The sequence below is a fragment of the Crocuta crocuta genome, unplaced genomic scaffold, assembly GCF_008692635.1.
Source record: "Crocuta crocuta isolate KB4526 unplaced genomic scaffold, BGI_CrCroc_1.0 scaffold24, whole genome shotgun sequence".
Classification (NCBI taxonomy): domain Eukaryota; kingdom Metazoa; phylum Chordata; class Mammalia; order Carnivora; family Hyaenidae; genus Crocuta; species Crocuta crocuta.
The window spans coordinates 6,055,185-6,172,455 of NW_027530974.1; the positions used below are offsets into that span (position 1 = coordinate 6,055,185).

A 117,271-nucleotide genomic window follows, 5' to 3' on the forward strand; every position below is an offset into this window, starting at 1 on the left:
CCTGATCTTGGTGCTTACAAATCCTATGTTATGATCTACATTCTCCCAATAATAAGCAGATTTCCTGTTAGTGCCCACCCAGAGCTCTACTCCTTAGTTGGTTCCAATCCTTGATTTATGGAATTAAGAATCTATCTCCTGGGGTGCCCGGGTGGCTCAGTCAGTTAACTGTCCAATTTTGGCTCAGATCATGGTCTCATGGTTCATGAGTTTGAGCCCCACATCAGGTTCTGTGCTGACAGCTCAGAGCCTGGAGCCTGCTTCAGATTCTGTGTGTGTCTCTCTCTCTGCCCCTCCCACTCATACTCTGTCTCTCTCTCAAAAATAAACATTACAATAAAATTAAAAAAAAAAAACTTTAAAAAAGAATCTATCTCCTATTTTAAGGGCACCTGGCTGGCTCAGTCAGTAGAGCATGAGTATGACTCTTGATCTTGGGACGGTAAGTTTGAGTCCCATATTGGGTGCTGAGATTTATTAAAAATCTTAAAAAAAGGAAAAGAATCTATCTACTAATTTAAATAGGTCTTTCTAAATATTTCCCCATGTTCTCCCATTCTCTCTCCCATTCTCCGCACCTATCTCTCTGAAGTTTCTCATTTTCCAGGAATATACCACATCCTGGTTATTCTCTTCATACAGCTCAGGCAAATCCACAGTTGATTTTCTACTTTTGTCATTGTATTCCCTTAGAATTTGTAAAACCGGAGCCTTCTCTTTCTCTGATTATGTAAGAGTTCCTTCAGCCTCTTTGGCAAATGGGCTCATTAAGCACCAGCTTTTGTTCATTTACATATCTCCGTGTTACCACATAGCCAAGGAACTTCCTCATGTCCCTTAAACTTTTGCTCAACTGTTACTTTGAGAGCTTACCTTCACCTCCTAATTTAAAATCACAACCCTCCAGCCTTCCCTCCCCCCACACTCTCTATTCCCTTCTCTCTATTCTCCTTCACTCACGGCGCTTACTACCTTCAATACAATATATAGTTTATTATGTGTCCTGTCTGTAAACGTCTTGAGGCCAGGGATCTGTGTGCCTTGGAGTCTTGGTTACAGAAGAGTATGCTCTATGGTAACTCAGAAAATATTTGTTGAGTTTGTTGTATTGTTACAAGTGACATCTCTTCTCCACAAATTTGCAACCAAAGTTTAATTGTAGGCTTAATAGGAAATGAAAAAACATCAAGAAAAAAAAACGTTGTTTATTACATGCAAGCAAAGACTTAAGTGTTCTTTCACCTAGCAAGGGCTAAAGAAAAGAATTGGGTTTTTTTGTGCTATACTTTATCTCTGAAAGAAATTCCTTATGAAAAGGTGGCACGATAGGAAAAAGAAACAAAAAATTAAGGAAAGCTTTCGAATAAGTCATAGTTCTCCAAGCCTAATTCCCAATCTAGGAGGAGGTCCTACATTCTCTCCTGGGCACTCTTCCCATCTGGTTCTCTTTCTGCACAATTCACAGACTTCCCCAGCTTATATAGCCTTGAAAAGAATGGATGGACAAAAACACAATTACCTGATCACTGTCCACAAAACCCGCCACTTACTTCCTTCTGTAGTCTTAGGCTCTGCCCTCCATTCTGTTACAATAAAAAAAAAATGTTGATAGGCCCACCAAGGGCATCCACTATTTGTGGTCTGCATCCTATCCCCTGCTCAAAAACCTGTGTTTTGAAGATAGCCCTCTTTTCTCTAGCTCATAATAATACATTTCTACTTCTCCAATCTATCACTCCCATCAACATAGACATATGGTAATAATGCCCAACTTAAAAAACAAAACTCCCCATGGCCCCTGTCCTCCTTCAGCAACAGCCTCATCTCCCTGCTCTCTGACACAGTAAAACTTCACTAGCTCATCTTTCAGTTTTCTTCTCCACCTATTCCGACTGGGCTTTTCTTTTCACCACTAAAATGTCTCCATCTTGCTAAACCCCAAAATCCTCATCTGAGCCCCATCCCCCCTTCTTTCACACTTGTTTCTCTAGCCTCCATGACAACTTTACTCTCCTAGTTCTCTTTCCACCTCACTGGCCCCTAAATGTAGACCTGTTGGAATGGGTCTACTATGTAAGGCTGGAAGACTCACCAGCTCACCTTCTGGGAGAGGGCCTGGAGGCCCATCTACCTATCCTATCTAGATCCTATCTAGGACTCCATCTACAAAAGCAACAAGGGCTCCAGCCTCACTGAGACCAGTGGTGGGCTGCCCTCTGTAGCCAGGCTGAGGGTGAAAGATGCTGTTACAGAACTGGGCTGATAGCAATGAGGATTAGTGGATGAGAATGGAGGCCAGATGATACCCCTTAACCATCAAACAAGGTGGGCTAAGTTATCACCATCACCATGAGCTGCAAATAGGGAGCTGAATAGGGAGAGGACTGGAGAACAGGCAGGAGGAGTAAGCTGGAGAGAGCCATGGCAATGGTTAATTCATCGGCACTCAACTTAGTGTTAATTTATACAATTAAAGAAATCAAGAAGGATCAGGAGGAGGTTGAGGGCAGTCACCCAGGGAAAAAGTCACAATCCCTTCCTCAGCTGGGCCCAAACTGGTTCTCAATTCCAGAACCCAGTGACTGCAGAAAAGCCCGGGTGCTATGATGGGGAGCCCTGAGACACCACAACAGTTGCCATTCAGTTGTGAATCCCCCATCCTTCTTCAATGGATGGACATTTACTCACAGTAATCATGCATAGAGGAAAAGGGAACACCCAGGTCTTTGGAGGATTGCTGGGCGCAAGGTCGGAACTGATGTTGTATCCAGGACCTAACATGCCAACATGGCCCCCTTTTAGAGTGAGAGTATAAGGGAGCCAAGCAATAAATGGAATCCCATCCTGGGTCCAGCCAACAGTGGGTCTTTCAGGTTATCAGATCCACTATATCTGGTCCCTCAAAGTACAGATGGAATGGACATACATGGTGGTTGAAGGAACCCTTACATTGGTTCCTTGGGGGAGCTTTCAAGAGTATTAAGAGTTTGAGGGGCTAAGTGGAAGCTTCTCAAGATGCCACTACCACTCCCCTTTCCGACAGAGATAGTAAATTAAAAGCACTCCCACATCCCAGGGGAATGCTAGAGGTGTGTGCCACTCTCATGGGGTTGTGGTCTCTGTCAAATTCTAATTTAATTTGCCAGCTGGCGCCTACAAGAACTAGATGGATCATGGCAGATGACAGTGAAATACCAAGAAAGTAACCAAGTAGCAGCTTCAATGCCTCGTGCTCAGACACAGCAGCTGGTCACAGTTTGTCCTACTAAACCTTCTCTTGTATGTTCCCCAAGAACAAGACTGACCAGAATGCTGAAGAAATTTGGGGTGAAAGCAGTGATTGACTGCCAGTAGGCTAGAGGAGATTTGGGGTGTGTAGAAATATTTTAAAACTAGATTGTGGAGATTATTGTATGACTATACATTTACTTTGCAAAATCACTGAGTTCTACACTTAAAATAGGTGTCTTTTATAGTATGTAAATCATCCCTCAATAAAGGGAAGAGTGTATTAAAAAAATATATTTATTACATGTAAATGTACATGTATTTATATACCGTAGTTTTTATACCTATTTGTGAGATAAAAGAAAAATATGTATACTGGTCTCTGCCCCAATTCCTGGCATAGAGCACCTAAAACTTTTGTCAATTCCTAAGCGAAAACAGCATTAGGGGCATCTTTTGTTCTAATGAGGCAGCTCTATGAGCTCTGGATGGCTCCTGGATGGGGGCTGGTCACTAGAGAGACCAACCATCATTAGAAGGTTGGAATTTTCAGCTCTACTCTCTATTCTCCATAGAGGGGAAAGGGGTTGAACATGGACTTAATGATAAGTCATGGCTATATGAGGACACCTCCATAAAAATCCCAAAGGGATAGGATTCAAATACCAGGAAGGGAACATACCCCAACCCCATGGGGACAGAAGCACCTGCACTCAAGATCCTCCCAGACCTCATCCCATGTAACTCTTAGTCTGATTTTTCATCTGTATCCTGTAATAAACTGTTAAAGGTAAGTGTTTCCATGAGTTCTTTGAGGTGCTCTAGCAAATTAATCAAGCCTGAGGAGGGGGTTGTGGGAACCTCTGATTTATAGCTGGTCATCACATGGACTAGTGATTGGCCTCTGACATGGAGTGAAGGCAGTCTTGTGGGACTGAGCCCTTACCTATGGAATCTGATGCTACCTCCAGGTAGCGGGTGTCAGAATTGATTTAAATTGCAGGACACCAAGCTGATGGCACAGAGAATTGCTTGGTGTGTGAAGAAACACCACACACCTGGTGTCAGATTGTTGTGTGGTAGTAGCATCAGAGTAAAGGAGAGACAAGGAAGAGAAGGCACTGACTTCTTCCTAGACCTTATTCTCTGAGTACCTAAGGTCTCTGATAGGGATGTTCAAATCCTGCAGTCCAAACAGAAGTGGAATTCATCAGTAGAGTGGTTGTGCTGTGAAATCACAGAAATTCTCTTCTCAGAACATCTTCGTTGACCTTGGCCCCACTTATTATAAGGATCCCTAAGTGTACATCAATGTTGTTGAATTTTTCACCATATTGTGCTCACTGGAACTTCTTAAAAAATATATTCTAATTGTTCTTCATGCAAGGTTGGCCTTGTTAAATAAGGGAGGGTCTGTGTTCAGTTTCACAAAGTACCCCTGAGTTACAATCATGAATTCATACTGACTCCCAGAGTCCTCTGTAAATATTTCAGAGTGGAGCTGCTAGATTTGATTTACGTTTCTATAGGCAAGTATCACAGTATTCTATTTTTTAAATGTTTATTTATTTTAGAGAGAGCACACGAGCAGGGGAGGGGCAGAGAGAGAGGGAGACAGAATCCGAAACAGGATCCAGGCTCTGAGCTGTCAGCACAGAGCCCAACACATGGGCTAGAACTCACTAACTACAAGATCATGACCTGAGCTAAAGTCAGACATTTAACTGACTGAGCCACCCAGGTGCCCCTGTCACAATCTTTTAAAGATGGACATAATGTACAAAATATTTACATTTAATATTAACACAGTCCTTTAATTGTTCTTAACATAATGTGACTATGAACTCAGTTCTCACAATAGCTCTTATCGGGGAGCTATTTGATTCTATGGTGAGTGCTTTTTCCTGTAGCACACTATCTTCCATATGCTGTAATTTAGAGAAGAAGAGTGTCCTAATTACTATTAGGAAATCTCGGATAAAATAAAGGAGGGGCACCTGGCTGGCTCAGTCGGTGAAGCATGTGACTCTTGATCTCGAGGTTGTGAATTCAAGCCCCTTGTTGGGTGTGAAGATAACTTAAAAATAAAATCTTAGGGGGCGCCTGGGTGGCTTCATCAGTCAAATGTCCAACTTTGGCTCAGGTAATGATCTCATGGCTTGTGAGTTCAAGTCTACGTCAGGCTCTGTGCTGACAGCTCAGAACCTGAGCCTGCTTCAGATTCTGTGTCTCTTTCTCTCTCTGACCCTCCCGCACTCATTCTCTCTCTCCCTCTCTCTCTCTCTCCAAAATTAAACTTTAAAATAAAGTAAAATCTTTACTTTTTAATTAAAAAATTTTTTAAAATACAGAGGAGATAGTATTGCTTTCAGATAAGGAGGGGTGTGACATTTAAATTAGGCCTTGAAGGATACAAATGTGTTAAATATGGCTGGGAGAGGTGGACAAGGGAGGAAGTCTGGTTTAGTTAGGGGAGGGGAGGACATTCCCAGAAAAAGCAACAAGATGGGCAGAAGCACGCAGTTAGTGTGGGGCCAGAGCATATAAAGCCAGAGATGTGTGACTACAATATAAGAATTTGTAAACCTGTCCATAAAATAGGATTCAATAAATGATACACACACACACACACACTCCATGAAATATTACACATCCTTTAAAATAAGAATGGCATATTGAGACTGACAATATAGAAAAATATTCATCAGAAACACTGAGTCAAGAGGCCTAGTGGGTTAAGATAATACGTCAAAGTGCTTTGTAAATTGTAAATCATTTCTCAGAAGGGAGAACGGGGCATGAAAAGCGAGGAATCAGGATAGCTTTAGAGAAGAGGATTGTAGGGAGAATTTTTTTTTTTAGGTATGAGAGTGAGAATTCATTGAAGAGTTGTAAACAAAGGTTGGAGAGAATAAAAATGGTCAATGGGGCAGGTCCTCAAAAAGATGCAATGGCTCAGAATCAAGCGAACAAAGAACTAGAAGGAAGGAGAAGAAAGTAGAGATAAAAACAGAAATCTTGAGTCGGAGAGGAAATTGTACCTCCTTGTCATATCCTGTGGCGACAGCCAAAGATTTGCTCTGTGAAGGCAAAGGCTGTGGCCATTTCAAAACTTTGCCTCTACCCTGGAACCTCCCACTGCAAGAAGAGCGGGAAGCTTTCACCCATAAGCCCTTACTTACATGGCAAAAGTCCTGGCTACCCTGAGCATGCCTGTCCTGATTTCCTTTCTTCCAGTCTCAGCAGCAGAAGTATCCTTGTTCCTATGCTGTGCTGGGGAACCCAGTCCCTCTTTCCTCCCCTGAGACCTTGACTCATCAATTATCCCCGTTCTCCCCTTTAACTTCAGCCCCTTCCCTGCCCACTGGATCCTTCTTAGCATGTATTTAACTTTGTATCAAATATCTCCTGGATGTTTCACAGCAACCTCACACGTGCCTGCAAACCAGCTACCCATCGTGTGCTGTCTACTTCAGTTAGGGAGGACACACCCAGAGCCCTGCTAGGCTTCCCGGACTCCTCTGTCTTCACCACCATGGCTAACCAATTACCAAAAATCCTTTTCACTTTACTTTGAAATGACTTCACATTCACATCTTCCTCTTTATTTTCATTGCCATTATTTTATTTTTTTAAGTTTATTTATTTATTTTTGAGAGAGAGACAGTGAGGTCACACACATGAGCAGGGAAGGGGAAGAAAGGGAGTGAGAGAAGCAGGCCTTGTGCTGTTAGGGCTGAGCCCAACGTGGGGCTCAATCCCATGAACCATGAGATCATGACTTGAGCTGAAATGCAGCGTCAGATGCTTAATGGACTGAGCCAGGCACCCCCACCGCCACTGTTTTAGTTTCTGGTACAAGTTTTCCTTGCCTGGAGCACTGTAGCCGTATCTTAACAGGTACTTCTGATTATAGCATCACCCACCATCAGCCTACCCTTTACAACACTTTGAAGGTGATCTTTCAAAATGCATATATAACCACATCACTCCTCTACTTTAAATCTTTCAGAGCTTGAGATTTCATAAGGATAAAGTTCACTTTTTTTGGCCAGGCATACAATGTTATTCATGACCATCTTCGTCCCTCACCAGTGAAGAATATGGGTTTTAGACATGACCTGTGGTTCAGGGGGATGTAACAGAGCCTAGTAGGCCCCTGATTTGAGTGTGCGGTTGTTTCTCCCTCCTATCTGTCTGGGGAATGTCCAGCCAGGGATAGATCTGGCTCAGGTGGCCTGAATTTCCCTGCCATAGTCCTGGGCTGTTTCATCTATGCTTCTAGAGCACCCTGGACAGTTACACCTGCACCCCACTCTAGAACAGTGTATCTATCTTCCTTAGATTATGTAGTCCTTTCTTGGTGATTCTTGCCTGATTTTTCTTTGTGTCCTTGGTGTCTAACATAGAGACAGGCTGTCACATAGTTTATTCAAAGTCACTAAACGTTTATTGAAAGAAGTACAGGCTTAGACTCTGCGTCCTTCAGTCATGCACCAAAGGAGGCACATTCATTTTGAGACAACCTGCAGGTAAAAGATCAAAATGTCTAATAACATACAAGGCAAATGTGGTGCTTCTGCACACACTCCTGTTTGCAGACAGCCCTTGTTAATCCTTCCTTTCCAAAAGTTTCATCACAATCGTGTGCAGATTCTGGAACTGCATTAGCCATCTTTATGTTAATATTTGTCTTTCTCCTGTTATGTTTTAATTTTCCCTGAAGGATCTCCTCCAGGGAAACAATAATAATATCTCTTTTTAAAACTGGAATCATTTCCAAAACTTTCAGTGTTTAATTTTCTGAAACATAACACTGTCACAGCTGAATTTTTGTTTGTATTTCTCATCATTTGTCTTAAGTGGTATTGCAACTTTTTGAATTCAAGAAATTAAAATTTCTGTTTCAAAATCCACATATGACCTTACAGAATTCCTCAGCAAAAATGACAATAATAGCTTTCATTTATTCAGCGCTTCCTTTAAGTGCAGATATATATTCTCCATATATTTTTCTCTTGTACTTGCCTGAGTAGTTTAAATGCAAAACTTATTTCAGCAAGCTAAAATAATTTCTCCCTTCTAGTAGTTGATTCAACAGCCACATCTCCATCCTGGCTCTGGGATTGAGCAAAAGAATAATATGCACGTGGGTACATTTGTTTTTCTGATACATCTCACAAAATCAGCTGTCTCTGGTTCCTTTGTTTAAATTCAGAACTAATTCCTCAAAACTATGTAAAAGTAGAAATTATAAGAGTTAGGTCTCAAAGGACCAGTTCTCCTCTTTAATCTGCATTTTAATGCCAAAAGATTTCAGAATTAGTGTCTTAAAATTTGGTTGGTAGTAAGAAGAGCCTGCCTGCTGGGAGAGAAAAAGGAGGTCCTGCAGGCAGGAACACAAAGCTGAAATGAGATACATTTCTATTTTTCTGTGTCATTACATTAAAGGCTTGATAATATGGCAGTGATATTGTGTGAATGAAAATAGACATTTGGAAAAGAAGCCACTTGTTCCTCTGTTTATGTTAAAGGAAATATATTTTGTTGTTCACAGGAATAAATTAGAAGAAAAGTAATCAGTTTTTGGAATGTATAATTTCATCATTTATACAAATTTTAATGTATCATTTGTATTACTGATCTGGTTACTATACTTGGTAATGACTTTGCTCCTGGATTGGTCGACAAAAATGATTAATGTTTAATCTTCAATCATGTTTAATCTAAATAACTTCTATTTCCTTCTAAAATATCTGGCATCTAAAAATGAAAGGAAAAAATGTATCATAAGTTTTTAGGAAACACAGGCATTCAGTGACAGAACAACTGATTCTTGATTACATATGGAATTCTTGATTATGTATACAATTCTTACTGCATAAACAGCTAATTCTTATATACACATGGAAAAGGAGTACAACCTGCAGATAGATAAACTTCACAGATAACACCAATACTATATATTAATAAATATTTCTGTTGGTTTCAACCTTTGTCCCATTATGGAATATGGTAAGGAACAAGGGTGGCTGAGTTTCATCTTCCTTGGTTTGGCTGCCAGCTGGCAGAATGAAGAAGGAATAGAAACATGAATCTAAATAATTCATAAAATTGCATACCAGCACACTATAACTAGGGTATTCTCATAACTCCACTATTAGAACAGCTGGGTCTCAGGAGGGAATATATAGACATGCCCTTGACTGTACCCCTCTTCCACAAAGCTATGTCATAAATAGGCCACAGGTTTGCGTGAATACATACCCTTGGCCTGGGGTAGGACAAGGGCACAAGTGGCTACATCTTCTATTAGGAATTACTCTACCATGCGTAGCACTGGTCCTGGGTCCTGAGTCTGTCTAACACTCCCTCCTATTTAGTCCCTATTAGGGGATCAGTGCTGGGGGCTACCACAATGAATATGAGACAATTCCTGCACTAAAAGTGTTCTAGTCAAGTTACAAGACATGCAAGTATAGAACAGTAATTTGCAGGTGCTGTTTTATCAAAGGGGACAGTGTGGGCATGTGGCAGGAAGCCAGTCAGTTCTGTGTGGGAGACAGAGCAGGAGAGGCTTCCTACAGGAGCCAGAGCTTGAGCTGCCAGGTGAGTCTGTGAGGCGGGAACGGAAGTACAGGAGAAAAGGAATTGAGAGAGAGCATTCCTGGCAGGGGGAGCTGTAGGGACTGTCACAGGAAGGCATAGAAATAACATAGCATGTTTGGAAAGTGGCAAGTGGTTAGATGTAGTTGGGTGTGTGATGACAGGGAGGAAGCAGTGAATGAGAAGGCTGGATAGGGGGGCGAGAGCCAGGTCATAGAGGACCTGATATGCTGTGCTAAGGTGCTGGATTTGATCCAGAATGCTGATCAACTGGGAACCACTGAGGAAAGGCATGCAGGGAAGGGGCATCATCCTTTTTGCTTCTGAAAGATCACTCTGTCTACTTTGCGGAGGATGGAAGGAAGGGGTGCCAAACTGGAGGCAGAAGCAAGTAGATGACTGTCATAGGCCAGATGAGAAATGATGAGGGCCTGACATGAGGCAGCAGCTGTAGGGATGCAACAATAAGGACCAACCTAAGGACAATTTCAGAAGGAGGGCTTCCCAGTTACAGGATGTATGACGATCAGAGGCCGAAGAGGCCTCATCTGAGGACAGGAAGGAAAGCTACACTGACCATTACTGAAACGTAACTTCAGGAACTCCTATTTAATCTTGAGCTAGGGTCGAATTACATGGAAACAGAACATTCTTAATAGTGATCATCAGTATGACCTACCACGGTCAAGGACTTTGGATGATTTTGTAATCTTCTTGGTCTGTAGGAGATAGAAAGAGAACAATGTAAAAAACACACAAACAAACAAACAAAACACCCAAAACCAAAAAACAAAAAAACCAAACCAAACAAACCAAAACAGGGTGGTGGTGGCAGTGGTGAGGAGGACAAAATAGTGCAACTAGTGAACAAGTATGCCATTATTTAATATGTTCTTGCCATTTAGGATAGAACTATCAGCCCCTAAAAGATTCAGAGAAAGCTTTTCAGTGTGTAATATATGGATCAGTCTCATTGCAATTAAATAAAATTATTGGTTCACAGTCTTGTTGTGTTTTAACATTCTCATGGACTTCTTTAGGATAAGATTCTGGCTCCTTGAAAGTGATGAAGAACTAGAGGCAAAAAAAAAAAAAAAGACATTTGAAACTACTAACATGCTCACTTTGGTCTCCGTATTTCCCACTCTTTCTACTATCAAAGACAATAGGCACCAGGAGCATCACAACTCTGAGGTGGTGCAGACAGAGTCTAAAGCGCGTTCCCTGGGCCCAGGGAAAGCCTTAAGGATGGTATTGGCTTAAGGCTCCTGTAAGTCTCCAGTTTTCTAAGAAATAGCCTTGCACAGCCGGAAAGGGCTCTTCTGCTCCAGCTCACCCCCTGGCTTCAAAGGCCATGCGAAGTCTATACAAATGGGCCTCAAATCCACTGTGAAAACAGGCTAGGTAAACAACTAGCTGAACTAGTGAAACCTGTGAATTTGCATGCTAATTTTCTTATTTTAAAATAAGGATGGAGAAAATATTCCACAGTTTCTGATAGCAATTCAGAGAAGGTTCATATTCAGTTTAAATTAGCAAGTATGGGGCATCTGTAACATGCCAGGCATCAGATCATATTCTTTCATATTAGGGGGAAAAATCATAGTTGCAAATAGTAGGATAATCTGCTAAGGGGTTTTAATTCTCAAAACAGTTGTATTGCAAATGGTATGCTCAACATTCATGACTCACGACATAGTCAAAAATGCAACTTTCATATCTGCTTCCCATTTCTGCTTTAGGCTTTCTTCACTCAAGGAAGCTTCTCCTTCGCCATTGGCTAAATATGCAGACTGCCCAGTGATGATCTTGGCTTACTCTAAGATGAGGTCAGTCCTCACTGTGAGGCACGAACACAATCTCAATTCAGTAAGCAGAATGGCCGTTCTTACATATTAATCCTTTCATCTTCATTCAGAAGTAGGACTTCTCCTCCCCTTCTCCAAGCTAAGGCTTGTAGTTGGGGGACACCACCTGCCATTGGAGGTCAATTTCTGCTCCCTTTTCATTCTCCATCTCCTCCATTTGTAGAAAGAGGAAGGAGAAGTAAGGCACTGGGACATTTTTACTTGGTTTGGTGGCTTCAGTCCTGGGCTTGTAGTGGCTCAGCTGATTTTGTTTGTAGAGCTTGCCACTGCTAGGGACCTCTGTCCTATAGTTCCCTTGACCTAAGCCAATGCACCTCTCTTCTGGTGGTCACCTGATACTCCTTCATCAGCCTCTAAAAATCTGGCATTCCCTTCTAGCCTCTTGGTGCTGGTATCCCCCCAGGCAGCTTTGGGCAGAAACTAGGAGAACTTGACTCTCTCCTGTCTGGTTCTTAAGAAACTATGACAAACATCTTTTGTCCTGCTGGCAAGCTCAGAGAGAACAGGCCACCCCATCACAGCCCCTCTCGGGGGCTGCTTTAGTTATCTCAGGCACGGTGCATCACTGGTCCTCTGTTTCCCAATTTTTAGGACATGCATATCAAAGCTCTCCAGGTGATCTTCTGGAAACCCCCATAGTAGGCTCTAAGTAAAAGAGGTAGAATTACTTGGGGGCGATGGGAGCTCATAACACGATGGATTCAAAGAAATTTCTTTTCCACTCTTCCCTACTCTCCACACTTTCTACACATTGGATCTGGCCAAGAGATAGGAGTCCTGAAACAGGTTCTTTGCAATTTCCTTCAGAAACTCTGAACAGGGGAAATTCACCCTCCCTTTGAGTACTTTAATAACTGTTTTATTAGCACCTCAGTGACTAGGCCAGAAAGAATCCCATTTTAATATCCTGCTATGGTCTTAATCAACCCCATATGATTTGTGCATACACCTTGTAGCATCAAATCTACAGAAATAATGTATTATAAAATTGAACAGTAGTGTAAGATAATCTGGTCATAAAGTATATATGTAAGCTGTTTTGCTGTAGACAAAATCTTATCTCATATCTTTATAGTATCTTCCTTAGAGGTGATTGTAAGTCCCGTAAGGGCAGGTATTCCGGCTTTCCAATTCAAGTTCTACAAAAAACATTTGTCAAGCATCTATTTTATGCCAGACAAAATACCAAACAGTTGGATATAGTGTATCTTAAATTAGGAAAAGGAAAAAAAAAGTTTTAAAATATATTATTCATTATACTTATGTTCTAAATAATGTCTTTAAGACATTATTATTTAGAAACAAAGAGAAAAACTCACTTTGATTTTCTTGCTCCCTCTCTGGGCCTCCTAATTAAATCTTCCAAATGTTTATTTCTCTCTTCTAGACTGAAGGAAGAAACAATTGAATTTTATGACTAAAATTGACTTTTTTAAACTAATATTTTGTTGGACTCACTGGGGGATTTGAGATGATAAATATAGTGATCTAGCTATCTGTATATCATCCATCGACCTCACCATAGGAGAATTTGGGATTCTTTCCTAGCAACTCAAATTATTTAATCAATTTCTTCCTTTAAGGTTCCAGTAGTGAAGAAGGAAAGTAGATAGTAGTAAACCTATAAAATGACAGACGTTCTATTCATTTACACAGACAGTGGGTAGAGAACTGATCCCTTTGCATGAGGAAACCCAACATGATCCTGGGAGTAACACGTTAAAAACACAGCCCCTGGGGGCATCTGGGTGGTTCAGTCGATTGAGCAATTGAGCATCTGATTTAGGCTCAGGTCATGATCTTGTGATTTGTGGGTTCGGCCCTTCATTGGGTTCACTGCTGTCAGTGCAGAGCTTGCTTCAGATCCTCTTCCCTTCTCTCTGACCCTCTTCTCATGGTCTCTCTCTCAAAAATAAATAAACATTTTTAAAAAATTCTTTTAAAAGCACAACTCCTGAGCTGTGAACTGCTTTAACATGAGGAAATGTGTAATAGTGTCGTAGGAAGGATCACAGCACTCAGGTGGCCTGTAAGAGATTTGCTGGTGTTCTACTTTTATGGCTTTTAGCAAGAGAGATACCAGCAGTTTCCCTTCTTGCCTCTAGGAGGGCAAATTCAATTAAAGTAGTCTCTTCCCAAACTCCCTTTCCCATCCAGGGACAGTTTATTAGTTTCCTGTGGCTGCTGAAACAGCTGACTACAAACCTGGAGGCTTAAAACAACGTATCTTTATTCTCCCATGGTTCAGGAGGTCAGAAGTCTGAAATCAGATGCCATGGGCTAAACTCAGGTGCCAGCAAGGATGTGCTCCCTCCAGGGGCTCAGAAGGAGTCTTCATTGCCTTGCCTTTTCCCTCTCTGGCTGCTGTCCTAATTCCTTGGTTCCTGGCTCCTCGGCACATGGTCTTTACTCTTCCTGTTGCTTGATCATATTGCCATCTTCTGTCATCAGACTTCTCTCTGCCTCCCTCTTGTAACAGTTGGGACTGCATTTAGGGCTCACCCGAATAATCCAGGCTAATCTTGCCATCTCAAGATCCTTCATTTAATGACATCTACAAAGTCTCTTCTACCATATGAGGGCGCCTTCACAAGTCTCTGGGGAACGGAATTTGGATGTCTTTGGGAAGCTGTTATTCAGGCTACTATGGAGAGTAAACAGATCTGTGGAGGATAGAAAATTCTCTTGCAGGGGTCATTACCTCAAATGCCTATGAGAGAGTCAAGCAAGTATGTAAACTGAATAAAGTAAGGGGGAATTTGGACAAACCAGAGAGCATTTACCCCTATTGTAGGGGTCACTTTTAAATAACAAACCTGAGCCATGAAAACTTGATCAAGGCCAAAAGGGCCCACAGTGACTCCAACCCCCTGGCTAAATATAGATCAGCCCATCAGGCAACCCACCTCAAAGTATCCATAAGCCCTAGCTGACCAATGGATTACTTACAGCCAGGCACAGAAAAAAAAAAAAAAGGGGGGGGGTGGAATTCCATTGGTTCCCATACCGCCTCACCTCCCTTCTTTAAATACAGTCCCCACCCACTGCCTTGTGTCACAGTCAGTCTCTCCTTTGCTGTCCTGCTGGCTGCTTCCTTGTGGTGTATTCAGTAAACTTCTATCTCCTTTGTTCTGTCTCAGGTGAATTCTTTCACTGCCCATAGCGCTGGCGATCCAGTTGCCCCACATTTGGAAACCCCCATCTGATTGGGATGGAATCACACCTATTCCTTGCCTGAAGGACAAAGTTGCTACTTGGCTCTTGCCTGATGTTGCCATGTGGGAATGGTGCAGTACTGATGTCAGATCTCAATTTTAAAGAAAAGATGGAAATCTAACTTTTTACAGGAAATCTTCCTTTTTTAAAATATTGGCAATATTTCAAAAATACTTTAAACATTAGATGGACCAAACAAAACACATCTACCTTGGGATATGCCTCATACGGTGTCATTTTGAAACCTCTGCATTATTGTCCAGAGATATCAGGCTTTTGTTTTCAAAGGTTAAAGGGGAAATGTTGTCCATCTAGGAGGGGATGAACATGTTAAATAGGCCCTCTGTTTACAAACAGCTTGAGTCTCTCATGATTCATGATTAGAGAAAATGCCATGGAATAAATCACTGTTTTTCTAGAGTTCACAAACAACAGTCCAAGTCTTGGAGGAAGAGGATACTCAAGGAGAGAGACTGAAGGGGTTCAGTTGGTTAAGCGTTGCCCTTCCAGTCAGATCATGATCTCATGGTTCCTGGGTTTGAACCTCACGTCCAGCTCTGTGCTGACAGCTCGGAGCCTGGAGCCTGCTGTGGATTCTGTTTCTCTCTCTCTCTGCCCCTCCCCTGCTCATGCTTGTCTCTCTCTCTCAAAAGTAAATAAATGTTAGAAAAATTGTTTAAAAAACATCTTTAAAAAGAAGTAAAAAAGGAGAGAGAGTGAAAAGTTCTTCTAAGTGTGCTACAAGCACCACTGGAACATACTTATACACAGTCCTCCTGTGCATAGAGCTGAGAACAGAAAGTCACAACCTAAGCCCAAGTAAATGGAGTCATTGGTTTCCATGGGGGAGGCAATGTCCTCCCTTGAAGGACACTGGCAGCACATGTAGGGAGCCAAGTAAGCAGAGTAACGCCATCCAGCAGAATGAAGGGGCTAACTGGACCATGCCAACAGATGGTATGCTTGGGAGTGGAAGTCATACTTACCCATTTTAAAGTCTGTGTTAGCACTGGCATTTGTTTTTTGTTTTTTTAAACATCTTTATTAATATATAACTGACATATAATGAATTGCACACTTTTAAAGTGTAGTTTGATGCTTTGACATATATATTCACCCAGGGAACAATAATTACAATGAACATAGTGAACATATCCATCATCTTCAGAATTTTGCTCATGTACTTGCATAATCCTTCACTCCCATTCCTCCTTGCCCCCAGGTCCCCAGACAACCACTGACCTGCTTTTTCTCACTATAGATTACTTTCCAGTATCTAGAAGTTTATATAAGGGAATCTTACATTTAGTCCAATTATTTTGAGATTGATCCATGTTGTTGCATGTACCAAGAATTCATTCTTTCTTCTTTTTTTTTTTTTTTTAAATCACTGAGTAGTATTCCACTGTATGGCTATCCTACAATTTTTTATTTTACCATTTGAGGGACATATGGGTTGTTTCCAGCTCTGGGCTATGACAAAGCTCGCATGAACAGTCATCTTTGTGTGTACACAAGTCTAGAAATACAAAGATTTATTCCATGGTATTTTCTCTAATAATGAAGCATGATAGACTCAAGCTGTTTGTAAACAGAAGGCCTAATTAATATTGTCATCTCCTCCTCATTTGGATCAACACATCGGAGTGCTGAATCATATGGTAGTGTCTGTGTAACTTTGTAAGAAGCTGCCAGACCATTTCTAAAGTGGCTGTGCCATATTCCATTCCCACCAGGATGGTCTGAGCTGCTCAGCTGCTTCACACCCTTGCCAATACTTGGTATAGTCAGTCTTTGAAAACTTCCAGTAGTTGTGTAGAGGTATTCATTGTGGTTTTAATTTGTCTTTTAATGATGTTAAGTATCTTTCCATGTGCTTATTCATCATCCATATATCTTCTTGGTGAAATTTCTGTTCAAATCTTTGCCATTTTATTTTTATTTGTTTAATGTTTTTATTTATTTCTGAGAGAGAGAGAGAGAGGCAGCATGAGCAGGAGAGGGTCAGAGAGAGAGGGAGACACAGAATCCAAAACAGGCTTCAGGCTCTGAGCTAGCTGTCAGCACAGAACCTGATGCGGGGCCCAAACCCACGAACCATGAGATCATGACCTGAGCCAAAGTCAGATGCTTAACTGACTGAGCCACCCAGGTGCCCCAAATCTTTGCCATTTTAGTCAAGTTTTGAGATTTGTTATGTATTCTGGATAAAAGTTCTCTATCAAATATATGACTTGCAAATGTGTTCTTTCAGGCTATGGCTTGTCTTTTCATTCATTTATCTGTCTCCTGAAGAGCAGAAGCTTAAATTTTTTTCTTTGTTTTAATGAGACACAATGCATAAGTTTAAGGTGTACAGCATAATGACTTGACTTATACATACTGTGAAATGGTCACCACATGTTGCAGACTATGAGTGTGGAGTTCTCTCTTGTCCACCAAGAGAGCAGATGCAGAATTGAATACAAGAAAGGCTAATGTCTAGGAGGAGACAAGAGCCCCAAATAGGGGTTTCGTCTCTGTATTTATTGAGCTCACAAGATATTACCCACATGGTGAACGTGAAGAAAACAAGATCTTACACACGTGGTAAATGGAAGAAAGCAATCGGATAGTTAGTAATCATTAACTTGTGTGTAAGCAAAGGGTCTTGGGGGCAAGTGAAATTTGTGATCAAGGTACAATAGTACATTGGTATCTGAGTGGAAAGTATTCGTGATCCCATTATAATATCTTGCTTCCTAACCTCAAGGGTTTTTGCCCCATGGTGGCAGCTTTCTGCCCCAAGCTTTTCCTAACCCATTTATGTAAGTAGAACCTATTTCCCCACAACCACAATAAGTTTAGTTAACATCCATCATCTCATATCAATACATGAAAAATAAAAAAGAGAAAATAGGGGCATCTGGGTGTCTCAGTCGGTTAAGTGTCTGACTCCTGATCCGGGCTCAGGTCCTGATCTCATGGTCATGAGATAGAGCCCTGAGTCAAGCCCCACCTCAGGCTCTGTGCTGGGTATAGAGCTTACTTAATTTTCTCTCTCTCTCTCTCCCTCTGCCCCTCTCCCATTCTCATACAGGTATGCTCTTTCTCTCTCTCAGAATAAATAAATTTTTTAAAAAGCAGTAAAAGTTTTTTTCCTTGTGATGAAAATATTATAATTTACTCTTAGTGACTTTAAAAGATACCATACAACAGGGGCGCCTGGGTGGCTTAGTCGGTTAAGCGTCCGACTTTCGCTTAGGTCATGATCTCGCGGTTTGTGGGTTCGAGCCCCGCATCGGGCTCTGTGCTGACTGCCAGCTCAGAGCCTGGAGCCTGTTTCAGTCTGTGACTCCCTCTCTCTCTGACCCTCCCCTGCTCACACACTCTCTCTCTCTCTCTCTCTCCCCTAGAAATAAATAAAACATTAAAAAAATATCTACCATACAACAATGTTGAACTATAATCATCATATTGTACACTTCATCCCAAGTACTTACATATCTTATAGCTGGAAATTTGTACCTTTTGACTACCTCCACCTAATTCTCATGCCTCCACACAGCCCCCTCCACTGTTAACTACAAATTTGATCTTTTCTATGGGTTGGGTTTTGTTTTATTTTGTTTTTCAGATTTCACATGTAAGTGAGATCACAGAGCATTTGTCTTTTTCTGACTTATTTCACTTAGCATAGTGCCCTCAAGTTTCATCCATGTTGTTGCAAATGGCAGGGTTTTCTTCTTGTTTATGACTGAATAATATTCTTCTCTGTGTGTGTGCATGTGTATGTACATACCACATTTTCTTTATCTATTCATCCATCTATGGACACTTAGATTGCTTCCATATCTTGACTATTGTAAATAATGCTGCAATAAACATAAGGATACACATATCTTTTTGAGTGTTTTCATTTCTTTGGCTAAACACCAGGATGTGGAATTGTAGATCACGTGGTAGTTCTATTTTTAACTTTTCGAGGAACCTCCATACTGTTTTCGATAGTGGGTGCACCAATTTATATTCCCACCATCAGTGCATAAGGGTTCCCTTTCCTCTGTATCCTTGCTAACACCTGTTATCTCTTGTCTTTTTGGTGATAGCCATTCTAACAAGTATGAAGGCATATCTCATTGTGGTTTTGATTTTGTATTCCCCTGATGATTAGTAGTTTTGAGCATGTTTTCATGTGCCTGTTGGTCATTTGAATGTCTCCTTTGGGAAAATGCCTATTCAGGTGCTTTGCTCATTTTAAAATTGGATTGTTTTTCTGCTATTAAGTTGTATGAGTTCTCTACATATTTTAGATTTTAACCCCTTGTGAGTTATATGATTTACAAATATTTCTATCATTTTGTAAGTTGCCTTTTCATTGTTATTTCTTTTATCAGGAGGCGTTTTTAGTGTGATGTTGTCCCACTTGTTTATTTATTTTTTTGTCTTGTTGCCTGTGCTTTAGGTGTTACATCCAAAAAAATCAAGACCCATGTCCTGGAGCTTTTTAAAAATTTTTTTAATGTTTTGTTTATTTTTGAAAGAGTGCATGAGGGGGAGGGGCAGAGAGAAAGAGGAAGACAGAGGATCCAAAGTGGGCTCCGTGCTGACAGCAGCGAGCCCGATGTGGGACTCCAACTCATGAACTGTGAGATGATGACCTGAGCCAAAGTTGGATGCTTAACTGACTGAGTTTGCACTTCAAGGGTTTAATGCACTTTAAAATAGTGCTATCTGATTTGTGGCTTTTAAAATAATTTTCAGAGAGATATAATTGACATAAAACTTCATTTTAGTTTCAGATGTTCAGTATAATGCTTTAATATTTGCACATATTGTGAAATGATCACCATAATAAGTCTAGTTGCCATCTGTTACCATATAGAGTTACAAGATTTTTTTCTTGTGATGAGCAATTTTAAGATTTACTCTCTTAGCAACTTTTAAATATGCAACACAGTATTAACTATAGTCACCATGCTGTACATTACATCCCCATGACTTATTTTATAACTGGACATTTGTACTTTTTGACCCCCCTTCACCCATTTCACCAGCCCCCCCAACCCCTTACCTGTAACAACCACTATTCTGTTCTCGGTATCTATGAGCTTGTTTTGTTTTGGTTTTTAGATTCCACATATAAGCAAGATCATACAGTATTTGTCTTTCTCTGACTTACTTCATTTAGGATGACGCCTCAAGATCTATCCATGTTGTCACAAGTGGCAGAATTCCTTCTCTTTACAACTGAATAACATTCCATTGCATACATATATCACATTTTATTTTTCTTTTTTTCATCAATGGATAATTCAGTTGCTTCCGTATCTTGATTATTGTAAATAATGCTGCAGTAAACACGTGGTGCATATATCTTTTCAAGTTAATTTTCATTTTCTTCAGATAAATACCCAGAAGTAGAAATGCTGGATTATATGGTAGTTGTATCTTTAATTTTTTGAGGAACCTCCATACAGTCTTCCACAGTGGCTGCACCAATTCACATTCCCATCAATAGTGCATGAGAGTTGCCTTTCCTCCACTTCTTAGCCAATATTTGTTATTTCCAGCCTTGTTAATAGCCATTCTAATAAGTGTGGGGAGATTTCTCATCGTGGTTCTGATTTCTATCATGATTAGTGGTGTGAGTGAGCAACTTTTCACGTACCTGTTGGCCATCTGTATGTTAAACAGGAATATTTAAAAATTTTTTGTTTATGTTTATTTATTTGGGAGGGGGCAGAGAGAGAGGGAGACACAGAATCCAAAGCAGGTTCAGGTTCTGAGCTGTCCCCACAGAGCTTGACATGGGGCTCAAACCCATGAACTGTGAAATCATGACCTGAACCTAAGTCAGACGCTCTACTGACTGGGCCACCAGGTGCCCTGAACTGGGATATTTTTGTGAAAGGATCCACCTCTCACTAAGATGTTACCATAGATGTGATGGGGAGGAGGGTACAGAGAACAAGTCTAAAATTTCATAGAGACTATCCCTGAACCAGGAATATATGTATGTATGTATGTGTGTGTATATATATATATATATATATATGGAGCAGGGACTTTTACCCCCGAAACTGATCTGGCCACAGGTATTGCAGAGAAAGCAGTGTTTGGGAGAGAGTTGCATGATTACTAGAATCTCTGTAGCATTTCGGAAAAGCTGCCTTACTCAGAGAGGGAAGACAGTGAATGTACCTCTAAGGAAAGGGCATTTGGGTAGAGATTTCAAGAACAGTAGGAGAGAACTGGGGTGAGGAAAGCCTGAGCATTCCAGGTGGAACAGCCTATGCTAAAGTCATGAGGCAAAAGGGAATGTGATGCATTTGAGAAGCTATAATGCTCCAGTGTGGCCGAAGGCAAGGCAGGGAGTGGGGAGATGAGACTGGAGACACAGGCAGAAACCATATCGTGAAGACATTTTTAGTTCATGTTAAGGATTTTTGCTTTTATCTAAAAGTGGTGGAAGAAATCACTAAAAGTGTTTTAAGAAGCATAATCAGATTTATATTTCAGAAAGATTACTCTGGCTGCATGCACAAAATGGACCTCACCAAGTTTCTTCTTTTACTTAGTCTTTTAGAAAAATCAAATATCATTAATGGCTTTTTTAAGTAAGCAGCTGTTTTTAAAATGCAAGGCATGTAAATTGATAACTTACAGTATATTCAGTGGAAATATTTAAAGATACTTCAAACTGCTAAATTTTAACAGAATAGCACCAACTTAAAGAAACATTGTTCTGATGGTATATTTGATAATTTTTGAAGCAGCATACACTTTTTAAAAAGACCAAAGCTGGGCCACCTGGGTGGCTCAGTCAGTTAAGCATCTGACTTCTGCTCAGGTCATGGTCTCACAGCTCGTGAGTTCAAGCCCCAAACCAGGATATCTGCTGTTTTTGGTTCCTGTCTCCCTCGCTCTCTGTCCCTCCCCAGCTTGTGCTTTCTCTCTATCAAAAATTAATAAAAACATCAAAAAATATTTTTAAAGATCAAAGCTAATTCATGATAATTTTTAAAAACTGTCTTCATGAATATAACAGACTACATTTAATTCTTATCACTTAAAGCAAATCACCTCACATGATATCTGGCAGTGGTTCTTAAACTGTCCAGACATTAGAATCACCTGGACAGCTTTTGAAATACACTGATGCCCAGAACTGACTTGGTCTTAGCTTATTGGATCTGGGAGTAGAGTCTGGGCACTGGATATTTTTATAAAGCATTCAGGGGAATTTTAATAAGCAGCCACAGCTGACAACCATTTTAGTAAAATTTATAGAACACAAATTTCTTCTTTTTAAAAAAATTTTTTAAAGTTTATTTATTTATTTTGAGAGACAGCAAGCAGGGTAGGGACAGAGAGAGAGGGGAAAGAGAGAGAATCCCAAGCAGGCTTTACACTGTCCGTGCAGAGCCTGATGTGGGGCTCAAATTCATGAACCGTGAGATCATGACCTGAGCCAAGTGAACCACCCAGGTGCCCCTCGAATCTCTTCTTGACCACAAAGTGGATCAACCACTTTTCCGAAATGTAAGTTTAAAAAAATTGCATTTTAAAAATAACTGGGTCAAAGCAATGTGGCCAGAGTGATGGTTTATTTGATATTGGTTTAGAAATATTATTTGTTATTTTTATATTTCATGAGCTCATCTCATGACGATTGATCATTGGCTGAGTTTTCTTGGTTATAAGCTAAGGAGGAGTGTTATTTTACTTGTCTTGAGTGTATAATAACACTCCCTTCCTCCTTCAAATTTAAAACTTGTCAATGTCAGTATGAAAAATGGGAAGACTGTTTTAACGTTCATCTACTGAGGTACAATAATAAAAAACAAAATGAAGTTCCCAAGGTACAAATACCTGAACTATCTTTCAGTTATCTTGTGGTAAGTGAGCTCTACAGAAACTTTGTATGTGGGGGTGTGCCTTCTGTGGTAAGAACAGACCTCTTGCTTAAGCTTAGTGAAAGCCAGCACAGTATAAATGAAATTGAGAGAAGGATAAGGAAACAGCATATGAGAAGTGAAGATAATAAATAAGTGAAAAAAAATGTGCAGAATTTTATTCATTCATTCATTTATTTATGTTTATTTATTTTTGAGAGAGAGAGAAAGCACACATGAGCGAGCAGGGGAAGGGCAGAGAAAGATAAAGATACAGAATCTGAACAGGCTCCATCCAGGTTCTGAGCTGTCAGCACAGAGCCTGATGTGGGGCTTAAACTCATGAACTGTTAGATCGTGACCTGAGCCGAAATCAGATGCTTAACTGACTGAGCCACCCAGGCAAACTTTATTTTTTATTTTTATTTTTTTAGAGAGAGTGAGTGCCAGAGGTGGAGAGAGAGAATATTAAGCAGTCTCCATGCTCAGCCTGGAGCCTGATGAGGGGCTCATTCCCATGACCCTGGGATCATGACCCAAGCCAAAATCAAGAGTAGGATGCTCAACCGACTGAGCCACCCAGAGGCCTAGAGCTGAATCTGATTCTCATGAGAGAGTTTAGTTGGTACTTGATATACATACATGTATGTTCCATTTGGTGTGCATTCAAAACTTGTTGTGAATAAAGTCTAAGCATTGCAACGTTATTTTACTTGAACACCATGGAATATCTCCTGAAACTTTTGGATGCTTCTCATGAATATTGTCACCACCGCCCTCCCCCAAATCAAAGGGAGCTGTGAGAAAAGATGAAAATCTGGTTATGCAAGTAGTCAGACATTAAGCAGACTATTTTATTGAAGAATGGCCTTAATTTATAAAAAATTCACATTTTTTTCTCTTTCTAGGAGTCTAAGAAAATAAACTTGGCAAGCCAGGGAGCAAAATAAAATATTGGTAAATGTTTACAAAAAACTAAGCTTTTTCAACTTACTGTGCAATCTGGGAGTGGGATATCTCAAGCCTTTGGTCAGCACATTCAATAATTTCTTCATATGATGTAACCTTGAAAAAAATAAGCCACAAAATTATTCTATGATAAATTCTAGAACTTTTATTTTTGTTTATAGTTGCTTAAAAAAATCTCTACAGTTGAAGTTCAATTATGTAAATGTCATCAAGTTTTACAGTCGGCAAAACATCTTCCTTACTGTTTGACATCAGGAATATGAGTAGAAATAGAATTATAAAGTACCTATTCATCAGGCAGAAAGAGTGACGTGTCAGTAAATGGACAACTGTAGTGAGTCAACTCTAATCCAGTTGTCTTCCGCAAAAACAGTAGATGTATCAGCTAAGGATTAGAGCCTGTATCTATGGTTAAAGTTAACGCAGTTTTCAGAAGGTAAACTAGAATGTTAAATTGAAAAGATTTACAATTACTCTCAAAATGAAGTCCTAATACTAAGACTTAAAATAGTCAACAGCAGGGGATAGATACACAGAATGTTGTTAAGTGTCAGCTAAAAGGCTGATGGGAGCATTTTATGTAATTACGCTTAACCAACTGAGCCACCCAGGTGCCCTTTATAAGGTCATTATGAAGTAAAAAGAATCAATATAAATGTGTTCCATCATTCTTCAGATCCTTTGTAGCACTAAAATTCTATTATTTTAATATTTGGCATAGTTTTTAAAGATAAATATTTCTATAAGAAAATTTGTACCTTATTTATTAAGTTGCCTAAATGTCTTTGATATTTGTCATTTTCTTCAATGAGTCTGTTGCAATGGTCTTCTTTTGACTCTAGAAGACTTCCCAATTTTGCAATCTATGGAGAAACATCAGTAAAAATACAAACTGTGGAAACTGCCATGAAAATCACATATGGGGGTGCCTGGGTGGCTCAGTTGGTTAAGCGTCCAACTTCAGCTCTGGTCATGACTTGTAGTTCATGAGTTTGAGCCCCATATCAGGCTCTGTGCTGACAGCTCAGAGTCTGGAGCCTGCTTTGGATTCTGTGTCTCACTCTCTCTCTGTCCATCCCCCATTTGCACTTTGTGTCTCTCTCTCAAAATAACCATAAAAAATAATTTAAAACATCATTTCTTAGGGAAAAAAAAGAAAACCACATATGGACGCTGAGAACTAATGAGAACAGTGACCTATACTTTATTTCAAGATTCTCTCTTTTTTTTTTTTTAAGTTTGTTTTTGAGAGACAGAGACAGTGCTAGTGGAGGAGGGGCAGAGAAAGAGGGAGAGAGAATCCCAAGCAGGCTCGTGATGTTGGCATTGAGCCCAATGAGGGGCTCAAACTCACAAGCCATGAGATCCTGACCTGAGCCAAGAGTTGGACATTTACCAACTGAGCCACCCAGGTGTCCCATTCCAAGATTCTCTTAAACCAAGTTCCACCATGGCGCCTGGGTGGCTCAGTCGGTTAAGCTTCCAACTGCAGCTCGGGTCATGATCTCACGGCTTATAGGTTTGAGCCCCACGTCAGGCTCTGTGCTGACAGCTCAGAGCCTGAAGCCTGCTTCAGATTCTGCATCTCCCTTTCTCTCTGACCCTCCCCTGATCACACTTTGTCTCTCTATCAAAAATAAATAAACATTAAAAAAAATCAAAAACAAAAAGCAAAAAAACCCCAAAGATGTACCACAAGTGAATCAATAGACACTAATCCCAGTTAGATTGCACTTAGAACAGAGGGGCAAAAATTATAATTTTATAATCACAATTATAAGTTCCTCCAATTTAATATTATGAAAGAGCTTTGCAAATAATTAAAGACTTGTTAGTGAATACAAATGTTCACCCCAAACCTTCCTTACTCTCTTTCCATTTATAATCAATGTATAGATATACTTGATTCCATCTAAATTAAAGTACTAATGTGCCTGATGATGCATTTTCAGGTTTGACAGTCTCAACTTGCATAAATGATACAAAGTTTTATTTTTTTTAATGTTTTATTTATTTTTGAGCACAAGAGAGACAGAGCATAAATGGGGGAGGGGCAGAGAGAGAGGGAGGCACAGAAATAGGCTCCAGGCTCTGAGCTGTCAGCACACAGCCCGACGCAGGGCTCGAATTCACAGACAGTGAGATCATGACCTGAGCTGAAGTTGGACGCTCAACCGACAGCCACCCAGGTGCCCCATCCAAGTTTTTAAAAAAGCTTAGTTCCAGGTCTGTCATGTTCTGACCTAACGCCTAATGTTTATTTACACACACAAAAAATACCAAATATTAAAAAATTTCTTTCTAACCATGGCATCTCAGATTAATTATTAGGAAAGGGTATTCACAAGTTCCCTTATCAGTTACCTTAATTTTCAAACCAGTTATAGAAGAAAAATGACAGAAATGTCCCCATGAAATACCAATGTTAAGAATGGCCATCGATCTTCTAATGTTTTAGATATACTTACGTGTCTGTAGTGAAATCCCATAGGAGATGCAATGGCAAAACAAATTTGCTGTGGTAATAGCAACTCTCTTATTCTTACTTCTTATGTAAATAAATTAAAGGGACAATACCACATTAGTAGTCCTGCTCCTCTGAATACATACATTATTTAAGATAGAGAATACAAATATTATGACCTGAATTTAACAGATGGAATCAAGGTGAAGAGAATCTAAAAGGTTTTGAAAGGATAGGTCTAGAAGTGGGAAAAACTAAAACCCACAACCATTAGCATAGGGCTTGGCTTTTCCCATTCTATTCCTTCCCTGCACTCTTCACCTGGAGCTTCGTGTATCTCATGATCTCTTACTAAAGCAATGCAGAATTCCTCACTCTTTTTCAGTATAGACTTTATGGCATGCTTTGGATTTCTTTAATGGCTTTCATTTTCTTTTTAATTTTTTAAAATGTTTATTTACTTTTGGGAGAGAGAGGGACAGAGTGTGAGCAGGGGAGGGGTAGAGAGAGAGGGAGACACAGAATCGGAAGCAGGCTCCAGGCTTTGAGCTGTCAGCACAGAGCCCGATGTGGAGCTCAAACTCACAAACCATGAGATCATGACCTGAGCCAAAGTTGGATGCTTAACCAACTGAGCCACCCAGGCACCCTCTTCAATGGCTTTCAAGATGAAAGTAATAACCCTTTTAAATCTGCAGATTGAATCTTTTAAATTTGCTAACCTCAGATCAAAGAAATAAGAGCAAAATATTCCTTAAAGAATATTTGTTTTGGAGATAAAGGAATAACTCTTATAAAGCAGTATTTTGGATTACAGTGAAAAGGAATCAAAATTGTAAGTTTCTGCTGAAGTGTGTAAAGTTTAACTGCTTTAAGAGTATTACTGACATATGATAAATAGCACTTATTTTCATTAAAATTTGTCTACTCATTTTGAGAGAAAGACAGAGAGCATGTGCATGCATGATAGGGATAAGGGCAGAGAGAAAGAGAATCCCAAGAAGGCACCATGCTATCAGTCCAGAGCCTGACATGGCATTTGATCCCAGGAACCATGAGACCCTGACCTGAGCCTAGGTCAAGAATCGGACGCTTAATTGACTAAGCTACCTGGGTTCCCCTAAATTAGACATACTTAAAAAGTACACTTTGATAAGTTTTCACATATGTATATAACTATGAAACCATCACTGCAATCAATATAATGAACATATCCATCACTGCCTCTCTTCTTGCCTCTTGGTAATTCCTCTTTCTTGTCTGCCTGTCTTCCCTGACTCTCATACTCTGTGTGAACCCCCAGAAAATACCAATCTGCTTTCTGTCACTATTGATTGGTCTGTATTTTCTAGTTTTATAGAATATAAGCAAACAGTATTTACTCTGGCCTGGCTCTTCTCACTCCACACAATTTTGAGATTCCTCTAGGTTGCATGTGTATCAGTAATTCATCCCGTTTTCCTTGCTGAGTAGTACTCCATAATGTGGACATACCACAATTTGTTTATCCATACATCTGTTGATAGACATTTGAGTTGCTTTCAGTTTTTGATTATAAAGTTCCTGCTAGGAACTTTCATGTCCAGATCTTTGTATGAACATATGCTTCCATTTATCTTGGGTAAATACCTAAGAGTAGACCAATGGCAGGTCTATGTTTACCTTTTTAATAATAAACTGCCTAAGTGTTTTCTAAAGGTGCTGTACAATTGTACATTCCCATCCACTGCATATGAGACTTGTAGTGTTCCACATCTTCATCAATCCTCAGTAAAGGGTATGTAGTGGTATTCATTATAGTTTTAATGTACATCTCAATGATGTTGAGTATCTTTTCATGTGCTATCCATCTATCCTTTTAATGAAGCGCCTGTTAAAATCTTTTTGCCCACCTTTTAAATTGGGTTATTTTCTTCTTACAGAGTTTTGAGAGTGTTTTACATATGTCTTTTTAAGTTTTTTTTTTTTTTAATTTATTTATTTGAGAGAAAGAAAGCATGAGTTGGAGGGGCACAGAGAGAGAAGGGGGAAAGAGAATCTCAAGCAGGTTCCACACTGTCAGCATGGAAGTGGGGCTGGAACCCACCAATGTTAGATCATGACCTGAGCCCAAGTCAGATGCTTAACCAACTGAGCCACTCAGGCGCCCTGGTGCTTTACATGTTCTAGATACATGTCCTGTATCAAATCTGTGATTTGTGGGGCACCTGGGTGGCTCAGTTGGTTATGCATCTGACTTTAACTCAGGCCATATCTTGGTTCATGAGTTCAAGACCCACATCAGACTCTGCACAGAGCCTACTTTGGATCCTCTGTCTCCCTCTCTCTCTGCTCCTCCCCTGTGTGCTCTCTCTGTCTCTCAAAAATAAAAATGTTAAAAAAAAGCCCTGTGATTTGCAAACTTCTCCCAGTCCATGGCTTGTCTTTTCATTAAAAGCTCAAATTTTAAATTTTGAAAGAAATTTCAAAATAGAAAAATTTTAGGGATACCTGAATGGCTTCGTTGGTTAAGCATCCAACTCTTGATTTCAGCTCAGGTCATGATCTCATAATTCATGAGATGGAGTCCCACACTGGACTCTGTGCTAAGAGTGTAGAGCCTGCTCAGGATTCTCTCTCTTTCTCTCTCTCTCTCATAAACTTTAAAAAAATATCAGAAGACTGTATTTGAATGGAATCATTGAAAAAGTCTAAAACATTTTCATGAAAGCATACCAAAAAGTCCTTTTTAATATGTAATTAGTTAATTACATATTAATTATGTAGTTATGTAATGATTAATATTAATATTTAATAATTATGTAATATTAATATTAAATAAATAATTACATATTAATTATGTAATTATATAATAAAAATAGTAATGTATTACTTAAAAGTAATATTTAAGTAATAAAGGATGGAGTGGTGGCAACATTTTTCTTTTGTAAAGGAAGATATTATGAGATAACCTTGAATGTGATATTTGAATAATATCAATGAAAGGTATAATGTGTCTTTTCCTTGATGTCTGAGGCACTGTAACACTTCTGAGCTGAACACTAGCCTGAACCCACTCAAAGTCTCCACCAAAAGAAAGTAGATGTGAATGAAGGATGAGAAACTGAAGATTAGTGAAGTGACTATGCACTTGACTTAAAACGGCAGGAGATCTAGACCACTGTGAGTCAAACAGATGATAGAGCTCCCATTCACCAGATGGTCCACAGAGAAGAGGCTTCCCTTGGCTCTATTCTATCTGGCCCTAGACTTCTGGATCCATAAGTACTGTACCTGGTGCCACTGCACCCCCACCCCATCCTACTATCTGGTTGATGACTCTTGTGGCTTCCCTTCTAGGTCTTTCGCATGACATTCCTGCATGGTTTTTGGCCTTGTTTAGTCCTTTGATTTTGTCATCCTTTGTTGACCCCAGTAAGAATCTCACCCCCTCCCCCTGCTCCCCACCCCTCCCAGCCTTCCTAGTCAGTCCCCATAACTAGGTGAAGATAGAAGAGAAATCAGATTTGGGGACAAGTTAAATTGAAGAAAACGCAAAAAAATCTTTAGATGGGTATCAGGCCCAGAAATATGTACAGTAACAACAGATTTAAGACTTTGGCTTGGAAAGAAGTTTGGAATCTGCACATAGTGAGATGTTATTTATTCTACCACAATTATTATTCCTTGAAAATATAATTCATGTGTTAAAATCTCTGTTAAAAGAGAATTGTTAAACTCTGCATATATTAAAATCTGCTGGTGAGACTCTCCCCCCCACACAAGTGTAAAAGCAATATGTTAAAAAATGCTCCATCTTACAAGTATAAATTAAAAGGCCAATTGTTTAGAAACATTTCAAGTGATAGTATTTAATGCTGGAAGATTCTGATGAAATGGTACTATTAATACACTGATATCTGCAAGGTAAAGTTCAAGTCTTTTGAAAATTCACTTGTACAATCCAATGATTGTGTACATAAAGATCCACATGCATATTTATAGCTTCAAAAGCAGTAATGCCTCTTCAGTAATTTATTCCAAAGAAATAACCACAAAGGAAAAGCCTCTCCATAAAAAGAGAAAGAACCCAAACATCCAACAAGGGGGACTGGCTAAAAAATTATTGTATTTTCACTCTATGGAATATTACAAAGCCATTGGGAATTATATATAATCTATAAGGATAGCATAGTAGCATGTAAATATGTGTGATATATTAATTAAAATAAAATTCAACAGTTTATACACAGTATGATTTTAACTCTGCAAAGATATGTGGACAAAGACTTGATATATCTGAAATGTTCTAGTGTGAGCTATGATTTATTCATGTTAAAACACTACATAGGAGCGAAAATGGGTAAATTCAGCTGCATCTAATCACCAAAAAAGAACCTTACAGTTACGAGATTGAGGGAAAAAACTTAGAAAAGGATGTATAATAAAAAAGATATGTAAACAGTAAAAGATATGTAACCCAATACTGCATTGTTTAAAGATATATATGTATGCAAGAAATAGAGACATGCATGGTCAAGGTAAACACTAACTTCAGGAGAATGGTTACCACTGGGTGGAGGGGAGGAAAATGCAGCTGGAGAGGGCTACAGGGGGCTTTCAACTATATTCACATTTCATTTCTTTACCTGGGTGGTACAATACAAGGCTATCTGTTATATTAGTTTGGTGTGAAATATTTAAATAAATACTTTTTAAGATCACATCACAGCCCTCGCATAAGTGGAGATAAGAAATAAAGTCCAACTAGCACTCCTCACCCCAGGGTGCTTGAGGGCTGACCACAGGGGCAGTGGCTTGCTCTCCCATCTCCCCAGCAACTCCCTTCCTGTGGGGTCTGCCCACGTGTGCCAGAGTGCGTGGTGCAGAGGCAGACCTATGGCGGTGGCGAGAGGCCTTGCCAAAGATCTCTAAGAAGCAGGCTCCCAGGGTAGGACTGAGTTAGGCAGAGGGCTGTGTCTGGCCCTGTTCACAGAAACATACACTTGACCAAGGTAGAAGAGGAAGTCCTCCTGGAAAGCTGCTTTCCATGCTGTGTGGACGCAGGCACTGAGAGATGGAGAAGCCGGCTAGCTGCTGGTGCTGGATGAGGTTTCCTCAGACCAGGTGTTACTGCTCAGTTACGAAGTCCTCCAGAGGAAGATTTCCTGGGTTGGGACCCCTCTACCGTCCCCGTGTGTTCTAGATTTATGGACATAGCTCCAAGTTAATAATGTATTAATTTGCCCTAACGTATTATATGGCACTGAAAACCAAGTAACTAAAAAATAAATAAATAAATAAGATCAACACATCTTGTGTTAGCTTTTTATTACTGCTGTAACAAATAGCCATAAACCTAAGTGGCTTAAAACAACACAGATTTATTAATTTTCAGTTCTGTAGGTTAGAAGTCTGGCGGGCATCTCATTTGGCTAAGGTCAAACTGTCAGCAGGGCTGTGTTCCTTTCTGAGGGCTTTAGGGGACATTTTCCAGCTTCTAAAGGCTGTCCGCATCACTTGGTTTGTGATCTCCTTGGTTCATCCTCAAAGCCAGCAATGTTCCATCTCTAACATTCTTTAAGGTCGTATCTCTCTCGGACGTGGCTGGATGCATGAGATTAGATTGAGCCCATCCTGATAAACCAGGATAATCCAACTCCACATTTCAAGGACCTTGATTTAATCATCCATCTCCACACAAGGTCCTTGATTTAATCACATCTACAAAGCCCCTTTTGCCTAAAGTGCCTAGATATCTTATTTTATTAAGGGATCCAAAGTCCCTGCTGCCATGCTCCAGGACTAGGGCATGGACATCTTTGGGTGGCCATTGCTGTATCTACCACACACCTCTGCAAGGATCACTGAGGCCTTCTATGATGAGAAGTACAAGTGGCCTGGTAATATAGTCAAGCTATCTGGCTCTATCTAGTTCATAATTCCAGGTTTCCAAAGAAAAAAAACTTTTGTTTTTGCTTACATTCACACTTTTTCCTCATATGGGATTGTCATATGCCCTGCTGCAGTCAAATTACAGAGAAAGTGTGTCAAGGTAGCAATAACGTTTAACCATGACCGTAGATGCATCTGTCATTGTTATGAATGGCCTAGGAGACTGAGACATCTGAAGGCTGGCGGATTGATTTCCCAATTCTTTACACAACGGTTTTGAGATTGAATACATATAGTAAAATATAAATTAAATACAATTAGACCAGAATGTACAGAACAAGTGAAGAACAAAATGCATACGTAAGACAGTTAAAACCTGCACTACAGCGCCATGCATTTCGTATTGAACTTCCTGGCACCTAAAGCAAAACTGACATCTGACCAGTTATATGATTTGCATTATTCGTGTGATGAAAACACACCTGTTTCTAAAGAGAAGTTTTTCCTAGTAGGCCTGAGGCCTCAGAGGAAGTTCTCATCCATACGGCACTAAGCAAAACAATAATCTCTCTGGAAAAAATGGAGAAAGAGGTTTCCTAGGATTGCTGAGGGCCTAACACCAAACACAACCTGGTAAAAGCAATCCTGGGAGGGCTAAGACAGTATGTTCCAAGCAGTCGCTTTCTGCTAATAATCACAATCCAGCTTGTGACTCCTTCTTAAGCAGTGAAATGAATTTATGACCAAACACGTAAAAATGGACTAGGAACAGAACAATAAAAACCCAGTGTTACTTCTGTGTGGGGGGTATATGTGTATTTGACCAAGAAGTGAAATGCATTTTCCACTGTGGATTGCTCCAGGAGGAATGACAGGGCTGCACAGATAATTCTTCAGACAGAAGAGTTCTTAAGCTCTGGGCTGGTCAGTAAATAGACTGTTATATCCTGCAACAGGGTCTGTTGTGCAAGTATTGCTTCTTGCACTGGCCTCACAATAGGATTTAGGAAAGTCGAAACCAGGAAGGTGCGGAATGGGGGCAGAGTACTGCATGAATGCCCAGGGTGCTGGAGAGGGCAAGGAAACAGATGGCAAAGTTGACGTCTTCCTGTGGAAACTGAGGAACAGGAATTCCGCCCAACTGGACAGCCCTCCCATCTGTGTGACCTGAGTTCCAGTGAGCCCAGAATCTTTCTCAGGAGGTTGGTGGTTCAGTGGGCAGAGAGGCCCACAAACCATAAGGTTCACTCAAGGAAATACTGTACCCAAATCCAGGAACTGGTTGGGTATGTTTAATAGTTTAGAGGAACCCTAAAACATTGGGTTGTGCCCATTTTCTTCTGGCTCACTTAGAAAATTTTTCCTAGAGTAGTAATAGTTTCCTAGAGTAACATTTCTTTACTTATTTTTAGGACCATAAGAAATGAATATGAAAATTAAGCAAGCTTGCTACATTCTGAGCATTTCTTTGGTAAGAAATAAACTTCTTTTAAGACTACCAAAATAATAAATTAATGTTCCATGTAATACAGTGTTACAGTAAAGTGGCATGTTTTAGAATAATATTTCAGTTTTTAATCTTCAGCTATTATAGAATAATGTTTAAAGGATATCTTCTAGAGGTGCCTGGGTGGCTCAGCTAAGTGTCTGAGTCTTGATTCTGGCTCAGGTCATAATCTCACAGTTCATGGGATCGAACCCCTGTTATGCTGAAAGCACAGAGCCTGCTTGGAATTCTCTCTTTCTCTCTCAAAACAAACAAACAAACAAACTTTTAAAAAAGGATATTTTCTATAACACTGGTTTAAGAATATTTTATTTTTATAAGAAGATTTCTGGGGCACTTAAATGGCTCAGTCAGTTAAGTGTCTGACTCTTGATTTAGGCTCAGGACATGATTTCACGGTTTATGAGATCAAGCCCTGCCTTGAGATTCTCTCTCCCTCTGCCCTTCCTCCCATCAAATAAATAAACTTTAAGAAAAAGTTTGTTACTATTTTACTGAAGATGGGATCTAGGAGGACCTTGAAGAATCATTACTATTAGCCTAACTTGAACCCTAAACTTCAGCATTTTTTTTTTAATGTCTATTTATTTATTTTGAGGGAGGGAAGGACAGAGAGAGGAAGACAGAGGATCCCAAGCAGGCTCTGCACAGTCAGCACAGAGCCTGATGCATGGCTCAATCTCATGAACTCATGACCTGAGCCGAAATCAAGAGTCAGACAGGACATTTCACCGACTGAGCCACCCAGGCACCCCTGAACTTTGGCGCTGTTAACTGGACACCTGTTTATTCCCTCTAAATCCCTAACATTGGTGTTCCTCATCAAGGGCTTCTAGGATCAGGAGAGATTTTGCACTTGACAGTTGAACATCCACGGTGCTGGAGCCAGTCAGTAGGCAAAGCTGGGGTCAAGGACACTGTCTCAAGATGCAGGAGGTCAGGCGGTGAAAGGAGCAACAGAAGGATCAGAATTGTGAAGAAGAACCAAAAGCACGGGGCCAGAAAGGCCACAAGAGAAGCACAAGATGAAGCAGAAGAGGAGGTGTGAGCCTCAAATTTAGCTCCCGCGGATCAAGTCTTGCTGGCCTAGAGCTCCTTAGAGAACGAGAACTGAGCCCTCTGGAGCACACTTCTGCATTCAAAAAACAACACAATCAAAACTCTTTATTTCTGGGGCGCCTGGGTGGCTCAGTCGGTTAAGCATCCGGCTTCCGCTCAGGCCATGATCTTGCGGTTCGTGGGTTCGAGCCCCGCGTCGGGCTCTGTGCTGACAGCTCAGAGCCTGGAGCCTGCTTCAGATTCTGTGTCTCCCTTTCTCTGCCCCTCCCTCGCTCATGCTGTCTCTCTCAGAAAAAAAAAAAAAACATTAAAAAGAAATTTAAAAAAAACCATTTCAGAAAATTCCAAACACATACAAAAGTAGAGAGAGTAGTATAAATGACCCTCCACGTGCCCAGCACTTAACTTCAACAATTATCAACATTTTTCCAGTATTTTTTCATCTGTCTCCAACCTCCCACCACCCCAACTTGGTCACCTTTTCATTTCCCTGGAGTATTTTATTAAAAGATTTTTTAAAATGTTTCTTTATTTTTGAGAGCATGAGTGGGGGAAGAGCAAAGAGAGAGAGAGGGAGATACAGAATCTAAAACAGGCCCCAGGCTCTGAGCTGTCAGCACAGGGGCTCTGAGCTGTCAGTACAGAGCCTGACACAGGGCACCAACTTACAGGCCGTGAGATCATGACCTGAACGGAAACTGGATGCCCAACCGACTGGGCCACGCAGGAGCCCATGGTTTACTTAAGTTTATTATTTATTTTTGAGAAAGAATGTGTGTGCACAAATGGGGGAGGGGTGGAAAGACAGGGGGAGAGAGAGAATCTCAAGCAGGCTCTGTACCACCAATGCAGACCCTGATGTGGGGCTCTAACTCACAAACTGTAAGATCATTACCTGACCTGAAGTCAGATGCTTAAACAACTGAGCCACCTGAGTGCCTATTCCTAGGGCATTTTAAAGCAAACCTAGACATCCTATTAATTCACTCACACATACTTCTCAATATGTATCACTAACAGATCAGGGCTTTCAAAAACACAATGATATCACTATCTCATTTAGTAAAATTAACAATAATGTCTTAATATTATGCCTGAACTGTGTTCATTTTTCTGTTACTATCTCACAAACACCTTTTTCAGTGGATTTGTTCAAATCAGGACCTGTATACATGGGTGTCACATACTCACTGCATTGGGTTGATCAGTTTCTTGTCTCCACTCTCCTTTAGCCTATAATCACTATGCCTCCTCTCCCTCCCTTTTCTTGTGCCCAGTGTCAACTGATGAGAGTTTTTCACATTCTGCATTTGTTATCATGGTGTCATTTAACTCGTGTCTTTATCTACCGTCAAGGTAGTTAGGTCTATAAGTCTGCTTTCGGATCCAGTTGTTTTGCTGAGAAGACTTCACAGAGGCTGTTGTGTGCGTCCTTCCTACAGCATGTTAGGGGGCACAGGCGTGTGTGTCTCCCCTTTAGTGGGGTTGACATTGATCAGCAGGCTCGGGTGCTTGTCAGTCTGACCCAATTACTGAAAGCTCCCCCTCAGTCTTTTCAAAAAAATTTTTTAATGTTTATTTTTGAGAGACAGAGAAACAGAGCCTAAGTGGGGGAGGAGCAGAGAGGGGGGAAACAGAATCTGAAACAGGCTCCAGACTGAGCTGTCAGCACAGAGCCTGACGCGGGGCTCAAACTCATAACCTGTGAGATCATGACCTGAGCTGAAGTTGGACCTCAACTGAGTGAGCCACCTGGCACCCCACCTCAGTCTTGAATGGAGGGTTTTAGCACCCATGAGAAGTGCTAGGAAAAGATGTCTCTTCTACTTTTAATAGCTTACCTTTCCAGTGAAGAGCTCTCCCTTCCTCATCAATTATTTGGTCTCTCTGAGACACGGTTTATGGAAGTAGACCACGGTGCACTTTAAAAATGACATCATGTATCTGACACACTTGCTTCTGACACACATCTGCTTCCCAGCTTCCCACTGCTGGGAACATAAAGGTCCACATGCAGTATCTTTTATGCCCGAAGCACAGAAACTACTAATGAACGATAGAACTTACTGAGAGCTCTGCTCTCATCTCCCTATGCTCCAAAGTAACCAGTCTTCAAAGTCCAGCTGCCATTCCCCTTCACAAGGGGTTCCATGATCCTCCCCCCACCTGGACAGCATCTGGTCCTCCTCTGAACTCCTCGTTCAACAAACAGGGCCTCTGTCAGTTGCTAGTCACTGTATCGCTTTTTAAGAAACTTCCCCTTTGGGGCGCCTTGGTGGCTCAGTTGGTGAAGCACCCAACTCTTGATTTTAGCTCAGGTCATGATCTCATGGTTCGTGGGATTGAGCCCCATGTTGGGTTCTGCTTTGTCAGTGCAAAGCCCGCTTGGGATTCTTTATCTCTCTCTTTCTCTCTCCCTATGTGTGCTCTCTCTCAAAACAAATAAACTTAAATAAAATCTTCTCTTTTATCCCTTTTGAATAGTTATTTATGTCTTCCTTTCTGGGTTTCTTGCAAGTGGACATCATGTTTGATTTAGCTCTCCATCTCCATAGTGACTAGAACTTTTTAGCCTTTTGTGGGAAGTCAATAATTATTTATTAAATTAAAAAGTTAATGAATTACAAGAAACTTTTGAGCCCTCACCACACTGACTTTTTCTTCTGTCTTATAGATGAATGGTTATGCTATAAATTTAGTGCAGAATGCCAATTTTTAATAATTTAGAAATATGATAGACTTCTCTGCTATTAAAAAATAAATTACATTAATTAATCACTTTTTCATTATAGTAGGATTCAATTGGATTGTAATTCTATAACTATCTAGACACCAAGATCATATTTTCACTTTTAAAGTTTACGTATTTATTTTTGAAAGAAAGAGTGAGTGTGAGCCAGGGAGGGGCAGAGAGAGCCCCAAGCAAGCTCCCTGCTGTCAGCGCAGAGCCTGATATAGGCCTTGATCTCATGAACCATGCACTCATGACCTGAGCCAAAATCAAGAGTTGGACATTTAACTGACTGAACCACGCAGGCACCCCACATTTTCACTTTCTTATGACATATTTTTCCTGTTTTATCTGCCTTTATTTTTTTTTAGCTTTATTGAGATATAACTGACCTATAATACTGTGTAAGTTTAAGGTATACAACATGTTGATTTGATACCCTTCTATATTGCAAAATGATTACCATCACAACATTAGCTAACACCTCCATTAAGTCACAGAATTACTATTTATTTTCTGTGCTGATGCCTTCATCTTTAGATGGAATCTAAAGTAAACTCTAAGGACTATTTCCCAAAGTACTCCTAAATCATACTTGTTATAAACAGCTATTGATATATTGATATAAGAATGGTGGTAGTGGGATACCTGGCTGCCTCAGTCAGAAGAGTGTGCAGCTCTTGATCTTGGAACTGAGTTTGAGCCCCATGTTGGGTGTAGAGATTACTAAAAAAAATAAATAGAACTTAAAAAAAAAGAATGGTGGTAGCATATGCAAAAGTACAAATGTACTTCAATCACTGTGAAAAATAGCGCATGTTTTTTTATTTCTGCATTTTGAAAAAATAAATCTGATTACTCTAAACAATATCAGGTAGGGCAATATGTAAAATATCAAAACCCAAAAATACAAACTTCAATTCTCTACTCTTATGGTCAAATAATACTGCCACAGTGCCAGTGGAAGACCATTTTAATGAACAAAGTTTTAGAAGGTTGATAGATTTTTTTTTTAGGTTTGATTCAAAGAATCTTTTATTTTTATATTTTTAATGTTTATTTATTTTTGAGAAAGACAGAGACAGAGCACGAGGAGGGGAGGAGCAGAAAGAGAGGGAGGCACAGAATCCGAAGCAGGCTCCAGACCCTGAGCTGTCAGCACAGAGCCCGATGTGGGGCTTGAACTCATGAACTGTGAGATCATGACCTGAGCCAGTATTGGACAGTTAACCAACTGAGCCATTCAGGCACCCCAAAGGTTGATAGTTTCTTCAACTCATCCATAAAATGGTGCTATGGATAAAAAGGATAGTGAAGCAACAAAAGATCTTTCTTACCAAGTAATCAAGCTCTTCATTCAGACTGTAGTACATATTCAGTCTGGCTCCCAGTAAGATGGGTACATCTCCAACGTTCTTGGTGTCATGTGAATCAAAGTCTGTAACCTGAGATTAAATACGTTTGTGCTCACTTCCAACACTTTCACATCCCTTGGAAAATTTGACAATAAATATTTTATAAGTTTAACAATCAGAGAGATCTTCAGTGGCTAGAACCATAGACGTGTAGAACGTACAGCTGGAAGGATTTCAACACATTTCCCAAAAGAACATAAATATTTGAAATTGTATTTTTGTATGTTAAAGACAGTGCACAGTGAATGTTACACTCACCTCAATAACCCGATCTTGAAATGCTTTTTCATTAGTAATTAGCTCTCTAAAAGTTGTGATTCTGTCTTTATGTTTCAGTAGCTAAGAAAAAAAGCATTTTACATTTCAGAAAAGGAGACGAAATAAAATATATTCTATAACATTTATAATAAAATCATCAAATCATGCACCATCCAATCCCTGGTCTCCAAAGATCTACTGTTTTTACAGCTCTTGTACAGAAAAGCAATCACACTGCAGATCTGAGATTGCACTCTGCCCCCTTGGGGACTGGGAACTTGGATTGCTGGAGGATTTCCATCATTTCATAATATAAACAGCCTAATCTATTTCACAAAGCGTATGGTTTACACTGAACACCTCTTTCCTTCTGGAGGGGCTGGAATTTTCATATGTGCTAGGCAGGGGTGCCTATGTGAGCAGTCCCCAATAAAAATCCTAGGTGCTGGGTCTCTAATGAGCCTCCCTGGTAAAAACTTTACATATATTGTCACAGCTCAATGCTGGAAAAATGAAGTGCATCTTGTGTGACTCCACTGCGAAGGGACTCTTGGCAGCTTGAATCTAGTTTCCTCTGGACTTTGTCCCAAGCACCTTTTCCCTGTGCTAACTTTGCTCTGTATCCTCTCACTGTGAAACAGACCTGTAGTATGACTGTATGCAGAGTCCCACAGGTCCAACCAATCAATGAACCTGACGGTGGCCTTGGCATCTCTAGGAGCTTGCTTATCCCAATATTCAGTTGTTTTTACAACCAGGCTATCAGAATTCTTCTTTAAAAAAAAAACTACCAATTTTTCTTAGACATAATTTATAACCATTTCTTATTTGTTCATTTGTTCCTTCAGTATGATACCAACACAACTTAATATTCAAAGTTCAAACTTCTCTAAAAATCAGTGAGGTAAATAAAGTGTGAAGCACAAAATTATTTTTATTATGAGCAATTTCCAATAGTTTGAGAAAAAAACGTGAATGAACCTCCATGTAATTTTCACCCAGCTTTGGCTATTGGCAACTAGTAGTCAATCTTGTATCATTTATATCCCCAAGCACGTCTTCCCAGCTCCAATCCTCCCCTTCACTAAGTCAAGTCGCAGACACCATATCGTTTCACCTGACAATACTTCAGTAAATTTACCAAAAGAACACAAATATCTGACATTGTATTTTTGTAACATCCTGCTCCAACCTTCAGTGGGGCCTATTTTTGAAGGGTGGTTTACAAAATGGAGGATGTATCTGTTTCTCTGCGTAGCTGTTATTCCTTGATCCTTTTCTCTACAGGTTAGCTAGAAGACAGAGAGACTCCCCAGAATGTCTGCATAAATTTTCTATCCAGGTCTGTTCAGAGAAGTTATTTCCTAATAATATAAGACTGAGTTTGCTATTAACAATCCAAGATCCCATATTTGCATACGTTTTTATTCTGTTAGCTGATAAACTTGTCACTTCTGTTTTCCTCTCAAATTAAAACCAGTACAAGTTAACATCCTGCTACTGCCTTCTCCATTTTACTTACTCTCTTAATTTGTCTCTCCACCACTGTACCACTATACGAAGAAAAGAATAACTGAAGAAATTCCAGGAATCTCTTCCCCTATCTTTGTGCTACTTGAGAAATAAAATGACTGGTTTTCAATGTATCCACTATTCCAAGTGATAGAGTTTGAAATCCCTATCAGGATACCAAATACACTAATCTTTAGGAATCTGTAGTGCTGTGGCACCTGAGTGGCCCAGTTGGTTAAGTATTTGGCTTCAGCTCAGGTCATGATCTCACAGTTTGCGAGTTCAAGCTCCACATCAGGCTCTGTGGTGATAGCTTGGAGCCTGCTTCAGATTCTGTGTCTCCCTCTCTCTTTGCCCCTCCCTAGCTTGCACTCAGTCTCTCTCTCTCTCTCTCTCAAAAATAAAGAAACATTAAAAAGAATCAGTAATGCCATGCAAAAGTGGAAAAAATAATCATACCCTTTTTTTGTAGATGAATATTATTTGTAATACAAACTTAAGTTATAAAACAAATCAAATGTTGAACAATGTATCTCGTTAGTGAGGGCCATAGTAAAACTAATCTGGTTCCCCAAAACAATTCTTCTAAAAAAACCCAAAATTTGGGGAGTTTCTTTATACTCTTATGTTACCTTTTTCTTTGACTATTATTTTCACCAAAAATGATACAGGTTTTAGAATAAAGAATAAATACAGTACCTCTTTATCTAAATTTTTCTTTTTAAGATGGAAGTGCTTCAGTTTTTGTAGCATTATATCACTAATTTTCTCACTATCTTTGAAATGTTCAGCATTGGTAGTAACGATGTCCTAAGGGTAATAGTTTGAGAAGCTATATTAAAAAGTTTTCATTAAAGCTAAAAGAAGGACAGACAAAACACACATACAAAATTTCCAGAATAAATGACCAAACTAATATTGAACTCAATTACTCATCCAAAAGACATCTAATAAAGGGTTAATGTGGAAAGAATTCTTATAGATTCACACTTGTATGTAAGTAGTTATTGGGACAGATTAGTATAATCCCTGGAAAGTTAATAATCACCTATAATAACAATACATGCTTACACATTCATATGAACATCCCCTGTTAGTCTAGCCTGGTCAGTTTACAAATTCAAATTTCAGCCAAATTGCAGTAACTCACATCAGAGTAATCAGACATCCTCAACAGTACTGAAGCTCTAGTATTTCATGGGTGCCTAGAATGAAGGTATTTGCATGTATAACCTCAGGGTCAAAAATGTGTGCAGGGGTTGGACTGCCTGAGTTTGTATCTGAGTTTTGTCGCTTAATCCTATGTGAGATTTTGGACAAGAAACCCAACTGTACTAAGTCCCAGTCTATTTTTCCATGTTATTTTTCCCCCATTTTTTTAAAAGTCTGATAATATAAGGAATGGCATAAGGATTGGATGAGATAACCCATGAAAGGCAGGGACAGTAAATTTAAACGCCTCCAAGGACAATTTGGAAAGTCAACAAATACTCATTCAGTGTTGATTAAGGGCTTAATCTGAATTAGGTACAGAGGATACAACATACCATGTTCCTGATGTTGAAGGCTTTCATTCTACTTGGGGGTGGGAGACACAGAATAAGCAAACAGATAATATTTGTTTGGTGTAGGATGACATCCACTAACAAGAGGGCTGAGGACACACTCCTCATGGGGAGGTGCGGTAGAGAAGCAGCCTCCAGTGACATGGGGGAAAAACCAAGTCTTACGGTGAGTAAACAAATGTATGAAGGAACAAAACAGGATGGAGAAGTCTGCAGCTAAGGAGAGTCTGTGTGCCACATGCAGAGTCACATATATAAAGTCAAACTTTAGGTGGATATAGTCTTTGCGCCACCACTGTGATCTCTGCATAAAATGCTCAGCTCAGTGTGTAGCATTAAATAAACGCCAGCGTTCAACAAACTTTAGCTAAAACACATAGAAATAAGGGTTGTGTTGGATCAGGAACACACGGAGCATCCCCCCCGCCCCCATTTGGGCTCTGATGACTATGCTTAAGATCAAAGAAATGGACAATAATAGAAGAGCAAGAAAGACAGCTAGCTCATTGGAGAAGCTATCAAGTGTCATGCTTTGTACCACGGTCTTTCATTAAATGTAGTGCATGCAACAGCCCAGGGCAGGGGCAAGTATGATTTCCCCTACTTACGATGAGGAAACTAAGACTGAGAAAGGCAGAGTCACTTGGCCAAGTAACACAGCCAGGAAGTGGTGAAGTCAGGATTCAAACTCACCTGACACTAATTTCATTCTTTATTCCACTAGTGAATACAACTCCCCGCTGCCCTCCCCCTGCCCAAAAGCTAAATTTTAGGCTGGGCAAATGGCGTGATGCTGGGAACACTCACTAATCACCAGAAGCAGACTGAGCCAGAGAACAAGACTATTGCCTGACAGAGCGTCCATGACATGGGAGAAGTACTAAATGAAGGGTTTTTACCCTGATGCTTTTATTTTTTATCTGATTATATTATTTTACTTGTGGGAATTAGGTATTGAAGAAAGATAAAAAAAGAAGCAGTGGGAGGAAGGCAGGGCTGACTGGTTGTCTTAAGGGCCTGAATTTTGTCTATTTTTTCTCCTATAACTTGACTCCATCCATCGCCTTATATTGCCTCTTTGGTCTAGTCCAACCTCAGGATTTCTTCCTCCCCCAATAAAATACATGAATTTTCTTTTATTACCTGGCATGTGAGAAGTCCTATGACCAGAGCCAAAAGACTGTGAAGCTTGGAGACCAGCTGAGAGGTTCCTTTCACATCTGGGGGACTCAGGTTCTCTTCTTCACAAGGTGAGCAATTTGGGAACAAATCAGAACGTATCATCTTTGCCTCCTATGCGTACACAATTCAGATATGTCACGATAAAGACAAAGAGTCTAGATTGCTCTTTAAGTAAAATTGTGAATTAAATACCACTCTTTAAAACTCTGAGCAGCCATAACAACGCGGGCTCAAATTTAAATTTAAATTTGAAGAGATGGTGGGGCGCCCGGGTGGCTCAGTTGGTTGAGTGTCCAACCTTGATTCAGGTCATAATCCCAGGGTCGTGGGATCAAGCCCTGTGTCAGGTTAAGAATCTCTCTTTCCCTCTGCCCCTCTCCCCTACTTGCTCATAATACTGTCTTTCTAAAATTAAAAACAAAACAAAAATTAGAGATAAATGTTAATATTTAAAAAAAACAAAACTCTCAGCTGTGGTTCTCAAACTTCTGATTCTCAGGACCCCTTTATAGACTCAAAAAATTAGTAAGAATCTCAAAAACCTTTTGTTTTTGTGGGTTATATCTATCAATACTTTTTGTATTTGAAATTATGACTGAGGGGCCCCTGGGTGGCTCAGTCAATTAAGTGTCGCACTCCTGACTTCAGCTCAGGTCATGATCTTACAGTTGGTGGGATCGAGCCCCATGTCAGGCTCTAGTGCAGAGCCTGTCTGGGATTCTTTCCCTCTCCTCTCTCTCTCTGTCTCTCCCCCACTGGTGCACATGTATGCGCATACTTTCTCTTTAAATAATAAACTTTAAAAAAAAAGAAATTATGACTGAGAACATTTAAAAATTATGTATACTGGAGCACCTGGGTGGTTCAGTTGGTTGAGTATCTGACTTCGGCACAGGTCATGATCTTAGGATTTGTGAGTTTGGGCCCCACATTAGGCTCTGTGCTGACAGCTCAGAGCCTGGAGCCTGTTTCAGTCTGTGACTCCCTCTCTCTCTCTGACCCTCCCCTGCTCACGCTGTCTCTCTCTCTCTCTCCTAGAAATAAATAAAAACATTAAAAAAAAAAAAAAAATGTTTACTCATCTATTCAAATAATAAATCCTTTGTGTCGACATAAATAACAATTTTGATATGAAATTACATTTTCCAAAGGAAAAAATTAGTGGAAAGAGTGGCACCTTTTACATTTTTGTAAATATCTATAATGCTGACTTCATAGAAGACGGCATGATTCTCACATCTGCTTCACACATTGATCAGCCATAAAAGCAATGACACACAGTTTCTAGAAAACACCACTGGAGGCACTTGTGAAAAAAAATGAGAGTGGCAAGGCCATAACATCTTCCTATTACTATGAAAATACTTTTGATCTCGTGGACATTCCCAGACCACACTTTTGAGACAGTAGACCAAGAGTTCACGAAAAGCAAGACAAAAAGCAGAGTAAGGATGACTTGGGGGATATTAAAGAAATTGATTAGTCAAGAGAAAACAAAGAACTTTACTTTTTTTAAAAGAAAATTTATTTTTGGGAGAGCATGAGAGGAGGAGGGGCAGAGGATCTCTGGGCTAACAGGTTGACAGCAGCAAGCTGTGTGGGGCTCGAACTCATAAACTCCAAGATCATGACCTGAGCCAAAAGTCAGGTCCTTAACTGATTGAACCACCCATGGCACCACTACTTTCATTTTTTAAGAAAATTCAAGAAAAAAAATATACTGTGATAAACCTCTGTACAGTTATACTAACTCATTCAGGGTTTACCAATTAAGTTTGTCATGATTTGGTTAGCAGCTAAACTTAAGGTCATCTCTGCTTAGGTGAGTGGTTCTCAAAGTGTGACCATCGGACCAGCAGCATCAGTGAGACTTGGGATCTTGGTAGAAACACACATTCTCAGCACCACCCCCCTCCCCACACACCTACTGAATCAGAAATGCTGAGGTGAGCCCCAGCAATCTGCATTTTCACAGCAAATGCTGAATTTTAAATTTAAAATTTTAGCTGAATGAGAACCACTGGCTTAGAAAATCCTAACTTCTTTCAGGAGAAAAGATTACAGAGAGAATTTTTTAAATATGAGAGAATATTTTCCTAAGAATCATTAAAAAATAAAAGAACTATTTACTTACAAACAGTACCTGTACTAATTATGGACTAAGGACATCTTCAAGGCAACATAATTAGCTCAAGTTGTATTATAAGAATTTTAAGATAAACATACAGATTTTTAGTTCAGATTAGCCTTCTTTATAAAAAAATTTCTTTAATGTTTATTTTTGAGAGAGAGAGAGAGCACAAGCAGGGGAGGGGCAGAGAGGAAGACACAGAATCTGAAGCAGGCTCCAGGCTCTTGAGCTATTAGCACAGAACCCAATGCAGGGTTCGAACCCACGAACCATGAGACCATGACCTGAGCTGCATTCAGACACTTAACCAACTGAGCCACCCACATGCACCCAGATTAGCCTTCTTTATAAGTAGTAAGAATTAAATAAGGCTATGCTATAAATAATATTTTTAAGTTTATTTATTTTGAGAGAGAGAACGCACATGGGAGAGGCAGAGAGAGAGAGAGAGGGAGAGAATCCCGAGCAGGTTCCACACTGTCAGTGTAGAGCCCAACTCAGGGCTCTATCTTGCCAACTGTGAGATCATGACCTGAGTCAAAATCAAGAGTCAGATGTTTAACCAACTGGCCATGTAGGTGCCCCTGTACTATAAATATTTTAAGACAAGCCTACAAAACTGAAATAGATGTGCTCCAGCTTGTGAAATGATCCTTTCCAGGTTCATTTTCCATACATACTTCCAGGTTCTTGTCTACCAAAAAAGTCATTTGAACTACATAGGATACAAAATTACAGCCTCTCCAAATGTATTGATATGAGGCTTTCATGCTATTTTAAACAGATGTTAACTAGACTTATTGTGGTGATCATTTTTCAACATACACAGATATCAAATTATGTTTCGAACTGGAAATTAATATGGGTCAATTATACCTCAATTAAAAAGTATATACTTTCACAAAATTAATATGTGATATAGTATAGTTTTGTTTTGCTTTGTAAACCCAACATGCAATTGTATTAGTTTTATTGTTGAATAGGCAGAAGTGACATGAAAACACAGAGTCCCTACCTAGAAAACCCTTTCTCAAAGGATGCTTCAGATGATTGGTCACAGGTACCCAGAAAATTCTCACATTAATTTTCACCTCTACCAAAATAGTCACAAGAGGCCAGAAAGAGCCTCTTTAGGTAAGTACCCAAGAAGCAGCTTTCTTTAATGTGAGTACCCAAGAACCAGAGTAGCTTCTCCAAACCTGTGGTACCTTTTCCACTCTCACTTTTTTTGTTGTTAATAATTCTTTCTGTTGACAAAGTGCTGCCTCTAAATATGCATCAGCAGACTGTTAGAAACTCCCGAAATTCTGCGTTAGACGTTCCAAATTTGTGACGATACCTTTGTGATATCTGCCACCACCGCCTCTCTGGAGTACTCCTTTAAATGAGCCGTCTCAGACTGAGGGACATAATTTTGCTCCTCCCGCCTCGCAACCTGCTGCTGAAGCCTTGCGTTTTCATGTTTTACTGTGCTGACCTGCTGCTGCAGTTTGGCATTCTTTGCCTTCTCGTTTTCAGATATGAACTGCAAATGATTAACTTGAGTGAGCAGTTTCTCCAGTCTTGATTTCAGTTTCCGTCTTTCTTCCAGGTTCTCCTTTTCATGCTTCTGAAATTCCTCCTGTAAGGACAAGAACTCTTGCTCTCGGGTCTTCTTTTCCCTTTTCAACAAGTCCAAAGCAGAAGTGGTGGCCTTTTCCAGTTCTCCCTTGAGTTGCTTCAGCCTCTCTACCTCTTCTTCTTTCCTGCTTAAGGTTCTGTTCATCTCCATGTACTGACTTAGAGTTTTATCTTTCTGCTGCATTTCAGTCATGTACCTTTCTTGTAGGTGAATATAATTGCCTTTGATCTTCTTAAGCTCAAGCTGTAGGGTTTCCTTTTCATTCCTAGATTCCTGGAGATGTTTTTGGGTGTTAGTCAAAACCTCATGCAAATTCTGCAGTGTCTTGTCGGTATCATTCTTTTCTAGCATCACTCTGTACTTGTCTTCAATTAGTTCTTCCACCTTCTCCTTTAGCTTATTTATGATGTCAACGAACACCTGCTGCTTGGTAGTCTGCCTCTGGAGCTCTTTGACCTTCTTCTCTAAATACTCGTTGCTGTGCTGCAGGCCTTGAATCAGAGTTTGCTGCCTTTTGTTAGTATGTTTTAATTTCCATAAGACTTCATTTAAATCCATGTCCTCTTTCAGAGGTTGTAAGCTCTCCAAGCTCTGCTCCATGTCAGGTGCCTTGCCGTCCTCCTGAGACGCTTCACCACTCCAAGAAATGCCTGCAGGAGACCAAGGTGAGACAGTCCTTGGACTGTCCAGGGCCTCCACTGCGACTTCCTTTTGGTGACTGACTGGCATCTCAGGAATATCCCCAAAACTCTGTATTCCTTTTGAAGACACTGCAATCTTACAGTAAATAAAATAAGTGAAAAAGAGTATAAAGATCAGAAGTTTTGAAATCAGAACTGGCCTTAAGTCCTAGGTCCCTAGTTTGGTTTTCTCAGCTCTAACAATAATATTCACTTCCAATAATAATACCTACTTAACAAACATACTTAAGTATAACCTGCTAAATATATATACAGCACCTGTGGCAGAGCACAAAGTGTATGATAGATATCACACTTACTTTTACAAAAGAAAAACTCAGCTTTGATACTCTCAGCATTTTCTATGGTATGAAATTTTCTGAACATGTAGGTACTTTCTTTACTTCAAATGAATTAAAATAAATTTATCAATTACCCTACAGTCTGTGAGGCCTCTTTTGAATGAAGACTACATTTTTAAAATGTTTATTTATTTATTTAGGGTGCCTAGGTGGCTCAGTCGGTTAAGCATCCTACTTTGGCTCAGGTCATGATCTCATAGTTTCTGAGCTCAAGCCCCATGTAGGGCTCTGTACTGACAGCTCAGAGCCTGAGCCTGCTTCAGATTTGGTCTCTCTCTCTCTCTCTGCCCCTCCCCTACTCGCAATGTGTGTCTCTCTCTCAAAAATAAATAAACATTAAAAAATTTAAAAAACTCTTTTATTTATTTTTGACAGAGAGAGAAAACACAAGTGGGGAGCATAGAGGAAAAGAGAGAATCCCAAGCAGTCACAAAGCTCAGCACAGAACCCAACACAGGGCTCGATCCCAAGACTGTGAGATAAAACCTGAGCCAAAATCAAGAGTCAGATGCTTAACCAACTAAGCCACCCAGGCACCCCTGAGTGAAAACTACTTTTATTGCTTATTAAGCCATTATTTCATTGGTATGACTCCTGTGAATGTAAGAATATCAGATGAAAATGCTTTGTCATTGACTTTCTGCCTACAACACACGTTTTAAGGACTTTTTAAAAGGACAATAAGTTGTAGTAAGAAAATACTGAAATAAACATGACATTAAAACCCTGTAAAAGATATCTGCAGGGGTGGGCTGTATAACTTCCTAAAATTTAAAGATATTGGACCTCTCTTTTTTTTTTTTTTAAATGTTTATTTATTTTTGAGAGACAGTGTGTAAGCCTGGGAGGGACAGAGAGAGAGAGAGAGACACAGAATCTGAAGCAGGCTCCAAGCTCTGAGCTGTCAGCACCGAGCCCTCTGCGGGGCTCCAACTCACAAACCTGTCAGATCATGACCTGAGCCGAAGTCGGACACTGAACTGACTGAGCCATCCAGGTGCCATTGGACCCCTGTCTTTTAATGGTTTATCATCATTCTGGGATAAAAACAACTATCCCTACGGAGGCCTACAGGTTCTGCTATCTGGTCTTGCTGCCTGACTCATGCTACCTTTCCCTCCTCACCTACTATGTGCCTCCTTCAATCCAGCAACACTGGGCCTCTGTCAGGTCCTAGTGGGTGCCATGCTTCCTGAAGCCACAGGGTTTTTCTGCATGTTACTTCTGCATGGAATGCTCTCCCACCCACAGTTCCTTAGCTCCTTACTCATCCTTCAGAGCTCAGCTCAATTACCACTACTTCAGGAAAGCCTCCCCCAAACTTCCGGACCAGGACAGTAAGACACAACACTTACCATCCTTGCAGCTTACAGTTTATATATGTAATACTATAGAACTTTATGTATACTTTACATACACTTTATACATAACTACTCAGAGCCTTATCATAGTTGAAAGCTTACATTTATATGTGTGATTATTTAATGTGAGTCTCTTCTACTAAGGTGTTATTTTCATGAGGACGAAAACCACATTTTTAAAAACCATTATATAACCAACACATAACATAGAGCCTAGCACAGAATATGTTCCAGAAACTATTTATTGACTGATTAAATAACTAAATGCAGCAGAAATAGGAAGGAGCAATCTTGAGAAACACTAATTAAACAGATTTTTTAAAATGTCATTTTCCAGAATCAACATAGGGAAATAAAGTTCTCTTTTAAATGCTACTTCCAGATAAATGAACAAAAAAACTGCTCATACTTGAAAATGAAAAAGTCATAGCTTTTCTCATCAGACTTACAATAAAAAGGTATTATTTTTACTACTCTTGGATTATATTTGCCCATACCAAGTCTTAAAACTGTTACTTTAAAATATTTTCAGAGAGCACATAGAATTTATACTAATGGCATCCTCAGGGTTCTTAGGATACTACATGCATCCCCAGAATCAATAGGTCAAAAGACAAATTAATATTTTCACTTGATAGAAAAACTAATATTTTATGCTTGTCAACAGAAATCCCTCATGATAGGAAAATTTTAAGATTTTCCTGTCAAATAATACCTCCATCCTTCCTCCTCTTCTCAACCTTTTCCTTACAGTAAACTCTTGAGTTTCAGCCAATTTGATTCACCAAATACAAAAGCTTATTATATTCAAGGTACCACATAGGTGCTAAGATACATAAAAGGATGAGTAAGACAGAGCCTTGATCCTCAAAGATATGACCAATTTGGTAGAGCTAATCTCCATGTATGGACTTGATTTTAATAGAAAAATTTGTTTATAAATTGATTAAGATCTCAGAAAGCATTTTCCCCAGAGAAGCAATGTCCCTCTTGCTAATTATTAAATTATAATAATACTTAGGAAAGTCTAAGATTATATACATGGTTTGGGGGTGTTTGTTTTTGAAAGCACATAGTTTAATACTCTATAAGCTATACTGACCACCAAAAATCTTACCTTCTCTGTTGCACAATTAGCTCTCAGATCAAGCTGGTTAAAGCTGTTCTCTTTGTAAAATGGTTTGTCAACATCACTGTGTACACTTTCCTCATACCAGATGCTTTGAGGCTGACTAGGTTTGAGGGCAGATTCCGTGGCAGCACTTTTAGCCAGTGGCATTTCCATGAATTTCACTGTCTCTCCACTGCCGTGGACTACAGGTGGACTTCTATAAGGTTGTCTGACACACTCATGAGCAAACTGCTCTTCACTTAAAGAAGTGCTAGTTCCCAGTGGATCTTCCTTAAATGAATCTTCCTTTATATTGGTGTCTTTTGCACAATTATACACATGACTTTGCATTTCTGGTTGTACTATGTGAGGTAAGCTTTCATTCAGATTCTGAAATGTTATCATCTCATTACTAAATGCTTCAGTGAGATGAAATTTGCAAACAGGTTCAAATTGTCTGAAGGAAGAAATGCTGGGGTCAACTTGCTGAGTTAGTACATTCTGAGAGTTATTTCCAATGTTGACATCTCATTAGGAAGAGAAAGATGGAAACAAGAATTAGCTGACCATACATTTACATGCTAACAGTTATATTGACACTTATGAAATAAACTGTTGGGAGTCTTTTTAAAATTATATTTCAACATTTTTTTATTGAGTGGATTTCAGCATGGCTTTGTGCTAGCAAACAAAATAGAACTACGTTTTACATGGAAGCCATAAGTTCTCAAATGACTGCTACAAAAGAAGCTTGCTGTACATCATTCTGGTCAAATACCATTACAACAAATTCCAAGACATCTTCAAAATTCTTTTGTTGTACTGTAACTTTAAAATGTTTTGATTATGTGTTCAAAGAATAAAAAAGCGCAATCAATAATATAATAACCCACATAAACTTGGTTAATCTCACAACAATCCGATGAGCCAGGCACTGTTATTATCTCTGTTTCACATATAAACTGAGATATAAGAGATGTTAAGTCACTTATTTGCCTAATGTCACAGAATGGGTATGTGGTATACTTGGGATTCTAGAATACTATTTCTAAATGCTGTGTTATACAGTTTCTCAATATGACAAGTTATCCAGATTTAAGACATTTTTAGAAATCAGCAGGAGAGGTGCCTTGGTGGCTCAGTTGGTTAGGTGTCTAGCTCTTGGTTTCGGTTCAGGTCATTATCTTAGGATTCGTGAGATTGAGCCCCATGTTGGGCTCTGGGCTGACACTGTGGAGCCTGCTTGGGATTCTCTCTTTCCCTCTTGTGATGCCCATCCCCCATTCATGCTCAGCACTCTCTCTCCCCCCACCAAAATAAACATTAATAAGCAATAAAATGTTACAAAACTAATTAATGATGCCTCCCTTCCACCTAAATTCCCTCCCTTTCTCCTCTCGAGAGATAACTACTAAAGCTGGTATGTATTTATTGTTCCCATCCATATTTTTCTGCTTTCATTGCTCAATTATGTACCATAAATAGTATATATCAATTTCCAAGAATTGGAAAGAAATACCTACCAGTTCTATTTATTAAGTAGTTAAGCTCAACTTCAGTATTTGTCCCAACAACTTAGTAGATGTTTGAAAATACAAACTGACAGCAAAATGTGTTTTATTTCATTCTCATACAACTGAACTGACTACTTGGATCCACTACTGGGTTCCACGTGTCTCAGATCTTGCAATAAAATAGAACAATGCAACCCTCACTTTCTATTCTACATTGATTTTTGTACAATACTTGCTTTTTATCACAGCAACCTTCAAAAACCCAGCTTGGAAAAGAATACTTTATACAAAGAGCTGTAACACGGTTTTACACTGAAATAGTAAACTATCTCAAGCTGGTAGTTTATGAATCTAACAGATGTTACAGCTTCCTAAATATTTCAAAATGTTCTACATCACCCTGGGTGATGTGCAGCACTATTTTCTGTGCTTTAAAATTGTATATAAATAGAATAAAATTACATTTATAACATATATATTAGATATAAAAAATATATATAGTTATATCCATATGAAAGTCTTTATTTCACTTAAAATTTTTCTTTTCAGACTTAGCCATATAAATATATGTAGACCTAGTTAATTTTATTGAAAGATTACACTTTAATCCCTTTTTGTTAGATATTTGTTTCTAATTTTGCTGTTAAAAACAACCTTCAGTGATGATCCTTATACATGTCCTTGTATACTAAAAATTTTTGTCTAGGTTCTGGATATATACCTCAAAGTAGAATTGCTGGATTATAGAAAATGTTATCTTCAACTTTACTAGACCTAGCAAAATTATCTTCCAAAATGGCTGTACCAATGTATACTTCCACCAATAGCATAGAAGTTTATTTGCTCTACTACATCCCTCCAGTGCGTATTAAACTGATATGCATGAAATGGTATTTTGTGGTCTTTTTAATAGTCTTGCAGGTTTCCTTTTCTGTGATCTACTAGATACAGTTATGGCCTCAATTGAATCTCTCCAAAAATCACATGCTGAAGGCTTAACCCCCAGTATCTTACAGTGTGACTCTATTTGGAGATGGAACCTTTAAAGAGGTCATTAAGGTTAAATGAGGTCATAAAAGTGGGGCCCTAATCCAATATGACTTGTGTTCTTTTAGGAAGAAAGGACATCAGGGAGGCTAGACATAGTATGGCTATCTGGGAGGCTTCAGGATGAACCAACTCTTCTGACACCTTGATCTTAGACTTCCAGCCTCCAAAACTGTGAGAAAATAAATCTCTGTAGTTGAAGTCACCCGATCCATGGTGTTTTGTTATGGCAGCTCTAACAAGCTAATACATATACTTGGCCTGTTTTTCTATCCAGTTTTATGTGTCTTTTTTCTTATTGGAGTTATTTTGGATACTAATCTTGTCAATGTATACATTGCATGTATACATCTTTAGTCTCTGTCTTGTTTTTTTAAATTTTGTTGGTTATAATTTGGTCATATAGAAAATTTTTTTATTTTAATATAGCCAAATATGTTGCAAATGGTTTGTACTTCTCATGTTACTCTTGAGCCCCATGGAGATAAATGTAAAATGGAGATAAAAACAACCCTTATTTAAAAAGAAAAAAAAACCCTATTTCATAGGATTGTTTGTGGAGTAAGTGTGATCATACATATAATGTGTATATTTGCACATGTTATTTTCATTATCATTATTTGCACATGTTATTATCATTATCATTATCATATATTATTATCACTATTATTATCATTGCTATTATCACAGGACACACACACACACAAATCTTAGTTTCTCTGTGTACTGCCAACAAAGAGATACTCACCACCTAACCAATCATCTTGTGTGGCATAAATTTCTTCAGAAAGTATGACTTTAGACTCATCTTCCCTTCTTATATTCTTTATTTCATTCTGTATTAACAATAAAAAAGGCATTAATATTAATACTTCAAACGAACATCAAATACTTCAAACAAATGTACATTGTTAGTAACTTTTCTCTTAGTAATTTCTGGTACCCTTCCCTACCGTACATCTGAGCTCCTTCTTAGTAAAACCATGCTAAAGGAGTCATGATATTAAACGATGTTAAGCAAGTATCTTGCTTTTTTAATATTTTAGTTTTCGGTAAGTCAAATTGTGGTACTGTAAACATAAGTATATGATAATGTATAAATCTCTGATAATCCTTTGGAGTTTGTTAAATCTGGTCTAAAGAACTATTAGGGTAGTTGTCATTCAAGTCTTTTAATAGTGAAGGTAAAGGGTTCCAGTAATGAGGTGAAATCTGATTCTAATAGATAAAAATTCATAAAAATTAATGTAGGACTTATTCTCAAAGTTACCTCAATGTTATCTAAGAGAAAAGGTTGCTGTTAAGTAAATTAACAGTATAAGTTAAGAAAATATTTTAAATGTTTGAGGAAAACATTGGTTTCATTATGAATAGTGTATGAGGCATGTAAGGCAAATGATGCTCTAAAATAATTTGTATCTCCTACTAAAGTCAGCTGGTTACAAACCTCTATTCAACATGCTTTTTATAACATTGTCCCACTTATTGAATGTTACCTAAACTATGATAAAAACCGAGTTATGTTTTATAAAATTTTTTTAGACTTCTTGCTAATTTAGACCATTTCTGCTAAGTAGATTTGAAACATATCAAGAAAAATATCCTTGAAAAAAAAATAGTACTGAATGTGTATTGATGTTATATTTACACAAACTCTTGGAACTCCACTACTTGTCGAACTTCAATGATTACTTCTAATTCTAGCCTTCTATGATAATACTGTCTTTAAAATATGCCTGTTGTTCCTTTGGTCTATAAATTCTTTATAAAGAATAAAATACTCCATGAATTCCAAGGGAGAGAACCTCTTTATGTAATTTAAGAGACTCATTCTTCACAATTTGGTACATAATATGTTAGACTTTGATTAACACTGTAATACTATGGTCAAATCTTCTTTAAAAAAAAATATGAAAGCAGGCACCTGGGTGGCTCAGTTGGTTAAGCCTCCAACTTTGGCTTAGGTCATGACCTCGCGGTTTGTGAGTTGGAGCCTGCATCAGCACTAAGCCGCTAGGGATTCTCTCTCTCTCTGTCCCTCCCCTACTTGCATGCACATGCACGCATACACAGGCACTCTCAAAGTAAAGAAACTTTTAAAAAATTAAAATATGATAAAATTTATCATTATAAAGATAATCTTGAACATTATTTGAAAAAAGAAAGTAAAAAGCACTCAAAACCCCACTACCCAGTGAGAAGCAATGTGATCATTTTTCTACATCAATAAATACACAGCTGACCCTTGAACAACGTGGGTTTGAAGTGCATGGGTCCACTCACACAGATTTTTTTCTTATAAATAGAGTATTATAAGTGTATTTTATTCTCCTAATGATTTTCTAAATCACATTTCTTTCCAGTATATAACAAATACAATACACAAAATATGTGTTGATTGACTATTTGTTATTGGTAAGGCTTCTGGTCAATAGTAGGCTATTAAATTTTGGGGAAGTCACAGTTCTATAAAGCTTCTCAACTATGAGAGGAATCAGTACCCCTAAGTGCTGCATTGTTCAGGGTCAACTATGTATCTATATTATCATATTTAAGGTTCACATATCTACTGTACATCTGTGCAATAATCTAACTGGGTCCCGACTGGTAAAAATTTAGGTTGCTTCTAATGTTTGTTTATTTTAAATAATACCTTTCATGAAAGTTTGTTTATTTATAATCTCTACCTTCAACATGCTGCTTGAACTTACAATCTTGAGATCAAGGGTCTTCAAACTGAACCAGTCAGGTGCCCCTAATGTTTATTTATTCTAGGTAATTCTGCACATATCTCATTTGCATCCTTCCTTGAGATAGAATTAAAAATAAAATGTGATTTCCTATCACTAAATACTCCTTTATTTTTTAAAAAATCTGTGTTTCTTCAGGTTTTTTTGTTTTGTTTATTTATTTTGAGAGAGAGAGCGAGAGAGCACGTGCCCATGCATGCACGTGCCTGCAGAGGAGGGGCACAGAGAGAGGGGGAGAGAGAAACCCAAGCAGGCTCCACGATCCCACAAACCATGAGATCATGACCTAAGCTGAAATCAAGAGTCAGATGCTTAACCAACTAAGCCACCAAGGAACCCCACTAAAAAGCCCTTTAGACAGTTTATGCCAATTTATGGACTAGCCCACAGAAAGTTGTCAATATTTGTCCATTCTTGAACTACAAAAAGGCAATTACATACAGCACAAACTAATTCATTCATATTATTTCCCTACAGTCCTGCTACTTAGTAATTGTCAAACATCTAGAACAGCATTTATCACAATTTGAGACAGTAAAATTTTTTTAGTTTGTGAGAAAGGACACTTGGAATTTTCATTAAAATAGAAAGTCATTTACAAGCAGGGCTCTGTCAATACCATTATGAATGACATTTGAATCATTTGCATGCTGACATATTAGAACATGCTTAAGACCAAATGTCTGACCCCTTGGGCTCTTTTCCTGCCTCTGTGACTGAGTTGCTGTGTCCATGTCCCCCTGTTACACGCTTAGGACTTCATGTGGAGGCTAGAAAGGATCAGGTTTAACACTCTATTTGTAATGTTCTACCTTTCTACGTACACAAATAGGACTCAGAAAACCAGATCCTGTATTCCCCCCTCCTCTGAGCCTCCCCTGGAGATTCTTTTATCGTTTCCCATATATATTTTTTTAATTTTTTTTTAATGTTTATTTTTTGGGAGAGAGAGACAGAGTGTGTGCAGGGGAGGGGCAGAGAGAGAGGGAGACACAGAACCCAAAGGAGGCTCCAGGCTCCGAGCGGTCCCCACAAAGCCCAATGCGGGGCTCGAACTCCTGAACTGTGAGGTCATGACCTGAGCCGAAGTTGGATGCTTAACCGACTGAGCCACCCAGGTGCCCCTTGTTTCCTATGTTTTTGAGGACATATTCATAGGAAGACAACGTGAAAGCCAAATACATCTGTTCCTCCTAGAACTTATAAGCAAGGCATACCTGAGGCAAGTCTGAATTGGTACTGCTGGTGTCCATATAGAAGGGAGAATCTGAGTGAATTAAATCTTGACTAAAACTGCTGACGTTCATGGTGTCCGCTTCCAAGGTGTTTTCTAATTTTTCATGAGAAGCATGCACTTCAAAATGCAAAGGATCTGAAGGTGATGACCAAACTTTTAGATAATCCTTGTTCCTAACTGTTGAATGATCGGAGTCTTCTCTTAAAAAAAAAGCATAATTTTAATGTTTATTAGTATATTCCAACAAAGAGCTTTTCCCCCCATGCCTTCTCACATTTAGAAGGCAACAAAGTTCAGTGTCCTAAATTTTACAAAGTCATTTGTCCAGTTATTAGAAAAAAAAATTTTTTTAGTCTGAGTATACCATGGTCACTTTGTATAGTCATAAATACTGATTTGGACAAAAATAAGTCAATATATGTGGCTACTATCCAATAATTCCCTAGAAGGTCCCAGAAGGTAAAGGGACCTCTCAGTTAGTTACTTAACAGATATTTACAAAGTGTTATCAGAGAACTATTAGGTTCCACAAAATACTGTTTTCCTATTTACTTGATACCTTCTATTATCTCATTATCAAGTCAAGTCAAACCCAACATTGTAAATCCACTTTCCTACACCACACCTATTCTCTCAGGCACCTGGGTTTGAAAACTTGGAGTTGCCTTTGGTATCCTTCTAGCTCATCATCATGAGCCATCCAATTACCAAGTCCTGTCTATTTCCCTTTTAAAAATGTTTTTCATAACCCATGCTTTCTACCTCTCACGTCATCACACAGGCCCACACTCTCGTGACTTCCTTAGGTCTGTCAGGGGATGGCAGAGGAAAGGATATCCAATCACCTGGAGTCCAAGTTCTTCTGCTGGACTTTCTAGGACTCCCATAGCGTGGACCCACATTACCTATCACACACATTACCTATCCTGCTCTAGTCAGATCACGCTCCTTACTACTTCAGTCTGACCTGGCAAATGCTTCTCTCTCCTAAAGCCTTTCTATCTATCCATTCATCTATTTTTAAAATTCCTACAATGTGGTAAATCTCTGCAGTTCAGCGCTTGTTTTACTGTGTTAGCTTTCACCACCCCTTGAAGGGTGTTAGCATTTACAGATTATAAATCCCTCCCGAGAGTCCATTCATGATATTTCAGTAGTCCTGCAGCAAACAGCAATGTTGTTCACAGAGTAACTATTGATTCAATGAATCCTGCAGTCCAAAGATTTTATTTCCATTAAAACTTCTCAATCTACAGTTGCTACCCATTTGCCTGGATTATTTTACTGAATTCTCGAATTAATTAAAGATTTAGTGAGGTTTGATTTGTTTTCCCAAAGCCATGTCATCATTTGAAGTATAAAAAGCCAGTAAGACAAGCAGGCTAGTTGGGTTGTGTGAAAAGCCGATCTTTATGCTGACCTTTTCCTTCTTCCAAACACATAATGCTGCCTGGGCTGTGGTGAAAAGAATCTGAAAAATCTTTGTTTTCCAAATGCAAGGCCCTTATTTCTTAAATTTCTTTGTTGGTGAACCTACAACTTCCATTTATACTTTTGTAACTTTATTCACATGGTGCAGTCCATCAGCTTACTTTAAAGTTAGGTTTACTTTTTCCATCTTTCATCCTGTCCTTACCAGATTCATGCTAACATTTTTAGAGTATTTATTCAGATGTTTGGGTAGACATTCCAGGAACATTATAAAGCTGTTTTTAAGATGGACGTTACGGGCTCCTGGGTGGCTCAGTCGGTTGAGCGTCCGATTTCGGCTCAGGTCATAATCTCACCGTTCCTAGGGCTCGAGTCCCGTGTCGGGCTCTGTGCTGACAGCTCAGAGCCCGGAGCTGCTTCGGATTCTGTGTCTCCCTCGCTCTGTGACCCTCCCCCACTCGCACTCTCTATCAAAAATGAATAAATGTTAAAATATTGTTTTTAAAAAGATGGACGTTAGAAGAGTCGTCATTGGAGTTACCACCAGAATTCTAGTTTTAAAATTCAGTTGTATGACAAACATTTTAAAAATCACTTCTCTCACTTTCCCCTCAAAACAATGCACCAAACTTTCCCAGTCCAAAAAGTGCTCACTTCCAGGGTCCATAACTTCTTGGATCCGCAGTGAGGATTTCGCGCATGTACCACACGCACAAGGTTTCGCCCGACGAAGAAGAACCCTTCAAGACCTCATCCCCCGAAGGCTTTTAAAAACTCGCAGTTGGCAAACGAGCGCGCTGGAACCGCCCTCTGTGACGTCCACCCGCCGCCCCAGCCAGTCCCCGCGCGCAACGGCGCCAGCCGGACTCCACGCTCTCTGCCACGCCCCACACGCCCTCGGGCGCGCCAGGGGGCGGGACATCCGGCAGGGTTGAGACTTCCGGTCGGGCGGGAGTTCCGGTCAGGGCGGTTCTCAGTGTCCCGGTGGTAGGTGCTTATCTCTGTTTGCACGTGGCGCTCGCTTTTGGCGTTGGCGCTTCTGAGCAGTTTGATAGGCGGGCATCTGCCCAGAGCCGGTTGGATGGGCTGCGGGTAGCGCGGTCCTTGAGCGGTTCCCGTCCCAGCTCAGGGCGGACGGCCTCCAGGTTCGCTGAGGCTCTGCGAGTTTCCGTCATGGACTACCGGCGGCTGCTGATGAGTCGGGTGGTCCCCGGGCAGTTCGACGACGCGGATTCCTCGGACAGGTGGGCGGGCGCCGTTGGCCACACTGACCTCGTAGGGATTCAGCTATCTCCGCCGCCGCCACCGCCTCCTTTGGCTTTTGAGTGAGGCCGGTATTTCATCATTCGGAGTGGTCTCTCTTCATAGCCGTCTGCTTCTCTCTCCATCCCAACCGGGTCTTTTATATCACTTTGCGCCAGAGTTCTTGAAAGCCACTTGTCAAGGGAGTCCCAGATTGGCAAACCTCGCTAAGAGGCAGAGTTGGGGATAGTGGTTGGGAAACATAGATTTTTTTTTTCTCTCTCTCACCGAACTGCATTTGGTGTTCAAAAAATATTTGAGCACCTGTTGTGGGCCAGGTTTTGTCCTCGGCGCTGGAGATGGTGGTGAACAAGATTAAGTCCCTGCTGTCTTTGGGAAGAAGGGCAGACAGTTAAGTACATAAAGATATTTTACAAACAACAACAAAAAACAGATAATATTACCCTGTGCAAATAATTAAAATCAGTTGATAGACTAAGTAATGACAGTGTCAAGGAAAAGTTAAGTCCAGATCTGAACGAGAAGAATCTAACCTCTGGAGGAGCAGAGGGAACAGCAGTTTAGGAAGAGGAGACCAGGCACAGGCTCAACGTTGGATGTGAAAGGAGGGGTCTAGAGGCCATTGTACCCAGAGTATAGCACAGATAATTGAGAAGATTGCTAGGTAATGATGTAGAAGTGAGAAGGGGCCAGATCATATAGAGCCTTATAAGGGATGATAAGCAGTTGGGATATTTTAGGTCTTAATAGAAAGCCATAGGAAGGATTTTAGTAAGGGAATGTCAATCTGATTTGTGATTTAAAGGAATTACTGTATTGTGGAGAAGATGGTTTTAGAGGGCATGAGCGCAAGCAGTTCGGAAGTGATAATTCAGTTCAAACATGAGGGGAGCTAGAGGTAGGGTCACGGTCACGGAGATATGTTTTGGAGGTAGAAGTGATAAGGTTCGGTGGTAATTTGGCTGTGAGGTGTGAGGCAAAAGGAATTCAGGGTAACTCCTACATGAAAAATAAGAGTTCCTTTGGAATTCCAAGAAACCGTTTTTTACTTTATGTTCATACTAAGGATACATTACACATAGATTTTATTAGTCATTTGGGGATTTTTTTTTTCAATATGTTGATCATTTTCTGTGTGTCAGGTCTAATGTTAATGGGATAGAGATACATTGGTAAACACCACCCTGATTGACACACAGCTTACATGATAGGAGGGGAAATATTAAATAATTGGGCAAATTATTTGCATTAGAATTGGATAAGTAGTATAAAGGAAAAATGGGTAAGGAATGTGGAAGGCTTTCCTGAGCAAATGATTATAAGCTAATACTGGAAGGTTACATAAGATTTAGCCAGAGAAATAAGATTTTATTTCAGATGCATTCCAGATAACCATATAAAAGGCTTTGGGGAAGAAGCAGGGAGAAGAAATAGCCCAGTGTGGCTGGTAAATAGTTGATGGTAATGGGTGTACACTGATTTACCATCCATCGCTGGATATTCTGAGGATAAGCCAGTGGATTTTGTGACCCTGCCACACTCCAGGGTCCACTCCACCAGGAAGGGAGTGTGGGGGTGCACAATATATCAGATAGGTAGAGGCCAGAGATGCTGCTAAACATCCTGTGAGGCAGAAAACGACCTCCTACAACAAAGACTTGTCCAGCCGAGGTCAAGAAGTTCTGGTACGGACGAGGTATAAATTTAACATGCCACTGTAGATTGTTGGCAATTAAAGGATCAAATTAAGGATTATGTTTACAAAATCATAGTAAATACCAGGTGTTTAATGATTATTCTCTTCCCACCCATATCCATGGAGATTTGGAACCCTCTAAGCTGTGGCTAATTAATAATCAGGATTGACCGCCTGAATTTACTAAACTCTTGTCTGACCATTTTTAAGCTGGTAGTTCACATTATCAGCTCTTCTCTGTGGTTCCTGTGTTTGTTCTCTACATGAGTGGTCAAAACTGGTGGTACCTCTATTGAATCTGACCTGCAGATATGTTTTGTTTGGTATCCACAGTTTACGTTTAAAATTAAATGTACCAGTTAAGTGGGAGATTTAAAAGTCCACACTTCTGGCTTCTCTTGAAAAACTAAGATCTGGTAACACTGGGTCTGAATTTTCACATGGCAGAAAAACACCCCGTTGGTTGTGCTCCATTTACTCTGGGCCTGATCTCTGGGTTTGACAATCACCACTTCTCCAATTGAATTACACCTGGACTACCACTCTCATTTGTGGTGCTTGTGTTCACCATTCCTTCCCTTCATGAATATGAGCGATTTGAAGTTCTTTGTGTTGCGCAAATCTTGATACAGCTTCTTTTGTTCGAGTGGTATTGAGTTCAAGGTAAGGCTGCTTTAGACTTAGTTCCAAATTTTGTCAGAAAGCTTCCCCTCCCCTCCCAAGGCATATCTGTGAACGGTTTTCCTAGAGTTGGGTCTGGTGTACTGGTCAGAGCCCATTCATTCAGCAGAGAGAGTAACAGTGTAAATCCTGACTTCATTAAGGCAGAAGTGTGTTTAACACCTGATGTACTTCTTTAGTAGGGCCTGGAGAATAAGCAAGCAGTGGGAATGGCACTCTGAAAAACAGAACCTGGTATTAAGTTGGGGTTTATTGGGAGATAATTGTTCAAAGGAAAACTTTTAGATTTATGGGTATAGATTTAGTTATATCACAAATAAATGCGTATGTAAATCCAATTAGTTATGTGGAAACATACTATTTCTAGTGAAAACATTGACCTGCGGACCAGCAGAGAGGAAGATGTTCTGTTTGAAGACATGCAGAAGAATGTGCCTGAGAAGATGGGTGGAGGTGATGTGGTGGAAGAAGAGGAGGAGGAAGAAGAGGAGGAGTATGATGATGATGACTGGGATTGGGATGATGGAGTTGGAAAACTCACCAAAGGTTATCTCTCAAATGCAAGGAGTAACCCACAGGTATTTTACAAATGATTGTATACATCTTCATGTTATTTGTTTATGTCTTCTTTTTTCAAAAAACTTTTCATCTTTCTGGACTTAACTGGAAGATTTCTCTCAGGTTATGTTGCCCTGTAGCCCCAAGTTTTGTTCTTTATCCTTCTCGTATTTCTGACAGATAATTTCCTGGATGTAGGTTCTTTTAAAGTTATTTAAATTGTGATAAGATTAAGAGCTTTAAAATCTGCATGGGAAACAATGTGAATAGGCAGTTCACTACAAATGGTTAGGCAATATGGAGAGAAAGTTCATCTTTCTTAATAATTAAAGAAATGCAGATTAAATATATAGAGAGGCCATTTTTTTCACCTATGAAACTGACCAAGACCCAAAATCTATAACTGCTGATTGACTAAATAAGTACTTATTTAGAGGATAAACTGGTATATGATAAAAGCTTTTAAAACAGAAAATAGGGGTGCCTGGGTGGCTCAGTCAGTTAAGCGTCCGACTTTGGCTCAAGTCATGATCTCACGCTTCGTGGGTTTGAGCACCGTGTCAGGCTCTGTGCTGACAGCTAGCTCAGAGCCTGGAGCCTGCTTCACATTCTGTGTCTCCTTCTCTTTCTGACCCTCCTCTGTGCTTGCTCTTTCTCTCTCTCTCTCTCTCTCTCTCTCAGAAATAAATAAAACATAAAAAAATAAAACAAAATAAATGCTTTGATTCAGCAGTTCTTTTAAGATTGTGCCAAGAGTAGTGTTATGAGAATGATGCTCCAGTATTGTTTATGGAGAAACACTGGAAACAACTTGATTAAATGTGTTGTGGGACTGATTGCACATGATGGGATATTATGCAGCCATAAAATACATTGTGGTGGAAAACTATATTAATGACATGAAGACATGTTCATGATATGCCATCACCTACCGTGTACAGAGCACAAGTTATCAGATTGCAGAGACTGCTTCTCAACTGGAAGTACTCAATGCTTCAGGGTTTTGCAGAGCCCAGGGATAACATGGTACATCTTACTAGAGCATAAAGATTTCTGAAAGAGACAGAGGGAGAAAAACCAACAATATTTCATTGAATATTAAGACTACTATGTTGTGGACGAGAATGCATGCATTTTAAAAATAACCAGATGGGGCGCCTGGGTGGCTCAATCAGTTGAGTGTCAGACTTCAGGTCAGGTCATGATCTTGCAGTTCATGAGTTTGAGCCCCACATCAGGCTCTGTGCTGATGACTCAGAGCCTGGAGCCTGTTTTGGATTCTGTGTCTCCCTCTCCCTCTGCCCCTCCCCTGCTCATACTCTGTTTTTCTCTCAAAAATAAACATTTAAAAAAATTAAAAGTATAAAAAAATAAAAATAACCAGATGAATTTCACACTTGTTTTGGTGAGACATTGAGCTATTTCAATATAGAGTTTATTCTCTTTTAATAAAGAGAGAAAAAAAAGTAAGTATATATGCTTAAATGTTAACTATTATCTTTGGATGCTGGGATTATAGGTGATTAAAATTTTACCTGTGTTTTCTACTGTGAATCTGTATTTAGAAATGTTTTAAAGTTCTGTCTGGTAGAAAACTTTAGAAGGGTCTATGCAGACAAGAAACAAGTCAGCCTCACAGCTGCAAACTGAGATAACCAGAGTAAATCAGTCATTGTTATGAGCCCTTTTATCTGTGCTATACTCTCTTATTTGTGGGTTTGTTCTTTTTGCTATTATTTTAGTTTGTGCATAGCGCCAGGGTAAGTGGTAAGCCTCAGACCTGATCTTTCCCTTTCCTGAGACAGTAGGCCCAAAGTGAAATTCTTAGAACCAGTTTAATGTTGGCCTTAGCCATTCATTATACATTTTAGAGATAAATGAACATTTTCAAATTTTAAATCTGTAAATAGTTGAATTAGGAAAATGCATTTAATTTTAATTTATTTATAATAATGAGGAATACACTGTAGGGAGGTTTAAAAATGCAGATTATACAGACTTCATTTTAGCGAGTAATTTTGTCCTACTTCAAGTGTCTTTGTTAAAAAATTTTTGAGCAAATATGATTGATTCCTAACCTTTTCTTAGGGTACTCCTTCAAGTATTGATGCTCTGATAGTTAACTGTGGGCTAAGGAGAAAGACATGTAATAAAGAACCTTAGGTCTATATAGCTAGTGCCTTCAACTCTGGAACTCATTTCTTCTAGGCAAATCAACAGACTTCCAACTACAACTCAGCCAAAATGTCTACTCCAGCAGATAAGGTCTTACGGAAATTTGAGAATAAAATTAATCTAGGTGAGTTCATAAACTATATTTGGGCTGTGAAGAAGCTATTCAGAAACCATGAAGTCTCATAAATGTTATTAGATCCAGAAATGAGTGTATTCAGTGTTACTGCTGAATAATAATGTTTACAGAAGATAGAAACTCAGTATTCAAAGACATGGCTTTGGAAAGAGACTTCAGCTTCTGCTTTTTTAGCTCTGTTCTCTCCTCTGCTATAGAAATATAAAGTTACAGATACCTGTTCAAGCTTTTGTGTATTTTGTGTTAAAGTAGCATTGTCTGAGAGTAGGGTGTTGAAAATACAGTTGACCCTTGAATATGGGAGTTGGGATGCTGACCCCATGCAGTTGAAAATCCACATATAACTTCTGACTCTCCCAAAACTTAACTACAAGTAGCCCACTGTTGACCAAAAGCCTCACTGACCACATAAACAGTTGAGAAACACATTTTGTATGTTATGTATATAACATACTAAATTCTTACAATAAAGGAAACTGGAGAAAATGTTAAATTATAAGGAAGAAGAAATACGTGCACAGTACAGCACTGTGAAAAATTCTCATATAAGTAGATCTGCACAATTCAAATACATGTTCAAGTATCAACTGTACTAGAATGTTGAATATAAATTTTGTTTTACTAGATACTTTTTATGTTGGCATTAATCATTTAGTGAGCTGTTGAATGCAAGGAATCAGAATGTTGATTTGAACCACCATCTCTTAAAAAATGCAGGCTAATCTTTGTCTTCTCGACATTGATTCATTATAAACCTAGCACAGGGTCTCTCGTAGCCTATCATTGACCTGTAACTTGAAATGAAACTGAAGTTTTTAGAATTAAACTTGGAATTCAGGCAGTGTATATTCCCTATGTTAGTCATATAAAGTATTAACAGCTATCTGAAATTCAGCACATGCAGGTAAAGGATTTTAGGGGGATTCCTGGATCTGGGTTTCTGTGGTTCAGAAATTAAAGCTGTGATGATGACAGTGATGACACTTGTCACTAAGGAGATACAACTGCATGCTCACCTCTAAAAACATTAACATTTTTTCATTATTAAAAGAGATTCTATATGTAACAATATTTGGAAAATAGAAGAGGAAGGGGGGAGAAGTATATTTGGAAAGTCTTATCTTTGCCTTAAATGTTGTTTATATTGTGTATTTTTTAATTTTTAGATAAGCTAAATGTTACTGATTCTGTCATAAATAAAGTCACCGAAAAGTCTAGACAAAAGGAAGCAGATATGTAAGTAATATTTAACTATAAAACATGACTGATAGGGACTAATTCTAGACAAATTAGCACCTTGGTCATAATTCTTTTGGAAAGGATATTTCTTTGTATGCTTAAACCTGTTTTTGTTTTTTACCTTAAATGAGGTTATCCTTTCCTTAGTAGGTTGAGACTATTAAGTGAGTCTTAAATGTGTGGTCAAGCTATATATAATCTTGTGAAATTCACAGATGTGCCTTCAGGAGGGTAATGGTTTAAACTAAAGCGTAGATTTTTGAAGTGTTAAAGTATAAAATGTTCCCTTTTAAAAATTTAGTAAAAAATTTTCCCTTCCATGAAATTAACAAAAAATTTATTATTTAAAAAAAATTTTTTTTAAGTAGGCTCTACACCCAGTGTGGGGCTTGAACTCACAACCAGCTGAGCCACCCAGGCATCCCTCCATGAAATAGTTTTAAAAATATAAGGGAAGATTTAAAACTAAATAGTGATGTAATTAAGAACAGTTTCTATTTATTCTTCTCAGAACCAGTTGTTAAAGTTTGGGCTAACTTCTGTATGCTAATAACACTAGGGCATTGACATATTGTAGGAAATAACACTAAGTTTATACAACTAGTAGTGTTAGAACTGAATTTAAAAACCAGTTTTCTTCTGACTAAAAATCACTTTTCTTCTGGTTTATTGCTATGCCCAAGAGATACCAGACTTATGAGAACTGCCATAGTCATCTGTTACTTCATGGGAAGTATCTGAATCTTTGTCTTTGAATCTTTATGAGTTGAGTTTAGTGTGCTAATAGAATCACTTTGTGTGTGAGTTGAAGCCAGTTGGAGTCTGCATCTTAAGGTAGAACCCAAGAACTGTCTTAAGGTGATAGAAACCTGTATCTTTGTAGAAAGGGACTCTAAAGAGAAGGTGATATAAATGACTTTAATTCTCCACTAATAGAATCATTAAAGATTCAAGGACAGTATTAACAGACCCGATGTTTCTTTTTTTTGCAGCATGGTTCACTTTACCCCAGCTGCTCTCTTTATCCTTCTGAAATATGGATAGAATTATTTTTTTCTTACTGCAGATGTGCTCCTTTTGCTCTAGGGAACCGAACTGACGATTAAGGGGACATGAAGGAAGTATCACTGAACAATGGAACTGTGATGAGATTATGAAATAGGTTATTAAAGAAAGCACCTACTTAAGAATTTTATGGGATGAGATACATTTTGAAACTTTATTTTGGCTTCTGAATTTTGAATGTCCCATATTCTTTTTTGGTTTTGGTTAGGTATCGCATCAAAGATAAGGCGGACAGAGCAACTGTGGAACAGGTACAACTGTGCTCTCATTTTATTTTTATTTTTAAATTTTTATAGTTTTTATTTTTGAGACAGCGAGAAAGAGACAGAGCATGAGATGGGGAGGGGCAGAGAGAGAGTGGGAGACACAGAATCTGAAACAGGCTACAGGCTCTGAGCTGTCAGTACAGAATCCAACTGGGGCTTGAACCCACAAACTGTGAGATCATGACCTGAGCTGCAGTCAGACGCTTAACTGACTGTGCCACCCAGGTGCCCCTGTGATCTCATTTTAAGTTCTTATTTTAAACTAGCATTTCTTTTCTCTTGGGATTATAGTTTGCACTCATTCTTCTTGCTTAATGCTAATATTACCTAAAATTACTCCTTCTTCTAGTTTTGTGTTAAGAAGTCTACATTTTACTTTATTGATGATAGGTAACTTACTTTCATGCCCCCCTCTGTGGCCACCATACAATGCTTTCATCTTCTGTGGGGAGGCAGAATGTACTGGAAGACCAGAGATCTTTTGTCTTAAGCAAGATCTGCAGGAATTTTGTGAGCTTTCCTAGAAGATAGGTATCTGCCACAAAGTGAGGGCGAAGGGCAATGCCTTCACGTTTTCAGTAAAAAATCCCTTACTTGTTTTAAACATTATGATGGTTTTATTCTTTCTGTTAAAGAATGGGGGAAATTTTTCCTAATTTTCCCATCTGTAGAGAGTTGTGTTTGGATGTTAGCATTGGTTTTGATTTTTTTATGTGAAGGTGCTAAAAAGGATCAGAACGTTGCTACTGCTACCTACCACCCTTCTCCCCACCCCTACACAGAGGCATAAACACATTTTGGAATAGTAGCCTTTGTGATTCCCAAATCCTTGACTTAAGATATGAGCCCAGATATGACTGGCTAGCGGAGTAACACCTAACCTGAACCCCAGAACCATTTGCACATTTGAAGAATTCTGCCTGGAGTTGGGCAGGAGTAGGTCTGAGATCTGCATCTTTCTTGTTCTCTCATTTATTTTGTGTGATTTGTGTGTGTGTGTGTGTGTGTGTGTGTGTGTGTGTTGAAAACAAAGTGTAGTCCAGCTGAGAGAAGTGTGGTAGCCATAATTTTCAAACTCCCTAAAATAACTAAGGCAGGAAATCCTTTTTCCCCCTTTTCCGAAATTAATTTTGAATAAGAATGAGTATCTTGGTCTTAAGTTGTCTTTTTAAATATGTATTTGTAAGTTTATTCAGTTCTCCTATTTCTCCTCCCCTATTTTGTTTAAAAGCCACATTGGTACGTTGCTCCTCCTACTCCCCTGCCTTGGCTTCCTCCCAGTTTTGCAGCAACACAGGTGTCTGCCTGGATTGGATTCTCAGCGCATCCCTTCCCTCTGCCGACCTGTGCAGTGGAGCGGGAATGGCAGTTAGGGCCCGCTCGCTCACTTCCCTTTCATTCCTCTCTAGTTGCCATAGTTGCAGTTTGGCTTTTTATCCTGCAGTCTTTCCAGGGTTGTTTTGTTTTTATTAACCTTAGGTTTCTGGTGTGACAGTAGCTGTGTCACTGAAGGATAAACCCTAAAGTAGAGTTAGATTTGGCCACTTTACACTGTGTCTCTCTGAGGAGTTGGAGGGGCTGCTGTAAGTGTCCTTGAAATTGCATCTAAATATCAGGCTTCTTCAGTTCAGGCATGGATGGGACCGGGCTTTAAATTCCTTTCCTCCTGTTTGTTAAAGAGGACTTTGGGATCCTTTTTTACTCAAGATTGATTGCTCTGACTTTGAAGGAAACCCTTTCCCTGATTAATTCATGCATACCAGAGGTATGCAAAAAAACCTCTTTCTTTAAAGGGTTAAATGATAAATGATAAGGGCCCCTGGGTGGCTTCAGTCGGTTGAGCATCCAACTCTTGATTTCATCTCAGGTCATGCCCACTTTGGTCATGCTCCACGTTCAGTATGGATCCTGCTTGAGATTCTGTCTCTCTCTCCCAATGCCCCCCTCCCCTGCTCATGTGTGCTTGCTCGCTCTCTCTCTCTCTCTCAAATAAAAAACAAATGGGGTGGTTGGTTGGCTTAGTCAAGCAGCTGACTTCTGCTCAGGTCATGATCTCGTGGTCCATGAGCCCCACATCGGGCTCTGTGCTGACAGCTCAGAGCCTGGAGCTTGCTTTAGATTCTGTGTCTCCCTCTCTCTCTGCCCCTCCCCTGCTCATGCTCTATCTCTAAAAAATAAATATTAAAAAAAATTTTTAATAAGTACTTTAAACATTGTGACTCACCATTCTTTTTTTTTTTTTTTTTTTTTAAACAACCTTTACAATGTAAAGACCATTCCTAGCTTGCAGGCTGCAGAAAAACAAGCGGCGGCCTGGATTTGATGGCTGCGCCGTAGGGCTCTGACCCCTGCTTTAAAGTTGCAGATCCAGCACAGTGACCACTGAGCACTGGAAACATAGCTAGTCTGAACTGAGATGTGCTGTAAACAGAAACCAGATTTTGAAGACTTGTAGAAAAAGAAATGTTAACTCTCTTGCTGATAACATTTTATATCGATTACGTATTAAAATGATAGTGTTTTAGATTGGAATAAATGAAGTATATCAAAATTAATTTTATCTGCTACTTTTTGCTTCTTTTAGTGTGACTAGAAAATGTAAAACTACTATGTGGCTTGCATTATATATTCTATTCTATTAGCTAATTTCAGTCTGGATTCCGTTTCTGTTTCTGTTGAACTTGTAGACTTTGATTTCTGGGTCTGAATGAACTTGTTCGTTTGTCTCTTGTTCCTTTGGCCTTTGTGTCTCCTTTTATTTACTAAATATCAGAACGAATAAAAACGCACAGTTGAAACTCTCAGACAGAATAGCATAGTACTTAAGCTCTTCAGTTTATTGATGGTCAGGTGCTTCAGTGAGAAATATTTGATACTATCTTTCTGAACGTTCTATTTTTTGCGTTTTTTTAGGTGTTGGATCCTAGAACACGAATGATATTATTCAAGATGTTGACTAGAGGAATCATATCAGAGATAAATGGCTGCATTAGCACTGGAAAAGAAGTGAGCTTTTCTTTGGATGCCTGAATGTCTTCATGTTAGTTTTCTTATTTCAGATACCAAATGAAACTAAGGCACTTAGTAAATAAATGGTGCCTTTAAAAGAAGAGAAAAAAAAAGAAACCTGCACAAGTCTGGATAGTTTAATTAGTGTTTCTAAAAACAGCTTTATTAATATTTATGGCTAGGTAGGAAATTGTGCACATAACTGTGCCTTTTCATTATCGTCGCTGTACTGGATCACTGAGCCCAGGTAGTGCCCAGGACAGGCATCGATGGTCAGATTGCTGCAGGTCTAAGTCCTTGCCACATGGTTACTACCGGAGGAGGGGCTTATAGTCTAGTTTCTGTGGGTAAATGAATCTCTTTCTCACTTTTTCTTTGTACGTGGATATGGGGAAAGAGACATGATGTTTGTAAACTAGCAACTCATTTTATGGGAAGCAGTCCTCAGTAAAATTCGGTTTATGAATCATGAGATGTAAGAATGTCTTAATATTTTTCACATACTTGAGATGCAAAGATATTCGAAACTGCTTCATACTTAATTAGAAATTGGATGTCGTGTAAATTGGAGCTCTATTTACTGTACCTTTTGGTATGATTCATATTTTAACTGATACATTCAAAAGATGATGGTGTTTCTTGTACATATTACTTTAGTTCACTTTGTTTTTTTGACTTTTGAGGATAGAATCAAACAGTGGAAAATTAAAATACTGTTTTTAGTTATTTAACACAAACAATTTGTTTTTGATGCAAAATAGGCTAACGTGTACCACGCTAGCACAGCAAATGGAGAAAGCAGAGCAATAAAAATTTACAAAACTTCTATTTTGGTGTTCAAAGATCGGGATAAGTATGTAAGTGGGGAATTCAGGTGAGTTCAGATTCTTTTTCCAGTTGACCTAGTTTCTATATTCTAACAAAAAGTAGATAACAGAATGATTACAATAACAAATATTTTTCTTATTCAAGATTTCGTCATGGCTATTGTAAAGGAAACCCCAGAAAGATGGTGAAAACTTGGGCAGAAAAAGAAATGAGGAACTTAATCAGGTGACTCTTGGGGACGGGTGTCTGTGCTGTGCCAGGCATACTGGTCCCAGCTCCTTCTTCCTCACAGATCCCAGTGTGATTCTGGGTAAAGGTGGGGACTCGTAGTGCTGTTAAGTTGTGTTAGATCTGCTGAGGTACTCAAAAGAAACAAATTTCTGGCCAAATAGGAGCTGCTTTATCTTCTCTGTTTTGAAGATCCGTTATAGAAACATTTATTCAGCAAGACTGAATCATTTGAAGCACCTTGGTGGCCATGTGAAAGCATTTAGAATTTATACTGAGGATGACAGGGGCCTGTTGCAAGACTTTATTTTTTTAATGTTTATTTTTGTGAGAGTGAGAGTGCAAGTGGGGGAGAAGCAGAGAAACAGGGAAATGGAGAATTGATCCGAATCAGGCTCTGTGCTGACAGCAGAGAGCCCGATGCAGGGCTAGAACTCACAAACCATGAGATCATGACCTGAGCCGAAGTCAGTTGCTTGGCTGACTCAGGCACCAAGACGTCCCTAATTTATTTAAATTCAAGTTAGTTAACATGCAGGTATTGGTTTCAGAAGTAGAACCCAATGATTCATCACTTACATATAATACCCAGTGCTCATGCCAACAGTTCCCTCCTTAATGCCTATCACCCATTTAGCCCATCCTCCCACCCCCCTCCCCTCCAGCAACCCTCAGTTTGTTCTCTGTTCTTTGTATTTAAGAGTCGTAGAGTTTGCCTCTTTGTCTGTTTTTATCTTATTTTTCCTTCCCTTCCCCTATGTTTATCTGTTGTGTTTCTTAAATTCCACATATGAGTGAAATCATATATTTGTCTTTCTCTCCCTGGTTTATTTTGCTTAGCATAATATACTCTAGTTCCATCCAAGTTGTCACAAATGGCAAGATTTCATTCTTTTTGATCACTGAGTAGTATTCCATTTTATATATATCCTATCTTCTTTATCCATTCATCAATCCATGGGCATTTGGGCTCTTTTCATAATTTGGCTGTTGTTGATAGTGCTACTGTAAATGGTATGTGTGCCCCTTCCAAGTAGCATTTTTGTTTCCTTTGAATAAACACCTAGTAGTGCAATTGCAGGGTTGTACGGTAGTAGCTCTATTTTTAATTTTTTGAGGAACCTCCATACTGTTTTCCACAGTGGCTGTTACAGGATTTTAAACAGGGAAGTGACACAATCCGGTGGTGAGACTGATGGGTCATTTTGTAATAGGTATTGGAGTTTGAGACAATTTTGTTAGGTTCTAAACTCTATCATAGTTTCCTTTTCTTATTTTTATCCAATCGTTTAAATTTTTAATGTATATTTTTGAGAGAGAGAGAGCCTGAACAAGGGGGGAGGGGCAGAGAAAGAGTGACACAGAATCTGAAGCAGGCTCCAGGCTCTGAGCTGTCAGAACAACCCAACACGGGACTCAAACTCACAAGTCTGAGCTGAAGTCGGACGCTTACCTGACCGAGCCACCTACACGGCCCTCCTATTTCTATCCAGTTTTGGACATGTTTATGTATTCTTTGTGCTAACCTTTTTATAGCAAGTGAAGGTAACTTAGCTGAGAGGAAGGTTTTTAAAAAATTTGAAGTATTTTTTACTCAAGTACCTTTTAACTTTATATGTGCTGTACATAGGTAATATAACATTGGATACTTTAGTATTAAATATTTGTTTTGAAAGTCCTTCTGAAATCTCCTGTGTTCTGTTAGCTAGCTAGATATTAGGTATGAGTTAACTGTTTTCTGGTTTGTTTGGTTTTTTTGTAAGTAAACTCAGTGCCCAATGTGGGGCTCAAACTCAAGATCCCAGGATTAAGAATTGTGTGCTCTAGAAATAAGTCAGGCAGAGAAAGACAAATATCATATGTTTGCATGTATAGGACGATTAGGAGGAACTTAACGGAGGACCATGGGGGAGAAGAAGGGGGGAAATGGTGGGGTAGAGGGAGAGAGGCAAACCATGAGAAACTCTTCACTGATGAGAACAAACTGAGGACTGACGGGTGTGGGGGGAAGGGGGGAGATGGGCATGGAGGAGGGCACCTGTGGGGATGAGCACTGGGTGTTATATGGAAACCAACTTGACAAACTATTTGTAAATAAATAAATAAATAAATGGACTAAAAAAAAAAATTTGTGTGCTCTACCAACTGAGCCAGCTAGGCACCCTGGGTGCAACTGTTTTTATTAATTGTTTAATCAGCTCAAAAGACATAATCTGCTGTATGTCATCAGTTCGGAGATGCCCATTTCACAGGTTAATACCTCTGGAATTGAACTGAGTGTTAGAGGTTCTGAACAGTAGTTGAGTTGCCCACGTTGTGTCATTCTCTGTCGTGCCTCCTGCTGCCACTTAAAAATCACTGGGGTCTTAGAGTTTATGAAGAACAGTAATACAGTTGAGACATGTTGGTGCTGTTTCCCAATAGTGATATTAATCTTCTGTAGCCATTGCAATTTGTTTTAGATGCTGTGTCACCTTCTCACTTGTCCTTTTACCTGTTTGAATATCACAGGCTAAACACCGCACAGATCCCATGCCCAGAACCTGTCCTGCTAAGAAGTCATGTTCTTGTCATGGGTTTTATTGGTAAAGATGACATGTGAGTAACATGGGAGGCCTAATAATTACATGCTTAGGATTGTACTTCTGAGTGCTTTGAAGTATCCAGTGTATGAGTATTTCCCATTTAAATAGCTCATTTCATCTTGAAATGCTTCATATGCATTTTCCACTGTACTAGTGCATAGAGTTCATTTGTTCTATCTTTTTCATCCCAGAATGCTTCAGAATAACAAAGTTCACCGTGTTTCTGAGAAATGTTTTGTACAGTAAGCTGTGAGAACACCTGTTTCTTGACAACTTTTTGGAATAGTACATCTGCCATGAGCCAAATTGTTCAGTGATAAGTTGTTGAAAAGAAGTGCGTGTAGCGGTGTAGTATAAAGCAGGACAACTTGTTCTGGGGCATTTCATCTTAGTTCGTTTTATCTTTACTCAAGGCCAGCGCCACTGTTGAAAAACGTCCAGTTATCAGAGTCCAAGGCTCGGGAGTTGTATCTTCAGGTCATCCAATATATGAGAAGAATGTATCAAGATGCCAGACTTGTCCATGCGGATCTCAGTGAATTTAACATGCTGTGAGTGCGTTTTGTCCTTTAGGAACCACCTGCACGGTGTTTCATGTCCTTTATAAAAATGAAATCCCAATCCAAAAAGTCATTTTTAAATTTTCAAGTTTTGGGGCGCCTGGGTGGCTCAGTCGGTTAAGCGTCCGACTTTGGCTCAGGTCATGATCTCACGGTTTGTGGGTTTGAGCCCCATATCGGGCTCTGTGCTGACAGCTCAAAGCCTGGAACCTGCTTCAGATTCTGTGTCTCCCTCTCTCTCTGACCCTTCCCTGCTCACGCTGTCTCTCTCTCTCTCAGAAATAAATAAAAAACATTTAAAAAATTAAAAAAATTTTTTCAAGTTTTAAAGTTGGCTTCCATGTGGTCATAGTAGAGGATGTGTTCTCTGCCTTTGGTGACCTTAGTCACAGAATTGACCATCTGATCATTAACAGGCTTCTAGGACTTCGGAAATTTTCTTGGTTTTTATTTCTTATTAGTCCAAGTGGCCTCTTATCCTTACCCACCTTGTTCATTTTATTGATTATTTCCCTTGCTCTTAAAGTAGAATTTTTGTAAACAAGCAATGTAGGAAAGTAGTAATGTCCCTGAGTGTCTGGCCCACAGGTACCACAGTGGAGGTGTGTACATCATTGATGTTTCTCAATCTGTGGAGCATGACCACCCACATGCCTTGGAGTTCTTGAGAAAAGACTGTGCCAATGTCAACGGTGAGTTGGAACTGGAATTTCCAGCCAGCTTGCTTGTGTATAGTGGTTCTGCACTGTTAAGCTGTTGATATGGCCCTAAATCATTTGATGCAGTGATTATTGTTTGCTGGGAGAGGGTATATTTTTATTCATCTCTTTGTTTCTGTGTAAATTGGAATAAATCTTTTCTCTCATAAAGCTATCATTATTTTTCTTCCAACAGATTTCTTTTTGAAGCACAACGTTGCTGTGATGACTGTGCGGGAACTCTTTGAATTTGTCACAGACCCATCCATTACACATGAGAACATGGATGCTTATCTCTCAAAGGTGAGACAGGGTAAGGAAAGGAAAGGACAGAAAATGGCCATCGTAATTTGCATTTATTTAGAGACTCAAATTGACTCAAATTGCTCAAATCGTTCATTTTGACAGCTCCTGAGACCTTTTCCTTCTGATTTCACATGTAGGGAATCAAAAATACAGTTAAAAAAAAAAAAAACAAACCAACAAGAAAACCAGGTTTCTTTTCTTTTTAATTTTTTTTTTTTATTGTTTATTTATTTTTGAGAGAGAGGGAGACATAGAATCTGAAGCAGGCTCCAGTCTCTGAGCTGTCAGTACAGAACCTGACGTGGGGCTCAAACCCATGAACTGTGAGATTATGACCTGAGCTGAAGTCCGGTGCTTAACTGTTTGAGCCACCCAGGTACCCCAGAGAAAGCCAGGTTTCTTGACATGAAGCATTGGGCAAGATTACATAGATCACCAAAGTTTGTGAAAGTTTAGTAAGAAACTTGTGCACTTTTGGTCTTTCCCTTGTTTCTCAGAGGTCTTTCTGAATCCTACAATTTTTTAAAGTGTGGTAAAATGCACATAGCATAAAACTTATCACTGTAACCATTTTTAAGTTTGCACGTCAGTGGCATTAAGTGCATGTACAGTCTTGTGCCACCATCTCCACTGTCCATCTCAGAACTGTTTTCATTGTGCAAAACAGAAACTGTGCCCATTTAACATTAACTTCTCTTTCCTCCCTCCCCACAGCCCATCCTGCTTTCTGTCTGTGATGTTGTCTACCCTAGGTACCTCACATAAGTGGAATCAAACTGTTTCTGTTTCTGGCTGACTTGCTTCCCTTAGTGTAATGTCCTCAAGATTCATTAATGCCGTACAGCACATTTTGTTTATCCATTCGTGGGTAGATGGACACTTGAATTGCTTCTACCTTTTGGCCGTTGTGAATAATGCTGTCATGAACACGGGTACACAAATAGCTCTTCAGGATCCTGCTTTTATTTCTTTTGGGCATATACACAAAAGTGGAATGGCTGCATTATATGGTAATTCTGCTTTTAATTTTTTAAGCAACTACCATACCGTTTTCCTTAGTGGTTTTACCATTTTCCATTGCCGTCCAGCGCTATGCAAGGGTTCAGTTTCTCCACATCCTCACATCCTCACCATTTTCTGGTTTTGTTTTTATGTTGGTGTTTTCCTGTTTTTGGAACAACTATCCCGATGGATGTGAGGTGGTGTCTCATAGTTGTCAATTCGCATTTCCCTGATGATTAGTGATGTTGAGCATCTGTCTTTTCACGTGCTTGTTGGCCATTTAGATATCTTTGGAGAAACGTCTACACTCTTGCCCATTGTTAAGTTAGATTGTTTTTTGTTATTGAGTTACAGGGGTTCTTTGTATATTCTGAATATTAACTGCTTATCAGATCTGTGATTTATAGATACTTTCTCCCATTCTTTGTGCTGCCATTTCCCTCTCTTGGTCGCACCCTTTTCATTTTGGTGTCGGTTTATCTGTTTTTACTTTTGTTGCCTCTGAAGCTTAGAGCAGTGAGTACATGGCATATACACCCTGAAACAGTTTTCCAGGTTTTATCTTACCTTTTCGTATTCTCCCCTTTCCTTGGAATGCCTTCCCATTGCACATTTTGCTCTGCCTAATGAATATTAGAGCTCAGTTCAGGAAGCTTTCTTGACGAATCAGGTGGAAATCATTGTTTCCATGGGTATATTTCCCATATTATGCGAGCCTATAATAGAAGTAGTCATACCGCATTCTGTTATTAAGTTCTTTTTAATGTTGTCTCCCTTTCCTAGACCGTGAGCAAACTGTTAAGGGACAGGAGTTCTATTCTTGTATTGTCTGGACCTCAGTACTGATGTATACTAAGCAATTACATATATTAATTGCATAAATACATATCATTTTTATCTCTAAAGTCTTAAGCACTAATTTTAGTGTCTGAACTTAAAAACCCTAGTAGCACAGTTCTTTCCTTTTTTCTGTATATTCTAAGTAGAGAACGAATCTCCAGTTTTACAAGCCAGAAGACTCTTGTAAAATTTGTCACCTTAGTTTCAGTCATCGTTTGTTCAAAGAGCTTTCTTTGGTGGCTGACGCTTCCGCGGCATTAGAGACACATACTCAAAATGAGGGGACAGTCCACCTTTCTTCTCTCATTTCCTTCACTGACTGTTCAAGAATTAAAGAATAGTTCTTTCATTCTTTGGGTCTCGGTTTTCTGTTAGTAAATATTTTTGCTAATCATTTTAAAATGAGGAAAAGTAGTTTTAATCTTAAGGAAAGGGCTGGGAATCCCCTGAGGCTAGATGAGTTTGATTTATTCTGTTAACTTGTGAGCTTATGGCAGCCTTTTTGGCGAGGTCTGACAGAGAGCTAACCTGTATCACTGGAGGCCACTAAGTCTTTTCGGAAGTGTAGAGTCGATTCTGGTAGAGATTAGAGCAGGTCTATACTAAAATTGAGAAATGGATGCATCTTCTGTAGGTGAGTATAAAGAGAAGTAACTTTTGATTTCTTTCCAAGGCCATGGAAATAGCATCTCAAAGGACCAAGGAAGAAAGGTCCAACCAAGATCATGTGGATGAAGAGGTAAGATTTATGATCCACTCTCAGGCTTAGGAAACACTTTCAGTTTTGTTTTTGTTTTAAGGGCATGCTAGGTCATGAACTTGATTTTAGGAGAGAAGCAGTTTTCAAATGACTATTTCCTTGTACATAATTTAACTGAGCCAGATTGTATAAATACATTTCTTTACATCATTCCACTCAGCAGCCTGTTAGCCCATTGTCCTAGATGGAGAACTTTACATATTTATTTGAAGAATGACTGCTATGCAATATTATATTATTTTCAGGTGTACAGCACAGTGATTCAACATTTATATGCATTACTAGATGGTCACCACAATAAGTCTAGTTACCATCTGTCACCATACATAGTTATTGCAATATGATTGACCATATTTCCTATGCTGTATTTTATATGTCTGTGACTTATTTTAAAACTAGAAGTTTGTGCATCTTAATCACCTTCACCTATTTCGTTCTGTCCCCCATCCACTTCCCATCTGGCAACCACAAGCTTGTGCTCTGTATTTGTGAGTTAGTTTCTGTTTTGTTTATTTTGTTTTTTTTAGCGTCTGCGTATAGGTGAAGTTCTATGGTATTTGTCTTTCTCTTTTATTTTACTTAATATAATATCCTTGAGGTCTGTCCGTGTTATCACAAATGGCAAGGTTTCATTCTGTTTTTACTAATATTTTGTGTGTGTGTGTGTACACATACATACATATACTCCATTTTCTTTATCAATGGACACTTAAGTTATTTCCTTATCTTGGCTTTTGTAAATAATGCTTCAGTGAACATAAAGTACACGTATTGCTTCAAATTAGTATTTTTATTTTCTTTGGATATATGCCCAGAAGAATTGTTGTAGTTCTGATTTTAATGTTTTGAGGAACCTCCATATAGTTTTCTATAGTGGCTGCACCAGTTTGCATTCCCATCAGCAGTGCATGGGGGTTCTCTTTTCTCACCCTTGCCAATACTGATTTCTTTTTGACTAGCCATTCTGACTGGTGTGAGGTGATACCTCATTATGGTTTAGATTTGTATCTCCCTGATGATAAGTGACGCTGAGCATCTTTTCATGGGTATGTTGGCCATCTGTATGTCTTTAGAAAAATCTCTATTCGGGTCCTCTGCCCATTTTTTTAATCAGATTGCTTTTTTTGTTGGTGATTTGTAGGAGTTCCTTATGTATTTTAGATATTAACCCCTTATCAGATGCATCATTTGTAAATATCTTCTCTCATTCAGTAGACTGCCATTCCATTTTATTGATGGCTTTGTTTGCTGTGAAAAAGCTTTTTAAATTTGATGCATTCCCATTGCATATTTTTGCTTTTGTTGCCCTTGTCTGAGGCGAGAAATCCAAAAAATATTGCCAACATGGTTGTTTAACTTTACTGCCTTTATTTTCTTTCAGGAGTTTTATAGTTTTGGGTCTTACATTTAGGTCTTGACTCTATCGTGAGTTTATATTTGTGTACGGTGTAAGAAAGCGGTCCAGTTTCGTTCTTTTTGCATGTGGCTGTCCAGTTTTCCCAGCACCATTTGTTGAAGAGACTATCTTTTCCTTATTTTGTGTTCTTACCTCCTTTGTTGTAAATTCATTGACCATATATGCATGGGTTTATTTCTGACCTCTTTATTCTGTTTCATTGATCTGTGTATCTGTTTTTGTGCTAGTGCTATACTGTTTTGGTTATAATAGCTTTGTAGTATAGTTTGAAATCGAGGAGTATGATATTTGAGCTAGAGCACGTTTTTAAAGAAGCTATTGAAACATTTGATTCAAGAAAGAAAAGCCTGTTTCAGTTCATGAATGTGAATTTTAAATGACTTAAGTGTTGATTTCAGTAATATTGTAGACTTTAAATATTTATGTATGATAAAAAAAGAAAATTGTTCTAACCTTGGGGATCAGTGGGTTTTTTGGGAGTGTGATCCATAGTAGACTTTTTAACAAACGTTTTCACAGCTGTTAGTGTGATGGATGAATATAAGGCACCCTATATCTATCACCAGTTCTGAACCCTTTTCACCATAGCATGGGATACATAATATTTCTATGTAAGAACATGGGGCTAGGGACAGCACTTGCTAACTGCAACTCCATTCCTTCCTTTCCCACTCAGAAAAGCTTTGGAGAATGCAAGTGAAGGAAGAAAAGTGTTATTCTAAGGGTAACTTCAAATCATTTTGTATTTTATTGTTGGTAACAAATTCCTTTTGACACGCCACAAAGCAAATGCAAACCCCAGTGTGTGCGGAAAGCCTGGCTGAGAATCAGTGTTGTAGAGGGCGACAGATTCCTCTATGATGTGACAGATGTGGAATGCTCTGTGAATGAGAGAAGCATGTGAAAAACACTTTTGGTCTTACTTTCCTCTGTGTGTTAGGTGTTTAAGCGAGCATATATTCCTAGAACCTTGAACGACGTAAAAAATTATGAGAGGGATATGGATATAATGATGAAATTGAAGGAAGAGGATATGGCCATTAATGCCCAACAAGACAATGTAAGTAGCTTGGTTTGTATATAGCAAGCAAATTTATAGAGGAAGCTACTGTCACATACCTGCCTCTTGACTGTTGACTTCTAATCTAGTGAGATGGCTAATTTCCTTTGCATTAACAGGTCCTCTGTATATTGGATGTAAAGGGAGTTCACTGGTATTTGTGAAAGAAAATGACACATTTAAGTCCAATAGACTATAGTTGTAGAAAACAGAAGATATTTATGGGAGTCTAGGCTATAAATCATTATTATAGTGGGTCCATTAATGTATGTATTTTAAGGTCTGGAGTATTTTTTTCTGTGAAAAGGCCAGATAGTAAATATTTTTGACTTTGTAGGCCAAGAAGCAAAATGGTGGCTTTTATGTAGGTCATTATGTAACAAGAAAGAAAAAATTTCTAGAAGTATTTATTGGTGAAATTAAAAGCTCTTTAATAATAATTGATTCCTATTAATGAGAGAAGAATGGGGTTATTTGGGAGAAGAGAATACATTTCATTTCATTGAGATTCAGAGTTAGAGTTTCCTTTCATCAGATTGGTGGCAGTTTCATTTGTAAAAACCATCAGGCTGTGGGTAGGTTGTGGGCCAGAGTTTGTTAATGCCTCTGACCTTGGTGGGCAAGAATAATTCCCACCAAGAGTAAAAACTGTGTGTTAAGAGGAGATCAATTTTAGGCTCCTTTTAATAGTCACAGAAGGTACCGTTTAGTTCACAGTGTTCTGTAATATTACAGGGAGTGTTTTTCACAGCCTAGGTTTATGTTGACTCTTCTTTTTGTCTTTTCGGTTACAAGATTCTGTACCAAACCGTTACAGGATTGAAGAAAGATTTGTCAGGAGTTCAGAAGGTATGAGAACATGTGTTGCTGCTGCTATTCATTTGCATAAATACTCCTTTGAAGGATATAAAATTTAATGTATACTAGAATTAAATTAACAGTGATATTATATTAGTATAGATCCTTTCCAAGTTCACGGGCATTTTCAGAAATGCCCTTTTTCTGTTCATTCTTTTAACTGTAAGACTAAAATTTTGGAAATTTTCTCATTCTGCCTCTGAATTATTCTAATGTTGTTGCTGAGGTGATACTTTTATATCCTGGTCTTCATTTGTGAAATTATTGATGATAATCGTGTGTTTCTTGATGTTCTTATAGTGAGCTTTAAAAAAAAAACCAAACACAATGGAATCTGGTCTCCTGCTCTATAACCTGTTGAAGAGCAATTTCTTCATGAGTCTAGCAGTCTTTCCCTGGTGGATTCCTATAATGGTTTTCTTCTTGGAAAAGTCTTGTTTTATTTTGTTTTGCATTTTAGATTGGTGCAGAGTAATTCTAATTAAGCAATGGTAAAGGTAGTTCTTGTTATTTGAATGTTCTTAATTAAAGGCTTAAATGTGAAGGATCATAGTTTGCTTTTTGAGAATGTATTGTATTTCTTCTTGGAAGAACCAAATTAGGAAAACTCTCATATTCATTATGTGTTTTATATAGCAAGTGAATTCCAGGCGAGGAAGATTCTGTTGAAACTGGCTAGAAAGCCTTTTTTTATACAATTGCCTTTTTTTTTTTTTAATGTTTTATTTATTTCTAGGAGAGAGAGAGACAGCGTGAGCAGGGGAGGGTCAGAGAGAGAGGGAGTCACAGACCGAAACAGGCTCCAGGCTCTGAGCTGGCAGTCAGCGGAGAGCCCAACACGGGGCTCGAACCCACGAACCGCGAGATCATGACCTAAGCGAAAGTCGGACGCTTTACCGACTAAGCCACCCAGGCGCCCCTACAATTGCCTTTTAAAGATTACTTTTTTTTATATAAAAAGAAAACCTCTTGTCCTTTAAAAATGCTTCCCGCTAAAAACTTCTGAACTTCAGAAAAGAAAATCTCTCTTGTTTAAATATTGTTTTCCCTTTTGATTAAGGGTAAAAGTTGCTTGAAATCCGATTCGTAGGAAAACAGCTGTGAGATTATCCAAATCAATCTTTTAATTCTTAATTCCATCTGTATTTCACATCCTTCCAAATTCCAGCTCAGTTCTGTTGTTGATCTAGGTCACCCAGTAAAGCCCCAGTTCCTTCATTTGGGTATGCTCTTGAGCCTCACAAGATGGGCTATTTCTAGCTTCCACCCTGATAATTGTTTTCAATGATTCAGTACAGGATGTTGTTTTTCAATGTATATTTGCGAGGCTAAAAAATCTGAATTCTGGCATTAACACATTTAACAGATAACTAAGTGGTTTAGAATGACATGGTTTTGTAATATTTTCAAGGTCCCTGCGCTTCTAGAAGATCAAGTTAAGGAAAAGGCTTGTTCTGATTCAGATGATGCTGGAAGCTCTGAGTGTTCTGATACAGACTCTGAAGAGCAGGGAGACCAGGCCTGCTCCAGGAAACCCACTGCTGGCCTTGAAGTTGATAAAAAGGTTAGCCGAGAACTCGAATTCCCTTATTCATCAGTGTGGCAGAAAAGCCATCCTCATTTCTCTTGGCTCACGCATCTAGGTTAAGATGGCAGAAAATAGTGTTGATCAATAAGTACTTCTAGTTGTAGATCCAGTTCCTGAGTGTGAACTTTGCCTTTGGAAGTCACACTGTTTAGAGATGGGGCTCATATTAAGAGGTCCCTGGGCACTGCCTAGAGAGAGGACACATGGAATTCATTGACTAGAAATGATTGTGATTCACTTGAAATACAAATGATGTTGGAGTTGTCCCATGATGAAATACTGAAACACCATTTCATGGGGGATTTGCGGCCCAGCCAGGTGTTGCCCCAGTTAGAACACTTACTCCACTCCTAGCCCTGGACAGGAGATGCTCCTGACTGAATGATACATGACTGCTGTGTAAATGTTACTCTTCATTCTTAGCTTGATCCTTTAAACCTTACAACCTGTGGGTCGTAAGACTTCTGAGACTTCTATCCAGCTCAAGTGCACAGAATTTTCTGTCTACTGGAAATACTTTGTCTCTTTCCAACCTTTATTTCTCTTAGAGTATGAAACTTGTGAAGAATAGTTGTTGTAAACATTTAATAATCCTCCCAGATATTTCTGTTTGGCAATCTTCAAATTTCTTTTCTTTCTTTCTTTCTTTCTTTTTTTTTTAGAGAGAGGGTGTGGGGGAGAGAGAGAATCTTATGCAGGCTCCATACTGGGTGTAGATATCAGGATCCAGAGATCATGACCTGAGCCAAAATTAGGAGTCAGACACTTAATTGACTGACCCATCCAGGTGCACCCAGCAGTCTTCAAGTTTCTTTTCTTTTCCCTTTTTTTTTTTTTAATGTTTATTTTTGAGAGAGAGAGAGAATCCCAAGCAGGCTCTGCACTGTCAGAGCCGAGCTCGATGTGGGGCCCTGAATCCAGGAACCCAAGAGATCATGACCTGAGCCAAGATCAAGAGTTGGACACTTAACCATCTGAGCTACCCAAGCGCCCTGCAGATTTCTGTTAAGAAACTCCAAAGACAAATTTAGAACCAAATTTCACCACCAAATCATAATCATTTTCATCTTGTTATATTCACTTTTGTCCTTTCACATATATTTTCTTATTTAGTTGTAATAGTAAAGTTAATACCTTGAACGAATGAAGTCTGCAGGTTCTTTTAGTTTTGTTTTTGTTTTTTACAGGAAAGAAAAAAGATGGTCAAGGAAGCCCAAAGAGAGAAGAGAAAAAACAAAATTCCGAAACATGTGAAAAAAAGAAAAGAGAAGACAGCCAGGATGAAAAAGGGCAAATAGAATCAGAACGCCACAACGCAGAGTAATTTACCATCGGTCACTTTCCTCGCCCACACTGAGCTGTTAGCTGCGTCTGGGAAGACTTGCTGCTGATTTTAACTGAGGCTATCATGACAGTGTCATGAAGACGGATTCACGTGTTCTCATCTAATTATGTAAAAAGCTCTAAGCTCTCCTACCTAGATCCAGTCACTGCCTCTGTGTGGTATTGACAGGATTTATTTAAGCAACTATTTTAGTGAAGAACTTTGTACAATTTTATTTTTATATATATTTTTTCTCCTGCAGTATGTTTTTTGAGACATCATAAATGTTATAGCATAATGAACATTCATTGTACTTAAGTGTAAAGACACTTAGGACAGACTGGGGCAGATTGTTTTTGCTTTGTTGGTACATGCCAGAGACCTGTCTGAAATCATTTGATCGTAGGGCCACGGTTTCTGTAGAAGGGAGTTTCCCTTCTAAGAGAATTCATTTGGCTGCTGATGTAATCATTCACTGCATCTGTTAACGACTGTGAGGTGTGCATTGATGCTCATTTGTGATGCACTTACTCTTCATCTCTGATACCCTTGAGTTCAGACATCCCAGTTCGTAAACTGTTTCACACTCAGCTGTTTGGCCTATTCATTCATTCATCAAATATTTGAGTGGCTAGGGATACAGAGGTAAACAAAACCAAAAAAATTACTACCTTCAAGTAGTTTACATTTTGAAAGAAAAACATTAAACGAATAAATTAAAAAACAATGTATGAGTAGGTGGTGAACGCTGTGGAGAGAAAGGATGCAGAAAAAAAGAGACCGCCTGGGAGGTAGGCGTCTGCCATTGTCAAACAGGCCACACTGAGCAGCTACATTTGAGCAAATACTTGAAGAATGTGAGTCACGTGCATATTTGGAGAGAAGGGTTTTCCATGCACAGCAGGGGTGAGGGCCTTATGGCAGAAGTGTGCCTGAAAGTTCCAGAAACTAGAGGCTCCCGTAACTGAGCAAGATGAGATCCGATGATGTCCGGCTGTCAGAGGGTTTTGAGCAGAGGAAGGATATGGTCTTCCTTGGGTTTTGGAAGTATCTCCATCTCTCTGGCCTCCCTGGAGTTCTCAGTAGGAAGCGAGGGTGGGAGACCTTTGGGTGGTTACAGGGTAGTCCACATGAGCGACAGTGATGGCTTTGTCTAGGATGGTAGGTAGCAGTGGACCTGGAGAGAGCCGTGGGATTCTGGGTGTAACACAAAGTGGAGCAAACTGGCTGTGCTAAGGGAGCATGTATGAGGCGTGTGACAGACAGTGAGGGATGACTTCAGGGTTTGTGACCCAAGCAACTGAGAGACTGTTGGAGTTGCTACTGTGTTGGGAAGGAGTGTGGCTGGAAGCAGGTTTTAGGAGTAAGAGGGTAAGAGAAAAGCTCATGTTGCAACAAAGCACAAAGGTCAAAAGAAATTAGTTTTTAACTTTTTACCATATACTTTGTATTAGAAAAGTCTATTTTAGCCCTTGCATCAGAAACAATTGCTGTAAATACACTTAGTTTCCCTTAAACTGAAGCTTGCACCTGCTTGTTTAGAGGTTGGTGGGCTATTGGATGTGGTCAACTCAGCTTTTAAAATGTTTAGATCGCATTTATTATGTTCATAGGATCTCCCTGATGTTAAAAAAGAGAAATGTAATTTCAGTGAAATACAACAGTAACCCCTCTAAAATAGTCTACAGCTAACCAAAGGGAAAGCAGAGACAGACTTAACAGATCTATACACCTTTGAGGGTTTTATCTTCAGGATCCTCCCTATGTAGTGTTTGGTGTCACACTCTGACAAGGTGTATTTGAAGGGCCCAAGCTCCTCAGTGCTATCTTTTGTTGAATCTAATGCAATTACAAAGTTTGGAATAAATTTCTCTTGGGCAGAAATTGTGTCAGCAAGATACAGGGACAATTCCTTCTCATTTGCATTGCTTCTCGGAGGAAGTGGCTTATACCAAAATTTGGGACTCTAGGGAGATTCTAGGGGGCATCAGGGTGGCTCAGTTGGTTAAGCATCAGGGTTGTGAGTTCAGGCCCCAAGTTTGGCTTTGCAGTGGACGTGGAACCTACTTAAAAAGAAAAAGAAAAAAGGAAGGTTCTAATTTGAGGAGCATTTTTCTAATAACCGTCTTGCTATTAGGCTGTTTCCCTGTTTGGATTCTGAGCCACAGGCTGTGACTGACTAGTAACCACTGGTAATACTCCTGGCAAACTTGTCTGAAACTGTATGTCCTCACTCCTGTCTTTCTCACCAGAAGGCTTAGAAGAAGGAGTCTCTTCTTAGGCAGACTTCTAGGGCCACTTGCTGACTTTGGTTGCAGTTGAATTTTGAGTTTTTCACCCATTTTAAGTGCCCATGGAACACTGGGTGTACAGTTACTTTCCATCTGGAAGGATGAGGTTTGGGTCTTGATTCAAAGGCTGGCACATAACTTTGTCAATTGTACACATATCTGGTTTCCTGTCCCATTTTGTTGATATTTAATCCTTTCAAATAACGTAAGTTATTCCTAAAAGTTTACCGTGAGAAAGTTAGATAATTTCTCTGAAGCACAAAATCACAGCTATCTCCTGTGCTGCTGCTCTAGCTGTCATTCTTCCTTTGGTAAAGCAATTTGGGACCAGAACTTGCGCGGGCCCAGGTGCTCCAGTGTTTGAGCATGGCCTTGCAGTGAAGAGAAGGCAACCGTGTGGCAGCTGCTTGCCTCTGTCTGACCAAGTAGGAAACTTGGATCTCTGTGCTGACATCAGGTTTCTTCAGCTTTATCTCTGCTTGATGAAGATGGACTCAAGAGGTTGGAAAACATTTTGATTTGGTACTAAGGGTTGTTTGAGATGGTCTCTCCTTTTCTAGAATGTTCTGTTGATTCAGTGTGAGCACCTTGCTGCTTCTAGGTAGTATCCTGTTTTGTGGCTGTGATCTCATTAGCCTTTTGGCTTGGCATATGAAGAGTTGAAAAAAAAAGTTCTAAAGCTCGTAAAAAAAAAAAAAAAATTCATTGTAAGGACATCTCAAATGTCATGGGCTCCAAAGGTGGACATTAAAATCTTTTCGTTTTCAAAAGTTTGGCAGATTTTCTAATTTTTAGTTGTTTATACACACAGTACACCAGGCCCATTCAGAGTTCTACCTTGATTTCTGGGGGGTTACTTTTCGACCTTGAAAGCGTTGCACAGATCAGTGTCTCCTCAAAGTATAGTTTCCCAGGAAGATGTTTTACAACCACATCAGATGGACACAGTTTTCAACCATGAGTAATCAAAGCAAGAGCATCTCTTATGTGGGTTTTTTGAATTGGATTAAGTTATCACACACCCTACATTTCCGTTGGAGTTTTTAGTTTCCATAGCCTTTGGGTCTGTGTTGCCTTGGACAGAAAGACTTTTGTAAATGCCCCAGAGGAAATTGTAATGTGGGTATCAAGCTAGTTTCCAAAGGAGAAGATGCCTTTCTTGCCCCTGTGTTCTGCAGGGATCTCAGTCCCAGTTAATATGTTACAGAAACCTCTGGACTTGAATTTGGGGAACCAAGACTTGAATTGGTAGAACTCTTGACTTTGGTTTTCAGCTTTCCTTCATTTTCTGTGTCACTGCACATCGTGCTTTGAGTGTTGGCAGGCCATGAGTACGAGGAGGTGGCCATCCTACAGCTAGAGTAACCACACAGCCACACAATCCTTGTCCTCATTTTTTTCTCCTGGGAACAGTAAGGGGTCATCTAATGTGTGAGTGGAGCTACCTGTAGTTCTCTTAGAGGCTTCCATGTCTTGTGCGCTCCTTAGTAGTTTTAAGGCTGATCAACTTCATCATCTTTGGGTGAGATTTTAACCTGTGTAATCGCAGTATGTGACGTCATGGGATTCTAGATTTGTCAGTGAAAAAGTGGTAGGTCCTTGGGACCAAAGAATTGTTGGAGTCAGGATGCTAGAGTGCAGTAGTTGGAAAGATAGACGAGGCCAGAGAAAGCGATGTTTAAGGTCATACTCGTGGAGGGTTGCCCTTGGACATATCTGAGGTGCAGCCACGGGTGGGAGAGGCCACAGAAGAGTAGCAGACAAAAGCGTTGAAGGCTGGAAGGCCAAGGAATTGAGGTTAGGGCCTGGCAGGGCCATCTGTGTTAGGACAGGCCTAGTTTTAGAGTATCGGTAAGAGCCCTGCTTCAGTCTTCAGGGAGAGAAGGGAAGTGGGCCAGAGAGGGCATGGCTTCGGTGCCTGCCACTTGGAGGGGAAGTGAGCGGTGTCTGATGACATGAAATTAAGGGCGGCCGGTCAAGCAGTGCCCTCAGTTGAGCCAGAGTTCAAATGCAGCAAGTAAAAGGGAACACTCAAAGGAGATGCTGGTGTCTGACCAGGAGTTCTGAAAGACCCTGTGGGAGTGTTTCAGGACATTGAATGGAAGGGGTCTGTTGACCCAGGTGCAGGCCAAGCCTTGGTGGCGCTGGCAGCTTCAGGTTCTCAGAACGTGATACCATGAAGTAGGCAGATGCGGTGACCTCTGTGGAGATCGTAGCGGGGCGCACCTCAGAGAGGGCCTGTGAAGGACGCTGGGGAGAGCTTGGTGAGGGGCGGATCAGACCGAGGACGCCTGGACCCATTGCTCAGTCACAGAAAGTAGAACCACCAGACACGTGGGCACTGCTGTTGTGGAGAAGGAAGAAGCACACACAACCATCCGTGAAGTCTCTTATCTCCTCCAGAAGCCACTGAGCCTGGGTCCAGGTAGCCTCCAGATATGATACAGGAAATACACAGCACACAGGAGCTGGATTAACTGAGGCTGGGAGGAATCAGTCATCCAAATCCGGAGTCAGAATGTCAGGGGAACAGGAGAANGCCTTGGTGGCGCTGGCAGCTTCAGGTTCTCAGAACGTGATACCATGAAGTAGGCAGATGCGGTGACCTCTGTGGAGATCGTAGCGGGGCGCACCTCAGAGAGGGCCTGTGAAGGACGCTGGGGAGAGCTTGGTGAGGGGGCGGATCAGACCGAGGACGCCTAGACCCATTGCTCAGTCACGGAAAGTAGAACCACCAGACACGTGGGCACTGCTGTTGTGGAGAAGGAAGAAGCACACACAACCATCCGTGAAGTCTCTTATCTCCTCCAGAAGCCACTGAGCCTGGGTCCAGGTAGCCTCCAGATATGATACAGGAAATACACAGCACACAGGAGCTGGATTAACTGAGGCTGGGAGGAATCAGTCATCCAAATCCGGAGTCAGAATGTCAGGGGAACAGGAAGAACTGTTGCAAAAAGTGAAAGAAGTCCAAGAGGCATGTATGGGGGACACCATTTGGATCCTGATTAGACCAAACCAATTGTAAGAAGATGGGCTTTTTTTGTTTGTTAGACAAACAGATAAATTTATTTATTTATTTGNTGCTATCCAGTTCTCCCAACACCATAGACAGATAAATTTAAAATGGAGTAGGTATTAGATGATGATAGGAAGGCATTGTAATTTTATTAGATATGTTGGTAGTATTAAATCATTTTAAAAATTGTGCTCTCTTTGTGGACTGAAGTCTTTATGGGTCAAATGAATAGGATGTCTGGCATTGCTAGAAAACACTCCAACTTTATCCCCATCCCTAGTAGATAAAACAAGATCAGAACGTTAGTAATTGCTAAACCTGAGTGTGTAGGATTCATTGTGTTATTCTATTTCTATGTATAAAAGTTTCCATAAGAAAAAGGTGGGTTTTTCTTAATGATTTAAAGTATATTAAAAACATGACCTGTCACTTAATAGTAGTGTCTATATATTTGTCTTGTTCTTTTTTTTAAAAACATTTTATTTTATTATTTTTAATGTCTTATTTCTAGGAGAGAGAGAGAGAGACAGCGTGAGCAGGGAGGGTCAGAGAGAGAGAGGGAGTCACAGACTGAAACAGGCTCCAGGCTCTGAGCTGGCAGTCAGCACAGAGCCCGACGCTGGGCTCGAACCCACGAACCGCGAGATCATGACCTAAGCGAAAGTCGGACGCTTAACCGACTAAGCCACCCAGGCGCCCCCATTTTATTTTATTTTTAAAATTTTTTAATGTTTTATTTATTTCTGAGAGAGAGATAGAGAGAGAGAGAGCATGAGCAGGGGAGGGTCCGAGAGAGAGGGAGACACAGAATCTGAAGCAGGCTCCAGGCTCTGAGCTAGCTGTCAGCACAAAGCCCGACGCGGGGCTCGAACCCACAAACTGTGAGATCATACCTGAGCCGAAGTCAGACGCTTAACCGACTGAGCCACCCAGGCACCCCTGTCTTGTTATTTTTAAGTAACTATTTTTGCCTGGGCATTAAGGTTTAATCATGTGGGCCAAAAAAAAGTAGGTGTAGACAGAATTGTAATGCCTACTGGTGCTAGACTTGCTTGATGTCACTTGAAATGACCTTTTGGGTCTGAAATTCAGATGCCACTAGTAGGACGCAGTTAAAGAACCTGTGTATAGAACAAAGGCTGATGGAAGCTTTAGTTCTGCCAAACCCGATCCTTGTTTTAAACTGTGATGCCTCCTTCTGAGTGGCCTGTCCTAAGCACTGTGTTTGGAATGGCAGTCTGCCTGCTTCCCCTACATGCTTTATTACCTTTGCACTATTTGTCTAGAGCTCTTGTAACTCATGTACATACTGAATTTACTTCTGTATATCCTCTGTCTTCACTCACTTCCCAAACTCTGCTTAGAATGTAGTAAGCTTCATAAGGGCAAGGAATTTTGCCTTTCTTCAGTTCTGTATCCTGGCATCTAGACTGTTGTCTGAAATGTAGTAAATGCTCAATAAATATTTAAGTGAATGATAGGTTGTATTCCTTAAAAATGAGGGTATTACATCAATTGAATGTACCCCTCGTGTTCATAACAGTGAAAAGCAGGAGTTGATGTGGACTTCTTTGTATCCTCTCTAGCCCCACCCTGGCCAGTGGTGTCCGCTTTAAAGTGGCTGACCTGAGCTTTGTCTGTAGGCTATAACACTGCCCTTGTGTTGGCACTCAAGCCAATGGAACTGATGGTTTTTTTAAAATATTTATTTGAGAGAGAGCATGCACTGGAGAGCAGGGGTGCAGGGGAAGAAAGAATCCTAAGCAGGTTCCTGCAGTATTAGCAGAGAGCCAACACTGGGGCTCATTCTCACAGTTCACGAGATCATGACCTAAGCCGAAATCAAGAGTTGGATGCTTAATCGACTGAACCACCCAGGAGACCCTGGAACTCATGATTTTTAAACTAGATTGTTATTTTTTTTNGATGATGACAGTTTTGTAGTAGAGGCTAAAGTCTGGGATGGTGATACCTCCTGTTTTGGTGTTCTTCTTCAATATTACTTTGGCAATTCAGGGTCTTTTGTGGTTCCATACAAATCTTAGGATCATTTGTTCTAGCTTTGAGAATGCAACTTTGAGGTGCAATTTTGATTGGGATGGCATTGAATGTGAAGATTGCTTTGGGTAGTAATGACATTTTGACAATATTTACTCTTTCGACCCATGAGCATGGAATGTTTTTCCATTTCTTTGTGTCTTCTTCAATTTCCTTCATAAGCTTTCTATAGTTTTCATCATACAGATCTTTTACATCTTTGGTTAGGTTTATTCCTAGGTATTTGATGGTTTTTTGTGCAATTGTGAANTGAGGGCTTCTCATAGATGGCTTTTATGATGTTTAAGTAAGTTCCTTGTATCCTGACTTTCTTGAGGATCTTTATTGAGAAGGGATGCTGTATTTTGTCGAATGTTTTTTTCTGCATCTATCGACAGGATCATATGGTTTTTATCTTTTCTTTTGTTGATGTGATATAACACATTGATTGAATTGTGAATATTGAACCAGCCCTGTAACCCCGGAATGAATCCCACTTGATCTTGGTGGATGATTCTTTTTATGTGCTGTTGAATTCGATTTGCAAGTATCTTGTTGAGGATATTTGCATCTGTNTTTGTCAATTTTGTTTATTTTTTCAAAAAACCAACTCTTCGTTTCGTTTATCTGTTCAACTGTTCGTTTGGTTTCAATATTGTTTATTTCTGCCCTGATTTTTATTATTTCTCTTCTCCTACTGGGTTTGGAGTGCTCCTGTTGCTCTCCTTCTAGTTCCTTTAGGTGCACTGTTGGATTTTGTATTTGCACTTTTTCTAATTTCTTGAAATAGCGCTGGAGTGCAATGTACTTTCCTCTTAGGACTGCCTTTGCCGCATCCCATAGAGTTTGGATTGTTGTATTTTCATTTTCATTTGTCTCCATATATTTTTTAATTTCTTCTCTAATTCCCTGATTGGCCCATTCGTTCTTTAGTATGGTGTTCTTTAACCTTTATGTTTTTGGAGGTTTTCCAGACTTCTTCCTGTGACTGATTTCAAGTTTCATAGCATTGTGATCTGAAAGTGTGCATGGTATGATCTCAATTCTTTTATATTTATTGAGGGCTGCTTTATGTTCCAGTATGTGATCTATCTTGGAGAATGTGCCATGCGCACTTGAGAAGAAAATGATTCCATGGCCTTGGGATGTAGAGTTCTAAATATATCTTTCAAATCCGTCTGGTCCAATGTGTCATTCAAGTCCATTGTGTCTTTATTGATTTTCTGACTAGTTGATCTGTCCATTGCTGTAAGTGGAGTTTTAAAGTCCCCTGCTATTAGCACATTCTTATCCATAAGATTGTTTCTATTTGTGATTGTTTTATATATTTAGTTGTTCCCTTATTCGGTGCGTAGACATTTATAATTGTTAGCTCTTCCTGATGGATAGACTCTGTAATTATTATATAATGCCCTTCTTTATCCTTTGTTACTGTCTTTAAAGTCCAGTATAGCTACTCCAGCTTTCTTTTGACTTCCAGTAGCATGAATTTCCTTACTTTCAATCTGAAGGTGTCCTCCACTCTAAAATGAGTTTCTTATAGACAGCAAATAGATGGATTTTGGTTTGTTTTTTTTTTATCCATTCTGCTCTCCTACGTCTTTTGATTGGAGCACTCAACCCATTTACATTAAGTGCTATTATTGAAAAATATGGGTTTAGAGTCATCGTGTCCTTTGTGGGATTCATACTTGTGGTGGTGTCTCTGGTATCTTGCGTTCCTTGCAACATTTCCCTCAGAGAGTGCCCCTCAGGATTTCTTGTAGGGCTCGTTTAGTGATGACAAATTCATTCAATTTTTGTTTATTTGAAAAGACTTTTATCTCTCCTTCTATTCTGAATGACAGGCTTGCTGGATAGAGGATTCTTGGCTGCATATTTTTTCTGTTCATTACATTGAAGATTTCCTGCCATTCCTTTCTGGCCTGCCCTTTCAGTAGGTAGGTCTGTAATCACTTTGATAGGTTTCCCTTTGTATGTTAGGGTCCTTTTATCCCTATCTGCTTTCAAAATTCTCTCTTTGTCCTTATATTTTGCCAGTTTCACTATGATATGTCGTGCAGAGGATCGATTCAAGTTACATCTGAGGGGAGTTCTCTGTGCCTCTTGGATTTCAATGTCTATTTCCTTCCCCAGATTGGGGAAGTTCTCTGCTGTAATTTGTTCCAGGACTCCTTCAGCGCCTTTCCTCTCTCTTCCTCTTCTGGGATTCCTATGATACGGATATTGTTTTGTTTGATTGTATCGCTGAGCTCTCGAACTCTCTTTTCATGTTCCTGGATCAGTTTATCTCTCTTTTTCTCAGCTTCCTCTTTTTCTATAATTGTGTCTTCTAAATCACTTCTCCTTTCTGCCTCTTCAATCTGTGCATTGGATGCCTCCATTTTATTATGTATCTCATTTATAGCATTTTTAAATTCATCACAACTATTTTTAAGCTCCATAGTCTTTGTAACAATAGTTTCTCTGATGTCTTACATGCGTTTTTCAAGCCTAGCGATTAATTTTATGACTATTGTTCTAAATTCTTGTTCAGTTATGTTGCTTATATCTGTTTTGAGCAGTTCTTTAGCTGTCATTTCTTCCTGGAATTTCTTTGGAGGAGAGTTCTTCCGTTTCATCATTTTGGTTAACTTTCTATCTCTTGTTAATTTTAAAAGCTTGTTATGCACTCTGCCCCTTCAGGTGCTGCTGTATTAAAGAGGGCTCTTTGACTGTCAAGGGCCTGTCTGTTCAGGAAGTGTTCTTTGAATGCTGTCTCTTGGTTTCTCTTGTTGAGACTTTGGTTATTTTATTTCCCTACTTGTATTGGTATTTGGGACTCTCCACCCTGTGCACTTTGGCTTGTTTCTTGACGTAGCCCCGGCTTCTGCCAGCTCAGCCTCTCGGCCCCCGCCTTGAGCTCTGCTTGACTCAGCGGGGGACCCGCACCCTGATCTTGGGCCCTGGGGTGGAAGTGAGCCCACGAGTTCCCATGCCCCAGCCTTCTCTCACTCATTTACTTTCTCCACCCGTTTTTCATACCTCAGAACCTTCTAGATTGTTATTCTGACTTTGACCATGTGAGACCATTTGAACATTACCCAAAGTGCTCAGCCAAAATTGGATTGACTAATGAATTATTCAATCCCAAATCACCACAAAATATAACAATGAGAATCTTTGAAACCAAAGCTTATATTCACACAGTTTGTCATCTTTTCCCAAATAAAAACCGAATAGACAAAGTTTTTAAGATAACTTTATTTTAAAAGATGGTTCTGAGTCGAGGGGTACCTCCGTGGCTTAGTAACTTAAGCGCCAAACTTTTTTTTCTTAATGTATATCCAAATTTATTAGCATATAGTGCAATAAATGATTTCAACAGTAGATTCCAGTGATTCATCCCTTATGTATAACACCCAGTGCTCATTCTAACAAGTGTCTTTCTTAATTCCCCTTACCCATTTAGCCCATTCACCACTCATAACCCTTCAGCAACCCTCAGTTTGTTCTCTGTATTTGAGTCTCTTATGTTTTGTCCCCCTCCCTGTTTTTATATTGTTTTTGCTTCCCTTATGTTCATCTGTTTTGTATCTTAAATTCCACATATGAGTGAAATCATATTATATTTGTCTTTCTCTGCTAATTTTGCTTAGCATAATACCCTCTAGTTCCATCCACATTGTTGCAAATGGCAAGATTTCATTCTTTTTGATTGCCAAATAATACTCAATTGTATGTATGTATATATGTATATATACCACATCTTCCTCATTCATCCATTGATGGACACTTGGGTTCTTTCCATACTTTGGCTATTGTTGATAGCACTGCTATAAACCATGGGGTGCATGTGCCCCTTCCAAACAGCACACCTGTACCCGTTAGATAAATACCTAGTAGAGCAGTTGCTGGGTTGTAGGGTAGTTCTATTTTTAGCTTTTTGAGGAATATCCATACTGTTTTCCAGAAAGGCTGCACCACTTTGCATTCCTACCAGCAGTGCAAAAGAGGTCCTCTTTCTCCTCATCCTCTCCATCTGTTGTTGCTGGAGTTGTTAATTTTAGCCATTCTGACTGGTGTGAGATGGTATCTCATTGTGGTTTTGATTTGTATTTTGCTCATGATGAGTGATGTTGAGTATTTTTTCATGTGTCTGTTGGCCATCTGGATGTCTTCTTTGGGAAAATGTCTATTAATGTCTTTTGCCCATTTCTTCACTGTATTATTTGGTTTTTGGATGTTGAGTTTGGTAAGTTCTATTCAAATTTTGTTTCTTCTTAGTTTTGATAGTTTATATGTTTCTAGCAATTTATCCATTTCTTCCAGATTGTCCCATTTATTTGCATATAATTGCTCATAACATTCTCTTATTATTGTTTGTATTTCTGCAGTGTCGATTGTGATCTCTCCTTTTTCATTCTTGACTTTATCTATTTGGGTCCTCTTTCTTTTTGATCAAACTGGCTAAGGGTTTATCAATTTTGTTAATTTTTTCAAGGAACAGCTCCTGGTTTCATTGATCTGTTCTATTGTTTTGTTTTGTTTTGTTTTGTTTTGTTTTGATAGCATTCATTTCTGCTCTAATCTTTATTATTTCCCATCTTCTGCTGGTTTGGAGGTTTGATTTGCTGTTCTTTTTCCAGTTCTTTAAGGTGGAAGGTTAGGTTGTGTATCTGAAACCTTTCTTCCTTCTTAAGGAAGGCCTGGATTGCTATACACGTCCCTCTTATGACTGTCTTTGCTGTGTCCCAGAGGTTTTGGACTGTGGTGTTACCATTTTCATTGGCTTCCAGGTACTTTTTAATTTCCTCTTTAACTTCTTGGTTAGCCTATTCATTCTTTAGTAGGATGTTCTTTTTGTTTTAATTTTTTATGTCTTTATTTTATTTTGAGAGACAGAGACAGAGAGCAAGCAGGGGAGAGGTTGAGAGAGAGGGAGACACAGAATCTGAAGCAGGCTCCAGGCTCTGAGCCTCCAGCACAGAGCCCGATTCAGGGCTCAAACCCACGGACTGTGAGATCATGACCTGAGCCAAAGTCGGACACTTAACCGACTGAGCTACCAATTTTTTTCTTGTGGTTGATTTCGAGTTTCATAGCGTTGTCATCTGAAAATATGCATGGTGTGATCCCGATCTTTATGTACTTGTTGAGAGTTGATTTGTCTCCCAGTATGTGTTTTATTCTGGAGAATGTTCCATGTACACTTGAGAAGAATGTGTATTCTGTTGCTTTAGGATGAAATGTTCTGAATATATTGGTTAAGTTCATTTGGTCCAATGTGTCATTCAAAGCCATTGTTTCCTTGTTGATTTTCTGCTTAGATGACTGTCCATTGCTCTAAGTGGGGTGTTGAAGTCCCTTACTATTACGGTATTATTGTCAATGAGTTTCTTTATATTTGTGATTAACTGATTTATATGTTTGCGGGTTTCACGTTGGGGGCATAAATGTTTACAATTGTAGATCTTGGATAGACTCCTTAATTATGATATAATGCCCTTCTTCATCTCTTGTTACAGTTTTTATTTTAAAATCTAGATGGTCTTATATAAGTATGGCTACTCTGGCTTTCTTTTGGCGACCATTAGCATGATAGATGGTTCTCCATCCCCTTATTTTCAATCCGAAGGTATCTTTAAGTCTAAAATGGGTCTCTTGTAAATAGTTTATAGATGGATCTTGTTTTCTTATTCATTCTGTTACCCTTTGTCTTGTGATTGGAGCATTTAGTCCATTGACATTTAGAATGAGTATTGAAAAATATGAATTTATTGCCATTGTGTTGCCTGTAGAGTTGAAGTTTCTGGTGCTGGTCTCTGGTCCTTTCTAGTCTTTGTTGCTTTTGGTCTTTTCTGTTTTATTTTGTCTTTTCTCCCCTCAGGGAGGCCCCCTTAAAATTTCTTTCAGGGCTGGTTTAGTGGTCATAAACTCCTTTAGTTTTTGTTTGTCTGGGAAACTATTTGTCTCTCCTTTTTTGAATGACAGCTTTGCTGGATAAAGAATTCTTGGCTGCAAATCTTTCTGATTCAGCACATTGAATATATCTTGCCACTCCTTTCTGGCCTGCCAAGTTTCTGTGGATAGGTCTGCTGCAAACCTGATATGTCTTCCTTTGTAGGTTAAGGACTTTTTTTTCCCCCTTGCTGCTTTCATGGATTTCACATGAAATCATGATTTCACAGATTCTTTACTTGTCTGTGTATTTTGTGAATTTGACTGATACACCTTGTCGATGGTCAGTTTTCATTGAATCTAATGGGAGTTCTCTGTGCTTCCTGGATTTTGATGTCTGTGTCTTTCCCCAGATTAGGAAAGTTTTCTGCTCTGATTTGCTCACATAAACTTTCTACCCCTTTTTCTCTCTCTTCATCTTAAATTTGTCCTCTGTGTTGCTGATTCATTGCTCTGCTTCATCCATCCATGCTGCCTTGGCATTCATTCAAGATTGCATCTCAGTTACAGCATTTTTAATTTCATCCTGACTAGATTTTACTTCTTTTATCTCCGCAGAAAAGGATTCTATACGTTTTTCAACCCCAGCTAGTATTCATATTATCGTGATTCTAAATTCTGGTTCAGACATCTTGCTTGTATCTGTGTTGGCTAAGTTCCTGATTGTCATTTCTTCATGTTCTTTCTTTTGGGGTGAATTCCTTCATTTCATCATTTTAGAGGAAGAAAAGGAATTAATAAAATAAATAATTAAAAACAACACAAAAAATCAAATAACAGATGCTAGATCCTATGTGTGTTTTCGTCTGATTGTTGAAAGAAGCTTGTTTTAATATGGAAGGGGGGGAAGGAAAAAAAAGTAGGAAAATGTTTGAAATTTAAAAAAATACAATAAAATAGAATGACATGATGAAAGTAAAATTGAATAAAAATTATAAAAAAATAAATTTAGTAGAAAAGAAAAATCATTCTTATTAAAATGGAAAATAAAAATAATTTTTCTCTTTCTATATTCACAAATAAGAAACGAATAGAAACAGACAAAAATTGAATAGATGAACCAGCAAACAGAAAAAAAATGACTGAAATTACATCCAATTTCCCCTAAAAGTCAAACTATGAAGACTTTATAGTTCATAAACTAAGCAGATGGAGAGACTTGTGTTCCTCTAGAGCACGGGTGGCTTAGTTGGATGGGGCTTAGTGTAACGACTCCATTCTCCACTAGATGTTGCTGCTTAGCTTACTGGGGTGGATCAGTGTGGCACATGTATGCATATATGTGCATGTGCGGGAAGGGTGAAAATGGCATCACCCAGCAACCCAGTTTCTAGTATCAGAACTCTGTGCTCTCCCTGACTGGCAATCAAGAACCCTTCCTTTGTCTCTGCCTTCTGTCCACTCCCCGCTTCTACACTGTCTGTGACCAACCTATCAGCCTGCCAGGTGGCACTTTCCAAATATTATCTCTGACGGGGCTGTGTTTCTAAACGCCTCCCTTCTGAGGGCCCTGCAGCTTTGACCTGCTCTGACCCTCTGGGGGAGGGTCTTGTTGAACAATGGCCAGGTGCTGGCCCACTTCGAGGAACATTTGCGCAACCATGCTGCTGCAGATGTCCAGAGACTGTGGCTGGGTGCCAGCCCACCCCAGAAGGTTGAGGGATCATGTAGCAGCAGCATTTTAGTGATTATGGTAAATTTCAGCACACAGCTGGCGTCAGGCTTTACCCTTAACATCCTTGTTCCAATACCAGCAAATGTGGCTATACTCTGGCTTCTGCTAGAGCTTTTGCCTTTGGGGAGGCTGCACAGTCTCTACCAAATGTCCTCTCAGCAGTGGAGCCACCAATCCCCCTGTGGCCTGAGGACCCTTCAGACCTTGTTCTCTGCTCCTGGGGATTTGCCCTTCCCACCAGGACTTCACCAGGTATTGAGCTGTGGAATTTCAGACTCTACACTCCCCTGTATATAGAGTCCCAATGGTATTTAAACCGTCTCCTTTTCTCCTTTCTTTCTCCTTTTCTTGTTCAGTCCCTTAAGAGTGTTTCCCCTCTTTGTCTCTCTCCAGCTGCTTTTGGGGGGAGTGCTTTTCCTATACTCTCCCCTCTGTCTCCATCCTCTCTCTGCAAGCAAAAACAGCTGCCTACCCCCCACAGCTTCTCTCTCCCCCAATTCACCTCTCTGTGCTGCCTACCTGCTGAATTCTGTAGTTCAAGTTGTGCAGATTGTTGTGTTAATCTTCAGATCAGTTTTCTAGGTGTGCAAGATGGTTTGGTGTTGATCTACCTGCATTTCAGGGACAAGAAAAGCAGAAAATTTCCATGCTCCTCCACCATCTTAGTTCCTCTTCTTAAACATCTAACTCTTGATCTCAGCTCAGGCCTTGATCACAGGGTCATGAGTTCAAGCCCCATTGGGCATGAAGCCTTAATTAATTAATTAAATAGAAGATGGTTCTGAGTTTAAACAAGACCTCTGCTTACTTGAGAAACAGGCACCATCCTGATCCTTTTCCTCAACAGAGCATAAAAGAATACACCATTCCCAGGAGACTGGCATGATTGCTGAACTACGTATTTGGTTTTGGCCAACCTGGTTTTTCGTTAAATGGTACCAATATTGGCAGTAATGTTGGGAGCTTGTCTCCTGCTCTCCTGAGCATGTAAACATTGTAAAACCTTGCTTGAGGAGCTAGAGGGGCCACTAGCCCAATCTGTCTCTCTTGGCTGGGAGAGTTGCTAAGCCACTTTCCTCTGGGGGGAGATTTTTCATCTGTGGATTGAGGGGGTCAGACCAGGTAGTCCTAAAATTTCTTCTTTACAATTCCATTATTTTTAAAAAGTGTAGCAGATCAGTGATTTTAAAAAGACCAAGGGACCAGGCTAGAATTACATCTCTTAAAAGAGTTTGTTTATTCAAGATACAGAAAATGGGTTTAAGGTGCCAGTTACCACACAAGGCAAGTTTGCTTTTTGTATGAATCATAATCTCAAAGCAACTTTTTCTTATGGTGTGCCATTTTAATTTTGTGTTCATTGTCCTTGTAATAATGTTTGCTCCTCTAGAGGGAGGTGTGTTCTTGAGTTCTCATCATCCACATGTCTGACATACTTTATGAATGCCATTTATGCTGCTCATTGCCAGAACTTTCAGACGCTGCAGGATCCACAGCACTAGTCAAGTTCATCTCTACATTCTCCTTAAAAAAGGATTAAATGAGTGGATCCTGTTGACAGATGCATGTTTGGTGGCTGATGTTTGAATTAGTCCTCTCAAGAACTGGAGAAATAACTCCTCAATAACATTTTAGTAGAAGTTGTAGCTCATTTAATCAGGAGCTGTTTTATTTGAAAACAGCACCCATACTTCAAGAAAAGAATAGCAGTCACACAGAAACAGGCATTTGGAAAGCCTTAGAATGGGAGTCTGACATGCTATTAATTTGCTGAGACTCACTTTCTCTTTCTAGGCCTCAGTTCCTTATTGAAAGTGAAAGTGTTGGAGTGATGAGGTCTCAGAATTCTAGAGCTCCCATCAAGGTGGTAGCCACAGGCCACATGTGACTGCTGAGCCCTTTCAATGTGGCTGGGCTGGATTGTTAAGTGCAAAATGCACACTGGATAATGAAAGCTTAATATGAAAAACAGAATGTCACATAACTTAGTCACCTTTTAATATTGATTATATGCTGTAATGATAACATTTTGCATTCAGTAATTCCCTCTTACTCATGGCTCCAGTTACCTGTGGTCAACCATGGTCCAGAAGCAAATGATCCTCTTTCTGATGTATCTTCAGAAGGTCATCAATAGCAGCCTAGCACTAGGTCACAGTGCCTACATCATTCACCTTGCTTCATCTCCTCCCATGACATTTTATTATCAAACATCCCAAGAAGGGTGAGTACAGTACAGTAAGATATTTTGAGAGAGAGACCATGTTCACATAACTTGTGTTATAGTATGTTATCATTATTCTATATTATTAGTTGTCAACCTCTTATTGTGTCTAATTTATAAATTAAACTATCCTATGTAGGTATGAGCAGGAAAAAAAATTATATATACAGGGTTTGGTAGTATCTGTGGTCTTAGGCATCCACTAGGGATCTTGAAACATATTCCCCTGGATAAGGGGTAGGGGGACAACAGTATATTGGGTCAAATAAAATATATTAAAATTAATTGCAACTTTTTTGTGGAGTAGGAAATTCTGAATTGTGTATATGAATATATGGTGTGTAGAATAACAACATACACAGGAAGGAATGAGTAAGGTTCTCCCCAAAATCTGTCAAAATCAATCTATAAGATATTTTAAAAATTTCATATTCAGGAATACTTATTATTTCTGAAAGTAAAATTGCCATTCCGTTTGGTGTAAATAAGATAATAGGTAATATATACAAGAAGGGAAAATGTGGCTTCTTAAGAATAAATTAACATAAGGAGGCATTAAATACTTGTTTTTTTCTTTTTTTAAAGTGTCTGTTTTTGAGAGAGAGAGAGTGTGTGTGTGCATGTGCTGGGGAGGGGCAGAGAAAGAGGGAGAGAGAGAGAATCCCAAGCAGGCTCTGTACTGTCAGTGCAGTCAGATGCGGGGCTCTATCCCATGAACCATGAGATCATGACCTGAGCAGAAATCAAGAGTTGGACACTTAACTGACTGAGCCACCCAGGGGCCCCAAAACACTTGTGTTTTCTAACAGTATTTTGTTAGCTTGTTAGTTTACTCCTCAGATTTTTCTATTGAAGGTACTCACTGGGACAGAAGAGCAGGCCCCAAGCTACTTCCCACTCCACCTTCCAGGCATGACATTTCTTTCAAATCTCTCGTTTTAGCTCTAAGGAAAAAAAAATCCATGTGAATTTTGCATTCTACTTAATAATAAATTCCTAAAAACTTTTTTGGAAAGTTTTAAATGACCATCAAGTAATATTAGTGCTCCAGGCAGTCATGCCCCATGTTTAATCTGAGGTTCCCTTGTGGACCATCATAATTGTGTTTTGTGGGGTTTTTAAATGTTTATTTCTGAGAAAGAGAGAGAGAGAGAGAGAGAGAGTGTGTGTGTGTGAGCTGGGGAGGGGAAGAGAGAGAGGGAGACAGGATCCAAAGCAGACTCTGCACTGTCAATGCAGAGCCTCATGAGGGGACTTCAACTCACCAACCATGAGCTCATGACCTGAGCCAAAGTCAGACACTTAACCAACTGAGCCACCCAGGCACCTCCATCATAATTGTATTTTAAAGTCTGTTGCTAGTGAGGACAGTGTGGCAGGATCTTTGCTTGAAAATTGTAAGATAATAGTATCCTTTATATTGCAATGAGGATTAATGCACTCAGTCACATAGCTCAAAATAAATGTTTATTTAAAAAAAAAAGTATTGGTCACCTTTCCCATTTGGTTTCTAAAAGGTGTCATTCCATTTAAAATGAAGGATAGAGGTTAAGGATTTGTCTTAGAAAATGTGAAATGTGCTAGGGGAACACATGGAGTTATGAAAGACTGCCATAGTGTGTGTAGGATATCCACTTCTTTATAGTTTTGTTAATACTTATGCAGGTGTTGGGAGATGGCCATGTGCTGTAACAGAAAAGGTCCCACATTTAAATTAAGAAACTGAACTCTAGTCCAGGATCTGATATTCCTTCTTATTGATTTATAATTTATACCCCATCTATGAAGAAGTTTTAAATGGTTTCAGTAAGCAGCATATTGCAATACTATCAATAAAAAGAGCAAAGCCATTTGGAGGAAGGGAGAAGTTTATTATAGCACAAACCTGTGCGCAGATATATGCTTGTTGCCTAGCTGAATGTCCTGAGCTATTGGGCACTGGATTGGTGAGCTTGGGGAAGCCATTTGACATAAGGCCTTGTCTCCTCAGCTCCATAATGAGGAGGCTAGGCCAGGTGATTGCTAAGGTCTCTTCCATTCCTAAGTACAGGACTTACAAGTCAGACAAATTCTGACCGGTTCAGATTCCACCTCCAGTGTTCACTAGCAGGATGAACACGGGCAAACTGAACTTTCTGAACTTGTTCCTTCATTTGAAATGAGGATGGTATGAAAATCAAACGTGATGTCAGTGAAAGTTCAATGCTTGACAAGTAGGAGGTAATCAACGCCGGTTTCCCCTCAGAATTCTAGGGAATTCTAATGCGAGTTTACTTGCAGTGCCACGTTACTGCTGTTACCCTCTTCCAAAATGAATGTTTTCTTTTATAAAGAGGGTAATTTGGAACTTCAAAACCAAGAACTCCAGAGCAAGGGGTCATGGAGTCCATGGCACGGCCCTTATAATAAGGGGGATCATTGAGGCAATGACCTTCACCACCAGCACTGCTACTGGGAATAAGTTTTTAAGAGCAGATGAGGCATTTTATTTCAAGACAGGTTCACCCCAAATTGCAAAAGGCTAATTTCTGTTGAGCAGATCTGAACCAGGTGGAGGGCAATGGAATGCCTGAAGGGGTGTGGTGGGAAGTGAGGAGTTTGCAGAATGGGGAGGGTGGAGAAGTCCAAAAGCCAAACTTACTGACTTCACAGTTTTACTTGGGGCCGGCCCTGCCCTCCCTTAAAACAGCAGGAGGAGTCAGTTAGCTCTTGCGACCTGCTCATCCTGTTGGGAAACCGCTCCCTATGTGGGGCATGGGATCTCAGCGTGCTGCTCTCCGGCCAAGGTGGAGCTGGTTCAGGGAGCATGCGCCCACACCTAGCACCTGACTTGGAGAAGCTGGCCTTCCCCAATTAGGTGAAGGAGTGCATGCTCATCCCAGAGGGTGTGCTGTGGGGCTGAGGCTGTGAGTCAGCTGAGCAATGGACGTCACCACCTCAGGACCCCAGAGTTTCTCTGGGCAGGCAGGCCAGGTTGTAATTAGGATTCTCCAGTAGAGATGTTGGTTGGGTTCTTTGGGCTGTTTGATTTTGCTTTTTCACTGTTTGTTTTAGATCATGGCCACTTTCTGGCACATGTAGTTGCTCAGCTCAGTGGAAGGTAAGAAAGCCAGTAGCTCTCCCTTTTCTTGGAAAGCCCACTTCAGATTAGGATTTCATCTTCCACCCTGAACTGGCTTCACTGCTTCTTCTCCAGTTTATGAATGAGTATACATTATATTTGCTGCTTTTAGCCTGTGCCTGCCAGGGCAGAAAGTGTCCTCACCAAAAAGGTGGTGAGCAATCCTAGCTGTATTCACCATCCCAGCAGCTCTCAGAGATCCTTTAGACCTTGGGGAGTGGATCTGAGTCCCTGGAATGGGCCAGCAGGGGCTTCAATGCTCCTGCCTCTGGAGTCCTGGGGTGGGTGATGAAGATCGGATTCTCTGGAGACAGCTCTTCAGAGTGACTCTCCTAAGGGTGTCACAAAAGTGGAAATCGAACCTCTGACTAGACCGGCTTGCTGCAGACAAGGCAGTCCTGGAGAAAAAGGGAAAAAAAATCCTTCAACCATCTTAACAAAGGGAGAACATTTTTGTAACAAAGAAAGAACAAGCTCCGACAAGGCAAGTGCAGAAAAGATCTCTGAATGGCTGTATTTCAGGTTTGAGATTTCAGCGGCTTCTATCTGCAAGCCCAGGGGAGGCCTGGCCCAGTCTGGGTGGACTCTCTCTGGTCCAGCCGCCTCCCCTGAGCCCTCATGATGGGCAACGTGCCAGCCGGTATCAGCAGCCCAGGGAGTGCAGGAGTCTGTTTTCCAGAATCATGTGTTTGGGGAACGGGAGAGAATCAGATGAACTAAGGGTGCTTTGGATAATGCTGTCGGAGGACGGGCGTGGGCGCTGCCCAGGCGTGTGCCGCGGTCATGTGGAAGCAGCCCGGGCACCACCCATGCACAGTGGAAAGCCACGTGTCCCCAGAAAACAAAGGCCAATGAGGAGGGCAGTCCTGGTGCCTGTGAACTGGTGGTGCAGGACCCATCTGGTCTCCCAACCAGTGCATATGGGTGATCAGACTGCAGACAGAAGCCAGCCTCACACAGCTTGGCTTGCTCCCTAGGTGGGGGGCGGGTGGTGGTGGGGTGGTGGTAAGGATCAGACAGTCTTGGCTTTGGCAGCCTGGCCTCTCCAGCCGCTCTTGGTGTGCAGGCTCCCCCTCCGTCAGGTCATCCCCTGGAAGCTGGCAAGAAAAGTCCAGAGATCCAGGCACTTGAAGAAACCTTAAGGCTCCTCCTGGCCATTGATGTTCTTCCCAGCTTAGGGGATGGCTCTCACAGAATCTATGCAGTGGAAGTGGAAACAGGGTCCACTCTCTAATGGTCTGTTCTTGAAGGGATTTTATTTTTATTTTAATCTTTTTCCCCCTAAGTTAGAGTATGGTTTATTTTTTTGTGTGTGAATATAATTTATTGTCATATTGGCTTACATACAACACCCAGTGCTCATCCCAACAAGTGTCCTCCTCAATACCCATCACCTATTTTCCTCTCTCCCCCAATCCTCATTTTAATCTTTTTAAATGTTTATTGTTGAGAGAAACAGACACAGAGTGTGAGTGGGGGAGGGGCGGAGAGAAAGGGACAGAGGATCCTAAGCAGGCTCCAGCTGACAGCAGAGAACCTGATGTGGGACTCAAACTCACAAACTGGGAGATGACAACCTGAGCCAAAGTCAGACGCTCAACCGACTTCCCTTCTTGAAGGGATTTTAGATGCTCTCTGTCAGTCACAGTTTGAAGAAGACCAGGGAAAAGCAGAAAGCTGGAGATGTGATTGCCAGCACTCTGCTCTAATTTTGAGGACAAAATTTCAGTGGCTTCTCTGTTTTCCTAGGGCAGCAGCCAGGCTGCTCAGAGGCTGGTTCTCCAGCTCCCTGACAAGCCTCTTGTTCACGTGCGAGTCTGCTCTGGGTTTTGTGGTGTTGGTGTTTTGTTTTGTTTTGTTTTGTTTTGTTTTGTTTTGTTTTGTTTTGTTTTAAGTAGAAAATGTGAACAGCAGAATGAAATGCTATCCAGAGCCTTCCTTGGGCTCTGGTTTATATGTCTTTCATGTTGCATCCTTAGAGAGGCTTTGACCACATGAAATGTGCTCTGAGATCACAAGGGAGGTTTGAGAGCTTGGAGTCAATTTTGACCACAAATATAGACTTGCATATCTTAGATTTATTTTCCAAACATCCATTCCCCTATCAAAAAATGAAAGAAAATAAACTCCCCGTGAGCAAATAGAAAACCAATGAAAATCAGCAGTAGCCATATTCAGTCTTTTTTTTCCTCTAAATTAAATATCATGTAAGCTTACAGATGATATGCTATTGGAAGATAGACAAGGGTTATACTTCAGCTCCTGCCCTTAATGTCACTGTTTCCTTATGGAATAAAACATACACACGTATGTGCACTCATACACTAAACAGTTAGGAAATAATGCAAGACTTTTTACATGCCACATTGTGTGGTGTAGGCAATATGCTATAGGTGTACGGAGTGAGGAGCAAACTGTAGGATTGGAGTGACTGGGTGTGACTGGAACTAGATCAAGAGATGGACTCATTTGATTGAGAGTAGGAAGGTGAAAAGCTGAGCTACGTGGCAAAAAGCCATCCTAGAAAGACTGCTGTGATTGGTAGGAAAGAGCCACTTAGCATGCTTTGGGTTACAAGTAATAGTAATCCCTGCCCCATGTGGCATAAACAGTAAAGACAAAATTGATTTTTTAATGTTATACCAGTTTCAACATGGATTTTAATACTATAACCAGAAGAGCCCCTTGCCATGGTGATAGAGTAGGGTTCTGGAGGCCTCTGCAATGGCCAGTGTTTACCCATTGTGCAGGGGTAAGGGAAAGCCTAGTAAATTCCAGGGGAGGAAAGAGGGGCTGGTAACGAGACACTCAGGAACCTCAGAACAACAGCTATTAACAAAGCAACACAGACGTATTTCAGTATGATGACAACAAATATGACGACCGGCATGTACCTGCTGCAAAGAAGCCCTGAACAGGGCTAACGAACGCATTATCTCACGTATGTGTTTAGAGGCAAGCCCATCGTGGCTGGATAACTCAGCAGTCCAAGGTCTTCAATGAAGACTCGGTTCTTTATGGTACTCTCTCCTGCCATCACCCGGGCAATCACATTCTCATGACAATATCCAGAGGTAGAAAAAAGGACTTTTTCCCCCTGTTATTCTTTTTATCAGCTAAGAATACATCTATCAGAAGTCTCCCTACAGATTTTCATGCAAATTGCATTGTACTGCAAATGACTGTCCCAGAATGGCTAGGACTAAACTGTGGCTCTCCCCTTGGGATTAGGGATGGGCCACTTCCCCTGAAGTACATGGTAACCCAGAGGAGGATGTATTACTGGGATGCACTTGGGAATCTTTCAAGGGGGAAGAGGAAATGGCGTTGTGTAGGTTACATGTGCCTAGTGAAGTGACATGAAGTAAGATGGAACCATGTTTGAGAAGGCCTTCTCTGAGTGGAGAAAAGTTCACTTAATCAGTATCATTGGTGACCAGTTAGTGAGCACTTACTGTGTATGCTGCTCAAAGACATCACATGTATCACCTCACTGAAGCCTCAGGGACTCCAGAAACGATAGACCTGCACACCAGAGGGTTGTATAACCTGCACCAATCCCCCTCACAGGCAGACTGTGACAGTGCTGGAGCAGCTGGGGTAATGGAATTGACATTTTGGTGCAGTGTGGCACAGAACAGATTGGGAAGCAGAGAAGTCGATGGTATAGAAACCAGTTAGGAAGTGTCACAGACTATGAGTCTGGAATTCTCTCTTGTCCAGCAAGAGAGCGGATGCAGAATTGAATATGAGGGAGGCTAATGTTCGGGAAGAGACAAGAGCCCCTAACAGGGGTTTCATCTCCGTATTTATTGAGCTCTCAAGATCTTACACATGTGGTGAATATGAAGAAAACAATCAGATAGTAATCATTAACTTGTGTGTAAGAAGCAAAGGGTCTGGGGGGCAAGTGGAGTTTGTGATCAAAGCACAATAGTATATTGGCAGCAGATGGAAAGTAATTTCCTGCAGGTGATATAACAAGTTACTTGTGATCCCATTATAATATCTTGCTACCTAATCTTGGGCACTTTCACCCCATGGTGGTGGCTTTCCACTTTATGATTTTGTCTACTTAATGGCTAACCTTTTTATCTAAGTATAAGGAATTCTTGAACCTATTTCCCCACAAGGAAGCTCTGGAAAGATGTGCAGATATGCTAAGGGTCTGAACCACTATGAAATGAAATTTTGACAGCCTATTGTGTGTGAAGCACTTCACCAGGCAGGTTACCTCATTCTCATGAGAGTCCCATGGGATAATTTTCCATTGTGGTAAAGAAACGCCTAACATAAAATTTACCATCTTAACTATCTTTAAATGTGCAGTTAGGTAGCGTTAAGTGTATTTATACTGTTGTGCAACAGAACTCTAGAACTTTTTCATCTTGCAACACTGAAACTCTATACTCACTGAACACTAATTCCCCTTTTCCCTTTCTCCAGCCCTAGGCAACCACCTTTCAACTTTGTTTCTATGATTTTGACTACTTTAGATATTTTATATGAGTAGAATCATACAACATTTGTCCTTTCATGACTGGCTTATTTTTCGCTTAGCATAATGTCCTCAAGTGCTAGGATGTGCCAGGATTTCATTTATTTATTTTTCATGTTTTTGTTTCTTTTGAGAAAGAGAGAGCACAATCAGGGGAGGGGCAGACAGAGAGGGATAGAGAGAGAGAATCCCAAGCAGTTCTGCATCATCAGTGCAGAGCCCAATGCAGGGCTCAAACCCACAGACTGTGAGATCATGACCTGAGCTGAAATCAAGAGTTGGATGCTTAATCGTCTGAGACACCCAGGCATCCCTGCCAGCATTTTCTTTAAAATGTCTGCATGATTTCTGTTGCATATACACATGACATATTCTTTATTCTACTGTGGATGGACACTAGAGTTGCCTCTGCCTTTTGGTTATTATAAGTAATGCTGCTACAAACATGGGTGTGCTGATATCTCTTTGAGATCCTGCTTTCAATTCTTGCAGATATATACCCAGAAGTGGAATTGCTGGATCATACAGCAACTATAGTTTAAATTTTTTGAGGAACCTCCATACTGTTTTCCATAATGGCTCTACCACTTTGCATTCCCACCAACTGTACACCAGGATGCCAATTTCTCTGCATCCTTGCCAATATTTGTTATTTTCTATTCTTTTGGTAGTAGTCATCCTAATGTGTGTGAGGTGTGGTTTTGGCTTGCATTTCTCTTATGGTTAGTAGTGTTGACTATCTTTTTGTATGCGTGCTAGCCATCTGTGTGTCTTCTTTAGAAAATTGTCTATTCAAATCTTTTGCCCATTTTAAAATCAGGTTATTTGTATTTTTGTTGTTGAGTTGTAGAAATTCCTTATGTATTATGGATACTGATCCCTTATCAGAGATGTTACTTGCAAATACCTTGTACCATTCCGTCAGTTGCCTTTCCACTTACTGGTTGTTTCTTAGGGTAACAATTTTTATTCCCATTAATACAGTTGAATAAATTGATAATTGAATAAATACTTCATGCAGCTCTCTCCTCAAATACACAGTGCGGTACTTGAGAGACTTTATCTTGCCTTTGTATTCTTAGCATCTACTAAGTGACTGCCTGTGAATGAGAGAATAGACTGAGCCTCAGAGGTTACCTGACTTTCTCAAAGTTGTACCACTACTAAGAGACAGCATCAAAATTTGAATTCAAGCTTTTGGATCCAACATGAGTCTCCTTTCTAACTATACCAGTGATTCTCACTTCACTTTCAAACGTCTTCCTAATCCAAAATCCTGAATCCTGTCTTTGATTTCATGGACGAATAATGCACAATTCCAAAGATTTTCATTGTTCAGTTTGGTGAAGGTCACTTGCTAGTAACCTGCTAAGGGAGTTAATGTTACTAAAACGTGATATTCATAAACCAAAATTAGCATATTACTTGAGGTTCCTGCAGACTCAACATCCATGTTTCTCCTAAGAAGTCTGGTTGCTACTTGGGACTTGGCAAAGTTACCATGTTTCTTCTGCACATTCACATATACATAGCCAGACCAGGAGCTTTGGAGACAGTTTGGCATCCTCTAGAAGAGCTGAAGTTGTCACACTGGTGACTCACCAGTTCCACTGTTATGTCTATCCCTTAGACTTTAGCTATCCAATAGTTGCCTCTAGGCTCCAGGTGACTATTTAAGTTTAAATTAAGTAAAATGAAATAAATAAAAATTAAGTTCTTCAGTGGCACTGGTCATACTTCAGTGCCCAATAGCCACATGTGGCTGGTGGCCACTGAATTGCCAACATAGATGTAGAATGTTTCCATCATTGTAGAAAGTTCTACTGGAGAGCACTGCCCTAGAGAAACTTGTGCTGATGTGTACCTGGAGCCATATACAAGAATGTTCCTGACCCATTGCTTGTAATAACCCCAAACTAGAAGCAGCTTAATGTCTGCCTACAGTAGAATGGGGAAGGCAGCTTATGCATACAATGGAATACGATGCTCATGAAAATGAGCAAAGAGATAGGGCTTAATTGGTTAGACGTCTAAGTCTTGGTTTCAGCTCAGGTCATGATCTCACGGTTTGCGAGTTCGAGCCCCACATCACACTGCATGCTGACAGTGTGGACCCTGCTTGGGATTCTCTCTCTTTCCCTCTCTCCCTCTGCCCTTCCTGCTCTATCTCCCTCTCTCTCATAATAAACTAAAAAAAAAAAAAGGAAATAAAATGAAGAAAGGTACAAAAATACACACAGATGGATCATCACACACAGTACTGTTGTATGAAGTCTAAAATCATGCATAACTCTATTATTTATTTCACTATGGCAACATAATAAAAGCAAGAAAATGATTATCCCAAATATTAGTATAATGTCAAGATAGTGGTCCCTTCTTATTTGGTCTTCATAGAGAGCTATGAAGGAAATGTTTCTATTCTCTTGGACTAATGAGAGGCAGAAACTAATAGTATCTCAGATAAGTAATCAATCCTTGTAAGACTCTTCTAAGAAAGTGCCATAGATTGAATGTTTGTGTCCCCCAAATTCATATGTTGAATCAAACCCCCAGTATGATGGTATTATGAGGTGAAAGCTTTGGGATGTGATTGGGTCACTGAGCCCTCATGTGTGGGGTTAGTGCCTTTACAAAGAGAGCTTCCTGCCTCCTTCCACCATATGATGACACAGTGACACTGTTCCAACATGGCGGTCTGTGAACAGAACTTGAATCTGCTGCACCTTGATCTTTGACTTCCCAGCCTCCAGAACTGTGAGAAATGTCTATTGCCTATAAGCCACACCCTGTCTACGATTCTGTTAGAGCAGTCCAAACAGACTAAGACAGGTAGCTATTAGGCTTAGGAATTATTTGACTTATTATTTTAAAGTGAGGGTGATATAATTTATCATTTCCTCCTGATGGTATGACTTTAAAAGTTTACAGGGATTATAACCATTTTATATTCCTTTAAAAATAAAATCCCATTTATTCCTACACTAAAAGTTTTGCCTCACTTCCTATTGCTAGTCATTTGGGGCAGGTAGAAGAGGAAGTGTAGGAATTGAGTATGAGGTGTCAAGAGAGTTTTTGATGGATGAGCAATGCTAAAAACGACTGTCCATGCTTCCACCATCCTACATTGTGTTATCCACTCTGCACACATTTATGCAGGGATGAATGTGCTTCTCTACACTCTGAAGGTATTCCTGTCCCGAGCTGGCAGCCACCTGGAGACGTACATGGCTCTGGACCCAGTGACTAGATCGGGCTTGAGGAGGTAGAAAGCCTTGGTGGGATACTTCAAAATTTGCAGACGACCCAGTTCGGCCCAGCAGGATTCTAGGATGGAGAATTTTGTTGTTCAGTTAGTATTCAGTTACCGGATAAAACCGTTTCTGTGTTTTTATCACATGGGACATGTTGGTCAGTGTGTGCCTTGGTCATTTAGGGAAGGAAAAGCTTTGGGCTGCTTTTAGGAACACATTGAGCTCAGCATTGCTAAGAAACTTCCAAGCTGGTCAATGCAGTCAAGAATGGGATTCTACCTCACCCTATGTGCCTCAAATTCTTGGAGCTACCTTGGTTTAGCAGAATCCACAATTAATCCACTCCAGAACACAGTGGAAGCCAGCCAAGCCCCTACAGGCTGACTCAGGGGGCAGCCATCTCACCCTCATCTTCACTCCCACCCTTGACAGCCAGGAAGGAATGCATTTCCAAAACTCCAGTGTATTTGGACTGAGAGCAACCTCTCCCTCTCCCCTCTGCCTTCCATGCGGTCTCTAGTCTCATTCCCAAAGTGCAAACTCCTCAAGAAACAAGCATGGTTGCTTTCCCCATGCTGTGGCCATCCTTTCTACAAACATTTTCTGTTGTAAAGAAATGGAGTTCTTTGGTTATTTTTTTCCCTGAATCTCTTGGGTATTCCTTAAGAATGTATCACATAGGCATTCTAGGAACACAGATCTTGTTAACAAATGATGAAACTGCCCTGAAAACACAAGAGCACTTGGCCCTTGAGCTCACATGTGGGATGCCAATGTTCAGAGACTTTCAACTAGCCGTTATGAATTTGTGGAAGGGGCTTTAAGCCTTAAGAAATTAGAAGTTATCAGGTCTGGATATGCACAGGCAGATGAAGCCCAGCACGACACTGTATTCTTACGGTTCTGGAGGAAGTTTCTGGTTTAAGGGAGAGGAAAGAAGATCACCTTACAGAGTTTCTTAATCTTGCTCCATAAGCAACTTGTCTGAGAAATAATCCCAGGTGTCAGGTGTGTGTCTGCAGGGGGTGGGGGTGGGGAGCAGCATGCGGACAGGAAGGAGAGAGGCCATTTAGAGGGGAGTGACCGCTGTACACAGAAAGGACAGGCAGTAACAATATGGCTGGGTGGGGGTAGTTTGGGCCATATCTCTGAACTAAGAGCAAAGGCTGCAGAGTGTGAGGAGGGGAGACCATCCATCCAAAACCCAGTTTACCATGTAAGTCTTGAGAATAACTTTATCCAAAGGGAGAAAAGAAAAGCTTTTGTTCCATCTGCTTTGAGGCATGGCTGATATACCATGCTTGCTCTGAGGTTCTTCAAAGTAAGTTTGGTCAAAGATGTAAGATCCCAAATCCTGGCTGGGAGACTCATGGTTCAAATGGTCTGGCCCTTCTAACTCTGAAAGCCTGAAAGTCAGTTTTACCTCGACTGGGACAAGAGATTTGGGGAGAAGTTTTCTTTCAAGGTGGAAACTTCTTTATTTTTTAAATTTATTTTCTATTTTGGGGAGAGCACAAGTGGAGAAGAGGCAGAGAGAGGATCCAAAGCAGGCTTTGCACTGACAACAGTGAGCCGATATGAAGCTTGAACTCACAAACTGTGAGATCATGACCTGAGCCGAAGTCGGACGCTCAACTGACTAAGCCACCCAGGTGCCCCCAAGGTTGAAAACTTCTTAAAAAGCTATCATATTTTATGTATATACTGAAATATGGAAAATTGACCTTTACAAAGATGTCTTTTAGTTTTGTAAAAAGCATTGGTAGGGAGTATGCTTTCTGTATGCATGACTTGCATTTTCTACAGATAGCTCATGTCACTATTACCATTCAGTCAAAAAAGTGTCATGAATTGCTTACAGAAATTGAATAATTCCACATGTTTATGGTGGGAAATTTGACTCACTTTGGTGTTAGGCAGAGGATTCTTTCTTTATTTAAAAAATTCTAAACTTTATATTAATAAGTTGCTTTAGCTTAAACATTTTTTTCCTGTTGCAAATAGATCCTCATATTTCTTTATTTTCCTCTTTGCCAGAAAAGAGTCTTAGACCACTTCCCCATGCTTACCCCCTCCCCATTTATTCCTTGGTGTCAGCGGCTAGGTTTTTTTAGTTGATTCTTCAGTAATTGCCTCTATATCTCCAATTACCAAGCTTGTATTACTATTCCTTTATTTCCAGATTAAGGCATTAGTTATTTTCCTTCTATGAAAGATGAGAATTAGGTCTATTCCTCCCTCTGCCCCAGCCACACACTTACACTTCCTTTCTTCTCCCCTGTCTCCAGGTCAGTTAGTTGTATTTCACATCAGTTTCAGTATTTATGCCAGTGGGATTATCTGCTGTTCAGAGCAGATCCTGAACCACTATTTTTCTTTCCCTCCTAGCTATCAGTTCTTCCCCAGTTTAATGTAGGGGAGCAAGATTTGCCACTGTCAAATGTGTGTCTTCAGCATGTGGATTCTTGTAGCCTCAGTAGTTTGAAGAAACGGAAGGCTCAGGAAGAACTTTTATCTTTCCCCTGTCTAGAAGACTTTAGATAGAGGACCTGCTCCAGAGAGGGAAGTATCACTATATCTACAGGATAATATAAACTAGGTGTAGTAGACAGGAAGTTTTGTTAAAACTCCTCCTTGCGTCCAAGTGTTTCTGCGTGGCCCAGCAAACATTTGCTTACCAAACATTTACTCTTTCATCTTCTTATGAATTATCTTCCCTCTCTTTGAAGTCCCAGACTCCTGCCCCTTCTACTTAGTTCAGGATGACATATACCTCATTTTGCCTGTCTGTGGAATCTCTCGTGTTTATATGGATTCACCTTACATGTGTAATTACATTTGGTTTTCTCCCATTAATCTGCCTCATGCCAATGTAAGTCTTTGACCAGCCAAAAGAATCTAAAAGGGTATAAGAAAAAGTTTCCTCCTGCATATTAACAACTATCTTCTTTTTTAAAAAAAAAATTTTTAATGTGTATATTTGAGACAGAGGTAGGCAGAGCATGAGTGGGGGAGGGGCAGAGAGAGAGGGAGACACAGAATCTGAAGCAGGCTCCAGGATCCGAGCTGTCAGCGCAGAGCCTAAAGCAGGGCTCGAACCGACAAACCACAAGATCATGACCTGAGCTGAAGTCGGATGCTTAACCAATAGGGTCATCCAGGTGCCCCTCTTCTTTAAAAAAACAAAACAAAACGAAAACAAAAAAACTACCTACTTTCTTTGTGGCTATGACTAGTTCAATCCCAAACTCTCTGCTAATTGTCCAGATCCCTTCTTGAAATGTTCCTTTCCATCAAACATCCTATCAACTTCATCTTCACAAAAGCTCCCTGGGCTGCTTGCCCCTGTGCAGATGCACACCTGTCATTCTGGGGTCTCTCTTGTCTCTTGGAGTTCCCCTCACCTCTCTCCTGCCTTGGATCTCCAGTTCCCTGCTTTGTCATCTTTTTGCCTTTTTTGATCTGGGAGATTTCCAGTTTATCTTGAATTTGCATTTTTGAAAAGTCCTAATTTCCAATATCTTTTTAAAAATCCTCTGAATGCAGCTTTTTCATATTATCCCATTCTTCCTTTACAAATATACTTTCTTCCATATCTCTGCAATATAGTTTATCAAAAATGCTGTCTTGATCCAGTTTTGTGGCTTTGGTGCTCTCTCTCTCTCTCTCTCACACACACACACACACACACACACACAAGATAGATAGTCCAGCATCCTGCCTCGAGGCAAGAGCCTGGCTACCAACATCTAAAAGCCTAGCACAGGTAGAAGCTTTAACTGCCTTATTCCTCCATGTGTAAACATTCACATCATCTTCCCCCCTAAGTAGAGGCCCCTCACTCCTAACTGTCTCTGGTGTTCCCCAGTCCAGAGAATCTCTCTTTGCCTTCCCCTGAGCACATATCTCCCACCTTCCACTGTGGTGGGGGAGAGGCAGTCATGGAGTAGGGGAGGGAACCCATGAATTTAGCTGCTTCCTAAACAGCTTTCACCTTATCCTCACTAGGATGAGAATCACATCTCTTTTTTCCCCTGGTTTCTTAGATACCTTAGAAATTGTGCTGCCATTTCCTGAGTGTTTTTAAGGATTCTGGGCTTAAATCAAGTTGTTCTCAGCTCTCCCCATTTGCTCAGCATTCAGCTTTTCAAGTCAGCTAAAGTCACTTAGCTCAAGTCACTTACCACAGAGCCATTTCCAGCTTCCGAAGTTTTATTTTGTCTTCTCTCTCATTCTCCCTGTCTCTGTGCAGGTTTCATTTGCTCTGTGTGTGTGGCTTTTAATGTTTTTATTTATTTTGAAAAGGAGATGCAGAATCAGAAGCAGGCTCCAGGCTCTGAGCTGTCAGCACAAAGCCCGACACGGCTCAAACTCAAGAACTATGAGATCATGACCTGAGCCGAAGTCAGATGGTTAACCGACTGAGCCACCCAGGTGCCCCTTGTTTGCTGTATTTTTGACATTTCAGGGGAATGAAATTAGATACACGTGTGT

At 39.9% G+C, this 117,271-nt stretch overlaps 2 protein-coding genes across 15 annotated transcripts; one reads left to right on the top strand and one right to left on the bottom strand.

Annotated features, from left to right (window-relative positions):
• Positions 1-8,807: 8,807 nt before the first annotated feature.
• On the bottom strand, positions 8,808-59,328 carry CAGE1 (cancer antigen 1). Of its 12 annotated transcripts, none has more exons than XM_077770063.1 (14): positions 59,231-59,328; positions 57,126-57,345; positions 53,907-53,994; positions 50,604-51,124; positions 46,802-47,860; positions 43,293-43,442; positions 41,284-41,394; positions 39,073-39,153; positions 38,737-38,844; positions 24,523-24,627; positions 23,790-23,860; positions 13,022-13,090; positions 10,514-10,553; positions 8,808-8,991 (listed from the first exon to the last, which is right to left on the bottom strand). In XM_077770063.1, the coding sequence occupies exons 1-14, from the start codon at positions 59,275-59,277 to the stop codon at positions 8,950-8,952; spliced, it is 2,712 nt and encodes a 903-aa protein (XP_077626189.1). In that variant the 5' UTR covers positions 59,278-59,328; the 3' UTR covers positions 8,808-8,949. The 12 variants fall into 12 exon arrangements, with proteins under 12 accessions (XP_077626189.1, XP_077626196.1, XP_077626194.1 ...); XM_077770070.1 differs by lacking the exon at positions 59,231-59,328 and adding an exon at positions 57,991-58,045; XM_077770068.1 differs by lacking the exon at positions 41,284-41,394.
• Positions 59,329-59,531: 203 nt separating this feature from the next.
• On the top strand, positions 59,532-89,528 carry RIOK1 (RIO kinase 1). Of its 3 annotated transcripts, none has more exons than XM_077770076.1 (17): positions 59,532-59,820; positions 62,584-62,794; positions 64,983-65,073; positions 66,252-66,321; positions 67,598-67,640; positions 70,569-70,661; positions 71,426-71,538; positions 71,637-71,717; positions 74,232-74,318; positions 74,719-74,856; positions 75,454-75,557; positions 75,760-75,866; positions 78,385-78,450; positions 80,829-80,948; positions 81,744-81,797; positions 83,218-83,370; positions 84,582-89,528. In XM_077770076.1, exons 1-17 carry the CDS (start codon positions 59,750-59,752, stop codon positions 84,690-84,692), a joined length of 1,713 nt encoding a protein of 570 aa, XP_077626202.1. In that variant the 5' UTR covers positions 59,532-59,749; the 3' UTR covers positions 84,693-89,528. The 3 variants fall into 3 exon arrangements, with proteins under 3 accessions (XP_077626202.1, XP_077626204.1, XP_077626203.1); XM_077770077.1 differs by lacking the exon at positions 59,532-59,820 and adding an exon at positions 59,839-59,901; XM_077770078.1 differs by lacking the exons at positions 74,232-74,318; positions 74,719-74,856.
• Positions 89,529-117,271: the final 27,743 nt, after the last annotated feature.

Excerpts from the sequence above, each read along its gene's own strand:
- CAGE1 (XM_077770063.1), bottom strand. The coding sequence starts at position 59,277 with ATGCGCGAAATCCTCACTGCGGATCCAAGAAGTTATGGACCCTGGAA. Across the intron at positions 51,125-53,906 it reads ACAAGATGATTGGTTAGGTG|ATGTCAACATTGGAAATAAC; the intron begins GTGAGTATCTCT and ends CTTCCTAATGAG. Across the intron at positions 39,154-41,283 it reads AGAAAAATTTAGATAAAGAG|CTACTGAAACATAAAGACAG; the intron begins GTACTGTATTTA and ends TTTTTTTCTTAG.
- RIOK1 (XM_077770076.1), top strand. The coding sequence starts at position 59,750 with ATGGACTACCGGCGGCTGCTGATGAGTCGGGTGGTCCCCGGGCAGTTC. Across the intron at positions 59,821-62,583 it reads GACGCGGATTCCTCGGACAG|TGAAAACATTGACCTGCGGA; the intron begins GTGGGCGGGCGC and ends TACTATTTCTAG. Across the intron at positions 75,558-75,759 it reads AGACTGTGCCAATGTCAACG|ATTTCTTTTTGAAGCACAAC; the intron begins GTGAGTTGGAAC and ends TTCTTCCAACAG.